This window comes from Melozone crissalis, unplaced genomic scaffold, assembly GCF_028551555.1.
Source record: "Melozone crissalis strain CALT ecotype California unplaced genomic scaffold, PUWL_Pcris_2 ptg000068l_1, whole genome shotgun sequence".
NCBI lineage: Eukaryota > Metazoa > Chordata > Aves > Passeriformes > Passerellidae > Melozone > Melozone crissalis.
Window position 1 is genome coordinate 21,434,687 of NW_026535846.1, and position 144,179 is coordinate 21,578,865.

At 41.1% G+C, this 144,179-nt stretch overlaps 3 long non-coding RNA genes across 3 annotated transcripts; all 3 read left to right on the forward strand.

The window, feature by feature from the left end:
- The first annotated feature begins 508 nt into the window (after window positions 1-508).
- Window positions 509-13,426, forward strand: LOC128945914 (uncharacterized). The gene is made up of 3 exons (XR_008483902.1): window positions 509-604; window positions 10,859-11,172; window positions 13,240-13,426. It is a non-coding gene; the product is annotated as an uncharacterized LOC128945914 (long non-coding RNA).
- A 3,412-nt stretch (window positions 13,427-16,838) lies between these two features.
- On the forward strand, window positions 16,839-65,045 carry LOC128945797 (uncharacterized). The gene is made up of 4 exons (XR_008483894.1): window positions 16,839-16,969; window positions 45,873-45,956; window positions 59,570-59,712; window positions 64,944-65,045. It is a non-coding gene; the product is annotated as an uncharacterized LOC128945797 (long non-coding RNA).
- A 22,725-nt stretch (window positions 65,046-87,770) lies between these two features.
- Window positions 87,771-93,661, forward strand: LOC128945840 (uncharacterized). The gene is made up of 3 exons (XR_008483896.1): window positions 87,771-87,895; window positions 91,260-91,432; window positions 92,903-93,661. It is a non-coding gene; the product is annotated as an uncharacterized LOC128945840 (long non-coding RNA).
- Window positions 93,662-144,179: the final 50,518 nt, after the last annotated feature.

Here is a 144,179-nt window from a genome sequence, read left to right on the forward strand (position 1 = left end):
CACTAAGTACACACCAATTAATTCCAGTTTCGGGACTGTAATGGCTCCTGTTCCTTGGTGATTTGTCACTTCAGTCCCTCGTGGACACAGCAGAATTTGGTGCTGCAACGTTCTGGAATTCCCTCCACACCTGTGCTAAGGGCACAGGCCCTGCTGATGAATGCCCCGTGCTGTGAGCGCTGATGTGCCATTAATCACATTAAGAAATAGGCCTAACAAGCCATAATTTAAAAGAAGGACTGTGTTCCCAGCTCTGCTTTCAGTCAGAGTGAAGCAGCCTGTGAGTATCTCTGCATTGAGGGTGCACTTTTGGGTGTGTTTTTGCCATGTCCTTTTCCAGGCATGCTCCCCATCCCAGGGAATGGCACAGAGCTGCCTCCATGCCCAGGAACCCCCTGAATATCAAACTAATATCTGCTCAATATTGCCCTAATCACAGCCAGAGCAAGGGCAAATTACTGACCCTAATCCTCATTAATTCTTTCTGTGACAGGATCAGGAGCTGCTTGGAGGACTCAGGAATCCCACCCAAAACTGGAGTTATTCCCCTCAACAGCCTCTCTGAAATTGCCATCAGCAGAAGCTGCATTGTTTGAAAAGGTAAGTGACTGCAAGCAAGAGATAGAATTAGCATCATCTGTTCTTTAAAACTACACCTGTCATTAAAGTTTTAAAGAAATGAGATCTTAGCTGAAATCTTTGTAATTTACTAACGCTCATTTCCATACAATTTTGTCAGAACAGCACAAACTCGGTGTTGACACAGCCTGAGCCTTCAAAGCTGGGCTCAGTTTGTGCAGCTCTCCTGTCTGTAAGAATGACACTGATTTTCTCAGATTTCACACAGATTTTCCATTTAACTCTCAGTATTTTATAGCCAGCTTTGGGCAGGTGAGGAACAATTCCCTCTGATGCTGAGCACAGATCCTGCCATGCCACAGGTGAACGCAAAGGGAACAAAACACACTTGGACATTGGTCTGTGGATGGTTGTGGGAGGGAATGGTTGTTCCTCTGACCTGGCTCACGTTAATCCCTGAGCACCCCAGGTCCTTTCCTCAGAGCTGGAATTGCACCCAGGACCTGCCAGACCTCACGCATCCCTCCTTGTTTATATCTGAATTTTAAAAAAAGCCAAGCATCTGCACCTGCTCCCCTTGAACGGCCTTCTAAGAACTATTCCAGAAAGTCAAACCCTAACTTTTTACAATCCCTCTTTGCAAGTAGGAGAAAAAAGACAGAAATATCACATTCCATGAGAGGAAAATGGGAACTAAAATTGCAAAGGTCACTTTTCACTTGTAGCTGCAAAGATCTGTTATCTCAGGTGTTGCAATGTCAAAATTCTTTTATTCACTGAGGTGCCACCTCTCCTTGGGCTTGTGAAAACTCAGCAAACAGTTACACACATTTAATGAGAAGCAAACAGGGTGTTTAAAACCCCGGACTCTGCAGGAGCCAGTGCAAGTAGAAGCATTAATTGGCTTAATATTCAGGTGCTCATTTCAGGGCACTGCAGCAGTAAAAAGTTTCTTGTCCATACACTCTTCAGGGAAACTGTGAAAGTCCAGAACAAGTCACAGATGTATAAGAATATTATTATGCTTTTTAAATAATATTTTAAAATATTATTTTAAATAATATTTTAAATAATTAAAAATAATTTAAAATAATATTTTTAAATTTAAAATAATAAAAATATTATTTCAAATAATATTTTTAAGCTTCTTAATTTTGTCTTAGCTGTCAGGTGAGGGGCTCTGCAGGTGAGAGCCCACCTGATCCTTTCCCACCACAGAACCGGGTTCAGATCTGATAAAATCCGAGTTTGGAAACGCTGGTTTATCTGTTTGTGTAGGGGTGCTATAAAAAGCACATCACCATGGCATCCCAGCTCTTTCCAATTAAAGAAAACCATTCCTACCATTTACTTAGCAGCTCTGACAATAGCCTGCAGCAGCAGTAAAACAACTTGACTGCCTGGCATTTTACAAGATAAATCCCTCACTACACTCTGTTTTTTCTTGCACTGTTGCTTGCAAAGACTTAAAAAGTTACTGCTCCTTCAGCGACTGGGACTGGTGCTGTTGCACTCATTTGGGCCACGGATCACTGGCTGCACTTTGTGCCTTCACATGCCACTTTGAGAAAAATCAATTTCAGTCTTGAGGAGCTCAGCCTGGTGTTGCAGAAGATCAGTGCACATCTCCAGGTGCTGCAGGGCATTGGCATCTTGATGTGGATTCAACAAAACATGACATAGGTATGCTGCAAAATTGCTTACTCTCATGCTAAGGGATCCTCTGAGGAAAATTACGCAGTAAATCAGAATGCTGGGAGGGCGTGCAAGGCACAGCAGCTGCAGTGAACACTTCTGTGTTTCTCACAACATAATTGATGTTGCTAACTGTAAGTGGCTCTGCTAATAAATGTGGTAGGTACAATAGGGAAATCAGATAATTTTTAATATTGAGATTAAAAATGGCATGTAACTGATGTTGAGGAAAGAAGCAGTTTGAGCCTAATAATGGTTGGAAGTATCTAAAAATCTTCTGTCCAGCATTAATTGTCACCTAAATCAGATATAATGTCAATACAGTTACTCTCTACCTTTGTTTAAATATTTTAAGTCTCTGCAGGGTTTTTATACATGTGCAAAGCTGGAGAAAAGGATCACTGACGTCCTTTGCCCTGCTGTATTTCCACACAGACACAAGAGTTAATTTCTGGATGTCTGTAATTTAGCAGGGGTGTAGCCCTGCCTGTCTCAAGGGCTCGGGCTGCATTTCCAGGGGATGTTAACTGTGCCTCCAGTGAGCACAGCAGAAATGCTGAGCCCAGATTAGGCATTCTGCTGAGCTCTCAGCAATGGTCCCTGCCAGATCATGTTTCTGATCGCTTTTGAAGGAGCAGCTCTGTCTCCAAAGAGGTTGTGCTAAATCAAGAATCATCTGTTTGTACGAACTGAACTTCCTGCAGGGTCAGGGGCTGCCTGTCCTGCTGCAGCTGGCAGGAGTCAGATGGGTTCTGGTGCAAGGATAAAGCAGAATATTCATTTCCCTGGGCACCCAGGCTCACCTGATGCGGATCTGTGCTCCTGATCTGCATCCCACCAGCTGGAAGCTGCTGCTGCTTCCCCTCCACAGCACCAGGAATGAAATCCCATCCGTAACCTGCTGGATTTCCTTACCTGGGCCCTCCTCAGCCAAATGAGCCAAACAGAGCAGGCCTAGGGGAATTTTGCTGATCAGGTGATGGGGCTGGGACAGGTTTGGGGTTGCTCAAAGGAGCAGCTCCACCAGGAGATTGTGGCAGCAGCACAGAATCACAAAATCACAGAACGACAAAATCAAAAAAATCACAAAATCACAAAATTACAGCATCACAAAATCACAGAATCAATAAATCACAGCATCACAGAATCACAGGATCACAGGATCAAAAAATCACAGAATCACAGAACCACAAAATCATAGCATCACAGAATCACAGCATCACAAAATCACAGAACAACAAAATCAAAAAATCACAGAATCACAAAATCAATAAATCACAGAATCACAAAATCACAGCATCTCAGAATCACAGAATGAACTAGGTTGGAAAAGACCTTTAAGATCACCTAGCCCAATCTATGACCTGGGATTATTGCACCAGCCTTGCTTTACCTGCAGAAGGAGGTGTGAAACAGTTTAATTGATAAACAGGGTGTGGATCCTGAATAAACAGAGGCTGGAGCTCTCCACTCCCAGTGGAAGCACCAAGCACTCAGCCAGCTGCAGGCTCAGGAGCAAAACCAAAAGAACAGCAAGGGAGGGTGAGCAGTCAGACTTCTCCCAGGGTTTATTCCTATTTTCTTCTTTTTTTCTGCACAGTTTTCCAGAAGATGCAGTTAAACAAGCAGGTGTGGTATTGAAATACACTCTGCATTCTTCCCACAACAAATACGGATTTGTGCAGAGACAGCCAAAACTTCCCCAGTCATGCCAGCTTTGTTTGTGCTCTGTTTGGAAGGAAAAGGCAGGTGAAATTCACTGCCAGATACCAGCTCTGTGCAAAAAACCGGATAAAGGAGCTGTAAAATAAGATTGAATTAAGAAATTCCAAATCTATGACTCAACTTGATCACAAACCAAGTGTTCACTGAAATCTGAAATTGAAAATGAATTTCACGTGAAATATGAAAACCAAACAAGGATGTTTCAAGTGCTTCCTTATGCAAATTCTGAGGTTTTTTCTTACAGTTTCCTTTAAAAAACAGGTGGTGATGGTGAGGAGGAGTTTGTGACAAATGATTCTGACATTTACACATTTTGCTGAATGCTAGTGGACATTTGTAATTTATTGTAATGATTTATGAGCAAAGAAGCCTAGCAGTGTTGAAGTGCTGATATCTTTTCTGCAATTCTGGCAAAGATTTTCTAAACAACAATATTCTCCTTTTGTAATTCAGGGTTTCTATAGCACATAGAACATTTACATTTGTTCCTACAGGGGAAATTTCACAATGACATCACCTGCATTTTATCTTCCTTTTTTGGGAATGCCTTTGAGCACAAATCAGTTTTTCCATTCCTGATTTTATGATACTCCAGTTTCAGATCATGTGTATCCCAGGTGACTGAACACCTAGTCATCCAAAATATTGGCAGGATATCCAATCTTGTTTAAGTTCCCTTCTAGTGGGAGCAAGGCTTCTGCAGGCATCAAATACACTCAATATAGTTCTTTTCAAGAAAATCTGAAGAAAGAATCACTTTATCTTGGAGGGGGTGCTGTTGTTCCACTTTTGTTAACAGGAGTGTTAACAACTATCAGGAGCCTGGTTGATAAATAAGAACATCGGAAAAATGAAAAGGAACTTTGGGCAATAAGTTACAGGCCACAATCGCTGGAGCATTTTGGTGCACAGATGCCTGTGGTGTTTCCTGGTGCAATTTGAGCTTTTGATTTCCATCTCATTTTGCTTAACAAAGAAATCTGCCCCACTTAAAAGACGAAATTCCCTCACTAGAAATGAACTGTTCAAAAGCTGAGTGGAACAATGCAAACATTTCCTGGAAATCCTCCTTGTGTTTCTGTGGGATTGACTGTCAAGCTCTGAAATGCATTTGGTGAAATTACGGCTGTGCAAACCCACTTGTGTGAGCCCTAGCATGTAATTCCAGACTGTTGTCATGCTGTTCAAGAATTGTTCTTCCTATACATTGGCTTTCCTGACCATATGCTTAAAAGTTTATTTTCAGGAGCAGAATCAGTTGATAGGGCTGAGTTATATTTATGTTATCTTCACTGGTGCACTTAAAGAAGGAAAAACTCAGTTTTGGAGGTTTTCCTAATTAGTCATCACCTTGAATGGAGTGGGCTCAAGGAAGAATGCCTCAGCCATGCTCTATTTTTCATTGCTTTCTGTTTGTTTCTTGTGTGGAGGGTAATGTTTAGAGCAGCATTACTGCTCATTACCCTGCTTAGGACACGACTGTTTGCACTAACTGCCAGAATCTTTTTTTGGAGAAAAATATACTTTTCCACTTAGTTTGCTGTTTCTAAATCCAACAAATATATCACATGCCATTTCCTCTTTTTGCAGTTTCTGCAATACCATACTTCATGCACAAAGCTAAAATTATCTGTGTGTTCAATTATAGGTGATTTCAAAATTAGCTCATTTGTGGAAAATATTTTGGAATGAGTGTCTAAAGCAACTCTACCCCTGTTCCTTCTCATACACAAGAGAAGCAAACCCACATTTTTTCTGTCTTCCTCTCCTTACTGCCTCACATGAAAAACAGATTTTTTTTTCTCTGTTTATTCCCTGTTTTGCTGGGTTTTAGGACAACTTTGAAGAAGATACTCTAGGCAGATAACACAGAAAGAACTGAAACTCATAAATTAATTAGATAATCTCCTTCCAGCCTCAGCTGGCTCCAATGAGGGCTCTTTAAAACCTCATCAGCTTGTTTGGACCTGTAGAGGCTGTTCAGGAGGATCTGGAGCTCCTCCTGTTCATGGCCAAGTGTGCATTCCACACTTGCAATGATTTCCTCTTGCTAAGTCTGGGATAAAGGCGTCTGAGCTCAGCTCAATGACATGCATTTTAAATATTGAGTGGAAAGATGGCTAGAAGGCCAAAAATGTGAGTTCAATTTGTTTAATTCTGGTTTAGCACCACTCATTGCCCCTGGTGGTTTTCCTGCTCTGTAAACAGCAAATGTATCAGGGACTGAATCAAACCCAAACCCTGCACCTCTACAAGGAGTACATTAACTTGTCAGAAACTCATTAAAATGATAATTTGTGAGTGTTTTAATGAAACTATTTTGACAGAGAGACAGGAGAAGCAGCAGAAGGATACAAGAAAACCGTGAGTTAATTACCTGACCTTAAAAGCCTCACCTAAAATATCAAAAGAAAAAAAACAGTGCTTATTTTTGCTTCAACACTTGTGACACTCCTCACAGATACATCTTCTTTACCTGTGGTGCTATAAAAGACCTTTTTGAGACATGAATGATTGGGAGAAAAACAATGCTCTTACATTAAACATCTTTATTAATATGGATACTCTGTGATTTAGCTGTGCCTGGCTTCAACCGTGATGTTTTGGAAGACAAAGTACAACCAGAATTTAGAATGAATGTGAGAAATAAGTATTTGTGGATGGATACTTCACTGAAAAGTCGAGTTTAATCCTTATTCAAATTGGATTTCCTTTGAGAAAGCTTAAGGCTATCAATCTATTATCAGACAACAAAACTGACTATTACTCATTCCAGTTGAGTTTGGTCGTTTTTTTATTAAATCTGAAAGAAGTGTGGTGAACTAATGTGTTTGTAAACCACAGCAGATTGAAAGTCATGTTTAATTTGGGAACAAAAGGGCTTTGGTGCAGTTTGAGTGTCCTGATCCTTTTTCCTTTCCTTTTGTCCCTTGCTGGTTTCTCCTGCTCTGTTGTTGTTGTGGTTTGTTCTTTACTCATCCTGGGCTTAGGGCAGGGCGAGGGATGTGCTGGTGTGGGATTCTCACCTGGCTGAGGTGTCTGTGCTCACAGCTGCTCCACAGAGACCCCCAATGTGACACAAAACTGTTTCCATGGCAGAACCTCTGAAACCTGGAGGGAAATCCTGGTGGCCATGGATGCCTGTGACCGCGTTCACAGGGGTTCTTGGATTGGGGAAGAGACGAGGGTCTGGCTCCATGTTTCAGAAGGCTGATTTATTATTTTGTGATATATATTACATTAAAACTATACTAAAAGAATAGAAGAAAAGGTTCTCATCAGAAGGCAGGCTAAGAACAGAAAAGGAAAGAATGATAACAAAGGTTTGTGGCTCGGCTCTCTGTCTGAGCCAGCTGACTGTGATTGGCCATTAATTAGAAATAACCCCATGAGACCAATCCCAGATGCACCTGTTGCATTCCACAGCAGCAGATAACCATTGTTTGCATTTTGTTCCTCAGGCCTCCCAGCATCTCGGGAGGAAAAATCCTAAGGAAAGGATTTTCCATGAAAAGATGTCTGTGACAGATGCCAGGTCTGCCTCCCTTTCACATCAACACTATTGCTTTCCTCCCCTCCTGCTCTTTAAAATAATATTGATTTGTTTGTTTTGCCAAAAGAATGCTTTTAGGGGACCAGCCAGGAGCAATGAAAGTCACAGATACTAATTAAGGCAGTCACACATTAATAGATTGCTTTTCTAGAGGTTTGAAATCACCATACGTTGTAAAGTCAAAATTAATCCTCTTTAAGTGACATGTAAACGAGGACAGGTTATTATTTGGAAAACAGGAGCAAAACCTGTAGCCTCTACCTCATGAAGTTGTTTTGGTCCAGAACCACAATAATCAGTGTTGCTTGGGGCTGGAACAGATGCCCAGGGTTGTGATTAAAGATATGTTTATGCATACGTTTGAAATAAAGCCCCAGAGACGAGGGCACAGCAGGATTCTGTATCCAGGCAGTTCTCCTGAGCAGGGAGGGGACAGCAATGACATTGCTTACCTCCTTCCCTTTTTCTGAGCAATACTTTAAGGAATAAAACTCGCACTAACAGCGGGAGTCCAGCTGAGAGGTTTTTCTCTGAATGTGCTGCTCAGTCACGGCACAAGCAGCACTTTAGGTGGATTCAGTTCCATTTTTCCCCCCTGATAGTTGTATCATTAGGATTTTGCTGGAATTTCAGATGTTAAGTATACAATAACACAAAATGATTAATGGCCCATCCTCGGCAACGTGTCACGTCAATAAAACTGGTCTTTAATAGCTCTGCTACAATTCCCAAGCTGAAAGAATTTCAAGAGTCACTTAAGACAAAACCTATTTTTCTTTATCAGAATTCCTTAGCAGTTCTGTGGCTGAGCACAGAGGACAGGAAGGGCTCAGGAACCACACAGAGGATTATTGCCCCTCTGCTCCCATTCTCTCACTCCTGTTCAGACAGGAGAACAACAGAAATATTGCTTGCAGTTCCTTTCCTGTATCTCCCACCATCCCAGTAACCAAATTGACCTGTGCTGCAGGAAAAGGGCTGGAAATATCACTGACTCTAATAGAACACAGGAGCTGCGTGCCCAAAAACATTAATTGGATACTCAAAAAAAGCATTTGTTTCTTTTTGTGGGACCAAAAAAATCCTTTATCAGACCTCATCCACTTCTCTTGGGGGAGTGTCTGGAAATCAGGCATGGATTGGTTGGAAGGTGAGGACAACTTCCAGTTTTTTTCATTGCCCCAATGTCCATTTCTTGTGCCCCAGGAAGGCAGATGCAGCTCCTGGGGTCAGGTAGGTCTGCTGAAAAGGGAATGGTTCATTAAAGGGAAAAACAAAACAAAAAGCTCTAGATGTCTGGAGATGCTGCTGCTGAAAAGCTCCAAAATTACAATACTCAAACTGATTGCATGAAATTTCCAGCTGTTAAAAGCTGAACTTGATTCCTCCTTTAATCACTCTGAACACATAATACATGTCTAAAATTAAAGGTCATCCACTCACCCAGGGCCCTACAAACGTGCTTTGACATTAAAAGGTTTACAATTAAAATCCACCAGGGCTGGGAGGCAGCAGCAGGGATGGGGCAGGGCTGCTCCTGGGGCCAGGGACCGTTTTTGTTTGGTGCTGGGGCTGAGAGAGAGGGTGGGCTCAGGCAGGGGGACCCTCCTTGTGATGGATTCACAGGGGTCTGAGGGTGAGGGAGGAGACGAGGAGCTGACTCCATGTTTCAGAAGGTTGATTTATTATTTTATGATATATATTACATTAAAAATATACTAAAAGAATAGAAGAAAAGGTTTCATCTCAGAAGGCTGGCTAAGAATAGAATAGGAAAGAATGATAACAAAAGCTTGTGGCTTGGACTCTCTCTGAGCCAGCTGGGCTGTGATTGGCCATTAATTAGAAACAACCCCATGAGACCAATCCCAGATGCACCTGTTGCATTCCACAGCAGCAGATAACCATTGTTTGCACTGAGGCCTCCCAGCTTCTCGGGAGGAAAAAATCCTAAAAAAGGATTTTCCATAGAATGTGTCAGTGACACTGGGGATCACCAGGACCAGGCACAGCCCCAGATGTGCTGGGGATCAGCAGGATGATGCTCAGGCACAGCCCCAGATGTGGCACAGCTGGGCTGCGGTCAGGCTGCAGCCAAACAAGCCAGTGCCAAGTGCAGAGCAGCAAGGGGGGCTCAGCCTGGCCCAGGGCACCCCCAGAGCTGCCCCTGAGCCCCGGCAGTGAGAGCTGCAGAGCTCTCAAGGCCACCCCACTCTGATGCATCAATGTTTTGGAGAAATCTGGCTGTTCCTCTGCTTTTAAAGAAAATTATTTCTTTACCAGCAGAGCAGAGAGTCTCTTTTCCTTTGCATTTCTGTCAAAAAACAATTGGTGTGTCAGGCTGCATTATGTCTCATGGTTTGGTGAAACACGAGCTGACGTACTGTAACCAAAAGGGATTTGAACATATCATGTCAGAAACTGGGAGCAGGAATACAGCCTCTTGCTCTCTTTGTCTTGGCAGGAGTTCTTGTTTTCAACTCTTGTTTTAATTCCTCTTGATTGCCAATTTAAAAAAAAAAAAAATCACTGCAGAGACAAGTGTCCAGTTCTGCTGCCTGTGCTCAGTGTGCCTTTAATCTTTCCTTCTGCTCCTTGAGAAAAAAACCATGAAAGCAGAAGAAAGTCTACCCAGGTCAGAGAATTTGCTTACAAAAATCACCTGTGAGACTTGACAACCTGAAGAAAGATTAATGAAAACAAAAAGAAATTTGGAAATTAAAGAAGCAAGAAAAAAACCCCAAGGAATCAATAGAAATCAGCGCATAAGAGAGCAGAGAAACCTGATGCCAGTCATCATCATTTTGGGGGATGATACGCGTCAAAGAGTGAAACCGAGAGATTGGCAGTAATATTTTTAAAGGAGAAATCCAGGGCAATTTCTGCTGCTGTCTCAGCGTGATGGGATTAGGAGGCAGCCCCAGGCATCACCTTGCCCTTGGGCAGTCTGGGTTTGTGTGCCCCTGACCTCTCCTGATATCCTACCCAATTTATAAACTCATTCATTCACTGAACTGGCTGCTTCACACTGGTGCTTTTCCAGACACTGAAGAGAAGGAAATATAATCCCATTAGTGTTTGTTCTTCTCACCACTTTGTTACTCACTCTCTTCTCTGCCACTGCTCTGTGCCTTCTTCTCTTTTCCTTGGCTCTGTTCTTCCCTTTCACATCCCCTCAGCTCATTGTCCTTTTCCTTTCAACCTTCCCCTTTCTTGCTCTTCAGTTGCCTTATGAACTCCATTCTTTTCCTGTAATATTTTACATTTTTTCTCACTAGAATATTCTTCTCTTGTTTTGCCCAGGAGTTGAATTTGCTGGAAAGGGCTCAGAAGGAGCTGCTGCCTCCCCAGTTCCCTTCTGCAGTGAGAGTTACCCGAGCTGAGGCTGCTTTGGCCTGCATTAATATTTACAGGCCTGGTTTATGGATCTGAAGATTGATTTAGCACGAGAGTAATGCAGGGGAGCAGATGAGCCATGGGAATGGTGAGCTCTGCTTTGCTGAGATTCATAAATCCAAAAGCCATGCTGAGGTGAAGAGCTTTCAGAGGAGCAGCACCTAATGCCTGAGAATCATTGGATGTCTGAAGTCTTAAACAAGTTGGAAACTCATCTTTCACAGGTAGCAAAAAATGATCTTTAATGGTTAAACACATTCTCCAAACTCTTACAGAATTACAGCCTTTCTCTTTAAAATGTATAGAGTCTAAGGAGTTCAAGGAACAGCAGTTTTCCCAGGCAGTCAGGTGATAAATGTGCTATTTGGTAACATCAGGTATGCATTTTCTTACAAAAGCACAGCATATTTAAGATACTCTTGGCACTCTCATCCTTTTCTTTTTCAGAAATTATGGGAGTTTTTTTGCCACTGAGTTTTTTGTCTTCTAGACACTAAACCCAATTATTTTTCAAGGTCAAACCATGCAGTACAGATTTAATTTCAGCATGGACACGTGAAATTGTAATCAACTCACAGTGATTATTAACTCCAACAGAATATTCCTGTCACAAGTGGAACACAGAACGACTTTTACCACCCCTTGCTGCAGAACTGCTGTGCCTTTAGCCCAGCTAGAAAGGAACATTCTGGAATAAAATGTGACATTCAGGGGTTGGTTAGTAATGGCAGCATTAGAGCTCTGAAGCAGAGGATTTAACCCATTTAACCTCATTTAACCCAGGATTTAACCCTTGCTGGCAGGGACAGGCTCAGTGTCTGCCACACAAACCTGGGCTTTGAGGGGACACTTTCCTCCCCTGGCAGTGGGAGGGAAGGCACCTGAGAAATGCACCTTGCAGCAGTCAAGGACTCTGCTTTCTCTTTGTGTTCTGTATTATTTCGTGCTAGAGAAAGCGAGCTGAACTCCAGGGTGAGCCTGGATGTGTATTTGTGTAGTCCACGCACAGATGCTGCCTTTTACCTGTAAATCCATTTTGCTTTCAGACAAGCAGAAGAAACCATTTTCCTTGAACCACTGAGCTCTTCAAACTCTACCAGTGAGACATGCCTAAACCAGTCAGATTATTTTGCTATTTCCTGCACACTGATGTATTGTGAGCACTTCTCCTCAGTTTAGGGCTAAAAGCTTGACTTGTATAACCAAGGCCCATTATGAAAAAAAAAAAAAAAAAAAAAAAAGTCAAAAGCAGCACACAGTGTGCAATTAAAGAGTAAAACTCAAAAGAGTTCTTTTTTCAAGAGGGTTTTTTCCTATCAGCCCATCATATCATGCAAAGTGATGTTTGTATAGCTGCTGTGAGTGTCTCGTGCGTGCTATACCCACACCACAAAAATGCACATTTGGGAAAACAAAGGTGGAAATGCACAGGAGAAGCCACTGCAGAGGAAAACCAAAATAGACCTGTGGGGACCTTCCCTGGATTGTGAATAAAGTGTGAAGCTGGGCACAGGGTGTGAGGAGAAGTGTGGTTACACGTGCCTTGGTTCTACTCAAACACTGAAAGGGATCCAGTGCTAATGGAGCCTTTTCCAGCACCATCCATTGTTCTCCTGGAGGAATGGGGTACCCAGTGGTACTTGTTCCTTGGCAGAAATGATGTATTTGGTGTTTCCATTTTGGCAAATCAGCCCGGAGTATCCCAGAGCCCTGCTCTTTGCTGAGCCCCACTGCAGCCCCTGGAACATCTCTGGTATTGAGAGCTGGCTAAGGAAATTAGAGTTCCACAGCTTGGCAAAAGTTTGGGGAAAAAACTCACCCAAAGCCCCTGTGAATGCTGTTTGACTTTGTACCTGTTCTACATTCATTACTCTGATGGGAAAGTTTGAAAATAGAGCAGGAGGTGTAAGTGTTGCATTGAACACAGTGGCTTTCAAAAGTGTCCTGAACATCACTGAAGGAGGATCTGATCATTCCATGTTTGGCTGTTTTTACTGCTGAAAAATCTCTGGTCTTTATCAATATTTGAAAAGTCAAACCATTCCCCCCCAAATGATTAATAGAATCCCCTAACATATAGGGGAAAAGGTTTAAATTTTATTTTTTTAAAAGTAATCTAAGAATAAATTGTTTTCATATAGATTTTTTTTTCTGAACCTATATTGAAGCATTTGAATTGTGCTCATGGAGCTACATTTATAAGAAAAAGTATTATCTTTTATTAGATCACATAGTATATCTTGAAAAAGAAGCATCTCAGGCTCACAGATGCTTTCTTGGCCCCTCTGCAGGGATATGGAAAATAATCTTGCTGGGAGGAAGAGAGCTCAAGGGAGAATATAGATGTCCTGTTAATCAGGACATAAAAAAGAAAGGAGAAGCTGTGATGTGACAGTGACTGGTGGGAGAAAATCTGGCAAACAGCAGAGAGAAGATTGGGAGATGTGACAATTTGGGAAATGTATGTATAATTTATAAATGCAGACTTATTTTATCAATTTCATGTAGCACTCCTGCTCAGTCTGTATTTAATGTGCCGCTGGCTGGCTGGGGCTGTGCCATAGATCACACAGGGAGCGGGCACAGCAGAGACCTGGGACAGATCGCAGCATGGAGTTTCTGCTCAGAGCAGCACCAGTGCTAACCAGGCTGGTTAAACCAAAGGGAACCGATGGGATCAGGCTTTCTTTAAATGGGAGCAGTGGGAGGGCAGAGGGGAGAGCAGCTCTGTGAGCTGGGGGGCTGCAGGCTTGGGGCAATGCTCCTCACTGGGGTCACCCAATGTGGAATTCTTCTTCACTCGGGGCCACCAAATGTGGTGCTGGTGTTCACAGGGGTCCCAGGATGAGGGGAGAGATGGGAGTCTTGACTCCATGTTTCAGAAGGCTGATTTATTATTTTGTAGTATATAGTATATCAAAAGAAAATGGTGTACTAAAACTATACTAAAAGAATAGAAGAAAGGATTTCATCAGAAGGCTTGAGAAGAACGGAATGGAATGGAATGAAATGGAATGGAATGGAATGGAATGATAATAGAATGATAATAAAATCTTGTGACTGACCAGAGAGTCCGAGCCAGCTGACTGTGATTGGCCATTAATTAGAAACAACCACATGAGACCAATCCCAGATGCACCTGTTGCATCTCACAGCAGCAGATAACCATTGTTTGCATTTTGTTCCTGAGGCCTCCCAGCTTCTCAGGAGAAAAAATCCCAACAAAAGAATTTTTCATAAAATGCGTCTATGACACAGGCTGACCAGCAGGGCACACAGGGCATTAACGCCACAGAGGAATTGTCCAAATCTCCAAGGTCTCACAGGGTCACAATGTCCCAAGACAAGGTTTGGATTCCCTGGATTTCTGTTTGCCGTTTATTCTGAGAGAAGTCTGGGTGCTTTCTCCATTAACATGGCCTTGGCAATAATATAAATTCACAGTCTGCACTCACTTTGTAAGTTCTGTAGGGTCTCACAAGATGAAACTGCAGCCTGCAGTGCTTGGTGTCTGGAGTGGGAGCTTATCTCATTCTCCTGGCTCCCGCTGTTCAGACTTTGGTTCTTTCTGCTCATTTTACTGATACAAAACGTTCAGGTTTGGCTTTCCATCAGTGAGTGTTTACCACAATCACCTTCCCTTCCTCCTCCCTGGCTATTATGGCTTTGAAGAACTCTAAACGAGGGCCGAGCACAAGTTTGTGTGTGTGTTCTCCTGCCCTGAACAGGGAGGATGTTTGAGAGCAGCTGGGGAGGAGGCAGGGGCTCCTCTCCACACCAGCACAGGTCAGCACACGGATGTTTGTTCTTCCTGCCTCCTTTAAAAGGTAAATACTGTTTAAATTGTGGGGATTTTTTCTTTCACAAGTCTTTAAGCGTTTAGGATCACCCAGGTCCTGCTCCTGTGCAAACCACAGAAGGTCTGACAGAAGAACAACGTGTTCGTTTTGACAGAAGTGTCAAATTTGTCTTAAATTTTTTTTTCATTTGCCATATAACGCCACTGAAGGAAGCACAGAGGAAGCACTTGAGAATTGCTTTTCAAAACCAAGTTCTTCTGGCAAATCAAGAGACTTTTTTCAAACAGTTATTTGCTATTTTTAGTTCCTGTTGTAATATCCACTTTTCTGGTTGCTTTTTTTTTTTCTTTTGTACCAGAAGGAAAAACAGTATCTTTAAGGAGAAAACTCGATTTCTGAGGCTGGTCTTGGTTCTTAGAGCTAATCTTACTCAGCTTCTACTACTTTTTGTTTGTTGTTTATAACAAGAAGTCTTCTCATGCAAAGCAAACATTTCTGAAAATGTGTAAATATTTCCTTTGGAAATGGAGGCTTTTAAGCCAATTTCAGTGAAATTATGCTCACACTGATGTATCAGAGCAGAAGCAGCACACTGCATGTCTTGCTTAGGCTGGGATATAAAACTGCACTTTGGGGCAGCCTTGCTAATTTAATTGTTTCATTTCTGTGCAGGCTCTCTTTAATTTTTTTCTTGAGTTTTTTTCAAATTATTCTGGAAGGCATCTTATCCCATTCTAATGAATGTTCAATTTGCATGTTTTGAAAAATAGCTTTTTAAAGATTTGGAATCTGAAAACTAAACAAGAGAAGTATCAGGAAAAATGCAGAAAGGGTCCCTTTAGCTGCAATTCCAGAACAGGAAAGAAGTTGTGGGATGTTCTTTACAGGTGCACAAGAACAAGGTAGGAGTGCAGTCCAAGGTCTCCTTACTCACATCTCATTTAGTTCTTATCAGTGTGATAATGAAGCACAGCTGCATTCTTTTAACATGGAACACTATAAACCAATATATATTCATGATTTACCTCTTTTCTGACAATGTAAATTTCTTTATTTTCTATATCTAGCTTTAATAAAAACAGATTATAAATTATAAATTTCTGTGTTTTCTGTACCTATATATAGTAAAAATAGATTAAAAATTATAAATTTTTATATTTTCTGTATCTGGCTATAATAGAAATAGGTAGATTATAAATTATAAATTTCTGTATTTTCGATATCTATATATAATAGAAAGAGGTAGTTTATAAATTATTAATTTCTGTATTTTCTATTTCTATATAATAAAACCAGGTAGATGATTATTATGGTGTCTTACCACTAGAGGTGTAAGTTTAGGAGAGAATTTAAGACAGACATCCAAATTAAAAGCAGATTCATGCTTTTGACTTAGAAGTCATGGTGGTGCCATGAGGAGCTGGAATTCCTGAGCCTGTGTGGAAGGGCTGTCTTCTCCTCCTCCTCCTCCTCCTCCTCCTCCTCCTCCTCTGCTAGGATTTGGCTTTGCCTTTCCATTCATCGTGGCCAAGATTTTCTGACCAAAGTTTCTTTTTCCTGACCAAGGTTTCTTTTTCCTGAGCAAACTGGAGCCCGGTTCTGCTGCAGCACTCAGCACCAGGTCAGCCCCAGACCCCGGGAGCAGCCCATGATGTGTGCTCAGAAACCACAACTCAGTCCTCAACGGATGCTTGACAGGTGCTGTAGGCAAATGTTGCTTTAGCTCCCAAAAATTGCATTTGAAGGAGTCTCTGGCCTCAGGGATGCTGAGCCTGTGCTTCTGCATATTTCAGTTCCGCGTGGAGCAGAGGCATTGCTCAGGACATTTTATGTCCTGTTCCATTAGAGATTTGTCCATTTCTATTAACTCATGGGGTTTGAGAAGTGGGAGAACGTCCTGTGAATTTCTTGGTGTAATATGTGAATCCTGGAATGAGCATGTAACACATTTTTTTTTTTTTTGTATGTCTGTCCTATCTGCTGACCTCCCTGTGTCTGAAAACCATCCCTACCAGTGCCTGTCTTGCAAATATTTCCTCTTCTAAGCAGAACATCTTCCTGCTCTTTCTGTTCTTAACGCAGCTGAGTCTCTGCTGGAGCTCTGAGCCAGTTCTGAGGCAGTGGTGTCCCCTTGGGTGAAGAAGCAGCATCATCCAGGAAACACCAACAGGGATCAAGAGTAGCTTGAACATCTCCCCAACCAGAGAAATCCCATCTAGAGGTAAAGGGAAGTTCCTAGCTGGCTCCTTTCCACAGTGACCACACACCCTGGTCTAGTGCTCAGCCAGCTGGAAACAAGAGGGTGCAGAAAGGTATTTTTTGACTTAGGTGCAACTTTCATTTTACATCTTGGGCTCTCCAGCAGTAAACACAAGTGAAAGTAAAATACCTGCAAAAAACCCCTAACATTCTCAAAAAACTGCAAACCCTGCTCAAAGAGGGCTGGACAGAGCCATTGCTCAGGATTGTGTCCATTCAGGTTTGAGCATCTCCCCAGAATCATTAAGGAGGTGTTAACGCGGCTGAGCAGCTGCTACAGCCAGAAAGCAATTACGGTTTCAGCAGGACATGGTTTGCTTAACAAGGCCTTCCCATTTTTCCTGATGACTGCTGGGACAGAGCAGGGATTTAGGAGGAGCAGAAGAAGCAGAATTGGACTCTTTAAATAATTACAAACTTCTTCATCCCGTGTAGTGCCTGCACAATGTGGAACCTGGTGATGGAGCAAGGTCTCAGAAGAGATTTAGGGAAATGTTGAGTCTGGTGATGAATAACCAGTGAAAAATCTTCCCCCAGATATCCCAGCTGGAATTCCAGCACGCGCTCACCCCAAGCTCTGCCACGTTTGGTGTGGAGGAGCAGATGTCCGATGCTGCTCCAAGAGCAGCACGAGGCGCAGCGCTTGCTGTTGGATTTGTAACTGTGTGGTTTCTGCTTGGGGAGCTGTGAGTACATCTCTTCTGTTATTAGAGATAACAAGTATCTATTAATATTGAACTTAAATGTCTTTGCATATTTAACAACTGTATTAGTTTAAATATGCAAACAATAGCAATTAACTTATTCTGGATTTACTTCGTCACTAAAATATTTGTACTCCAAACCTGGGATATTTTGCAGGTTCTGAGATTGACTTTGCAGACAGCTTGTCAGTGAGTGGGGGTTGCTTGTGTGGCCTGGTGAGATGTTTCTGACAATCTGTTGCCAGAATATCTGTCTATCAATAAGTTTATCAGCAGACTTCATTTATTAAAGAGAAAATTAGCAGCTAGCTTTGTTTTTCTTTTCTGCTTAAGGAGTGGAATGAATTACCGGTTGGATTGTTTTGCTGTTGTGTGTTTGTGGTGGTGGGTTTTTGGTTTTTTTCACCGCAGTATTTGCAGTTTGATTTGAATTACCCGAAGGAATAAATTCCATTTTCAGTGATAAGGATTTAAAGAGAGCACCAAGGTGTTACTACAGTCAGACAACATCCACATTAAGCATTCCCTGAAAGTAAAGATTTGCATGTTCCACGTTAATTATCCCACCTCTAATTGCACCCCCTTGCCATAATACCCTAATGAAAGTGCTATTTATATTAATAAAGCATCACACTCCTAGGGACAGCCCACCACACTGCTCCTCACTCTGCATACAAACCCTCTGAAATGAAAAAGGGAGGAAGAGCTCTACCCCAAGCAGAGAGCAGAGAGATGGCAAGCCCAGCCCATCCCCAATCACATCTGACTGCAGACCGAGGGCAGATCAATCCCCAGCCAGCCTCTCCTCCTCCCTCAGGGGAATTCATCCTCTTTATCCACTCAATTAGCATGGAAAATGAACATTCTGGTCTGAGAATATCAGAGATTGGTATTTAGCAATGCTCACATCAACGTGAACCCCTGTGCGTTTTCCATGACCATTGAGGAGGCAGCAGAATTCTGTTGTGAGAGTCCTGTGGCACCCCTGTTTGTCAGATTCTTGTCCTCTGCACCTTGCAGGAGGCTTTAAAAAGCCCAGACTATTGCACTTCAGAGGGAGAAATTTATTTTTTGCCTCTTCTCAGTGGGCTCACTGTGCTGGCTGACACTTCTCAGTAATATTTAATCTCGGTGTGGAGCTGATGCAGAGTGACTCCTCTGAAGCATCTTAGCCCTTCCCTTTAAAATAACTCTGTCACATATTCATAAACAAAAATAGAGGTCAGATAATGTTACTTGTCAGGTCTGACTATGCCCTGGCTTTTATTAGAAAGTGTACAGAGACCAATCTTCATAACAGAACAGCACTGCTGCATTTGAATTACAAGCTTTTTGTCCTTTTCTTATTTGAAAATCCTGCCTGCTTAATTTGGCAATAAATTAAGCACTGCTGTTAAAAGCAGATTTTCATTGGGACTGAAGGAGCAATGTCCCTGCTAAGGAGAAATGATTGCAGAGAGCAGGTCTGGGTCATTCATCCTCACCTCAGCTGAGCCCCAGGACTCTGGATTTGGATCCCAAGCAGATTTAGATTCTCTTCATGGCAAGATCAGCCTTGTTATTAAAACAATGCCATGTTATTATCCTATGAAAAGATGGCTGGATCTGCATATTTCCCTTTTCCCTGCTCCTTTCCCCCACTGGGCTGACATCTCTTACCCACCCTGCCCTCTCTCCTGTATAAAGTCTGTGGCCCATTAGGCTCAAAAGGGAAAAAAAGATATTTATATTAAATAGATATATTTACTTATATTAAATAGATATTTATACTTATATTAGATATTTATATTAAATAGATATATATTAAATAGATATTTATATTAAAGATATATATATTTATATTAAATAGATATATATACTTACATTAAATAGATATTCATATTAAATAGATATATAATCATCTATATCAAGCATTCTATATCAAGCAATTTTTAATACTTTTATTTACTTATATTTACTTATATTTATATTAAATAGATATTTATATTAAACAGATATATATATATACCCATCTATAAAATTTATTCTATATCAAGCAATTTTTAATGCTCAGAATTAATTTCTCAACAGGAAAGTAAAATTATCTAATAATATACTTTACTAAAGCTGTTCCATGGCAGTGAGCATGATTAAGAAAGAGCAGTTTTCATCCTGCAAATTATATTTTGAAATTAAATTTTAATAACACAGTAATGGTGTCACTCATGTTTCCTATATTTTTAATAAGTGAATTGATTACCTTTCACATCTTGTATAAAACTGGATTTCTTTCCTGTGACAAAACTGAAAGTAGTGCTTTTCCCAAATTATTAAATTATAGAAATTAAGCGGAAATTCCTAAGAGATTTTATTTTCACTCCACATTTAATCTTCCCATTTGTGTTTATAGAGGTTTTCTCTGGCTCTTGTTTCTAAAATGAACCTCCTGGTGAACATTAATTCCCACTGAACCCATATGAGCAGACATTTATTGACACTGTTAAAATAAACTCAGTCCCTCCAAAGAGAGCTTGGTTATACATTTGAATTTGTCTATTTATCTTTGTTTTCCGTCCAAGCCAGTAGCCATCCTGAAGAGCTCTCTTCTGCTGGCTGCAATGACTCGAGTGCAAGAGCTTGGCAATTATTTAATTAATTCTACTGAATATTAATGCCTGTGGTTGCCAAGATATTTATGAGCTGCTTCAGCTCACTCGCCCTGTGGAGCTCACTCCCCTTGGAAAGCCCTTCTCTCTCTAAGATCAGCACCTTCCCCTGAAAAATCCACATATTTGTGGTTTATTTTGCTTTTGCCACGTGGCATGAAGAGGAGTTTGTACTTTTCCCTGCCCACCTGCTTTTTAGAACAGAATTCCTACGGACTGGGGTGTTTTATGTGGAGCCTTTCACTGCATTCAGGAGAGCAAGAACAGCAAATTGAGGGTTGGGACACTGCTGGATTCCCCCAATTTCAGGATAATTCAGAGGAATTATGGACAACCACGACTTTCTGGAGCCTCCATCCATCCCAGCTGGGCTGTGAGGCACCTGAACAGGAATTCCCCCAGGCAGAGCTGATATTAAACTGTAAACTGATATTAAACTGATATTAAACTGAATTCTCTTTAGTTCCCACCTTTAGTGTCAGACAGGCTCCACTGAGGAGCTCTCACTTGTGCAGAATTAACTCCTACAAGCAGGGCCCTGTGTTGGCAGAATGTTAAAAAACCATCAGGATCTCATTCCCAGGGGCACAAACCTCACTGCCCTGCTGTCCCCTGACTTCCCCAGCATTAGTGTTTGCTTCCAAACAAAACCAAGACCTTCAATTACTTGTACAAGTGGGTAGGAACACTGTATAAAACTGTAATTCTGGACCTTTGTCCAGAAAAAAATCCATCCACGATCATGTAGGTGGAAGAAATTGCACCTTGTGGGTGAGCTGTGCACAAAGAGCAAATTCAAGAATAAAATGTTCTCTTAAACATGAAGTGTTTGCTGTACATTAATGCGACCATGGTGCAGTCCTGGTCTGCAAATACATCCCGCAAACACCACAGAGCTCCCCTGAAAACCAGAAAAACTCTGGGAAGGGTCTGAGACAGAGAATTTCTTTCCCATGGCACTCAAAAAAGCAGAAAGTGGAGCAGAAGAAATCTCAGCTGTTCAAAAAGTGGCTGCATATGGTTCCCAACAAATCTTGTAAGCTCAAATTTGGCTAATTCTAAAGAAAAGCTTCTAAACAAAGCCTGAGGGAAAATACTGGAAGAAAATTATTCAGTGGGAATGTGGGCAATTATTTGGGCATTATTTTGGCATTACAGAGCAGAGGTTAAACTTCTGCTGGCAGCAGGTTCCAGGAAGGTAAGGCCAGATCAGCTGTTTCATCTGCTAAATTCAATTAGCTGATTTTCCAAAGTGCAGACTGATGGAGGAGACCAGTGTAGACATTATATGATGTTTGGATCTGTAAGTTTCATAGCTGCCAGTAAATATTGCATTTTCTCAGCAGTTTAGTGTCTCAGAAATCTCCCAGTGGTGAATTCTTCTGGAAAGATAGTTTGGATTGTGAGGAACCTCAGAGCAGCAGCAGCTCTGGATCAGCCCCAGGGATGGGGTGGGATTTTTCCAGGCCCCCCACTCAGGCTGGTTTTATCCTGATTTTATCTTGCCTCCTGTGTTTGCAAACACAACTCAGTTTCTCTGACAGCTCACCCCTCGACCTTCTGCTGAGAGTGACATTCTAGCGCCAGCTCTGGTGACAGTTTGGGATGTGGATATTTATCCACTGCAGCTCTGGACCAAGCCCATCAATCCCCTGCATGCAGAGGATGAAATGAGGCACTGGGCAGCTCTGACTTTCAGCCCTTGCTGGCTGGGGTCAGCAGGGAGCCAGCGACCTTTCCATGGATGACACCGCGGCCTGTCACAGAGCTCTCATTTAAAATACTCCTCTCAAATAGATAAAGATACACCCTAATCACTAATCAAAGAGCAGCTTTAATGCCTCAAAAATGTGGAGCAAGCTGCAGGCATCAGAATAAATTACAACTGAATTTGAGCAGTCATTGAATAAAAGGTTCAGGGGCCACGCCAGGGAGAGCCCTGGGAGCGGGTGATCCATCATTAATTCAGCCTGGGAGGTCACTCCTGCAATGCTCCAAATGCCCATTAAACATTTACAGCTTTTTATTTTTACAGTTCTGTGCCACACTCAGGCTGGCTGGGCACATTTTACAGAGCTGATTTGTTCAGTTCTGCATGGCACAAGCTAAGGGTGTGATTAACACACAATCGTACACAAACATGCACCCCAGCACGGAGCTGTGGGTGTGCAGAGAGCACTGGGGTGATTTTTGTGTTTTCTCTCATTCCATTGCTTGCACTGCTCCTTCCCCTCCTGCTTTCACTGGGCCTTGCCAAGGGTAGACCCCGAGGCAAAATGCCTGCAGGTTTTCCTGCCTGTGCCTTTCCTTCCTGAACTCTGACATCCCAAATAATTCAGCAGGAACACCTCAGACCAGTTCCTTCCCTTTATCTTTCCTTATTCCCCTTCCTCTTCCTTGCAGCTTTATTGCCTTTATTAAGGATAAACATTAATAAAACACCATTTGAATTCTCCATTTAAAAAACCACACAAAAAGTTCCTTTTTTGGAACAAAGGCTTTGGGGGGATGACTGTGAAAGATATGGAAAGTAGTTTTTAATTTGTGGGGGGAGAGAATGTAAGGAAATGAAGATAGTGCAGAAGGTAATCTCAGCCCTGGAGAGTTGCAGCTGTATTAATCACCAAAGATTAGGAACAGGCCACAGCTGTGTCTAATAAGGATAGAGCTATAAAAGAGTGAGTTAGGGGGTGAGGAGAGGGTTGGAGTTTGCTGTGAGGAAGGAGTTGGTGCTGCAAGGAGCTGCTCGTGAAACCTCACTGAGAAGGTATGGGACTTTTGCAATAAGATGACAACATGAATTCACTGTTCATTTTGGTTTTGAGGTTGGCCCTGTGTGATTTTTGAGCAGATAAACGCAGCTGATGCTCAGCAGAGCTCCCCATAGTGCAGCACAGCACTTTGCACAATTCCATGTACCAGGGCTCACCTGCAGGGAGGTAAAGCCTTGGTGCTTGCTGGCATTCCAGGTAATCGGGGAAAGAAAACACCAGAGAGCCCAAAATTACCTCTTTTTGTCAGTGCTCGCCTTGCAAAGCTGAACCTTTCTCTTAAAACAGACAGTTTTCGGGAGTTTGTTGTGGCAAAGAGTTCTTGGAGACTTTCCTTCTCTAAAAATAGAAACTCTTATTTATAAGAATTAAACTGTCATGCATTAAAGAAAATTATTGCACCAAACTTAACTTTTTCTTGTAGATAAAAATAAAATGCTTTACAGTTACAGGTTCATACAGTGGATTTATTCATGCATATAAATCTTCCCAAGGATGTGTGCGTTTTCAGTACCCTTTTTATGCTTTAATTTGCCGCTTATTCCAGACTGCCTTTGTTAGAAAAACCCGTGTAATGTCTTAAAATCATCAATTTGTGGTATTCAAATAACAAAAAAAAAAAAAATAGAGGTTTGTGATGCATCTTTCCACCTGTTTTTACCTGCACAAAACTTGGGAGCAGTGAGAAAAATGTCACTTCACGTCTAGTGAGTGCACATCTGATGAGGGAATTGGCTGCACAGGCTCATAAAATGGCTTGGACTTAATAGAGCTGGATTGGCTCTCAGCTGCTTCCTGAAGGAAGAAAGTTTGGTGTGTGAGGCTGTTATCTGTGCAAGAATTTTTTCATTGAACAAGTAATTCACTGTAATTAAAATAAAAATGAAATGGCTTTCACTGTAATGTCCTCAGAGAGTTTGCCAAACTAATACCCTAACTACATAAAGGCAGAGGTAATTTTTCATCCATAAGGTTTTTATGGAAATACATCTATTATTTCCCAAAGCAGAAAATGATACATTTTATTTAAATTGCGTTTTCTAAGCAGGAAGATTTTTTTGTGATGGAATTTTTTACGCAGCACATAATTTATGGGCCCTGGGAACAGGTGATTAAAATGTTGCTCTCAGTTGAGGGGGAGCCTTTGACACAGCTGAAGTTCACCTGTGTTTACAATAAATTTTTGATAAATTTGTACAAATGATATAAATATAAAACAATATAAATATATAGTATTATAAATACATATAAATATGAGAATAAATAATATTTTAGAAAAATATATAAAACATTATGTATAGAAATAGATATTTATAATAAATATAAGTAATGATAGGAATAAATAATTATTAATGAAATAAATATAATATATATAGAAATAAATATAAATAATATGTAAAATTTATACAAATACAATTTATAGATTAATCTTCACATGGATCTTTCCCAGGACAAGAAAGCACAAAACTGTCTGGGCCTATTTGTGTTTGTCAGTCCATTCTGTGTTTACAGGGCAGTTTATTTTATGTTCTGCTTTAAAAAAAAATAAAAAATCAATATGGGCTGTTTTGAAAACAAGCAAACTGCAATTAAAGGCATTGATGGACAGTTCCATTAGCAGCCAATCTGGCCCATCTGTTCTGCCTGCTCCGAAGGGGTTAACAGCTTTTGGCTGGGGCTGCTCCTGGTACCCAGCAGTGCCAGGCTGGCACAGCCCTGCCCGTGTGAGCATTGCTGGGTTTCATTCCCTGGCACTGGGGACTCCATCAGCAATGGGGGTGTGCAGCTGATGGAGTTATTGAGATTTGGGGCTGTCTGGGGTGAGAACTGCTGGGTAAAATTAAAAATAAAAACAGGAAAAGTTTCAGCAAGTCACCAGAAAGCACTGAATAGCTTCAGAAAAAATTCTGCAGCTGGCTAATGAAGAATTCATTATCTTCTATGCAGAAGGGATTTTTAAAATGATTTTTAATTATTTTTTGTTAATCAATATTCAGTATATTGGCACAGAACGAGTGGCTCTGCTGTGTTTGTGGGGCCTGGCACAGGGAGCTGTGGGTGCCAGGGCTGCAGCTGTACCTGTGCCCAGGTGTGGGGCTCAGCCTGGCACACAGCTCCTCACTGGGTGATGCAGGACAAAGGGCTCTGTGAGTTATCCCCTGAGTTTGTGGCTTCATCTCTTTATCAGCAGCACAGATCTCATCACAGGGGAGAGAAAAGGACCATGGGAGAGGCAATAGTTTTGTCCTTTTATACATATATATATATAATTTTTTAATATATATATTTAATATATATGTATATGGTATACAGTTATTTCATGGTGTAGTTCTTAAATTGTAGTTTATTATAATTTTTAGTAGCTCAAATAGTACAAATAGTTCAATGGTATGAACTCTTCAGACTAAAATTAAGCTGTTTGGGTTGTTCCAAATATGACAGAGAAAAGTTCCTCCTTCCTGTGAGTACCTGGGTGGTGGCTCAGCCAAGAGGGAGAAGGCAAACTGTGCTAAAAGCAGGAAAACTGCAAATGCATTGAAGGGATAATTGAGGAGTCATCACCCCTGCTATTGATTTCCTCCCAGCAGGGAAAGCTTTGTAGCAGATGAGAGCCTGGCTCTCCATTCTCCCACCTTGAAGAGAAGTGGTTGTAGGGCAGCATTTGGTTATTGCTCTCAAAATCCTCCAGGGCTTTGTTTGGCTGGGTTTAACTGGGTACAGGCCCTCGAGGGCTTTGTTGGGCTGGGTTTAACTGGGTAAAAATCCCCGAGGACTTTGTTGGGCTGGGTTTAACTGGGTACAGATCCTCGAGGGCTTTGTTGGGCTGGGTTTAACTGGGTACAGATCCTCGAGGGCTTTGTTGGGCTGGGTTTAACTGGGTAAAAATCTTCAAAGGCTTTGTTGGGCTGGGTTTGACTGGGCACAGATCCTCGAGGGCTTTGTTGGGCTGGATTTGCTTGACTCCAACATGGGCAGATTCTCTGGGAGGGGGAGGTTGTTTGAGGAGCTGGACAGGTGGGCTGTGCTGCAGTGGCTCTGCTTTAACCAGCCTGGGAGGGCAGCTGAGATGTGCCAGGAATGTTCTGCAGGCTCCTGTAGGCCTCTCTGAGCTCTGCAGCAGAAGCAGGAACCTGCCACAGCTTTTGCACACCTGAGTTCATCCCTCTCCATCACTTCTGAGTTTGCTGCAGCTCAGGGATGTGAGAACTGCTCTGCCCTCTCTGAGAGCCAGCCCCTGCAAGGGAGCTCCTCACAGCGCAGAAAATCCAGATGTAAAACCACAGCATGAAGCACGAAGTCATTTAACAATGAATCATCAAAAATGTCTCTGATCAATTAAAAAAAAAAAAAAATCACTGAAGTATTTCTGAGAGGCTGAGTAACCTCCAGAGCAAGAAATAACACTTGTAGCTGTGAAAAGAACTAAGTGAACAGGGATTATAAATGAGAGAACTTTATTCATAATAATGTCATAGGAGGAACAAGTAGAGGAATATTACTCTATCAAATATCTTCTGTGTCTGGATCCCTATGAAAAAACATATAAGGAAGCAATTGAAAAATATTTACAATGAGAGAGAGGAACTGGAGGTTTTAGCACGGTGTCAAGCTTATGATGTAATTGGTGTTCAAAGTTGAAGGAATAATTCACATTTTATAAATTCTAAATAATATTTTAATTTTACATGAGTATATCTCAAAAAGAAAAAAAAAACCCTCAAGACTGAAATAATATCTGGGATTTTTATGTTTGTTTTTTTTTATGTAAGAACAGGAGACTTATAGGTGAGGCAACTTTATTTCAATTTTGGGAAAAACAGCCAATCAAACATACTCCTGCTTTTTCTTTCCACTTTTCCTACTCTGATCCCCAAGCAAATGTCTCAATGAAGTGCCCAGATGTACAACTCCAATCAGTGGAAGATAATTAAAACTTGGGGAAAGTTTTCCTGCACTTCTGCTTCCCCCTCCAACCCCATGGCCAGCCCCGTGTGCTGCTTGGCTTTAATTGCAAAAATCTCCATATTTTGCTCCTCATGCCTCAGGTTTGCTGCTCTGCAGCTCCTGTGATTTGTTTTGAAGTAAACTCTGCTATTGATACATTATTAAGAGGGAGTGGGGTTAGCACAGCCTTGGAGTGAGATTTTTCCAGGGGTTGTAATTTCTTACAGAATGCACGTTCTGTTTGATTCCACGCTCTCTGCACAGGAATATTTTGCAGGCTGAATTTCCAAGTACTCTGCAGTACCTGAGCTGACTTATGTGCCCATAATGAAAGTTCTGTTTGCATCAAGAGAGATATCCTGCTATCCCTGGTGTCATATTTTGCCCTCTCTTCTGGGGGGAAAAAGGGAAATTATGTTTTTCCAGTATTAAACATTTCCAGTTACAGCTTTGTCCCGAGCAGACACAGCCTGGCAGGATCCCACCCAAAGTTCCTTTGGTCAGCAGTGAGAAATCCCAGAGAGTCTGGGAAATATTTGAACTTGAAATGTGAGTTCAATGCCTGTGAGTGAAATTTGGAAGAGTTTTGCTGCTTCTTGTCACTTTAGCTTCAACCTTTGACAGCCTTGTTGTGTGGATTCCCAATTAGTGCCTTGGTCTCCTTCCCAAAGGACTTGCTGTGTTTTGTGTCTAGAACACATAAATTTTTATTTAATTAATGAAGGAAATGAGCAGAAGGTGTAAACCTCACTGTTTAGCTTGTAAATTGTATCACCAAGGTGTGGTGGGTTTGCTTTGCTTGCTTATTTAAAAAAAAAAAAACAAACCTAAGGTTGTGGTCTCTATCCAAGCCCTTCCATCCATTAAATTCTGAGGGAATTTCAGATCTGGATTTTGCATACTTTGAAAATCAAATTAGTCTTCGATTATTTAGGGACTTGTCTCCAATTCTCCTTCTGAATGCAAATTCCTAAAGATATTTCTTACCCAGAAGAGTGTCTTCCTCATAGATTAACATTACCAAAGTTACTTTAGAGTTTAATTACTGTTTTGTGTAGGATTTAAAATCAATAGTCTTGCAGGGGCTCCTGCTCTGAGAACTGAAATTTACAGTATCTGCATGTCAGGTGTACAGCAATATTTTATATTATCAAGTTATCCTCACCTTGCAATGGCACATGAATGCCTTTAGCACTGCAGCAGACCAGAAAAGCCAATCTAACACAGAAATATGTCCTGGCCTATGAAAGTCTTTACAACTCTGGTTTCATTATGTTCATCACAATTACAGCAAGCCAACCTCCCAGACTCCTTGCAGATGTCTTTAATTTATGAGCCTTGGGCCCATTTCTCATACGGAGTTTTTAAGGTTGTTTGATTTAACTTTCTAATTTTTTTTTGTTGTTAATAGATTGGTCATCCTCATATCTTAATAAAACAAAAATTGAATTATATGCACCGCTAAGCAAGCATGGCAGGACTTTTGCTAGCAGATGTAGAGTGTGAAAACCTGTGGGGAAATCCCATTCACTTTAGGTTCCACCTGAGAACGCTGCAGTGCACTGCAAATGGATTCAGCCTAAAAAACACAGGAGCAGGGGAACAATGGAAATCAATGATTTGAACCTAATTAAAAAGGCCTGATAAAAATTCTGGAGAGCCAGATGGCAAAGTCAATTTCTCAGTATAATATCTGTGCAGATAAAGAATATGATTAGCTGTTGACATTCTGCAAGGGTAGAATGATCTTATCAGCAGGATGTCAAAGTATTTCTTTAACAGTATTAGACTGTGCTTTTATAACTATTGTACACCTGACTTAATGGAAATCATTTTTCTTCCAGGAAGTATGAGACATAATGTTTTCCTCAGATGTCACAGTGCAAAACTCACAAGTTGGTTATCTTGATAAAAGCTTTAGACTCTGACTGCTGAAGGCAGACACCTACATGACTTGAACATTAAAGCTGGAATCCAACTCCAATTACAGGTGGTGCTGAACACTTTTTTATCTCTCTCTCCATTTGTGTTTATGGATTCCAGACAATTCTGTTGATTTAGAAGGAAATTTTGGACAAGGAAGTTTCCTGTACATGTGTTTAGTGAAGCAAATATTTCAGTGCCTTCAGCTGAGCTGTTTGGCTTTTGTGCAAAATGCTTAAAAAGACAAAATGAATAAATGATGTGCTGGTTCCATGGCTAAAACAATCATGCTGGAGAGATGATTTCTGGTGGCTTTCAGCTCCTCCTCCACTTCCTAGACTGGAAACACCAAAGTGTAGACTGAAAGGGAATGGTTTGGGAGTTACCTGGGAGGGAGAAGGGCCAAAATGAAATGTTTTTATAGGAAGAATCAAATCTAGGTCCTGGATGTGCCAGGCAAGAGTGGTCTGATCACACATCTAGTGAGTAAAACAGGATTTACAGTCATGCACCATTGTGTTCTCATTGCCTCCCTTTGAGGTGCTGGCTGTAATCATTTCTAACAAAGCTTCCCACATCCATTTACTGCTGTGTGCAGGGATCTGGGATGAATGTGGGTGCTGGCAGATGATGAGCCTTTAATTCTGGTTTACAAACCCCTCACCTGGCGTTACTGATGTCAGCTTTTGGGCAAGGATGACTTGGGAGCTTTGTTTGTCCCTGGGTTCCCCGGGCTGGCTCTGTGCTGGGTGCTCCTGTCCCTGCACAGGTTCTCCTGCAGCAGCTCCTGGCTGGCTTCTCCAGACAAGAGCTGGAAAACGAGGAAAAGAAGCATCATTTGCTAATTGGATCCATTTCTCTGTGAAGTGCTCTGGATTTCAGGGCTGGAGCTGTTCCAGCCTGGGTGCTGGACACTAGAGTGTGTCCAAGCTGCTTTAGGGACAGTTTTGTGGCCAGGCCACATCTCATTATTCCCCTTTGTGTCCCCTTTGTGCTTGGTGAGTGATCTTTTACTGAGCAGAGCAGGAGAGACACATCACACTGAACTTTTCTGGAGTGTTGCTGAATGTGTCTGCATTGGACTTCCTTATTTCTTTCACCCCTAAAGAGAAGCAATCTGCATTAACTTCTGGTATTTCATACGATGCTACTTTTTATTATGTGCATCAAACTTCTGTGTTCATAAATATTAGTGTTTCTAACACAGCCATTTATTCTTTTGAATTCAGACAATAGGAAACAGAAGTTACAGCTCTTCAAAAAAGCCTCAATAATTATGGACAGCCTGTGAGGCAAGCAGCTCAGGTATCAATTTTTGAACAGATGAATCTTCCTTAAAGTGCACTAATTAAAGTGGCTTTAAAAGTCTGGGCTGAGGATAAAGCAGATGACGCTGTAGACCAGTAAAACACAGCTCTGTCTGACAAGGCTTGTCTGGCACACAGTGCAGGGGGAGCAGCTCTGAGCAACTCAGCATGGAAATCTTCTTTCTTTATAGTTTTCAGATAAAATCAGAAGCAGAACTGCTGACTAGCAATTGGCAGACAACAATATTCAGATCCTGGCTTCAAAGCAACCTAAAATCCTCTGTTTCACTTGTATATTTTAATTTAAACACCTTTTAAACACCTCTGAGCCCTTTAATGCCCTGACTGTGTCTCCCCTGGGAGTTTGAACGGACTGGCTGCATACAGCACATGGCTCATGGCAGTTATTGACTCCTGCCCTTTATGGAGATATTAGACCTCATTATGCTCATGTCAGAATTTGTCTCTGTCCATGCTGAGCATTTAAAGAGGAGTAACACTTGTTATAAGTGATAATTGATGAGGTGACACAGATGAGGAGCCCCTCCAGAGGTGCAGTTTGGGATAATCAGGGTTCAGTAAGTGATCCCCAACTGCTGCTGGGCACGGGAGCTGTCACTGAGGAATTGTTGCACAGGTAAATGCAGTAAATGCAGTTTCCTGTCCCAGTGGAAACAGGAGCTCTATTGACAGCCCTTCCTCCATCCTTCAGACAATTTAGAGCCTGAAAATCCTCCCACTGTGGAAACAACAAGTGTAGCACAATTCACCTGCTGCCTGATGGCTTTCTTAACTAAGAGTGAAACAAATATGTTCTCTGGCAAAAACTGTACCTGTATTTCCCCCGTGATATAATTCATTGGTGATTAGATCCCATCTAATCTTCCTGGATTTTAAAAGCTCCATTTTTCCCTTCTAATCTGTGTTTTGTGCTGCTTAGATATCAAGATAATATTTGTAATGCAAATGACTGGTGCAGTTTGTATTTTTGGAGTTGAAATTGCAATAATCGTTTAGTCCTTGGAGTGAAAGTCATTTTGCAGCCTTTATTTCCTCACCCTTCTGTTCCCCAGCCACTTGGTGTGTGTGGCTGTTCTAGATCTGCGTTTCTTGATGCTGTAGTTAGTTCTGTTTTATTGTGCAGCACATCTGCAGCACTGCTGGGAGTGTTTCTGATGATCTCATTACTGGATCAAAGCTTCAGTCTCTTGGGTCACAACCCTGCTTAATGTTCTTGTGCAGACCCCTCCAGACTTCCACTAAAAACAGCGCTTTGTGCTCATAACAGCAATTGCTCAGGACATAAGCAGCCAGAAAAAAGAAAAAAAAAAAACAGTATAAAAAGTACTTTTGAGTTAAAAAAATGGGTTTGTCTTGCATTTAGGTGCCTCTTCTACTCTTGCCAATACAAATACCTACCTGTGTTTTCTTACCTTGCATAATCCTTCATTTGGAAACAAAAATGCAAAGGTGGGGGAGGGCATGAGAAGGAAGGGGTTTGCAGATCCTCTAGCAAAGAAGATTTTAATGCTTGAATAACTGCAATGTGAACTTATTGCCACATGTGATATTGCCTCTTGATTTATCACCTTGGAAACAGCCTGAAGTCTTTGTTTTGTGTAGTTGCTCTACTGTGATTTAAAAGGAGAGGATGAGTGAGACACAGATCTAATAAGATTTAACTCTTCCATGGCAAGAACATGTAATCAGGTACATATTAATTATATCTGTATAATTAATTATATATATTATCATATATAATATATATGGTGTTAATTATATTATATAATATATAATTGTTATTGGTGGTATAATAATATATAATAGCTATATATTATTGCTTTATTCTGGTCATAGTTTTTGAAATAGAAAACTCTCCCAGGTGAATTAACAGAGTCCCTGTCACTCTCTCAACTTCCATCCTTGTACCAGTAAATTTGTTCTCCTGTCCTTCCAGGAGCCTTTCAAACAGATGATAAAATAAGCATGTTAGGTTCAATGTGTTCATATTTCAGAAGTTTTGGATGAAGGAAAGCAGCCTGTGCTGCTTTGCTGAGAATATCTGTAAGTGGCACTCCTGAGGCTGCCCTGCTGTGGCACTGCTGGCTCAGAGCTGCAAGAGGGGACTCAGAATCAGTGATCAGCGACCTGTGCCAAGCTAAAGGCTGCATGCCTGTGTGCCTGAGTGATGGAGAAGGGCTGGTTATAACCCAAAATAACCCAAAATAAAAAAATAACCCGCTCCTGGGCAGGTGGATGGCCTGGGGATTCTGCCTGAGTGATGGAGTAGGAGCTCTGTTCCACCCTGAGTGACTCCCAGGAACAGGGGATCCCAGCACAGCCCTGGAATGCTCTCCTCTTTCCTCCTGACCATTTGCACAGGAGGAGGATTGATGTTTCTCGCTGTGGTCTCTCTGTGTTGCTTTTTTCATCTTTACTGATATGAATTAATATTTTTATCTATTAATATCTATTTAGTAATATTTATTTTGTAATTTTACTGCTATTAATTAATATTTATATTTATAATATAATATATATTATATATTTAATATAGTATATATTATATAACATTATGTAATATGTAAATATTATTATGTAATACATACTATATATTACATAATGTATATTATGTAATAAGTATACGTTATGTAATATATAATATATATTGCATAATATAGTATATGTTATATACTACATAATATATATCACATATATATTATATAGTATATATTATACTATACAGCATATATTATACATATATATAATATATTAAATATAATATTTATAACTTCTCACCAAATTTAGTTACAAGCAGTGGTACCAGCACTCCCCTGGAGCACAATCCTGCTGAATGCAGAACTGGAATTCCTCTGCCTTGCTCTGGGAGCCCAGCCCAGGCACTGCTTGGAAAGACTCTCATTTTGCAAAGCCCCACATTTAATATCATTTTGACCTTTTTAATATGCTGGGTTTAGAGTGTTCACCAGGCTGCAGTATTTCACCAAGAGAATGAGTGACCACAGTTTAGGATTTGGACTGGGGATTTAGGCAGGAGAGGACCAAAATAAATTTCCTTAATCTGTAGATGAGATAGTTTAAATAATCATGGTTTCCAGACTGTAATTTTCTGTTCTTCCTCAACAACTCTTGCTGCTACAGTTTCTTCCTGCAAATCAGAGTTTTTATTTAATCAATGGCATTGAAATTGTGCATGAAAGTTCTGTTCAGTTGCTTTTATACCTCTCTGTCATAGTCTGATTGGTAGGAGCTACTGACACCAGCATTGGGGTAAATTCTTCACATCAGTGACACAAATTTTCTTTTTTCTTAGGTTTTTAGACTGGGGGGAGTTTTGATTTCTCTCAGCTCACTGAGCATTATTTGATCTGTTTGTCAGATTTCTTTAAATTTGCATGCATTTGTCTTTGTATTTCTGCAATGCTGTATTGCAAGGTAAAGTGAATTGTAGATTAATATGCAAGTGGACAATGCAAAATAACTGGAGTATGCAAAACACAAGGAAAATTTTAAACAGCTCTTGGTGGTTGGAGGGGTCAGGAAAATATTTACCTGGGAATAAGTGCCTATCACTAATTATTTACAAATTACCCATGGCAATTGGTGCTGACTTTGCTCTCCCCTGTGGGAATTGAGGCTCAGCAGCTGCGGGGAGTCCCCAGGAGCGTTTGCTGCCTGACCCCTGGGTAATCAGGGAACAAATTGGGGGAGGTCCCAGGAAAGGGCAATCCTCACTTATATCAGAGGCTGAGGGGATTATCTCATCTCTCTCACTGCTGAATCAATCTCAGCCCCTTTCCAACCAACAAAATTCAATTAACTTCTATGAATTATTTAGCCACACTGAAGTCTTAGATAGTATTAATATTTGTGTTTCTGCCTGTTTTGTGCAAGGAATATAAAATATTTCTTCTTTCTCATCAATCAAGCTCCAATGTAAAATGTAATTTTCTATTTTGCTGTTTTAAGGAATATCTTCTTAATCTCGCTTGATGTTGACTAAAAATGTTACATGGCAGCTGTTACTTATGTTCGGATTATTAATTGCCTCAGGAGAATATCAGGAATTCTATGTAATTTAAATTATAGGTGTTTAATTTATTTTTTTTTTTACTCGATGGCAACTTTTTAAACAAAAACTTTTAGAACTTTAATGCTACCAGGCAAGCTGCAATCTGCTAGCACAAGCCAAGAAGGAAGGGCTTGAACAGTGTTGCTACAGTATTTATGGCTTTGACAAAAGAGTTTAGCTCTTGTCTGAGGAAGTGTGCTCCAGAGAAGCTAAGAATAAAACAGGATTGACTTGTAGACAGGAAAGACTTATTTTGTGTCTCAAAAAATGAAAGACTGTCAGTCCTTCACTCACTTCCTGCACTGTTCTTAGTATTATAGCAAAGATCTAGTCATCAAAACTGAGAAATTAGGAATGTGAAGGCTTGACAAGCCCATCACAACAATGAGAATGTCTCAGTGGAATAACAGCCAGGCTTGCAGGGGGGAGAGTGACAATTCTCAGTGCTTTGGAGCCACCTGTGTCCAATTTGTGCTCGAGGGGTAAAAAATCCTGAAACTCCTTCCCCAGCTGCTTATTCCAGCTCCTGGCTGGGAGCTGCAGCCTGCAGGAACTTTGGGTTGCTGATGCCTTTTGGGGCTACCAAAAAACAGAGGCCAGATGGAATTAAGAGATTAAAAATCCGTTCTAGTTATTGAAGGGCCTTCAGGTACATTTAGGGCAGACAAAGCCCCCCGGGGCCTACACCCAAAAATGGATTATGGGTCATGGGTTTGCACAGTTTAAGTTTGGGCATATTGAGGGTTAATTTTCCAATTGCAGCTTCAGCTAATGAAGTAATTTACCCCATGATAATGAAGGTAATTTACCCCAAGCTTGCTCATTTTTATTCCCATCTCAGGCCCTGAGGCAGTGAGGTGTCCTTGGTTCCCAGGCCTGGAGAGGAATTGTTGTGTTTGAGTGGGGAAGCAGCAGCTCACACTGTGCATGGAATTCAGAGTTACACACTAAAGAGCTGCAGGATCACAAATAAATTAAAGTTGTAAAAGCTCCAATCCTAAGGCATCACTGCTACCCCAGCACTGGCCCTCATTCCTGAGCTGCTGGTTTAAACTGGTGGGAGATGGATGAGTGCAAGCCCAGAGTCAGAGCAGGGAAAGTGTGAGCAGCATCTCCAGCCCTTCAATAATTTATCTCAGGCTTTTCTGGAGCATTCTGTGGCATCCCAGGCAGCCCTGTGCATGTAAATGAGTCACCCAGCAGCTGTGGGCTCTGCCTTCACTCCAGCTGGGACAATCCTGCATGACATCCCCTCTCCTTGAACTATCATATCCTTCCCCATCCATCAGGTATTTTATCAGTCCCCTATGTTTTCTCTTGAATTTCCTTAGGCTGATCTAATATTAAAACTTTATTCAGATTTTTTTGCTGCATCTTTTCCATTTACTTTAATTAAATGCCTGAGCCTTGTGGATCAAGATAACTTTTATTAAAGTTAATAAATGGATGGTCCTTTCAGATCTGCTTGTAGCTCCTTGCAGTTTGTCCTGTCTTCATCAAAGCCCAAGATTCCAGAGATAGAATGAGGCTATGAGAGAGATGGTAAACCTGAATACTGAGCAATTTATGACATGAATTTCAAATGCAAGCAGCTAATTTTTCCTTGAGGAAGCACAAGTGCAGCGTTCCCAATCAAGCTGCAGAGATGCCTTTGTGAAACACCTCAGTCAGTCACACATCAAACACGATCAGGTAAGATAAGAATTTACCTATAAAAGCACCAAGGTTTCCACTGAAATTTGGCATGTTGATTGTAGATGCTGAATAATTTACAAGTCTCAGCAGTGCTGCCAATGCCAGGAAGAAATGCTAATTCTGGTAGAGGAATGAGCTGTTCTGTAGCTTTGATTTTCCTCTGCTCTCACACCAAGCTCACCTTCCCAGAGAGGGGAGCTCAGAACTGATTTTTGTGAGTGTCAAAGCCATGTGTGATGGGATGGCAGCATTTATCACATTGATGGAGTGCTGCTGGAAATGGTTTGTGTGGCACAACCCCACAAGTTCAGCTCTAAATTCTGATGTAGAAGGATGCATCTGCTTTATCTTCTTCCCTTTCAATTATTTCTCTTGCATTATATAAGCAAGAGTTGGGGAGGAGAAATTGTTTGAAAATTCTTTTTTTTTTCATTTGCATGAGGATTTCTCACTGTTAGTGTCAGTAGAAATAACAGCATTGATGTAATATTTTAAAAATAGACCTGCACAGGAATTTTTTATTAATTGCTGTAGACTGTGGTCTTGTAGCTAAAGTAGAATAAAATCAGGTTTGTTCCCTTCCCTCAGCATCCTCCCAACACTTTACAATTCCTGTTCAGCAATATAAGTGTTATACTGCTGTAGTTTACATAGCACTGTTAATTCTCTGATTACTTAAGTAGCACTATTAATGCTCATTATTAGTATACAACTCAAGGTTTCTGCTGTTGCTTATAACAGTTCACCAATTTTTCTGGGATGTTCACAAACTGATATGTGTGAGTATATGTACACATATATTTATGTGTGAAGATTGATGGTTGGTTCTATTAATTTGCTGAGATTTTGTTTTTCTTTCTGCATACCTGTGGCCACTTATTGTTAAAAAAAAAGAAATTGCAGGCAACTAAGAAATGTAAGACTATACAGAAATCAGTGGCAACAGTAAGGGATAAACTAGAGAAAACAGCATTTCCACTGCTTATGGGAGTGTCCATTCAGAAATGTGGCTCAGGAGCACTAAGGAAAGCTTGCAATAAAATCCAGAGATTTTAAATTCAGGTTTCTTGTTAGCACCTTAAAAATCTGCCTGGACTTTGTGCCGCAGCCGAATTTCCTTATGCAAATGCTCACATATATGTTAAACTGCTCACATATATGTTAATATGTGCACCTGGCCTAGCCATGGGCTGTGTAATTACACTGACAAAACTGAGGAGAGCTTTAAAGTCAAGTATTTGCTTAATTTCAATAACTACTGAACAGATTTATACCTTCTCCAAGTGACAGGGTTTTTTCATTTTAATGGAGTTTTCCACTTGAATAAAGGGAGCTGGACCTCCTGTACACCCTGAAGAAACAGTGAATAAATGTCCCTGGAGTGAATAGAGGAGTTCTGTGATAAATATCAACACTTACAAATGTAAGTTTGCATCTAAATCAAATGAATTTGTGGCATTTTATATTTGTCAGGCCTCTATTGTGTGTGGCATCACAGTGCTGAGGACTGAGCAGGCTGCAGAGCCCTCTGCCATCCACTAATACCAGCAAAAGTCACATTTATCAGGCTATTTAGCTGTACTTGAGCCTAATGCCAGGCTGATTCAAGTTTTTAAATCCAGGGAGTGTGAAAATAATTTAAAATTAATTTCCAGATCTTTCAGGCAGAACCCAATATCACAGTGCAGGTCTCCACAACAGGAAAGAAAACTGTTTAAGTCCAGTTTAGGATCTAACAAATGACTTGTTTGTGGATAAAATATTTTCTGGTAACAGTGGTTAGCCAGACCAGGCTCCTGACTGAATAAATGTGACTGAGCCTAAGCTTTTAAGTTTGAAAATATTAAAGAAAAGGTTAGAAAACCTGATTAAGAAAGTTTTAAACCTGATTAAGAAAGTTTTAAGCCTGCTCCAGTAAAATAAGTCTATTTGAATAAAAAGTTTTAAAATGCTGTACAAATAGCAGAAGATAGGGCAAATTTTCACAAGATCCTATCTACAGGCTGATAAGGTTTATAAGATTGCCCTGCTGCAACAAATGACAGCCAACATTTCCAAGTTTCTAAGCAGCTTGCTGCAAAACAGCTAAAAGCAATTATATAATTTAGATGGGTATAAATGCTGTAAATTTGGGTAGCGTGGCACTGATCCAGACACAGAGCTCTGTTTCCAACTCAGCTAAACAGGTTACAAAATAAACATTTCCTTGAATTTCCTTGGAAGTGTTCCACTGTCCCCCCACCCCTCTGAACGGGGAATTTTCTGTGCCTGTGCTTAGGACATGAGCATTAATAGCAGTACTCTAAGAGTGGTGTCCTTTTCTGAGATAACAACGCTAGGAAAGCTAAAACCAAAAAGAGCCTCCTCTCAGGGAACAGGAGCAGAGTCTGCAGTACATTGTATTTTTTGTATTTTTGTGAATATTGTATTTTTGTATTTTTTGGGAATGTGTTTTTTAAGTTTAATTTTTTAGAGCAGAAGGTTTGGTCCTATTGAGGAGCTTTGAGCAGTCCACTGTTGTTTGCCAACAGTCAGAAAACCATTGCAGACTGTTCTCTAGGTCTGTTTTGTGTTTCACCAGGACCTCTGCAGTGAGATCAGTGCAAACCCTCCAAAATCACCACAGTAACCTGTGGAGGAGGAGGGGAATGATTCCCATTCAGGTCCTGTCTGCACACAGATGTAAGCATTAGAGAGGTGACTGAGAGGTAACTCTATTTACTGTAGCTTTGTTTTAATCCTCTGGGAATGCATTAGCATCCCTCTCAAATGCCAGTGTTCAAATCCTGCTGTAAGAATACAAACAAGAAAGGGAACAGAAATGATTTAGGAGCAGATATTTCCCCGGGTTATGCAAATGCAGCTAAGGAGACACTGCTTTGTTCTGGGTTTCCCTAATTCACTGCAGTAAAGATGTATTAGATGGGTTCCCCTATTGAAAAATCATTTATCAGGATGACAGGTGAATAATAAATGTAATTCACTAATATTGCACCATCTCCTCATTGGGGATTAAAGAGAACAGAAAGGAAGAAAACTCTTCTGGAGCTGTTTTAGGAAGGGCTTAGGTGAACTGCATCTCTTTGCCTCCTTGTAAATTCTGTTCCAATGAGACAGTGAGGATGGCTGTTGCTGTTAATAAAGGAAACAGTGGCCAACAATTCAGTTCCTAAATTGGCCCTGATAAGGTGGTCATGCTTGCCTGGGTTTCTGTGTTTGCTGTAAACCACCAGCAGTGGTGGCTGCTCAGGGATGTCCATGTCCTGAATGCTGGATAGAAAATCTATAAATAATGCTGGAAATGCTTTTCAACTGAAAAACACCATTTTCACTCATCCCTAACTGCTCTTTGAAAGTTTTACTTGTAAAGCTGAAATTCCTTATGCATAGTTAATTGTTTGTGGTGTATATTGCTCAGGCATATTTCATCTGCACCCAGGGGAAACAACCCAGGCAAATTGTGTTTCTGGTTGTTACTGACCAGCACTGAAAATTTGGTTTTCTCCAGGGCAATATGAGGGTAATTAATGCTTCATCCTGGAACTCCTAGAGGTTTGCTTTGTCTTGCTCCTTGTGCTGGTGTGCAATATTCACCTGCAGGTGTCAATGGTGTGGGAGCTGTGTTGGGATGTGCTCACCTGAAGTGAGAGATCTCATCCAGCATCCAGATCTTCATCCTGGGGCTTTATGAACCCATGAGCTTTAGGGCTTTATGAACCCATGAGCTGCAGGGCTTCCAGACCATCCCTGGCCCTGCTCTGAAACCCAAGCCCTGCCTTATTCACTGCCACAGCACAAAACAAGACTCCTGCGAGTTACAGATGGTCACAAATTGACAATGCGTTTGCTGAAGCATGAATTTCCAGCCCAGTGAAGCTCTGCTCCCCCAGTGCTCAGGAGGCTCTGGGATAACTCAAAGTGACGTGCAGGGGTGTGCAGGCAGGCCCAGGATGCACACAGCATATGTTGGATCTTGCTTTCGCATGGAGCTGAGGGGAATTGAGAGAGAAAACATCATGATCTTAGCAAAAGATCTCCCTGGAACAAGCAAACCCCCTCTCAGTGCCCATAGCTGGCTGCAGATGCCATTTGATCTCTGGTTCTTGGGAGGCACACCATAATTCCACAATTCTGGCCACACTGGAGGCTCTGCAGCTCTCCCACATCCACCTGTGGCCACTGGCTGAGACCAGGCCTTCCCTCCATGGCTGCAACTCCTGCAGTTCTGCTCTGAATAATGGAATTCTGGGCTTCTGATATGCAGCTTTAAATTACACAAGTGTGTGCTTACTCAATTTACAAATGTAAATTCACATTTCCATCGTGCATATGGAACTTGGAGGCTCTCAGTGGACTGGAAATGAGAACATATGGCTCCCAAAGCCAGAGCAGGTAAAGGAATGTTTGACTTCCCAGCATCAGAATAGCCTGCAAGTCCATTCATATAACCAACATATAAACCAGGATATCAGAAAAACCCCACTCATGTATTTATGTAAACACACAAACACACACCAGTGGTGCTACTTTAATATTAATGGGAACATATGTTTCACAGTTTTACATTCAGCTGTTTATTTTTGTTGTTCCTCTGGAACGTGCTTGGGCTCTGATGAAAATTTGGTGCTGAACCATCTGGTTTTAATTGCCTGCTTTGTTAATAGGTATCACTAGGTTGTTTTCCCAGGAGTTTTTTTCCTTTTACACATTCTTTGGCATCAGGGCTGAGGTATAAGGATTGAAAGGGAAAGAATCAGGTGCCTGAATGCAGCTGCAAATAGAATCCAAGGAATTAGGAAAAATTGCCTAGTTCTGTATCTTTATGATAACCTTATGATAATCTTATATGATTCTTTAGAGTGACTAACTAACTCAAAGGTCTTTTTTTCTAAAACTAAGAAGAAACATTTCAAATTCAAGTCTAACCTTCCATTGCCTCAAAACTATCTGGGCCAAAACCACTGAACAACTTCTAAAATTGTTCAGATAAGCAGCTTTTATTTTAGACACAGCATTATTAGAATTTCCCTGGGAGATCAGCAGCTCTCACCAAGATGTGAGACACCCAAGCCCAGCTCTCAGGGGGAATACAGAGTCACTGTCTACCAAAATCCTTTTCCAAATCCCCTCTCTGAACCAGCTGCAGAGTGGATTTTTAGATGTATATTCCACTACCCAGTTAAAGAAGTTGTGAGTTATTTCAAGTGGATTTTTCTGAGTTTTTTATATCTGGAGCCAGCAATTACATTTGTATAAAATACGTTTAAATAATCTCCAAGCAGAGAAGGGAATAAGTCACTGAGTTGGTAACTCACCTGGGAAAATGGGGCAGGGAGCTATCAGTCTCTTCTGCAGCCCTAAAGATCCCTGCAGGTGGAATAACTCTGTGTAGGACACCAAGAACAGCATAAATCAATAGCCCACCTAGGGCAGCCTGTGCAGGAATGTGAATGTGAGTGAAGGTGAGCTCAGGTCAGGGCAGGCAGAGCCTGCTCCCCTCACTCCTGCACGATCCCCTGTGGGCTGAGGGGACAGCAAACTCTGCCACCAACAGCACTTTGATCAACCTTTGATAACAAACTGGGATTTCTTTTCAAACAGGCGCTCCAAAGCTGCTCTTTCATTTAGGTTCTGATGGAAAGTTTGAATTGATTTAATTTCTTTTCATTTGAAATCCTCCTTTGACAGGATTTTTTTTTTCCTTATTTGACTTTATCTGAACATTTGTTGCCCCTCCGGTTTATCTGTGAAACAGGAGCATAAAATCAGTTTACCCTTTGGAAAGAATGGCCTCAAGCTCACCTATTTTTAGATAGCAAGTGAAGGCTGAAAATTTGGATGGGGATTGTCCTGATTACCAAAGACTCTATGTTCTTTGTGTCTGGTGGGTTTAATAAGAAAAATTTTAGGGAGGAAGAATGGAGTCTGTTCCTTCTGTTCAGCAATGCTGTGGTGGTGAAGCCAGTAGAACTCCCTGCTTATTTTTCATTTCTAATCACCCTTTAGAATAGAGGAAAGAAGAGAAAACCAAAAAAAAAAAATCATGGGAGTTTTCTGATTCCTAATTCCTTCTCAATTGTTTCCTAACAATAAACAAGTGGCAATAACAAGGTACCCCTTGTGCTGGAACAAGCTTGGCATCGTTTTAGCCCTGCACAGTCAAGGAGAAGGGAAGGCTCCAGTCTCCCTGGAATTGCCAGGCCTTTGGATCATCTGGCAGGATGTGCAGCAGGAGAAGCACAGCTGGGTCTCTCTCTCTCAGGAGAATCCAGTGGAATACCCTGGTGTCAGACTCAGCTGGCTGAAAAAAGCTGCGTGCCCAGAGTTGGCTCCCAGTTGCCTGAAAAATGCCTCTTTTCATCTGTCTTGCACTAACTGGAATTAGTTCAGCGTTTTGGATTGATTAATAAGTGTTTTAATAATATTCAGGGCAAACATCAGTCCCAAAGAAACGCAGAGATGTCAGGAAAATTGCCATTGGAAATATCAGACTGTTGGAGACCAAAAAAAGCTAAATATTTTCTAAAGAACACCATGAAAAACTACAGTAATTGACATAAATTCTATTTTATTATTGGTACAACAAATATTTTAAGCTTTGATTGAAATTATAAAGAAAATATGGACTAAAAATTAACATTTGCATTTCAAATTTAAAATAAGAAGGGAAAAACTTGGCCTGTCTGATTGCTAGATGGCTTCTGTGGGCCCTGGTCTTGCAAATATGTGCACAAGTTTTTAACTTTTCCTTGGTGACTGGTACTGCTGAGAGCTAAGAGAAAGTCTAATTCAAAAAATCAGAGAAAAACTCATGGTGGACTTAATTTATTAATGGCTTAATTTATTTTTGCTAATTGGTTTAACTTGATCTACTGTTTTGACCGGTAGATGTGCAGTTTTCATGGGTGGTGAGAATTACATCTAACAAAGGTGGTTGGAATTGTTGGGGTGTTAATCCAGTCAGTTCAGTGATGTGGAGATGGCACTGGCCATACTTCTCAATGGAATAACGTACATTGCATACTTGGCTGGCTGTAAAGCCTCCAGGCCCCAAACTGTCACTCTTGTGATGTCTTCATCTGCCTTTCAATAATTCATAAATATTCAGTGTCTATGGATAGGCTTGGAGAATACTGTCTTATTCAGTTACCAAACCTAATTAATGCATCCAAAACCTGTAACTCTTTACATTTTAACCTGGTTATTCTGCCAAAAATTGGTTTGACTGGGTTGGTTGGTTAGTTGGTTGAATGGTTCGTTGGCTGGCTGGTTAGCTGGTTGATTCTTTGGTTAGTTGGTTGGTTGGTTCCTTGGTTGGTTAGTTGGTTGAATGGTTCCTTGGTTAGTTGGTTAATTCTTTGGTTAGTTGGTTGAATGGTGCCGTGGGTGCTTAGTTTGTTGATTGGCTGGATGGTTGGTTGCTTGCTTGCTTGCTTAGTTGGTTGCTTGCTTAGTTGGTTCAAGTGGTTCCTTGGTTGGTTGAATGGTTCCTTGGTTGGTTGAAATGGTTCCTTGGTTGGTTGGTTGATTTTGGCGTTTTTGGCACCCGCGTGTATTTCTGCAACCACCCCTCACAGTTTAGTCCACAGATGAATATCCCAAAAGTGTCGACAGCCTTAAATCTATCAGATTCCATCAGGTTTAGTGAGCAGCAGCTGGGTGGAGGACAGCGATGCTGTTTTCCCTGCAGGTGACAGAAATCTGTGGTTTCAAGCAGAGGTCTCCACAGGACAGGGCTGCTGAGAGCTGCCAGAGCCCTGCACTGTGCAGGAAGGGTTAATTTAGAGCCCACCTGAGATCAAACACTCCCAGCAGCCACAAGCCTGGCTCCCCATGGGCCCCAGCATGTAGAACAGCCTGTCACTTAGCTCTGTTTGGCTTCCCTCGTGCAATTTCCATCTCCAGCAATCAAAGCGTGCGTTAGAGTCATTATCAGTTCTGTTGCTTTCCTTGTACCTGACTTTCAAATCGTCAGAACAACGTCTTTTGTTCTATAATAAATTAATTGTCTTTGAATCTTCTATCATTGGCAGATGGATCTCTTTGTTTAAATATAAATATGAAGATGCTGATTTATTTGGATTCCCGAGCACTGATTGTATGATAATTGCATCTTCTTGTGAATAATTTAATTATTTTCATATTATGTTAATCTCATTTCCCTTAAAGCCTGCCTGAAAATCAGACTGACTTATTTACATGTATAGGTGAATACTAATCCAGAAGGATCTATTTTTAGACTGCAAAAGCTGTTTTCAAAGTGGTCCTTTCATGATTTGTGGTGCTGGTAAAAGCACTGCAAATGCAGCTGCAGGAAGTAGCATTTTCCCAAAACAACAGCTCATGCTGGTTTTGCTGCTGTAATTCTATCCTGCTGGTATTTTATAAATAAATAAATAAAACACAGGAAAGGACTAAAAATGCAGATCAGGCTCAGATTATACTGCATATTGTGTAAAATATGTTCTTGGAGTTTCTGCTTATCTAAGAGGGTTTTTAATAATCAATAGCCTTTGCTGGTGCTATCAATTTGTAGCATCCAAGTTATGGAATGTGTTGCAGGGATCCTCCATCAATTTCACAGGCAGAATCCTGTAATGGAATAAAAAAAGGAAGCACAATTCATGCTTGGAGCTGAAATTTTATTATTATCTCAATTGAAATCTTAACTCTCTAAAAATATCATTAATTGTGTGATGGTGATTGTGCAAATTGTACACAGTTAAAATAATCCAGTACCTCCAGGACCCCTCTAGGTCCTGATGTCAACAGCTTCACCTGTGGCATGAGCACAGGGTACAGAAAATCAGTAGTCTCCTATTGACAATTAGGATATTGATGCTTTCTTCTTTGGTATGGTCAATTCTGCATTGGTTCATTTTCCATATATTAAAATGCTCTAAAACTTGATATTCCTTGCTGTGGAATTCCACTTTACATCCAAAGTTGCTACACAAGATTTGGGTTACATGCATTGAACTCTTGCTGTTTCCCTCTCTCTTATTCCTAAAACTGGCTGTAAGGCTACTCTGACAAAATTTAATCCAGAATTTAAAACCTCCATGTTTTTCAATTTTAATCCGGAAAAAGATATGTGAGTACAAACTCCTTTAGTATCAGTTATGCAATATTGATATGTTTTGACCAGAAAAATGAAAGACCTTTCTCCAGCTGGAATATCAGCACACAAGGATATTTTATATTGCTGAATACCAGCAGTGCTGATCATGACTGCTACTTCATGCTCTTCTTCCTCAGGAAAAAAATTTATGAGAAGAGGAAATACGTTGATGATTAATGCTTATGCTTGGTCCTGTGAAGTGAAATCCATAGCATTTAACATAATTTTGAGGTCAGAATTTCTTCTATAGAAAGAAATCTATAATAGAAGATTCATAGAATAGAAAGCTAGAATAGAAGATTTATAGGATAGAAATCTATTATAGAATATTATGGATTTCTATTTTATAGGAGTCCATATTAGACTTCTTCTATTATAGATTTCTAGTCTATAAATGGAATTAATTAATTAATAGAATAGAAATCTATAATAGAAGAAGTCCAAAACAGACTCCTATAGGAGTCTGCCTGGTGGGAAGTGTGTTCCAAGCCCAGAGTGTCTGGAGCAGTAAAACATTTGAAAGGAGAAGGACGTGTGTTGGCATGGCAACACTGCTTAACTCATATTTGCCAAGGCCACTGTAATTACTTAGCTGAAGCCGCAGGTCACAGGAAGAATGTTATCAGAACTAAAATTGTTCCATCTTGTCCTCAACTTCCAGGCCAGAGGTTTCTAGATAAATCAAGAAGTGCCGTTTGACTGGAGGAACTCGCTCTCTCTTGCCTTGGCCTCGGCAAAATCTCATGTAAGTGCCCTTCTGATCTTGTGTGTTCTCCATGCAAATTGCAGATTGTTTTGGTGAAAGTGTCTTCTCTTGTTTACAGGATGATATGTCTGGGTATGAAAAGTGGATTGTTTACTTGTTTGAGGTGTCACTTTTGAGTGTGTTTCAGAAATTGCTACTCAATACGTGAGACCAACCCCCATATGACAGCGGGTATTAGAATATAAATCAGTATATCAAAATCAAAAAACGTTCAGGAGGGTTCAGTACAGAGCACTGTGCTTTCCTGTGCATTTATACAGAAAGGTGGAAATCTGTTCATTTGTGGGTTGAAAGGATTTGGTGTAAAACTGAAAAGTGAGAAGAGCTGGATTGCTACAAAACTTGCGCTCAGTTGTGGTTAAACTCATCTGAAAACCAAGAGCTGTGGTCTGCCCTCGTCACTATTACAGCTAAAAATTGTTCTTGTCAGCACAGGGGTTTGATTTTTTTGATCAAAGTTGAAATTACCTGATACCATTAAAGGCAGTTCATTGAAGATAAAGGTTGAGGATTTGCTCTCACAGTTGTCATGTCTTTCAGTAGGAGAATTCAGGAGTTGTTAATATTTCTGCCTCTCCAAATCCATTTAACTTGCTTACAAATCTTCATAGATTAAACAGCGGAAATTAATTAAAATTCTAGTTAAAATAATTCAAATTCTAGTTGATGTTTAAACTTAATTTTTTTTTCTTTGATTTCCTGAAGTTGCGCACACTGTGTTGTAGAATTTCCCATGTAGAATTTGACATGTGGGCTATAACACCCACTGTTCCTGATAAATGGCTTGTAAAAGAAAAGCATTATGGATTTTAATGGTATTTAAGCTTTATTTCTATTTTCTTCTTGGATTTATAATGTGCTTCTTCTATTGATCCATACCATTAATGCCAAGATATGCTACATTTATTTTCTGAGATTGATCGAGCTGAGTGTGGTTTGTTGGCGTTAACTGGGATGGGCACAAGGAGAGGAATCTTTGAGCAGAAGGAGCAGATCTTTTCAATGAAAAGTTCCTAGGGAATATTTCTCTCACAGTATAGATTTTAGATACTAGTTTGAGTTACCAATAAAGATAGAGCCCAGAGGGAAAATTTTGCTTTGCTTCCCACAGATAGATTCTCAGCTGGTAGAAATAGGCTCCACTCCTTCCATTTCAATGGGCTTACACCACTTCACAGTGTCAATATGGGGAAAAAATATCACTTCCATCAGCCTTCCAGATAAATAACCCAGTAATTAATCTGAGTAGCATTCTCAAAATAAAAATGTGGAAATGTTCTTGTTGGAGCAGAAAAACAGAATAGCAAGGTTGTCTGAGTTCACACCTTGCTGAGGCTACTAATTGAAATTGAAAAATCAAAACAATTTACAAGAAAGCAGAAGCAATTAGCAAAAGAATATAACAACGGTGAAGTTTATCACTTGGAAATTATCTTATTTGTTCCTCAGAAATCTTTATGGATGAAATTTCCTTGGAGGTGTTTCTTTTGTAATTGACTCATAGAGTTATCTATTAGTGTCTATCTATTAGTGTTTGGTGCTAATATTTCATTTTACTTTCAATTTACTTAAAATGAAGTGCCAGGGGTTCTGTGACAGGGCTGGGGTCAAAATCAGAGCAGCCCTTGGGCAGTTCCTGAGGGAAATGGGGAGAAAGGAAACCACTGCAGTGTGCTTGAATAAATGAAATGTTATCTTCAGCCATCAGCTCATCACCCATCCTGTTCATTGTGCTGCTGCTGATTGCCTGGAGATTCAGGGTCAATTCCTGGAAAAATCTGGGCTTTGGGCCTTGTTTGTTTTCTCTGTTGTTCCTAAAATGTTTTGCTGTTTTCAGTATTTATGGCTTGCTGTCTGTCTGACTGTCATCATTATCAAGACTTGTGGCTTATTGCTATTGATATAAAAGACTTTATTTTCACATGGGGATAATTTAAACTAGGAGAGGTTTGGAAAAGGCTGGATGAATGTTCCATAATGAAAGACTGCAGTTATCCCATCACAGTATGGGTGTCTCAGCACAGAGGGTCTGGTTGACCTTTGGGCTATTTCCATGGATTGTTTCCTGCTAGGAGTGCCTTTTAATGAGAGATCTAATCACTAATAACTTACTGGAACTCTCCTGTTTTGCTCTTCTTGAGGCTGCAAATCTTATTTCAGAAGTCCAAGGTGTAACTTCCATTTTACATTTTAATATTAAAAAAATTACTCCCACTATAAATATTTAGCATTTAAAGTTTCATTGACTGAAGAGGACTCAAAGCATTTGGCAATCCCTTCTTGCTCAGTTGTGATGCTGCCAATTAATAGAATTAAGTCTCCCTGACCCAGGACTTCCACTGAGTTGTACCCAGTTGGTAGCTGAGATTCCCAACACAGGAGGATGAGAACGCAGGGTTTAGGCTGCACCTTGGGGTTTCAGAGGTCCAAGTCTTGGTAGCAAAGAATTAAACATGGAGTTCATAGGGTGCAGAGCTTAAATTCCACTGCTGCTGTTTTATTTTTTGTTTTGGACTAAATGTATCTTCTATTTTCTCTGTGTCGGTGAGAGGGAGAGAGTGGCCTCTCCTGGGAGATTGGATGTAAAGGTTTGGACCTTTTTCAGTAAGGCAGAGCTCAAAATTAGGCCTGTGAGTGTTTAAAACTGTCTCTAACCCCCAGGACTGCACTGCTTGTGCCAGCATTTCCCTGGATCTGTGTCCTGCTGGCTCATCTGTCCAAAGCTCCTCTCTGGCACAATTGTGCATTTCCACCTCAAGCCCATCTGAGGTTCCATCTCATGGGGCTGGTCCAGCTGTGGGTGCAGCCAGTGCTGGGGGTTTTTAATTCTGTTCTGAGGGATTTTTGTGCCCTCTAAAGGGCTTTGCACATCTCAGCCCTGCCCAGGACTGCAATTCCCATGCACTTCACCAAAAGTTGGTGATGCAGCAGTGAATAATTACAGTGTTTGTGCCCTTTATCTGCCATTTGGTTGTCCTGTGCCTTCATTGTCAAAAAAATTTGATCTTTACCAACTCGGCATTAAATAGCACAATGTGTTTGGCATCAGGATAATTCTGCCACTGTAAATTTATTATCTACATTGTGATGAACTCAGCTGAACTTTATTCACCATCCTGATTGTGGTCTTTTAAAAGAAACCACTTCAAGCTGCAATAGGTACAAAGGAGAGCTATTAATATGATTAGAAAATAACTGAGTGTGCAATTTTCTTCTAAGAAATTTTCTTGTTCCCGTCCCAGTTCCCTGCACATACCAGAGAAGCTTCAAGTGTTTTAAATGTGTATTTCCTTTCTGCCATGTAGATGAAATTACTGTAACAGATTTGCATTTTTTTTTTCTCCTACAATGCCTTTTATACCTGCTTTTACTTATCTTAGAGCAGCCCTGGTAAACAACAGAGCAGTGTGGGATAGGAGTGACATCTCCTACAATAACTGCACTCCCACACGAGTCATTTCAGGGGGTGCGAAACTTGTTCCCCTTATTACTTCATCTAAATCAATGCTGTAATCTGTTTGGTTTGAGGGATGAAGGGCATAATCCTGCTTATTGTACTGTGTGGGCAATTTATCCAGTGATTTAATAAATATCACACAAAATCAAATTTAATGCAAAGATAGAATTCAAACTTGACATGGTTATTGAATATAAACCCCCATGTCAAGGGGAATGAGATTCCCCTGGCGGAGACAGAGCCAGGAGCCAGCTCTGTGGGCAGTGAGAGTTGGGAGTTTGGATTTCAGTGAGAGACAAAGGCATTTGTCAGCTCTTAAGGTGGCCTGCCCTTTGGAAGAATCTGGAGAATATTTGGATAGGTCTCTTTGTGGAGAAAATAGACAAGGTGTAGTCAGATCTTTTGGGGCAAAGTAAATGGATTGCACCTCTTTCCTGCTTAGCTGTCCACATTTCATGTCCCTTACTCTATCATTACGATTTAATTTGAATTTTCCTTAATTTGTCCTCAAAATAAATTTATTTTTCTTTGTTTTTATTTCTACCTGAAAAGCCTTTGTAATTTTTTTTTTTTTTTGCATAAATTTGTAAATTAACATTTACTAACCAAAAAAATCCCCAAGGACGTTTTGCTTCCTTGGCTGAGCAGGATCAGATGGGCCAAGGGAAGGGAGCAATGAGGGCTGTGCCCAGCTGAAGTGACAAATGCAAATCCTTCTGTTCCCTTGGATTAAAAAGGGCTCCCCTGAAGGGTAACTGAGCAGTGGCTGCATTACAGTGTCAGGTGCAAAACCTTTAATGGAGAGAAATTGCCTCAACTAATCCATTTGTCAGTAGGGAGGGGAAGTGGAAAACTATATATAACTTAGAAGCTGAAAGGTTTTGCCCTTCTCCAAAAGAATAAAATAATATAGCACTGAATAATGGGTTTGATTCCAGTTTTAAATTAGAAATCCAATTTGTTCTTATGAGCTCCCTACTCCATTTCTTACTACTCTCTCAATTCTGCTGGGTGACATTGGGAGATAAAGCAGAATTTACAAGATTGAAATAGGTAAATTTTTCTTAAAGGGAGACTGAGACATGTCCAGAATGATGTATTGTAAATTGTATTGCATTTATTAATAAATGCCAAGTATCCCCAGATAAGATAATTAAGTTTTATGCTTAGAGATGTGTTAAATGTAGATGCCAAATCAATTCTTTTCATAATTAGTGTTACCTGCTGTAGGAGCTGAAAAATGGGGATTTTGAACCCATCTGAATGCAGTATTGTGTTATGGCCACATGAACACATGCGGAGGAACCAGAAACTGGCAGGGGGGGAAAGTGCTGTTAGAATAAGTGATTTATATCATTTGGAAGCACTCTCGGAAAATGGTCTCCTATAGAAATGCTATTTAATAATTTATCTCTGTTTAAGTTGGGATTTGTCTGCTGCGTTGCATGCTCATCATGCCCCAGGCTGGGAGGGATGAGATGACTCAGGGAACAATTTGAGGTTATGAAAAACTCTGCCAAATGGCACTTCCACAGCTTAACTTTAATGGAGCAGAGATCTTCTCAATAGTGAGATAAGTCAAATTTATTACCTGCTCCTGAAATGATTTCTTTAAAGGAAAACAGCACAGAAAGAGTCCAGGTTCCACCTTTCCATTCTGAGAATCCCATTTGCACTCAGAGAACTGAAAACTTGGGTGGTGGCTGGAAAGCCAAGTGCAAACATTAGAGACTGGCAGCAAAACATGTTTGGTGCAGGAACATTTGTGTTTCTGTTTCATTTATTGCTTCTATGAAAATTGAAGTGTTTATAGGGAATATCCCAGGGGAATTGAATTTTTTAATTTTTCAGTTATCAGTACTCTCTTGCTCACAGGACTTCAGAGTCCTTCATTACCTGCTGTCCATAAATCACATTCTTGCATTTGGTAACACAAATTAATGGATTCCTTCCTCTCCTCTGCCTCATACAACCTTCACACTCTTCTCATTGACCAAAATTCCCACTTGGAAAAACCACCATTTCAAATTATGAATCCTGTGGGGTACAATTGAGTCTACACTATTTCTTGCCAAAGACTTCACCATTGTGGCTGTAGTGTTGTATATTATTGTGTAGAGGACACTGCTACAGGGACAGCAGTGAAAACATGGGGACAATGACAGGACCACAGTGGGGTCCCTGTGAGCATTTTCTAGGTCTCCAGCCTTCAGTTCTTGAGGCATTTCCTGAGCAAGAGATGAGCTTTGGTAAATTGCTGGGTTAAAAAATGTTATATGTTATAAAATATAAATGTCATAAAATATAAAAATGTGTTATAAAAATTGTTCTGAAACAGATAATTATTTCTGGGTGAAAAAAATATGTTAAAATTTAAATATTTACTTCCCTGCATGGACACTCTTTTGATATCAATGCACAGGAATTGTCACTGAAGGATTTTGACCAGCATTCAATGGCAGAGCCCACATTTCATCTTCCAGAGGACACAGTCTGTACATGAAATCGCAGAATGTTATAGTTAACAGGATATTAGTTTAAGGACAGAGGTGAATAGAGGGGCTGTGATGAGAACCTCTCACTCTAAATAAAGAATGTCTTTATTTAAATTGTGTTTTGTTGAATAGCACAGTCTGTACTCCAGTGCCTGGAAGGGAAGGATGCCATGCCCAGGGCTAACAGTGACAGTGTGTAGATAAGAGGGAATTCCTGGCTGATTCAGGATGTGTCAGCAAGGCCAGGGACAGACAAGTGCAGATGTGCCTGGAAAGGAATAACTCAGGGCCCCAGCAAAAGGCTATTGACTTTCTTTCTCTTGATGCAAGGACACCTACACTGAATCTTCCTCATCTCCTCCAAAGTGAGAAGTAAGCAAACCCTTGCAGCACTCAGGAGCTGCTCGAGGTGATGGATTCACCTTTCAGCCAGCGTGGGAGTGAAGGGTTTGTGCAGAGAACAGCCCTGGCTGTGCCCTGAGCACTGAGGCTGAGCCCCACTGCCCTTCCAGGGCACCACAGGTCCTGCCAGCCTGGTGTGTGAAAACATCCTGAAACCAGGGAGCACAGCAGACAGTCCCCTCTCACCCCCAGTGCTACGGATGATCGCTGAGAACAGAATTCCAAACCCTCCCTCCCTCTGAATTCCGTTCCCCTCCTTTCCAAGGGTTCCCAATGTGGGATTGCCCCTTTTTCCCAAGGCTGAATTACCTTTTTTTCCAAGGCGGAATTGCCCCTTTTTCCAAGATGGGATTACCCTTTTTCCAAGGCGGAATTGTCCTTTTTTCCAAGGCTGAATTACCCCCTTTTCCAAGACGGGATTACCCCCTTTTTCCAAGACAGAATTGGATGAAGTCCCCCATGCCCACTCGGGATGCTGCCCCCTGTGTCACCTTCCCCTCCAGAGACATTTGGCACTCTCCAGAAGGATTTGCATTCATGGAATCCCAGAATTCCAGAATGTTTTGGGCTGGAAGGGGCCTCAAACCTCCCCCAGTTCCAGTGTCTCCTGGTGAGTTTCACTGTTTGGAAAATTCCCCATCGGTGCCTTTGCTCCTGCGGATGAATTGTCCTCCTCACCCACCTCCATCACACCGGGTGAATTCTCCTCCCAACGTCCCCAACACACATCCTTGCTAATATCTGCTGTGCTCAGATGTGTCCCTCATGTAAATTATCAGCCTTTAAGTGCTGGCAACGTTAGCATATTGTTGCTGTAGGCTAAGTGTAATGCTTTTAATCTTGATGGTAATTTCCTGGTTAAATATTTTAAATAAATACATTTAAATAAATAACTTTGTACAAGGAATATTAATCATATCACTTTAGTGGTATATTTGGATGTTTGGTTATTTCTGACTTTCTAGATTTAGCTTTTATATTTGGAGTCTAATTTGGCAAAGAAGATTGTGCCTTGTTAGCAATCATGTCTCTTGATCAGCACGTTGGGTTTCTGTTGGTATCAGTGCACAGAGTGAAAAATGAGGGAGGGTTTGGAATTCTGTTCTCAATAATCATCTATAGCACTGGGGGATGAGAGGGGACTTTCTGCTCTGCTCCCTGGATTCAGGGTGTTTTAACACACAAAACTGGGGCAGAAAGGCAGGTTTTATGCCAGTGCCTTTCACCTGTTAAAGGTGAACAGTTAATTGTGGCTGAGATGTTATTTATGTCCTTGTGAACTGCAATTGTAGCATAAATGCTTTTATTATATCCAGGACATTCCTGAAACAAAGGGATTTCATCTCAATTTATGCCAGTGTTCACAGAAACGTGTTTTGATGATTCTTGGCACCCTTTCATTGATTTCAGTGCAGGGCAAAGAAAAAACAGGTTTTCAGCAAAGAGCCAGCTTGAGTGGATGATTGTTTTCTCACAGACAATGACAATAATCATTTTAAAGTTTAAATAGTCAGGAGACAAGCAAGGGATGGAATCTGAGTTTAATTGTATTTTTGGCCCGGGCATGGAGGATTTCATGAAGGATGGAGTGAGGGAATTTCATTTTACCTTGTGCTGTTGGTGCTGGTGCAGATCTGCTGTGATTGCTTCTCCTCTTCCCTCCATGAGCTCCTCACAGTTTTAAGGCTGACCTGCAAAATGTGAAGTTTTTCCTGCTTGGAGAGGTCTCCTATGCAGAAATACTTTCTTTAAACTCATTTTAGACTTCTAAGGAAAAAATACTAAAATCCTCAGAATTTCCATGGGGAATTTTTGGACATTTGCTCCTTTGTGCCCCACCTTTGGGAGCCCTGGCTCTGTCTGAGTCCCAGCACAGCCCCAGGGCCATATGGAGCACGATAAAATCTGGGTTTGTTTTTGTTTCCAAAACATTTGTGCTGTTTTTCCTCGTTTTAGTGCTCTCCTCATGAAACCTGGTGGAGCCAAGGTTGCTACAAATGAGTTAAACTCGGACACCATGGAGATAATTTCTTTTTATAGAACAACTCAATAGTTTAAGCTTTATTTTTTCACATAGCAAAATGCTAAATTTCCCTGAATGTCACCAAAACAACAAAAAAAACTCCCTCCTACTGGAGGAATTGAACAAATCCATTGCATATTTTCATGGATTCCATAGCATTTTGCTATTTCCTCTGGCTTAATTTTATGTCTTTTTCATCTTTCTGTCCTATTTCTCTGGCTTCTCTTTTTGCCCTGTCTCTGCAATAATGCAATTTGAATTTCTAGCGCCATTCCAATGAATGTTTCAGAAAAACCCTACACTTTGTAAGGTCATGACGGAAAGTCCTTTAAAAGTTAATTTTAGAAAACCAATTTGTTCCAATCAGTTCTGTATAGATGACAATTTCCTTGGCTCTGTGCATGCTTCGCAAATATTCATATACAATTATCAGCACTTACAGTTTTCAAATAATATTTGTCCTCTTTTCCATTTGTTCCTGGTGCGTGGAAAGCCTGAATTTTCCTTTTTGGGGGGAAGTTTTTATTTGTGACCAATTCCACAAGGCAGCTGAAAGCTCCCACGTGCCAGAAGAGCAGAATAAAACACCTAGAGAAGGGTGGAGCTGTTTTAATTCCACAGCAGCACCCTGGGTATTATTTATCTCATTATTGGATTTTTTTTTGGCATTTCAAAGGGTCTGTGCCTTGCTCTCAGCAATTCTATCCTGGCTGGCACCTGCTCTGCCAGAGCTGAGAGAGAAACTGCTGCTGGATATGGAATAGGGAATTGCTGTGGAAAGAGAATTGTTATTAAATAGGGACTTGTTATTAAACAGAATTGTTATTAAATAGGGAATTGTTATTAAACATGATTTTTATTAAATAGGAATTGTTGTGAAACAGATGATTGTTATTAAATAGGTAATTGTTAGGAAAAAATAATTGTTATTAAATAAGGAATTATTATGAAACATAATTGTTATTAAATAGGCAATTGTCACGAAACAGATAATTGTAATGAAATCCATAATAGCAGAGATGCAGGCTTGTGCTGTGTTTGACAGGGTTCTGGGCACTCAGCATTAATTAGCTGCTGTCATTAGGCTGCTGCCTCTTGCCACAGCGTGACAGCAGAAATGCAGCAGCTCAGGATATGGTGACATCACAAATACAGCATTATTCAGTTTTAAAAATGGGTTTTGGTAAAGCACATTTAAACCCACCCAAAGCATATCTGCAGGAGTGATTTAAAGTCTGTATGAGTCTTCTTCCATTAATTTTTCATGAGACAGGCAAAGTGGATAAATTATCTTGAAATTGGGATTTAGTTGTCTAAGTAACTTGTTACTTACTCAAACTTTTAATTAACTAAACTGTTCTCTTTATAATTCATATTGAGCAATTTCCTGCAGCAGTATTTCACAGGTGAAAATCCATGGGTTGCTGATTTACTGAATGAGAAATAAAATATGAAGGGAATGACTTGGAAAAAGATTTTAATTTATCATTTTTTCATTTCACTGGAGGATGGCCTTATTTTTTGTCTGTGTAATTCCAATTTTTCCAAAAAGCATTATTTTATAAAAAATGGACATATATACTATCACTTTCTTAAGCTGTAAAGTTATTTAAAGGAATTTCAGGATATTTCTCATGGAACAAAAACCTATTCAAGCACCAGTTTTAAGGGATTTATTAAGAGGCAAAAAAGAAATATTTTAGTGAAAATAATGCTAATATTAAAAAACAAAACCAAAAGGAAACCCTTAAAAGAGCAAAAGTTTGAAGAAGTTTTGTAATTTTCCAGAAAGAAATGCTGGTTCTTTGAAGGGGAATATCAAAGCATCTCTCCTTGTGATAACCTCTATTTCCCTCTTATTTGTTTCATCATTAGAGATTTTCTAATGCATTTCTACTGCTTTACATTGCATTCTGAACATGGTTTATACATCCAGAAGAACCTGAACATTTTCTCTGAAGTGGCTTTTGAGATCCACCTGAATTTCCCTCGTTCTTGTGACAATCTCAAAAGAAATGAACAGGGAAATTTCCCTCATATTGTTATAAATTTTACATCCATTTTGTTTCATAGTGTGTTATTAAAAATGGTCAGCCTTATATCACTCCACTAAGAGAGAATTATTCATTTTTGCCACCCAATTTTCCCAATTTAACCCTTCCTCAGCTCCCTTCAGGTGGAGCTGCTTGGATTCTTCGGGGTTTCCTTTTGAAAGGTCTGACATTTCTCTCTGTAATTTAGTTTAGCCTGCCTCCAGTTCCTTATCACTTTGTAAATGTCAGATTTGCAAAATGCACACAGAGCTTTATAGAAATGTGAACAGTTTAAGTTTTGTCATCTCATAATTCTGACACTCTTACACACTTCACTCTTTGGGTTTTCCTCCTGTCTGAATTTCAACCTGGAGTTCCCATTTCTCCTTGCATTCTTCTGTTTGCTGACTCTGAATTTAATATATTGGCATTTTCCCAGATATCTCTCATTGTCACATTTAACACAAAGCCAGAGAATTTGGGTGGGAAGGAATCTCCAGAGGTCTCAGGAGCAGCCTAAACTGCAGAATCCACAAAGAGAAACACAAAATCTTTGTTTCTTGTGGAAATGAGGATTTTTAACAACAGGGTGATTTCAATTAATCACGTTAATCTCATAATAGTGCTACCTGGAGACTTCAAATTAGGGATTAATTGAAATAATTTTTGATATATTACTTAATTTAGAGTTGGAAAATCAGGCAAATTGGGCGTTATTATGATAAAGAAATAGTAAATAAGACATTGTTCTGTGTCAATTAAAAGGCTATGTAACATTCTTAGCTGCTAATAATGAACCATAATGCAAATGGAGTAGACTTTTAAAAATTATTCTCCAAATTCCCTCTATACCAACCGATGAACAGATAATGGCAACATCAAATATATTTTCCTTATATTTTTCTTAATGCATTTACTACTGTAATGTCTGAACATTTACACATTTAAACATAATAAATAGCTTTAGTTTCATAGAAAGATGGAGCTTCCACTTCAAGGTGGCATTTTTTTAAGCAAATAAATGTAATAGATTTTTGTGCTTGCTTTCTTATCTAAGTGCCTCTTTATCTATTAAATACTTGACGTGCCATTTGCTGCTAAGTTATTGATAATTGTATAGACGTTTTTATAATGACGCAGAACAAAACACGGTTGTGCAGAGTCTGCAAGGGGCTGCTGCAACATAAAACATATAATGAGCTAATGGATTCAAATTAATCACTGAATTAGTGAGGGGAAAATAAAGAGACTGGCAAGAAGATGCCATAAAACCGTGTTCATTTCAGTGCTGGAAAGGCTGGGGAGGAAGCAGCATCAATCCTCAGGTGTTCCTATCAAATCCTTTGTGCTTGTTTCTTTTTGGGGACTTTTTTGTTTCTGCAGGAGTTTTGTGTCATTATAGGAAATAACACAACACACACACACTGCTGTTTTCAAGGTAAAAAAGGGAAGTTTAATTTCTGACTCTTGCATTTATAGATTTCCAAAAGTGACAGTGCCACCTCTCCAATGGACAAACCAACAGTCCATCAAATTTCTCCTCCTCCATAAAAGACTGCAAAACAGTTAGTTATTTACAGAAAGTGTGTGAGAAAATTTGTTATAATAATGTAAACATCAGATAGTTTAGAAAATCTTAAAAAATCGGGGCAGCACTTTTGCTCTGGCCCCACTCTGTGTTCAGAGAGAACAAATTTCAGACAGCACAGATTTTAAGCAACAAAGTCAGCCCTGTTTCAAAAAGGGAAAAGATGTAAAGGTGTAAATAGATATAAAGATGTAAATACATGTAAAGGTGTAAAGGGAATAGATGTAGAGGGAATAGGTGTGGGGTGTGCAGTTTTTCTTTCACAATTAGCTGAATAAGCACTCTAAATATATTTATTTAGCTTTAGACTTCAAAGTACATTGGTTTATTCTGAAATGCCAGTAGATGGAGAGTTACTTTGGATATATCAGGAGAGTGGGTTGAACTGAAAAGCTGAGTCAAAGCTGATGCTCTGTGACATGTAGGACACAAGATGGATTTTGATGCTGTGCCCCACCAGCAGACACATTTTATTCCTGTTGTTACCCAACTCTGTCTTTCAATAATTATGACTAGGGAGGCAGAAAAATTTTGATTTTCCTATTGCTTTCTGAGCTTTCAAATTGTTTTTGCCTCGGGCATTTTTTTTCCCCTTAGTTTCTGGTTAATATATTGTGCTGACAAAACTCCAAAGAATAAAGTGAGTTGGGGATAAAGGAATTAAAGCTGCCCCACCTGTCTGGGGTTTTCCCAGTGATTCCTGATGTCCTGATTTCCATCAGCACATCCAGAGCAGCTTCAGGACTGAAATCCTGAAATCCCAAATCCAAACTCCAGCACCTTTCACTGGAGCTGCAAGGAAAGAGCTACAGCTTGATTAAACCTCTTTAGGATTGTATTTCAAGTCTACAGCTCTGAAAGTTGAGTAATAATATAATGAGTAATTAAACATGTGAATTAAAAGGTGAACCTCACACCGTGGGCTGAATCTGTTCAGGTTTTGCAGATTGTTTGAAAGGGAAAGGTCATTTATTAGGAAGCTCTTTTTTTCTTCTGTTAAGTTTCAAAAATCGAATACCAACCTAAGAAAAGGATAATTTTATAGCTCACTTTGGAATGAAAACTAGCATTTCCAATTGTATGTGAAATGGTTTCAGGAGTGAGTGCAATCACACTCAGTCATCTCCACAGTCGTTCTCTACAGGTTGGAGTGTCTAGAAAAACGTTGATGTTGATAAAGGGAAATAAATGCCATGTCCTACAATTCAATATTTCATCCAGATAAGATACAATAATGGGAACAATATGGGATGAAAATTGCATCTTCATTATGAAAATCTTGAAGGTACCAAAAAGAAGAGAGCAATTTAAAAATATTATATACTCTGGATTGCTGCAGTGTGTTTGATTCTGCAGTGGCACAGTTTAAGGGTTTGAAAGTTTGATGTTGTTCCTTAAAATTGATTGTTTTGGGATATTTTCCCCTCTTTTCTCCCCTCCAATACCTGTATGGGATTTTTTTGCAGGAAGGACAACCCAAGGTGCTGTTTGCAGGTCCTGCTTGGTTGGGGCGACCTGCACAGGGTGTTTTTGTAAGGACATTACAGTAAATCCCCTCACATGGCTCTGTTAACCTTCACCTTGTCCTTTTCAGGGGTGAATTCCTTCAGTGGCACATGGGAGAGCTCTGGGCATAAACTGGGAATAACAATGGAGTGATGGGATCTTTCCTCTGCCAACAGAAACTCCATCAAAAGTCTCCTTGTGACAATTCCTAGTGTTTGATGCGCTTCACTGGTAAGTGAGACCTCTGAAATTCTCTCCTCATATTCACATCCATGTTTATTACAAATTCCAGAGGGACACAAGGCATAAGAGGCTCTAATTTTCACCTTTGTATTTATATGAATGGGGGATACTTTTCAATGCCAAATTTTGCTGAGAACAAATCCAGCAACGAGGGCTTTCTGTGTCTGAAAAGAATCCCTGTAACTTGAAAATGCTCAGTCTGTTACAAAAGACATAGAAAAGTTCCATATGAACAAATTCCAGATTTAGGAAGCGTTGTGACAGCTGAAGTCCAAGGGAATACGGTGACTTTTTATTTTGCTTGAGTTTTTGTTGTGGTTTAGCCCCACCTGGCAACAGCCTTGCAGGATCCTCTTTGCTGGGACTTTGGGAAGATTTGCTTTGCACATCAGCGATTCTGTGTGAGGGGATTGCACTCTGTGACCAAACTGCTCACATTCCCTGAGTGATCCAGGTAAATCGTTATATTCTCTGCTGAAATTGTAGCTTGGAATTCAGTTAACAACCCTTTATTCAGGACTCCCTCTGCCAAATGCACAGAGTCAATTTGGCACCGAGGACAGCAAACGTTGTGATGGGCATCATGGAAATTTGGCTCCACAGCACAGAGGTTCCTGCAGCTCAGCTCCACAGCTCAGGCCAGGAAAGAATTCAAAATCTGCTCCTGGTTGGGTGAGATCATCTGAAATTCCCCCTCAGTTTGATGCCCAAGCCAGGAGAGCACAGTCCTCCATCAGCTTATCAAATAGGAATTAAATTAATCTTTAATAAGTTCTGATGGTGGTGATGGCTCAGAACATCTGGCAGTTAATTGGATCTATGACTTCTGTGTATTTTTAAATAACTTCTAATGTGATTTCCTATACAACATCTGGATTTGGAGTGCACTTTCAGGAGTGTGTGCTGGATCTCATACATAAAACATCCACGATGGGTATCAGTGAGCATAGGAAATTAAAACTCTGATAACTTCTTTTATGTTGGTTTAAGCTTCCACTTTTTATTGATGGGACAGTTTGTTTTTTAATAATTTTAAGTTAGCATCAGATTTCTACATGATCAATCACTTGTGAAAATGAAGGGCAGACTGCTGTGTGGTATTCTTGGAAAACTCAATTCTCAAGCTTTGCTTTTTCATACAATCTCTTCTATTTCAAGATTACCACACCTCAACAGAAGTATAAGACTTTTGCTCTCTGCAGACACTTTTCTAATATTTTTCTATAGCTCTAAATTTAGTCAGTAAAGTAAATAAGTCATAATTTTAAAATTATGGTGGTGGTGATAAGTAAAAAATCATCCAGCACCATTTTAGCCCCATCACAACCTAGTGATTCCTATACCAATTCTTTCATCTCTGTCAGTACTTGTGTTGTTGTTACTGAATAAATTATTATTGATGCAATTAAACCCAAACTTCATCCATCCTTACAAAAATACAGCTCCTTTCCTTTTTGGCCCTTGCTGGCCCCTCGTGTGTGGTGCAGGTTCAGATTTCAGGGACAGCTGTAAAGGGAAAATCCTTCTCCAACCTAGGGAATGGATGATGAATTCCTTTTGTTAGAAACAAAACAATTCATCAAATGGCCCAGCTGTTCCCTGGGTGTTAATAATGATCCCTTTTATTTGGGTGCTGTTTGGTATTTATAGATAATTAACTCCCTTCTACACCAATCTGCCTTTAGAGAACAGAGAAAACTGATACAGATTGAATTAGAAGCTGTTAAATACATAGAAAAAAAGTCAGTTAATTTACTCTAGAACAGTTATTAGCAAAGCTCTGGGAGACATTTTCAGGTATATTTTTGTTACTGTGTCTTTATTTTTTTAAATTTTGCTTAAAGTGCTGAGTATAAAAACTTTCACAAGTTACAGAAACTCCCAAAATATCATTTGCTTCTTATTAACTTTGAAGAAATGGAGTATTTTTGAGGTCAGATTGAGAAACTGTTCCACTATTAACGCTGAAGTGTTGATGTACTGACCATGTTTTGTAGCACTTGCATTAGAAATTTCTGCTGAAGGAAATCCATTGCTGTTTTTCCCCTTCCATTCCTTTGAAGGGAGTAGTTTTTGCTGAAGAAAAGGAGAATTTGGGCATTGTCACCTAAATGTAGTGAAATGAGGAATTCTGGTTTAGGAAACAGCCTTCCACAGGAGATGGAAATAATTTAGAAAAGATTTGGTGAATGTTTGTTCACAGAGCACAGGTCCCAGCTGAACTCCATGGTAATATTCTACACGTGCCTTCCCTCCACAGGTTTTGGAATTTAGGTTTTACAATTTTAGAATCTCAGTTACTGCTTATTTTGGAGGACTCTACCAATTAAAGGAAATTACCTGAATTTCTAAGGTTTTCTAATAGGAAACAAACCCAGATAATTTGGATTCTTGAGCAGTTCCAAACCACGTTGTTATTATTGTTGCTTTTCCTTCCAGTAACATTTTTGAACCAATATCAATTATTTCAGTTTGATCTCCCACTTTTTCCAGAAACTGCAATTTGGTGGGGACTAATATAAAATATTTCTTTATTTCATATAATCCATTTTAAACTGATGGATTTTCTGCTTCTTTTTATTCTTAGTTCTTGCTTGCTGCACATCCTCAGCAGAGGCACTTTAGGGTAAATGTTCTACAAAGATTGCTACATTTATACAGCCTTGTGAAATGATGTCTTACAGTTTTCCCATTTGTAAAATATGTGATAAAACTGCTCATATAAGTATTTTGGAACCTCATTGTTCGAAAGCATTTGTTAATCTTTAGAGGAGCCTTTCTTCCCATCACAGATAACAGATGTAAGGGACAGGAGGCCTTGGTGCTGATCTGGTTTATCTGCAGTGAGCCTCCTTCAAAAACCATTTTTGAGGAGCACATATGCGATTGCTTCTGTTGTGATATCCCTGGGCAGAGGAGGTGGGCGTGGGAAACCAAAGCAGGAGGGAGAAATCTGGGAATCTGCTGCTGGGAGATGAGATTGCTGCCCTGCTGGGACAGCCCTGCTGCTCTGGAGGTTTTACCTGGCACAGATGGGGCTGGCACCTGAATCTGGCTGCTCTGCCCTTGGGTGGAATGGGAAATGTCACAGACATCTTTTTATGAAAAATCCTTTTCTTGGGATTTTTTCTTCCTGAGAATCTGAGAGGCCTCAGGAACAAAATGCAAACAATGGTTATCTGCTGCTGTGAGATGCAACAGGCGCATCTGTGATTGGTCTGATGGGGTTGTTTCTAATTAATGGCCAATCACAGTCAGCTGGCTCGGACTCTCTGTCCGAGCCACAAACCTTTGTTATCATTCATTCCTTTCTATTCTTAGCCTGCCTTCTGATGAAACCTTTTCTTCTATTCTTTTAGTATAGTTTTAATATAATATATGTCATAAAATAACAAATCAAGCCTTGTGAAACATGGAGTCAGGTCCTCATCTCTTCCCTCAACATAAGACCCCTGTGAGCACGGTCACAGGGAAAATGTGTCTTGTATTCAGGAAAAATTAAATTTCAGGGAATCCTGAAATAGTTTGGGTTGGGAGGGACCTTAAAGCCTCAAAAATAGTTTTTGAAGGAGGCTCACTGCAGATAAACCAGATCAGCACCAAGGCCTCCTGTCCCTTACATCTGTTATCTGTGATGGGAAGAAAGGCTCCTCTAAAGATTAACAAATGCTTTCGAACAATGAGGTTCCAAAATATTTATATGAGCAGTTTTATCACATATTTTACAAATGGGAAAACTGTAAGACATCATTTCACAAGGCTGTATAAATGTAGCAATCTTTGTAGAACATTTACCCTAAAGTGCCTCTGCTGAGGATGTGCAGCAAGCAAGAACCAAGAATAAAAAGAAGCAGCAGGAAATCCATCAGTCCAAAATAACCACATCAGTGCCAACCCTGCCATGGCAAGGGTGACTTTCCACTGTCCCGGGTGCTCCAAGCCCTGTCCAACCTGGCCTGGGACAGTTCCAGGGATCCAGGGGCAGCCACAGCAAATCTGGGATAATTTCCACCTCTCTGTCCTGCCCTCGTTCAGTGAGGCAGCACCAACAAGAAAATGAGTCCCTGTCCCCCCTGCATGCACCAAAACGTTTTTAACCCAAGCACAATCCCTCTAGCTCTGCTCAGCAGCAAGAAAATATTCAAATGTTATTCCAATATTCAAATGGCAGGTTGTTTGTTTGTGTATTATTTAATTCTCACTGACTTTAAGGCAAGATAATGTTTCTATCTCTGAAGTTTAATAGCACAAGTGGGTGTTAATTCTGATAGAGTTCAAGAGCAATAAAATGTTGCTAGAATTCCACTGAATAGCAACCTGCTGTAAATTTTAGTCATGCAGTGCTAGTATCAAACAGAATGAGCAGCCAGGCTGCAGATGAGAGATTGAAACCACTTTGAACACATCTCAATTGGCAATCATTAAAGAGGCATTTCTACTGATTTTGCATCTGGTATTCAGACAGAATTCCTAGTTCTGAAAATGTGGAAAATAAGTGGCTTTTATAAGGTAGGTAGTCTATTGGATTTGATTGTAACTTCAGTTGAAAACCCCTATCAAGAATATAAGCATGAAGAAAAATGGATTATCTCTATAATTCTCTCTGAAAACACAACTCAATGTGAATTTGTAAACATTGAGCTACCTACAAGTCAAGGGAAAACGTTCTGCAGATTTCAAATACCTCATTACTTTTATTTCAGGGCTGATATTTTGTTTTATTGGGCTTCAAGGTTTCTACTCTCTGACCAAAGTATCAACCCAGGGAACCACTGGGAATGTCATCCTGGCTTAGAGAATGCCATATTTTAGCTGGAATTGTCCCTTTCAGTGAGTGCTCCAGCCCCGCTTGTGTGACTCAAGTGAGTATCACAGCGGAAGGGAATTGAGGTTACACTCAAACCCTTGGCTGGAAGCAGCCTTGAGGTGGAAGCAGGAGGGGGAGCTTCCTTCCCATTCAGTCACTTGGAAGTGTGGAGAATCATGGATAAAATGAATGCAGGGAAACAAATACCAAGGAGTGCTTTTCTTTTCATCCTCTTCTAGCCCATGCCTGAGTGGGTTTATGTCACTGTGAGTCAGTCACTAGAGGTGTGCTGTCTAAAAGAGAATTAGTGTTTTATCTTGATTTTTTTTCTACGTATAATACAACCTTTTCCAGAGCTTCCTGATCACTGTTATTTGTTCCTCATCTCTTTTAATCCACGAACTGTCCCAAGGCTGTTTGTGCTCCTGGTCATCAGTCTGGAGCTGCTGCCTCTCCTGTGCTCTGGTGTTGTGAGGGTCTCCAGGATGAGGTGAGAGGTGAGAATCTGACTCCAAGTTCTTAGAAGACTGATTATTATATTATATTATATTATATTATATTATATTATATTATATTATATCATATTATATTATATTATATTATATTATATTATATTATATTATATCATATTATATTATATCATATCATATCATATCATTCTGAATAGAATATTGTATATATTATATACTATATAAAATAGTATATTAATTATATTGTATTTATTATATTAATTATATTACATTTTATTATATTTATTATATTTTATTTATTATATCTATTATATTCTATTCATTATATTCTAAAACTATCCTAAAGAAAGAGCGAGGAGACACCAGAAGGCTAGACAAGAATGATCACAAAAACTCGTGACTGACCAGAGAGTCCAACACAGCTGGACTGGGATTGGCCATTCATTAAAAACAATTCACATGGAACCAATTAAAGATGCACCCGTTTGTAAGCAACCCCCAGGCCACATTCCAGGCAATCAGATAATTATTGTTTACATTTCTTTTCTGAGGCTTCTCAGGAGGAAAATCCTGGCGAAGGGATTGTTCAGAAAACATCCTGGTGCCTCTCCTGAGCCGTGGAGCAGCAGCAGCTGAACCCTCCCTGAGTGTGGAGCTGCAAACCAAAGCAGAGCAGATGCCACTCAGCAGGAGAAAACCAAATCGTTTGTACACGTGGAACGGGATGGGAGTGCAGGAAAAAGGAGAGAGGGGAACGAGGCAGATGGAGCTTGAGGAATTAAAAAGGGATGGGCTGTAGATGTGAGGGAGCAGAATAAATCAGGAGTGATGTATAAACTCACAAAAGGACCAGCTTTTGTGATTTCTGCTCCTCACAGTATTAATTGCTGCTCTTTGCTTTGCTGCTCTTCACAAGGAAGCAGAAGTCAGAAGGAATCACTACATTGCAACTCAGCTGGGAGACAAAAAGTAATTCTTAAGCAGCTTATTCATTATATTTAATAAATCTCCAAATAGTATTTACTAGAGATTGTTTATGGTCCCGTGTTCTTATATAATTTGTAAAAAAAAAAAACCCAAAGTGTCTTAAAATCGCTGCTTCCAAAGCAGTTCTGAGGCAGCTCCTTCTGGGGGAGATGTTTAGAGAGCAGGTTGCTCACACGTGCTGTGTGAGCCCTTCCTTTGTGAATTAATTGGGTTGATAGAGAAACATCAAAACAGATTAAGAAAACCTGCCACGGTTTTCCCTTCCAGACTCTGGGACCCTTGTTTGGTACAAGTTCTGCGTAGGTTTAAGATATGTCTGTGCATTTCAGCATATCCATATTTTTAAGGCTTTGCATCAGATGGAGAAAAAGCAGGCAGTGACAAGATTTGCAGGGTGTAGAGTGTACGTAATCTGACATTTTCAGGACACGGATTTTAACTAATTTACACCATCAAGCCACACTACTTAAATCTGTGACAGCAAACCATCTTCAAATTTTATATGGGAATGTCTTCACTCTACAGATCTGAGATCCATCCCTTTGGTTCTGCAGAAGTTAATCTTCTTTTCCCCTCCCAGGTTTGACTGAGGATCACTGCTGAACTTTGTGTTAATTCCACCTTTGCTCTTCCTCATGTCCAGGAGCTCACCTGGGCCTCTCAGGGCTCCTCCTTTTCACAGAGAGTTCACAGATTATCCCTGCATGGATTAAACTGGCTTTTGGTCAGCAGCAGATTAGTTGGTGAGTTGGAATAAGAATTTCTGTGGGCAACAATTTGCACGTATTTCAATGTATATATCTGAAATACTAAAAAACCAGCAGGTTTTCACAAAGGTGTGAAATGTCAATAATTATTTAAAGTTTCTGAAACATGCCATTATGTATTTTATAATTAAAAACCAAACTCCTTTACTGATACATCTGTTTCCTGCAAGTTAAATTTCACCCCTCCCAAGGATGCTATTTGGATTTTTTCCTTAATGTGAAATTCCCTTCCAGCTTCAGAATCTGTTTTGTTTATACCCCTGTTGTTTTATGGGTGAATATTTAAATTGCTGTGCTGACTAAGCAGGGTCAATATCTGACTTTGCTGCTGAGGTGAAATGTTCCTTATTTACAGCTCCTGGATGACAATTGTCCTGTGGATGCAGCAGCCACTGCCACAATTCCTCTGTGCAATTCCTGCCTCTGTCCTGGGCTGACTCTGAGCTTAACAGTGCCAGGAGCTTTACTTAAATTTGGTTTGTGTGGAAACCTCTGAATAGCAATCCACCATTCCTTCTGCTTATTTATTTCATTGTTTATTTATTTCTGTTTATTTAATTCATTGCGGAATTATTGAATTTCATTTCACTTAATGTAGGCAGTTTGCTTTATCTGGGTTTGTGTGGAAAACTCTGAATCAGCCATCCACCACTCCTTCTGTTTATTTATTTCATTGTTTATTTATTTCTGTTTATTTATTTCATTGTGAAATTATTTAATTTCATTTCATTTCACCTAATGTAGGCAGTTTGTAACTTGTATGGACTGGAGGAAAGGTGCTGTCAGACCCTGCCTGGGTCAGCTGCAATAACACCAGGCAGGGTTTTGTTCCTCACAAGCTCCATGCTGAAATGACAGGCTTTCCCTGTGATGTGCTACAGAAGAATGAGCTGCACTTTAGGGCATTCATTAGAAAAGATTCCTCCTATGCTTTCATAATATTATCTAATGTTATGATTAAAATATTTATGCTTGTCAGAGAAATTAAAGTTATAACTATATTTCATTTTATCTCAGAATAAACACTTGAGCTGAAACGTTGAGGAAGGCAGGCACACAAACTACCCCGAGCTGCCCAACCCTGAAAAATCCCCAAATGCTCCTCTGGCTCAGCTTTCCTGGAATTAGTTACCCCTGGAATTCCCTTCCTTAGCAGGGCTGCAGGAGGCTGAGGGATGGATAGGGGGATGTGATTGAAGTGCTTGGGTTTTTCCGGAGCCACCCAGACCAAAACAGCCCCATGAAACCCCACCAGGTCCTGCTGGCTGGAGGAATTTTGAAGGAATTTGATTCTGCATTGGTTTTAATTGTGGGATTTGTTTTTCTTGTCTTCTGCACAGGCAGGAAGGGTGAGTTCAGCTCACACCTTCACTGCATGGCTCAGAAGGTCACAAGACCCACAGTTACAAAGCCTTTTGAGGAGTTATTGGCCAATGACACACTGATCTGAGACCTTGGAAAAGGCTCCCAAACTTAGGAGCTAGAAGAGAGAATGTGGACTTTATAGTTTAAAATAGATACACATAAACTAAGTAAAGGAAATTTTAGAGTTTTAGAGTTTAAGATATAGAAGAAAAATAGTTACAAAGATAACAAGACGTTTAGGGTGCAGCGCTGTAGGTTTGTGGGCCATAACACGATTGGCTAAAAAGCTTACACTATAACATGGGTCCATAAGACAAAATATGGAAGGATTGGGTCAAAACCATAAATATCCAAATCACATTCCAGAGCAGCAAAACATGGAGAAGCTGAGGCTTCTCACCTTCCCAGGAGAAGGAATCCTGGCCAAGGGATTTTTCAGAAAATATCAGGGGACACCCATTGTCTCCTGTTGGAGCCATCCCCGCATCATGAATTGTTTCTGCTCTCCCTGCTCAGGGCTGGTGGCAGCACAGCAAGAATGGGAGAGCAGAGGAGACTATTTGCAGTGCAAACACATTCTGGGTAATTAAGCTGGAATTGTTTACTGCTGCTGTTGTTCTGAGGGAGAATACGAATGAAACAAACGCGAGGTGATCGCGGTTGTCGAGCAGCACCCGGCACTGCTTAAATTCCAGACAAAAATTGTGTGTGATCACCAAAGGTAATTGTAACTTTGGATTAAATATGCCCAGGAAGAAAAAAAAAAAAAAAAGAAAAAACAAAAGTAATATATAATTAAAGGTGGCAAAGGCATGCACTTTAAAGTTATTACCCAGCAAAATGAATGTTTCCAGTAGAGCCTGGTCTGGGCTCCCTTGTGTGAGTGGATTCTTCCCCATGCATTGCACACATGCCTGCAATTTTTAACTCAGAACCTGGGCTTTGTCTTGGACACCAAGATAATGCAATTCACCCAATGAGCAGAGGTTCAATATTTCATTTAATTCTTACTGTTAATTGCTGTTTGTCTGCCTGGCTCGCTGGGTCCCCCAGGGCTCTGGTGTGGGGAAGGAGCTGTTGATCACTGCATTGTCTGTGAGAGGCTCTCCCCAGCACAATGCAGGGGTGTCTCTCAAACATTCATTTGATTTATACCCTCTCATCCTGCTCCATGCACATGGAGGGCTACTGTTTCCATTCCACAGATAAGAAAGTGAAAACCAAAGGCACTGAGGACAAAAGCTTTTGCTAATTTCAGAAAACTTGGATTTTTTTTGTGTTCAAATCAATGCTCTGAAATTCCAGAACGGAAAAAAGTCCAGGTATTGAGGGGAAAACCCATCACTACTACTGATTTCCTATAAGGAAAGTTGCTTTAAAAATTCCCCAAAAATCCAACAATTTCTAAACTTATAGAATCATAAATTTTGGGCTAACTTTTCCTTCAGCTTTGCCTCCACAAGGAGCCAGGAGGAACTTGCCTGGTTTCAGGCTGTGTGGCAATAACACAAATACAGGTTCTGTTCCAATGATGCCTCTGTTCTCTGCAGCCACAGCTCCACCAGCCCTGCATCACAAGTGAGAAAAGCAGATTTGCTCCTTTCAAGGCTGCACAACCTGGATGTCGCTTTAAACACCAGGCCCAGCCATAATTTCTCTGTTTCATTTGTTTTTCCTGGTTAGACTCTCTCAGTCCGTACCGAGAACAAACACCTTCAGGGTCTTTGTTCAGAGCAGTGTGAAGGAACTCTGCTTGCATATTTATTCCTCCAGCAAATTAGCTCAAAAACCAAGAGAATTGTTGCTGAGACGTTGCCACAATTATACGCAAGGTCTGCTAGACAGCAAAGCTGAGAAATCACCACAATGCCTGGGTCTTGTCCTTTTTGTGAATCCGACCCTGTCACCTGTTGGGAGCCCAAAAGACCCTTGTGGCTCTACAGAATCTTTTCTGAGTCTGCAGCCTGAACTTTCGGAATGTTTGTTAGAGGGAAAACAACTCTTTGCTCACGTTTTTTCCCTCTAAATGCTTTCCCAAATCTCAGTTTTATAAATTTTGTATGTATTAATAACTTGCTCTTTGTCAACACGCTTAGAAATGAATCCTTGACAAACAAATTTCTTAGGCATGACAGTGCAGCTCTTAATTAAAAATATAATTCAGGCAGCAAGGAGCCAGAGACAGCCAGTGGAACAATTTTTCATTGAAGAATGAGAGAAAAATAATACAGGCAGTGATATAATTTGAGCTTTTCTAAGTCTTTTCTGCTACACAGTTTGATTGTTAATTTTAGATGAATAGAGAATTAAATGCTTTTAAGGATGTGAAAAGCCTGCAATCTCTTTCTTCTTTGTCCACCTTTGTTGAAGTTATTAATTATATATTATCTTTTTTAAATGTAACATTTCCTCCTAATTAAACCCTTCCAAAGGTAAGGAGGTATTCTTGTTTTTAGAGATCATAACAATTGATACGGGGATTGGGCTAAAAGGGGTTTTGTAAAACATCAGATTGTCTTCAGACCAGAGGGGAGCCTGTTCTGCTTTACATATGAAGGAAAAAAACCTAAATTTACAAATCAGAGATCAAAATTTCACCATTATATGAATATAGAGGGGGAAATGGGACAAGCAGGCCCATCTCCCAGGCATTCCTTTTGCTGGGATTTGCCCAGCTATGTGTTTTGGAATAATTCCAGCATTTATATTAAAAAAAAAAAGAAAACAAACAAAAAACCAAAAATTGTTGAATTCACCATGGAGGTGGCTCAGATCAATGGACTTTGATTTGGAATTTTTTTTCAGGTTTTATAGCATTTATTAATGCAGCTGTTTGATAGGTGATTTGGGATTGTTATTCAGGATCTATCTAATTTATTAATGCAGCTGTTTGATAGGTGATTTGGGATTGTTATTCAGGATCTATCTAATTTATTAATGCAGCTGTTTGATAGGTGATTTGGGATTGCTATTCAGGATCTATATCATTTATTAATGCAATTGTTTGATAGGTGATTTGGGATTGTTATTCAGGATCTATAGCATTTATTAATGCAGCTGTTTGATAGGTGATTTGGAATTGTTATTCAGGATCTATATCATTTATTAATGCAGCTGTTTGATAGGTGATTTGGAATTGCTATTCAGGATCTATAGCATTTATTAATGCAATTGTTTGATAGGTGATTTGGGATTGTTATTCAGGATCTATAGCATTTATTAATGCAGTTTTTGGATAGGTGATGGCTTCTGGAGAGGGGATAATTCAGTCATTGCCCAGGATGTGACTGCTCAGCCAAACGAGCAAAACTGAGCCTGAAAATTGGGTAAATAGTGCTGGAGAGCAATAATTGCAGAATCCTTTTGTCATATTTGCTCAGATCTCAGATAATCCTGAGAGCAACACTGCACTTACACAACTAAGAGAGAAGTCAGGTTTTCCTTAAAACACTCCATTAAATCCCTTCTTTTGTCATTGTCCTGTGTTTAGTCCATGGCTTGGGAGGAAATGCCTTGCCTGTTTGCACAAATGGAAATTATTATCAGTGCATGTGCAAAATTGCTCAACTGATTTGAAATAACAGGATCTGCGCAAGCCAAGTGAGCAGTTGATGTTCCAGTGATCATTATTTTCTACCCAGCCTACTGTGAATGCAAGTCTTCATTGGTGACATATATATCTATAGGAATGCAGAGAAATAGAGAGTAAATATATTTTTTTTCTTTTTATTTCCTAATTTCTCTGGAAATTGGGGTCAAGAGCCCTTTGTGATGGTTGTAATGGAGGCTTAATATGTGGCTTCCTTTGATAGAAATGTGCTTATTCCCCTATATTTTCTTTCTAAACTGAAATGAAAAAAATCTCAAACAACAACAGCAAACCAAACCAAACACACCAAAAAAGAGCCCCAAAACCAAACCAAACAAACAAAAAAACCTCCAACACCAAACCAAGCAAACAACAACAAAAAGTCAAAATACAATAAGAAAACCAAACCAAACTCTCAAACAAACAAAAAAACCCCCACATCTGCATTTGATAAAAGGCAAAAAAAATCTTGCTCCTGCACAGTCAATCTTTAAATTCATTAAAAAACCCCTCGTGCTAATTCAAGTTACACCACATGAAAATGAACAGAAATAACTCATCTGGTAACAAAGATCTCTTCCTGGCTTGCTCACATTCACTGCCTTTTGGGGACAGAATTGCAGAATTCTTCCCTCTGCATTTTTTATTGTCACAGATGTCATAGAAGCCTTTTATACCAATGGACTGTAACATTTCATATAATTTCATTATATCAATGCTTTGCTGAATGAACCCAGACTCCTGGAGGTTCTGTGGTAGAAAGGGACTGATTTTTACTTGATGCTCTCAGCAGTTCTGTTGGCATGTTGTCCATTGCTTAAGGGTTTGTTTTTTCTTCTTTTTTTTTTCCTTTCCCCCCCTCTTTTTCCTGCTGTTTTTACCTTTGATTTAACTGGGAGAAGTTCCTGGTTCAACCAGATCTTCTCCATGGAACTCTGACATCCACTGGACGTGCCAAGAGCTCTTCCCACCAATCCTCCCAGCAATAAATGCAAATATTTCCCACTCTCCTGGTTTAATAAACCAGACTTTTGGCTTGGATGATTTGGCAGAAGCCTCCCCAGTCCCGTGAGTTTTTTTTTTTTACTTGGAACTAAAAAAAAAAAAGGGGTTTTCACTGCAGGCTCTGTTGGGGCAGTGCCTTGGGAGGATGAAAGCTTTGTCTCCTCTAACCCCAAAAATGCCCTCACCTGCCATCACTGCTGCTTGGCATTGTGGAAATTTAGAAAACTTTATTCCCAGAAGGACCAGAAAAAAGGTTTTTTGCTAATATGGCTTTTCCCATCTTTCTCTCTGCATCCTCTTTTTCTATTTTTCCCAAGTCCTTTCTCTTTTTTAGTAATTTCAGCAGGTCAAGCTGAGGTTTGCTGGTCTCAGACTTTGATCAATACATTTCCCTACCAAAAATAAGTTGGTTTTTCTTCTGCTTTCAAATCAATACCCTAAAGTCTGAAAAATAGTTAAGCAAGCTCAAACCCATGGCATTTAAAGAATGCTACCACAACAGCCTTGTGTTCATGTTTACAGATAAAACTGCTGCTTACCTTGACTTGGAGTTCAGGGGCCTTTATTTCAAATATAATTCTTTCAATAAGTTTACACAACATTTACAAAAATTAAAATGCTCCTGCTTTGTGGGTTTGGGGTTTTTTTTTTTTTTTTTTTTTTTTGTTTATTGGGGGTTTTTTTTTAGTTTTGGCTTTGGTTTTTTGGGGTTTTGCTTGTTTGTTTTGGGTTTTTGGGTTTTTGTTGTTATTGTTGTTGGGAGTTTTGTTTTTGGTTTTGTTTTGGTTTGTTTTTTGGGGTTGCTTTTTTGGTTTTTTTGGGTTTTTTTGGTTTTTTTTGTTGGTTTGTTTGTTTGTTTTTTTAATCTTTATATAAGCTATTTTTTTTCCCACTTTTAGCTTTTTTTTCCAAGTGCAGAAAACACTTTCAAAGCCACCCCAGGGAAAGCTCTAAGCCAGAGGACATACAGCATTTTCACTTTTTCGTGCTTCAGGCTAAGATAGTTTGACTGATCCATCATCTGAGCAGTAGGCAAAGCATGAATCATGCATGAAATGTCAGCTGAAATGTTAGTGCACCTTCATGTCATTAATTGCATTTTTTTAATCTTCCATCTGTATCACCCACAGAAATTCCCCAGCATAAGCACAGCTGCAAGGGTAAAACTCGAGAGGGTTTGGTTTGGTTGTGGTTGCTTTTGTTTTGTTGGTTCCTTTCTCTTTTGGAGGGGAATGTTTGTGGATTTTTGTTTGTTTGGGTTTCTCAGGGTCCAAAAGTTGAAGAGAGACTTGCAAGGGGTTTTTATGAGTGCTGTGCAAGGATTGCTCAAAATCTCTTCTTCTAGACTGAAAATCTAGGTAAGATCCTGGAGTACAAAGGAATTCCAGTGGAATTCCACCAGCCAGCAGAATTTGGCCATTATTTTTAATTAGGGAATGCAATGTATCTTCCCTCGGAACTATTTGAATTCCTGTAAATGGATCTCAAAAGGTACTCCAGTCCTGATTAAAATAAATGTAGTATTTGATCTTCCTCCTTTGTGTGTGAGATGACAGAAAAATCCGGTAAGAAACTGAAGTTATATTCAGAATTTTGTGTGATATTCACAGTTTGTGAATATTCACAATTTGCTGTGGAATTCAGAATTTTCTCAGAGGATGTGGAGCCCAGTTTGCTTTGGCTGCATGGCAGAATTTTGGTATTTTACAAACATAACAGACTTCCATTGCTTTGAACATTTCCTGCTGCATGTTGGGAACTAAACAAATTAAATTATCTCCCCGCTGGGAATAATGCAGATTTTTGTCAGGAAAATCACCTGAATTCCCATATTTCTCTGATATGATGTCACTGGATGGACTCTTCCTTTTTCCCTGTGACCTAATGTCTGCCACTTTCAGCTGTGGAGCTAAAATGTTCTCAGTATTTTCTTTTGCAGTTATATTTGTCCTCTTTCTTGCCTATTGCTTTTATTAATATTAAATGCAACATAAATTCACTGCTGCTTCAGAATGCCTGAAATTGAATTTACTGTTCCAATATTAATACAATTATGAACTTCCTTCTGGAAACTCTCCACCCTAAATCCAAGTCACTGTTGCATATTCTGCTGGCCATGATGCCCCCCTGTTCATTTGCTATTAATACAGAAGTTTTTATGCTTTTTCTTTACCTAGGTACTTTCCAGATAAATGTAACCTTTTTCCCTAATGAAATTCTCAGAGTGAAGAATTTATTATTATTTTTATTCTTGCCACTAGCCTTGGGAAAGCAGAGACTTTGTGTGTGAGGGAACTCTTTCATTTTTCACCGCATGAGCACATTCCCTGACCTGCCCTCTGCTGAACTATGTTAATTTTCCTTATCAGCCTGCCATAGAAAGATAAACTGAGGTGTTTATCAAAATAAAATTTTGTGAAGGTTACATTTTCACATCCTCAGCTCCTTGACTTCATCCCTTCATACAAAATGAAGCAATCTCCGAGTGCACAGGTTAAAGCAGAAAAGTGGCCCTTTCCCACTGCCGGAGGTTTTCAGAATAAATGAGAATTATTCCTGCTCTTTGCATCCCTCTGGATCTCTGGAATGCTGTCATTCCCCCGTTCCATCTTGCTCTTTGTATAAATGTCTCATTTTAATTGAAGCCATAAATACAGAATTTGCCTTTTCCGATTTTGTGGCTGTTTCAAAAATACTAATTTTATTGAACCTCAGGCCTTTAGTTACCTAGATTTTTTTTTTCACTCCAATTCATTTCCTTGATAAGAATTAAAATATTTTCTTTTTCTATAGATGATAAATTTTCTTATTAAAAAAAGACTAAGAGGCTGAATTCCTTCTTAAACCTTAAGGTACTCTATCAATCAAACATATTAAAACTAATTAAAACAAGCTTGAGGGGAAAAAGAAAATAAGAATCAAACCTATGATTTTTGGAAATTTAGCCTCCTATTTTGAATTATATCAGAGAATGAATAAATATAGTGACTTCCCAGGGACTTTGATAAAAATGCAGCTCAATACTTTAAAAGGTATTCCAGCCTATGGTTCAGATAAGCAAAAAGCAAAGGAGATTGGAATTGCAAACAAATTATTTTTTCACTCTCAGGAATTGAACAGTTTATCAATTCCCCTTAAACAGAACTGAAATCACATTTGCAATCTGATTTTTACTTTTTAACTGCTATCTAAGAGCATTTGCCATAATTATGTTGGAAAAGCATTATGATGAGTCCAAATGCAGAATTTTTCCAGAAAAATATTTCAATTTATGATTTTAAGAGGGAAAAATAAATTCTGTGCTTTCATTTGCTGTTTTTCTCCCTAAATCATATTTATAAAGGTTAAGGGAGTATATTGTCTTTTCTTTAATTATCAAATGATTAATTTGTCCAAGTAGTCTGCAATATTTCCAGCCCAAAGTAACAAACTCACAGATTGTGGAGCAGCCAAGGCAGTTGCAGATGCAATTTTTTTTTTCCAGAGTAGCTCTCAGCCATTTAAAAACTCGATAGTTGAGCTGAACTTCTATTGTAATTCCATCACAGTTATTTAGCTAAAAGAAGCAATTCCAGAATTTTCAGACAGGCCCATGATAGCAATGCATAATCCTTAAAATTGTCACACTGATATTACTTTAGACCTTTTTATGGCAAGATTAAAAGGGCTTTAATACCTTTCTCTCACAAAGTGGTGTGGAAATACTGCCTTCTCTGCTTCCTGAAATAGCTGCTCAGGCTCGCAATCATTTAAAAATATGATCTGGGGAGTTTTCAGGGCACAAAAGTTAAAAGATAAATTGTGCTGCTCCTCCAAATGTTAGGATATGCATGCTAATCTGACATTTCTGAGCGAGGGACGGAATAAAAACCTCCTGCAGTAGGAGAGAGGCTGCTGGACAACGGGCGCTCATTAAGAAAACACCAGAATGTGATTAACAACCAGAGATACCTGCAAAATCTTTAGAATTCAAATTTTGTTTGAGAATCAGGAGAAATACTTGAGGATCCATTCATGTTCATGTGTAATGATCCTCACATAGAAAGCCACAGCAGTGCACACCTTCCAAATAATTCCATTATTGTCATTATTTTTAATTTCCTCTGTTTATTCTTCTGAACAATAGCAGAGTGATCACTGGATATTGAAGGAAAGGAAGGAATGATAGGATTTTTTGCTTCTGCTTCTTGAGTTGTGTCAGGACAGCCAGGACAGTGTTTAGCTCTTGATGGAAATGTTAGTAATAGCAACTGAAGTTGGTATCTTATATTTCAATATTGCAAAACAGAACTGATCAATGTTTTATTTTCACGTCAGGACCCATTCTTCACCTCCGGGATTTTGAGAAAATCCTCCAGTCCCTGCGGGGATGTGGATTTGTTTGTGTTTGAACAGGTGCAAAGTCCAGGTGGGTTTCAGTGCAGAATGTGAAACTCTCATCAGGTGCAAGAGAACGCTGAGCACTCCACAAGCAGAGAAGATGACACACAGATGTGAAGTGCACAGAGATTCCAGCCCACAGAACATTGTGGACTTTGGGTTTCTTCACGAAAGGATTGTGGGCTTTGGGTTTCTTCACAGGCGTGGCAATCAGGGATGTTGTAGAACTTTTGTTAGATGGTAGCTTAAGTGAAATATGAGGTGTGGTCCAATGTGTGTCTGACAGAGGGCTGACAAAGTTATCAATGCAATTAGTGCTCATAAAAAAACCCAAAATGCCAAACCTGTGTAAGGAGAGGGAGCCCTGCAGAGCCCCAGGAGCTCAGGTGAGATGGAGAAGCACCTGAGACCGCTGGCCCCGGGTCCTGCTGGCCCTGGGTCCTGCTGGCCCTGGTCTCTGCTCCTGGTTCTCCCCAGCTCTCTGCCAGCTCTGGGTCCTTCCTGAAATCAATTTATCCTCCTTGGGCACTCCAGAGTGAGGGATGGAACCCTGCAGCCCTGAGGCTGCCCGGAATCCCTGCATGGGCTGTCAAGGACTCGTTTGACCCGTGAGCTGTTTCAATGCCAGTCTAAATGATATCCTCAAAGTGTGATTTCAGAAAGGTTTTTCCTCGTTCTTTTTTCCCCCCATTTCTTTAACATTTTTTCAGCCTGCTGATGGAATTGCAGGCTGGGGATGCAGCCCTCACACGCAGCAGAAGCAGGGACCCTTCCTGGGCAGGCATCAAGAGCTCTGGGCGGCTTTCTGCGGAGTCTCACCCCATTCACTCCCAGCTGAAAACTCAGCTGGATGCTGAAGTTTAACCTGATTCCCAGCCGCCAAATCAACGTCTGAATGCAAGCCTGACTTGAACAGACAGAAGATAATTGCGTTTAATAAGCACGTGTGAAATGAGATGTTGGAGGCTCTGTGGTGAGAACACAAACAAACCCTTGAGAGAACAATGGCCGAATCGAGCAATAACTGCACCCTCCCATCTGCAGCTCTCCCACTCATCTCCTTTGGAAGAAAGGTAAGCCCAAAATTAACCCGAGCTTTTTAAAAAGCTTGCATCAGTCTGATTAATCTTCGCTCTCTCTGGTTTTTAACCATGACAAGAAAACGCATCAGCTCTGCTTTCAGAAAACACTGTCAATGAAATTTCCAATGTTGTTGCTCTTGTTTACCAAAGAACTTTTTCCTTTTTGCATTTTAGCTATTTAATAGCTTAAAATACTTCCCCAGTGAAGCATACACAGATTAATATTTCATTACAAGAACTTTATTACGTCACGTTTTATATTTTTAAAAAAATCCCAAAACAAAGGATGCTGATTTTCTCTCATTCTGTAAAAACAGAAACAAGAGGAATTAGGGCTCTCTAACCTACCTGAGAACAAAGGTCTGCTTAGCTTCGAGGCCAGTAGCAAGTGTGAGGATAAATATATTTATTGGTAATGGAGTGATGCTCCACCATCGTCCAACCAAAGGAAGGGCTCTGTTTCACTGTATTGTAGATTTTATTTTTTTTTACTTGTTCCTCAAATCTGTGCTAGAACTCCCCTTATATTAACATTCCTGAGTCTGGAAGCAACAAGTTTCATTGCTAAAGTTTTGTGTTTTATTGAGGGCTGGGTGCCAAATGAAGAATTATCAATTTTTGTCACTCCCTGTTCATGGAGCCCGTGCCACTCATGGCTTACAGGCTTTGATAAAAACCTGCTGGATTTTGTGCCCACCAGAAATTAAAACTTCTCAGGTTTATCTGTAAGGAAATAACTCCACATGTTTTTACTTTTCTGTGCTGCTGTTGCTTGTTCTGTTTCACCATTTTATTTTTCCTATATGAATAGCCTGTAATGCACAAAGGATTGAAAGGCACAGAATGGATTTCTGTCCTCAAACAAGGATGTTTTCGATTTTGTTCTCTCTCCATTTTCTAAAAATTCAATTGCTTTCTGTTTGCCTTTGAGCTGATGTTTTTGTAGAATTGTCTATCATAATTCCAGCAACATATTTCTGTGCAGCTTGGTCAGAGCCCAGCATTGTAAATGCAAATTAAGATTTTTTTCCCCCTCATTGTGCATTGTTTTTATGTCTATCAACATCACATTTTAGCTGACATTTTATTGCCACTTTCTCAAACTTGCAATAAAATCTCATTTTATTAACATCATTAGATGAGAAACAGAAAACTTGGTAACTCAGTAAAGTTTTATTTCTATTTATTTCTGCATATAGGACCCAGTACAAACCTCTTCCATGGTAAAAGTTAACCTGGACCCCCAAACAACTTCATTTAGAAACCTTTAGCAAGGTTTTCAAAGCCCTTTTATTAATCACAAGATCTTCTCTTCTTCTCTGATCATCTGATCTGGACTTGCTTCATTTCTTGTCTCCTTCTCTCAGCCAAATCTGCTTATTTGACACCAGTTCTATGGCAGTAAGTTTGCAAAAATACTCGAGTGGCAATGTGCTAATCCTGAATGTGTAAATGCAGTGCAGGATATAGCACCAAATAATTCAGGAACTGCTCCCTGCCAAGTGCACCACTGCAAAAAACCTAAAAAAACCCCAAATAACCTGAAAAAAATAAATAAAAATCTAATATAAGTAGCTTTGTTTGCTTAGGAAGAGTATGTTTTGCAAACAAGAGCAGTCCAAAGATAATTGTAGAAAAATAAGAATAACAATATTTAGGTTAACATTTACCATAAAAGAACAGGAGCAGATCACCATTGAAAAGCCTTGGAAAATACCTCCTGAAAATGTGCTGTCGTGGTTTTGTACAGAAAGTTTTGTAGAATATTCTTTATTCCTGAGCCAAGTGGAAGAATTACCGAGAAAGATTTCTCTAAGAGTTTGTGTGCCTTTCCATATGCCACAGTTTAACAGACACTAGCAGGTCTGTTTGTATCATCATTTTTTTGTCTTTAAAAAAAGAAAAAAAAAATTGCTCTTTGCTAGTTTTCATATGTTCCCTAAAGATTTTCATCTTGCAAATAAAAGAGCTTAATTATTTCCGTAATGGAAGGATTAGTGTTCCCATGAGCAGATTCTTTCTGTTTAAAAGTCATTGTAGGTGTAATAAAATTCAAGCAGTTCATGACCAATGCAGCTGCTTCACAAATTACTGGATTTCAAAAAATAAGGGAATAATTTAAAAAAAAAAAAAAAACCACCCAACCAAACAACAAGAGAAAAGAGATTTTTAAAAGAGAGGATTAAAAATAAAACTAAACAAGCCTAGTGCCATCAGGTCAAACTAGTGGAGAAAAGTGTAATACAATAGCTGCCACCTAAATAAGCTTTAATGTTCCTGTGGATTTTCACAGGAGGGTTTGGGGATGGTGCATAAGAGCTGCCAGGAGAGTTCCCATGTGCTGAATGCCTTTATATTGCATTATATTTATATACATTTTATATTTATTACATATTGACCCCTGGATTTGGGATTCTGTGCAACCACTGAGTGCAGCCAGCTCAGGCTTCACCCTCTGCATGGACCAGGGCAGGGCTCAGCTCATGTGTTGGGACCCTCCATTACAGCCCATAGAAAAAAATTACCAACCTTGTGCGAGGATTTACAAGCCATAAGGGTTCGAGTAGGATGATAGTGAATTTGTCACAGCGTGAAAAAGCAGAATTTTGGGGTTTTTAGAATGGGGGTTCAAGAGGCAAGATGGAGGAATCTGGGCATGTCCTGTCCTTCTTCTTTTCCTTCATCTTCTGCTGTGATGGTGACACTTTTGGATTGGTTTAGAGTAGAGACAGACTGTCTAACGTAGGTGATAGGTATTGGAAAATTATTCTAAATAAAGTACACACAGTTCTTAGTATAAAAAGCCAACACCACCCCAAGGGCAGGGACTGTGCCACAACCCAACCTGCTGGACAGATCTCAGCAGGTCAGAAAAAGAATGGAATAAATGAGAGAAAATAAACAACCTTGAGAAGCAGAACTGATGAATCTCAACTTCTTCTTTGGTCGCAGGGCTGGAAAAAAAGAGACTTTTAATACTCGGGGGTCATCTAAACCACAGAAACCTGAGATTCATTCCAATGAATGTGGCACCAAAGCAGAGCAGCAGCTCTGGCTGTCCCCAGAGCTTTGTTTGTGCTGGTTCTAAAGGAGAAGCCTGCTGGATCCAAGGAGATTCCCAGATCCAAGAAGATTCCCAGAGCTGCCTTGAGCAGCAGAGCTGGGGGCACAGGTGAGCTTGGTTCCCATCCATCCATCCATCCATCCATCCATCCATCCATCCATCCATCCATCCATCCATCCCTGGCTCTCTCTGCTGCACCTGCAGGCTGAGGGCACAGAGCACTTGGTGTGGGACTGCAGAGCTTCCCTCTCCTTCCCTTTATTGTTTCACAGTCCCTCTCTGCTGATGCAGAGGTCTCTTTATGGCTGGGAGACTCTCACAGCTCTAAACTGCTCCTGTGTTTTCTGGGGACTTCACAAGTTCCCAGAGCAATTTAAACTCGGCGTGGTAAAGGAGGCCCTAAAAGTTCCCTTCCTTTTTCTTACCTTTTAGGAAGTGGCATCAAACTGTCCTTTCAAAATGAGTCTGCATTTATGATTCAGCGCTGTGCAGCAGCCCCAGGGCCAGCCCAGATAAGCTGCTATAAATCATTCAAAGCAGGGAGATAATAACACTCCTATTTAAGATCTAGGTTTATATTATGTATGTTTATAAAACAGAAATAAGTGTCTCTTACTGAGTACCAACATCCCAGCCTATTCTGGGAAGTCTTTTCTGTGACTTATGTAGTCTTCGATCAGTTTTTACCAGTGTTCAGTGAACAACTTCATGCTTACTTATCTGAGGTTTTTTTAAAGTATTTATAATTAAACTAAATCTAGTATGTTGTACCAATAGACTAGTGTCCTGCCATTGTGGAAACACTACTTTAAAATGTTGAATATTATCTTATGAAACTATAAAGAGGTGGTTTATGTTATAACTGGTCCAATCTAACAGATACAAAAAGATGCAGTCGTGCCATCAGTTCCGCCTGTCCCTCTCTTTCCTCTATTACATTGTATTTAGCACTCATGCAAAATATGAAATAGAAACAACTGGAAACTGATGTTACAACTCCCCCCAAACACTGGTTTTCCATGGGCTGAGTGAGCTGAACTGGTTTAATCTCTCCCACTGAATGTGATGCACTGCAGGCGCCAGGGGAACAGGGAAATCGTGTCTGCCCATGGAAGTTTCCAGTTACCTGAGTTTGTGTACACTGGGCAATCATGCTCCGAGTCCCTGGCTGCCAGCAGGCTCTGATCCCCACTCAGTGTGTGTTTTGGACTACTCTCTTTAAGAGGTGGAGTGCAATTAGAGCATCTCAGCTGGGTCTCTGCGCGGCCACGTTCCACCTCTCCAGAAACCCCGGTAGTGCTCTGAGCCTTTGTGAAGTATTAGTGCTGGCATTAGGAGCAATCCCTGATTTATTATTGTGTGTCACTTTAATTAACATGCTGTTTCACTCCCCCTTCCAGGCTGTTAATGAAGATGTTAAATAAACAGGACCAAACGGTGATCCCTGCAGAGCTGCACCAGACACCTCCCACCCGCTTGATGCATTGCCATTTTTCATTACCCTTTATTTGCACTCAGCCAGCCATTTTTAAATCCAAGTGACAGTCCTCCATGTCCAAGCCAATTTGAATTAATTTTGCGAGCAGAGATTTTGTAAGACACTACATCAAGTGTTTTACTCAGACCAGATATATTACACATGCTTTCATCCACTAATTTTCTAAAGCTATCAGAAAAAGCAATCAAGCTTTGAAGATTACTAGCACCCAGCCAGCTTTTTGCTGGTTTATTCACTTACAAAACCAATCTTGGCATTATTAAAGATTTGCCACTCCTTCAGCTGATGAGTGATTTAAAACAATGCATCTTTCTAATCCATTACCTTCCCAAAATAACACAGAGCCCTGATTATTCCTCCTAAGTGCTATTTTAGGGCTGTGTGGTGTGTGAGTTTAAATTGTGATTGGCAGACAGATATTTTCCTTGAAAAGGATCCGTGCTTTCAGCAGCTTAGCTTATGTTTATTTTACATGCTTCCAGCTGTTAGCTTGTATCAGCAGTTATTCCTTATTCCCAGTGTGGAAGCAAGCAGGTCCTGTGGCACCTCTTTAATTATATCAGGGAAGGAACATCAGACTGGCAGCACAGGTAAAAAATACAGTCTGGCAGGATTAGTCCTCACAAAACCAGATTTATTTCTTACATGCCAGTCAAAATAAACTTTCTCTCCTTATTTAATATATCCCTTCCCTCTATGTTTTATTGCCTGCTCATGCTATAAATTGTTATACTTAAGACTTCTAGTCAGAATTTGGTTGGTTTTTTTTTCCCCTCTTTTGGCTTGTTCATTCCTTATTCTTCTGTCTGCCTAAAGCTGGAACCATTTATTCACCACCTGTTCCCTTCCTGTGGTTGTGAAGGGCTGTGTTTGTTTTCCAGATGTGGTTTGGGGCACAGAGAAATGTGGTGCCTGCAAGTTTCTGCAGACTCTTCACTAAAAATGGGAAGGTTTCAGGTATTTTTCCCTCCTACTAAACTCTGGTTTTTTTACAGCTGCCCCCACTGAAACACTTTTTTATTCTTGCCAGTGTCATTCAAATACAGTTCTTGGTTATTCCCTTACCTGGGGCTCAGCTCTGCCTCTGCTTTGTCAATGGTGTTTTTACTGAAATGAGTCCAAAAAGTTTCCTGCTACATTTCTCTAAATTTTTCATGCTGTTAAGTCAGCTTGTTCAGGGTAAAAATTTTGAAACTGGAATGTCACCCTCACAAAAATGCTGAGTGTTTTGCTGACTTGTGTGAGTTTAGGGGATCTTACAATGGATGTTGAATTGTTTATTGAATGTGGTTTTTCTTTATTTCTTCACTCAATTTTATTTATCAAAATTAATGGTCTCTTGATCTAAGTCTTTCAGCTCCTAGTGGAGTGACTACGTCAGAATACCCAGTGCTGAACTCCTTTGCATGTGTGCATGAAGGCAGAAAGCACATTGATTTTCCTCCCAAGGATAAGGGGAACAAAGGTCAGAGCTCCTCACTGTCGAATTTATGCAAGATTAATGCAGAGAATACAGCAGAGTTCACTTAATGAGGGTGAAACATGCAGATGAGTGAAGAAGTATCAGTTTCAGTTTTGATTGCCCAGCTGAAAGAATATAAAATAATACAATAACGTAAAATATCTTTAAAAAGAATTCCTGATTTAGAGGTAAGCAGTAGTGTGCAATCCTGTTTGGAGCTGGAAACGGGGAGCTCAGGCCTCATTTTCCTCTGCTCAGCCTTTGGAATATCCCGCATTTTCTGCTTCCACACTTGTGGAAAGCTGGGCGCCGTTCTATCATTGGTGAGGCTGCACTGGTGGGACGATGCTGTCTCACAGAAATATTCCTGTGCTAACGCTCTCGTGGCTGCTGGAGGAAATCCAGAGGTTTGTGTTAATCAGCGTCTGCAGTCCTTAAAAACAAAGAAATTGCTGATGAGCTCAGAATGATAAGAAATGTCTGGTGTCTGCAGCAAAGTGCCTGGAGTGAAGAGTCTTCTCTCCATGGATTGACCTTCTGGAGCTGCAATTGTGCATTTGCACTCACGCCCAGCAGCGCTGTGCAGCTCAAGACTGTGTTGTCAGCTGCCTTTAAGACTCCCTTTTAGTCTCTCTTTGCTTTGCAGAGCGTTTCCTTAGCACAGTGACAGGGACACAGAGCAGACAAGGCAAAGCACAGAGAGAAAAAAGAACTTTGGTGTTACTGCAGCAGGAAAAAGCCGGTCTGTGTGGAGCACTCCCATTTGTATAGTCTGTTGTTGAGAATGAAGCTCTGCTCTTTGGGAGGGATTTATTGTCCCTAAACGGACAGGTATGGATTTACTGTGGGTTTGAGAGGCTAAAATGAGTTTTGCTGCTGTGCATTCACAGGTCTGGCTCTGTGTCTCCTCTTGCTTGGTGACCTGCCCCAAATCCAGGTCCTGTTCTGTCACCTCCTTCTGAGCCTCTCACATTATTATTGATGGGCAACAAGCACACGAAAGTTCAGCCATAATTTCTCTCCTTAAAACTGGAATGGAGGCTTTGGAAGGAGCTTCATTTTCAGCAATGTGCTGCATCTTGCACTCGAAGCAGAAATAAAAACGCCCATTTCACTCTGTAACTGATTTAATCTCCAAATTTGGCACACTGACTCCTGAGAGGTTAACTGAATTTTCAGCTCACCAAACAAAAGTCCTTAAAGTGTTTACTGGAGTTTTGCTCGGATTTCCTCATGTTTCATGGATTTTCTGAACTAGTTCAGCCCGATGTCAAGATTTAAACATCTGAGAGACAGAAAACTCCTGAACATGCAGCAGGAGCTCTGCATTCATCAGGATCTGGTGAGTCTCACAGACCGTTCACAGACACCCGCTGAATGTTGGTTTTGGAAGTTTCTAGACAATATTTTGTTGGGAAAAAAAAACCAATCCACTCTGGAAAAAAATGATGAACTCTGCCTCCCTTTTTAAATGCAAACATCACAGCTATTCTTCTGTGCTCTCTCCTCATCTACAGTCAGTGCAAACCAGGGGGTCAAGGTAGGGCCTTGTGTGCTGACTCTGAAGTAAAGGAAATAAAGTTCCATTGGTACCAGGTTCATGTTCTCCCCCCAAAGCTCTGCCAGGTGCTCCCGAGTCCTTTGTCTGAATTCTTGGAGTTACACTGTTAGACTGGGAGGAAAAAATGTTATTCACAGCTTTATTAAACATCTGTAATGCCTATTACTTAATTAAAACCCAGCCTGATAGAAGCCCAGATTGCATCTGCCTGATAAGAGGTATTCCACTGTTCTCTTATCATGGAAACTGTTGTGTTTGACTGAGTTTTCCCCTCTATTTCAGAAATCAAATGTTGAATTAATGAGCTTCTTCCTCCCCTCTGATTTCCAAAAGCAAAGAAAAGAACAATATTCATGTTGGCAAGAAATTCCTACAGTACTAAAATCTATTTCTGCTGTGCTGGCTTTTCTGTATTTTTCGTGCTTCTCTTTTGTTTCTAACAGAACTGGTTGCTTCCCCAAAATCTTATGAGAACTTTCAGACTGCAATCAATTTCCAGTGCCTTTATGAAAGCAAAGCTCTGTCATTATGTTCCCAGAGGGATGCACCAGTAAACCTGAATCTGGGGAATAAAATTGGAGGATTACTGTTTCTTGTCATGTATTTCAGTTTTATGGTGTTGAGTACACTGGAATGGCTTCGTGGGGACAAAAAACAACAGCAGGGAAGGGAAGTAGCTATTAATGTCCTATCAGAGCTTGATAGGGCTTGATAGAATTTAAAAAACCCCAAAGTTGTGATATCTTCAGCAATTGTAATTTCAATTACTTGCTAGCTAAAGGCAACTTTCACTGCTTCAAGTTAGGAAATCATGTGAATAGACTAATTAATATAATTTGCCTTGTGCTCCACTAAGAGAACAAAACCAAATATTTCATTTTCTAAGAGGAAAAAAGAAGTAAACTAAATATTATAAATATGCAGTCCATCTGTAAAGCAAACATTGCATTTTTCCTGTCATCCCCAGCATTTCTGAGGAATTCAGCAGGATTCCCTGGGATGGTGGTGCCTTGCTTTGGCTCTCCAGCTGCTCCCAGAGGATGGAAATGCTCCTCTGTGAGGATGAGAGGCAACACTGAGGAACAACGGGGGGCTGCGCACAGAAAGGAGGTTTCATCATCTTCTATCTGCAGCCCTTTAATATCAAGAGACTTCCACAAAACTTGAAATGAGTCTTTGAAATGTTCCGTGCTGTGGAGGTAGGAAGGTACAATAAGTAATATTTCTCCTTTTTCTCGTGTGGAATGGAGAGATAAAGCTATTTATAAAGCTGTGAAGACTTACAAATCATTCTAACAGGTTGTCATATGTTAATGTCAGCGAGAATTTAATCACCCAAAGTAAAAAATCTATATTTTTTTTTTCTCCAACCCTATCTTATTTTCATAAGTCTCTCTATTGACAGATTCTCTTGTGATGATAGATTAAAGGAATGCCCAAGACCACAAAAATGTAAAATCAGAAAAAATGCAGGGACTGACCCAGTGGGTTGTTTTTAAACTGCAGTTTTATTTTTTTGTTCTTGCAGCGTTTACAGGATCTAATGAGGAGTCATTGTGCTCAGCACTGTGCACCTGCTGAACAAGGGAATACAGAGCTAATAAATGGATGGACTGTGGAGATCCAGATTTATGCAACAAGCAGCAAAGCTATCTGTGCAAACTCTTTGTGGAGTTGTTGGTTCAGGAATAAACAACCTTGCTTAGGAGCAGAACAGTTTTACTCATCAATTTATTAATAAAGATTTTTATGACAGCTGCTTGCCCAAAAAGCTGTTCAGTGACGGGTTTAATTTGCCATCTGGGACTGGAGTGCCCTGAATTCTTTGGCTTTTAGCCACTCTCACTCCTGTTAAAAGGAGACACATCCTTGGGCTTTCCAGGTGATCCCGTGGTGAGCTTGACTTTATCCTCTGAACCAAAGAGGAGTTTTATTTTAGAGAAAAATAAAGACATGCATGAGGTTAGATCTGTGATATTATAATTTTGCATCTAGCTCTCAGTAAATCCACTGCTGGTGAGGTTCTTGTCCAGAGGAGGTTTGGACATCCAGAATTCCTTGGTGGCATTTATCCTTTACCCTGAGCTCTAATTGAAGCGGGGAAGGCTCAGGCCAAGCTTGCTGTGCTGTTATGGTGAGTATTAGAAAAAATTAACCTTAAAAACCCCCCTGTTCTCTCCTTCCAAATAATGTGATGCTGCTGATGGAACTGATGGTTTGGCTCTTTCCTTCACTGCATACGAGCAGTTCACAGAGCTGAAATGTGCAATTTGACCCCCTGCATTTCCCTTGGGGTCCGTGAGAGGGTGCAGAACCCTGTCCTGGTGATGGAACACAGGTGAGGCGTCCCAGGTGATGGAACACAGGTGAGGTGTCCCAGGTGGTGGAACCCCAGGTGAGGTGTCCCGGGTGATGGAACACAGGTGAGGTGTCCCAGGTGGTAGAACACAGGTGAGGTGTCTCGGGTGATGGAACCACAGGTGAGGCGTCCCAGGTGGTGGAACACAGGTGAGGTGTCCCAGGTGGTGGAACACAGGTGAGGTGTCCCAGGTAATGGAACACAGGTGAGGTGTCCCAGGTGGTGGAACCACAGGTGAGGTGTCCCAGGTAATGGAACACAGGTGAGGTGTCCCACGTGGTGGAACCACAGATGAGGTGTCCCAGGTGGTGGAACCACAGGTGAGGTGTCCCAGGTGGTGGAACACAGGTGAGGCGTCCCAGGTGGTAGAACACAGGTGAGGTGTCCCAGGTGGTGGAACCACAGGTGAGGCGTCCCAGGTGGTGGAACACAGGTGAGGTGTCCCAGGTGATGGAACACAGGTGAGGCGTCCCAGGTGGGAGCAGGGGCTGCAAAGTGTCCTTCCCATTCCAGAGGTGCCAGCTGCAGCTGGAAATGGAGAGAACAAAAGTTCAAACACATAAACAGCACCGTGGGGCTGAGCCCTGCTGTTTGTGCTGGGGACATCCATCTCTCCCTGGGATTTTGGGACATGGTTCTCATTTCCCTCTCCCTGCGTTTCACAATGCAGGGTTTATTTCCAAGCCCTTCTAAATGAGGGGTTCTGCCTATTAGAAACACAGATTTATATTGCTGGGCTCCCTGATGAAGGGCTGGCTGGCTGATGGTGTGGGGTTGGGGCTGTGGTACAGAGCAGGCTGTAATAGGAAATCAAATAGTTCATTTCACAGCCATCAAGTGCATGCTGAGCTGCCTGACTGCTTTATGCTGCTTTATCTTTGAGGACATAAAACCTATTCTTACTTTATGAAAACACACTTTGTGTTGGATAATCATTTCATTTACATATAAAGGTTACACTTAATAAAAATATATGAACCAAAATTGCAACAAAGATACAACATCATAAACCACCTTTTTTAAAGTCTGCTGCTTTTCCCCCTTGAAAGGCTTCATTGCCTTTAAGACAGGAGATATTGCTTCAGAACTAAAGATTTAAAGCTTTTTTCTTCTGCCTGTAGTAAAAGTAATAAAGCTTTTTATTGTACAAAGACTGTAAATATATTTAGCAATAATTTCAACAGCTGGAAGTGTCTAGATGTCTGTAGTGGAAATACAAGGATCATATTTACCTAGACTTGGCCTTGAAATTTCTATAACCCTTTTCTTTCCACCTAAGCAGCACCGAACAGTTATTGGCTGTTATCTTGTAAACACTGCAAGACAATCTCGTGGAGAAAATGACACTGTGCAGCCCGAGATCAGATCCTGCTGGAGCAGCAGTGCTGGGAGTATTTTCTGTTCTCGTTGTTTGTGACAAGTGTTTCCTGCTGAGAGGAACCAGCCCTGCGGTCTGGAGCCTGGCACCCACCCCCAGGGCTCCAGGAGCTGTTCAGGGATGCTCTTTAGGGAATCCATGGCAAAAATAATGATAGAAAATGTGAGAATAATGGTTTTTATCATTGCTTGTGTTATCCTTAATGCAGGAGGTGTTGGGGTTTGGTGCAGTGGCAGATTTAGGGCGTAAAGCTCATTGCCTTTGGAATTACAGAAAGTTGAGAAGGTCTGGAGCCTGGCACCCACTCCAAGAGCAGAGTCAAGGATCTTCTTTAGGGAATCCATGGCAAAAATAATGATAGAGAACACGAGAATAATGGTTTTTGTCATTGCTGGTGTTATCCTGAATGCAGGAGGAGTTGGGGTTTGGTGCAGTGGCAGATTTAGGGGGTAAAGCTCATTGCCTTTGGAATTACAGAAATTTGAGAAGGTCTGGAGCCTGGCACCCACCCCCAGAGCCCCAAGAGCTCTTCAGAGATGTTCTTTAGGGAATCCATGGCATAAATAATAATAGAGAACATGACGATAATGGTTTTTGTCATTGCTTGTGTTGTCCTGAATGCAGGAGGTGTTGGGGTTTGGTGGAGTGGCAGGTGAAGCTCATTGCCTTTGGAATTACAGAAATTTGAGAAGGTCTGAAGCCTGGCACCCACCCCCAGAGCTCCAAGAGCAGAGTCAGGGATCTTCTTTAGGGAATCCATGGCAAAAATAATGATAGAGAACATGAGAATAATGGTATTTATCATTGCTTGTGTTGTCCTGAATGCAGGAGGTGTTGGGATTTGGTGCAGTGGCAGATTTAGGGGCAGGTAAAGCTCATCGCCTTTGGAATTACAGAAAGTTGAGAAGCAAACTTCAGTTTTCATTGCTGCCAACATCTCGTTGCCTTCCTCAGTAAATACCTCAGCCCTGCCAGTGTTTCATCCCTAAATCAGGATTAATGCATTTCCATTCCTCCAGGTTCCTATTGTGCTCCTGTTGACCCAGGAATACAAACACACTTTCAGCTCCTGAACCTTATTATCCTCTGAGGAACGTGTGCAGGGAGACAAAGGCGCTCTGTAAGCAGTGAGCAGCCTCTTCCAGCTCCATTTATAAAATAAAATAATTATAATTGTTCTAACTCTGTGTAGAGGGAAGTACAACCAATTATTGCTCAGCTATAATCACGAAATAGAAACAATGCAGACACAGACACTCAGTCCTTGTGGGGGGAACAGTGATCAGTAAGTTTGATGAGTGTGGTTAGAATAATTGTTGAAATTTCCTTGTCAGATGTATCTGAAGGGTAAATGCTTGCAGAGTTTCCAGGAAAAGAAGGAAAAATATTCCAAAATATTAGCTATCTCCACAGAAATTGTTCTTTTGGGGTTTTTCAGAGGTGCACTCAGGTCTTTCAGCCATTCAGGTTTTTCTGGACATGGTCTCCTACCCTGGCATGTCGAATGTGGATGTGACCTGCTGTAAAATGTTAATTTATTCTCCTATTGAATGGTTCTGGTGACCTTTTTGGTAGAGGTTTCTCTTCTTCTCAGCTGCCCTCTGCTCTGCCTTTTGCACTCTGAAATTGAGGAGACCACACTGAACCAGGGAAACTTTGATTAACAGAACAAACATTTCACTCAGGAAATTTTAAATTTTGACTTGTAATGCTTCACACTTCAAAACAGCATGAAAAAATCATATCTTTATGTCTCAAAAGGTTTTGAGAAAATACTGAAACATCCAGTTTTTGACAGCATCTTGCCAGCTACTTGAATTTGAAACATGAGAAAAGTCTCTGGAGCGTACAGGAAGAGTGATGATAGTCAGAAGGAAATGGATTGTGTATTGTTAAAAAACAAGACCTATCCAAACATGCAAGAGAAATGGAAGGTATCAAATCAAGACAAATGTTATTGTGCTGATAATAAGTTGGTTAAGATAGTAAAGTTTTCTAATAAGGCTGGAGGAGGAGACTTCTTTCTGATGGATGGGAGGACCACCAAAATGAAGAAAAAAATCTGTAAAATAATGCATCTCTCACTTTCTAACAACAGCTGTTTTGAAAATTGTTATTGAAACAGATTTGAGCAACTTTCAAGCATCATATCTTGGTATTAGTGCTAAATTTTGCTGCAATAGGCAGCAAACCCTGCACACCATTAATTTCTAAGTTGAAATGTTTAATGGTGCATTTCAGTGGAAGGTAGAAGAGCATTTTTAAAAGCAGACATCAGTAGTGATTGGAAATGTCAATTAACATGGTGTAAACAAGCATGAGCTTGTGTATTTCTGTGAAATGGAATCAAACTGCCTCAGCAGTGGGCAAAGTTCCTTTCTGTGCCACTGAAAGGGAACAGTGCCATGGCTACAGACCTGCAGGTGATCGATTACACAGGCTATCAGATATAGATTATTGCATTATCAAATCAAATATTAAATCTGGGATAGGATTTACTGAATTTGATTGTAGGAAACATACACTTGACAAGAGCGTTTTTCTGGCATCCTTTGGGGATGGCAGCTGAATTTTGGGTTTGCAAAACACAAATCACATGTTCAGCTGATAGAAATTGACAGTGATATTAATAAAATTCCACCTGGTTTATCAAGATGTTATGCTCTGGGTCTAAAATGTATCAATAAGCCTAATGTCCACCTGGCTTGTCTTAAAATAATAGTAATATTAATAATATTTGTAGTAGTAATAATAGTAGTAGTAGTAGTAATAATAATAATAATAATAATAATAATAGCTCGTGTATTAATATTGTTATAATAATATATTATTATTAATAATGTTGTATAATAGTATTATACAATAACAGATTTAGGTCTCCATTTTGGGTAATAAGATGTGTAAAGATACTATCCCCTACAAAAATAGGCCTCTATTGATGAACTATTGATGAAATATAAAGTATCTGCACAGATAGAAGATTTGTTTTCTAAGCAGAGACAGGAGGTTATCCCAGTACAGAAGCCACAAGGGTTTGGGTTCCACCTCTTGCAGGGAATAAAAGTGTGACACTGCTAAAAGTGTGACCTGACCAACCACAGCCCCCTCACAGGACCAGTGGACTGGGAAGGGAATGAATTTAAATATAAATTTTAAATAAAATTACAAAAATGTGCTGCAATCCCCTGTGGAGGAGTTCAGTGTGATGGGGCTTTATTTATAAGTGTGGCTACTTGGATGCAGACTGTTGAAACTCCATAACTTTGTACTTCCTTCAATGCTTTTAATTATTCCTTCATAAAACCACATTCCAATTACAAAGTGTAGCATTGAGGAGAAACTGACACTGAATAATGGTGATTTTGATTCTGAAATGACCTAAATCTCCCTGTTTCCACCTCCAGGATGACATGGATGAACATTCCTGCCTGTGTTTCCTGCAGACCTTGCTCTCCCCTGCACCTTTGTGGCACAGACAAATATTCCAGTTCACAGAATGGGGACAATTAGAATGGAAGAAGTTTTTATGGTTTGACTTGGAGACTCTCATTGTGGTTTATTGGATAGTTAGAAGCATCAGCATCTCAGAAGTTAATGACCTGCCTGAAATAATGGGGATTTTAGAAGATGGAATGTTACTAAATTAATAAATATAATAAATATTAACTATTTCACTGCAAGTATATGGTCTATCTGAAAATAAAGCTGAGAACAATGCTGGGTTTTCACTTCAGAAGTGATGGTTTCATATACAACTACAACATTTTTTATTTATGATGTTGATATTCAGAACAGAGCTGTGGATTATATTCATCATGCCCATCTGGGCTGTGCTTGCATGTTAATTAAAACACAATTCCCCTTAATGTGGAGATGCTCTCTGTCTTCAGGCTTGGGCTCCTTCAGCAGGTTCAGGACAGCCTGGTAAGTGTGGGGAAATGTTTCAATGTTTGCTCTTATGTTTATGGTGAAGCAGGGAAAGTTTTCCAGCTCCCCAGGTAATGAGCTTCCAATACAGGAAATATTTAGGGATGATATAGGATCTACTGAGCAAAATGGAAAGTATGATGAGAGATGGAATGAATTATAGACAAGTGAAGGAAATGGGGAAAGTTTTAGGAGAAATTGTTTTATATAGAATAGTTATTATAACACTTAGTCATTAAAACAGCAGTAATAAAATTATATTTATAGCTGAATAAGGAGTCTCGGTGTGATTAAGATATGGAAGCAGCTAATTGGACTGCTGAAATATTAGGATATTGAAGTGATGAAAAGTATACAAATGAAAATAAAAGTGCATAAAAATTAATGAGGAGACCGAAATAGGAAATGGAATGAAGGAAAATAACAAATGAAGCAATGTGGAATGAATAAACACCCAGCTGGTAGACAAGGAGATATTGAGGACATTGCAGAAGTGAGTGGATATCCATTGCCCCAGAGGTGCTGCTGGTGCTGCAGCTGTGCCCAGGGGCAGGGCTTGGGGGTTCTGGGGGTGCAAAGGATGATTTCTGCACCCCAGGATCTCGCAGGTGCAGGGTGGGCTGTTCCTCACCCTGTGTGTGTCTGGGGGTGCAAAGGATGATTTCTGCAGGATGTCCCAGGTGCAGGGTGGGCTCTTCCTCACTCTGTGTGTGTGTCAGGTTTCTGTGGGTGCACAAGCATGAGTTCTGCACACCAGAATTTCCCTGGTGCAGGGTGGGCTGTTCCTCACTGTGTATGTCAGGTTTTTGAGGGTGCAAAGGATGATTTCTGCAGGTTCTCCCTGGTACAGGATGGGCTGTTCCTCACCCTGTGTGTGTCTGGGGGTGCACAAAGACTATTTCTGCAGGATATTCCTGGTGCAGGGTGATCCTCACCCTGTGTGTGCCTCAGGTTTCTGTGGGTGCACAAGCATGATTTCTGCAGGATCTCCCAGGTGCAGGGTGGGCTGTTGTCACCCTGTGTGTGTGTATGTGTGTGTCAGGTTTCTGAATGTGCAGAAGGATGATTTCTGCTCCCCAGGATCTCCCAGGTGCAGGTTGGGCTGTTCTCACCCTGTGTGTGCCACGTTTCTGAGGGTGCACAAAGACTATTTCTGCAGGATCTCCCTGGTGCAGGGTGGGCTGTTGTCACCCTGTGTGTGTCAGGTTTCTGAGGGTGCAGAAGGATGATTTCTGCTCCCCAGGATCTCCCTGGTGCAGGTTGGGCTGTTCTCACCCCATGTCCCCTGCTGGGGAGCCAGGCTGGATGGCTCTGAGGAGAATCAGCCTCTGCTTCTCTGGGGCAGGAGGAAGGCCAGAGGGGTTTGTTGGGACACCTTTGAGCTGGGTTTGTTCCCTGGTGCAGGACTGGGCAGGAGGGGGAATGTCCCATCAATTCTTGTGCTGTAGGAGAAAGGGACAGGGGCAGGGCAGGGACAGGCAGCTCACTCTGGACAAGGTGGGATTGTTCCTGTCACAGGCACCATGGAGCAGGTTTAGGAGCTGGCCTCAGTGTCCTTTCCAAGCTCCCTTCCATCTCCTCTCTGAGGTTACCCAGTGCCTCCATCTCAGACATCCCAGCTCCTCTCACAGGGCCCCCAGTGCCTCCCACAACCCCACAGCGAAGGTTTTCCTCCCAAATCCTGTCCAACCCTGCCCCTTGCCAGTCTGAAGCCATTCCCTGTGCGCTGCCACCCCTGCCCTGTCCCCAGTCCCTCCCCAGCTCTCCTTTGGGCCCTTGAATGGGCTCTGAGCTCTCCCTGGGGTTTTCTCTTCCCCAGCAGCACAACCTCCCCTCTCAGCCTCTCCTCACGCCAGGGATGCTCCAGCCCCCTGAGCATCTCTTTTCTCTCTGTCAGGTAAGAAAAACTATTCTCAAGCAGCTCTCTCTCTATTTAAAGCTTTATTAGTCAGATTATTCTAAGTTCTTCGACTTGTATTTCAATCCTTTCAAGATTCTTATAATAATTTTTAATGTATTTTCCAGGCTTGGAAGATTTGGAAAAAATGCTAACAATTTGGGAAAACATATAAAACATTTATGATGAAAACTATGAGATTTGCTGCACACTTCTCTCTGCAGCTTTGCGGTGATAAATTCAATAGAATTGTTACTGCAATTATATATCAGGACACACAAAGTTTATGCTTGCACATAAATATGAGATGAACTGTCCTGCCAAGCACTTTAAATAGCAGCTGATGTTTCATTATGTCCCTGATTTACACCAACAAGGTAAGATATTTACAGTTAACTAACTCTGTAAATAATTTTGTCCTCTGAGATACCTCGATGTGAAATATGGTCAGGAATGAACAACGAAACAAAGGGTTTGGATTCAACATATCTTTTATTAGGAGCAAACAGCTTTACCTGTATTTATCCATGTGAACTGAATTCTGTTTTACACAGAATTATCTGATTCTCCTCACTATATGTACCTAGAAAGGTTGAACCCCCAAGCTCCATTCTTACTGCATGTTCTGTTAAACAGACATGGTTTCAGCAATCTCCTTTCCTTGCAGGAAAAGGTGAAATTTTGATTTACATCTGGGTCTTCAGTTTTAGATGATTTTTTCCCCCTGAGAAGTGTAGTTTTATCATGACAGTGTGATGCTGTCCAGAAGGAAAAGGTATCCTACCTGTGGAAAGCCAGGCTCTCACACTCAAATTGGGAATTCAGACAGTACAGAAGGGGTAGTTGTGTGTTAAAGCAGAGGGAACAGTTCCAAAATTGATAACAAATAAATAAAGCCCACCATGGATTCTGGCACCCCCCTGGCTGTGCTCTGCTGTATTTCAGGTACCCCAGTGCTGGGCGTGTGTGAAAATAGAGAATTCACTGGTGAATAAACAACGTCAGCAGCTGAGCTCAGTGAGATGAGCAGTGAGCTCTGGGCCAGGTGGGTGTGCAGTTCCCTTCCCTGGGTGTGCAGAACTGCCCTGGAGGGACACAGGAGCTCACTGAGGGTGTACAGCCTCCTGTAGAACTGGCTGAACGCACCTGTGTGGCTGTAGAACCAGCTGAACATGGCTGTAGAACCAGCTGAACACACCTGTGTGGCTGTAGAACCGGCTGGACACACCTGTGTGGCTGTAGAACAAGTTGAACACACCTGTGTGGCTGTAGAACCAGCTGAACATGGCTGTAGAACCAGCTGAACACACCTGTGTGGCTGTAGAACCAGCTGAACACACCTGTGTGGCTGTAGAACCGGCTGAACACACCTGTGTGGCTGTAGAACAAGTTGAACACACCTGTGTGGCTGTAGAACCGGCTGAACACACCTGTGTGGTGCCACAAAGGCTCTCCTCCAGTTTGCTACCAGAGCAGTCCTTTGGATTAGCCCTGCTATTATTAGGATGATGTTTTCTCCTCTAATATCCAGCTTTGAGCTTCCTTATGCCATTTAAACCTATTGCTTATTCGCTGTGGCCACGAGGAACAGATAATTCCATTCCTCTTTGCAGCAGCCTTTTATTTTCCTGATGACTGCTATAATGTTGTCTCATTTTTCTGTCTTTAGGCAAACTACTGCAATTCAATTATTCTTTTGGCACAGGTGGTATTGATTATTCCTAAGTATTCTTGTCCCTAGCACTTTTGCCATTTAAACTATCCTCTGTTTTAAGAGCTAATCTCTACCTCAATAAATCTGTCATCTGGAAGCTTAAGAAAACACAAGTATTTTTTTTCATACAATGTGTAAATAAATGATGGAAGACTTTACACTGGGCATTGCAGAAGCCAAATTATAAATGTGTTCCAAAAGGATTATACCGAGCCCTTATGGAAGAATGGTCCAGAGGGAGCAGCTGAAAATAAATTTCTAAATGCAACCCCTAGCACAGGAGTTCTGAAATTATGGATTGTACCTGGGAGGGATGAACAAGGAGAGGGCTGTTCTTTACTTGCCCTGTTTCTCACATCCTTTCTCTAAGCATCTGTTACAGGATGTTGCAGTTATGACCTTCTTTTGTGGGATTGCTTCATCCTTAATGAGCTTAGGATACCCCGGTTTGCATATGCATTTTGTAAATTTGTTGGCTTATTATTTCTGATAAAACTCATAAAAGGATTATGGGCCTCTTATCTGCTACCAGATTAATTGTGAGCTAAGACAGCAAAGGTTAAGAGGCTTGCCATTTCCTTTCTTCTCCTCCTGCAGATGGCTGCCTGAGTCTCTCTAAAAACATTTATCCTTCATCTTGTTCATTAGTTGTTGACCTATACCTTGTAATACAATCCTCACTCCTTTTTAAGATAAAGGGAAAAAATTATGTAATTATGGAGATAGTCTCATTCTTTGAAACATCTAATTATTTTTTTGAACTGTCCTTATTTCTTGGTTTAAGTTTTAAGACAGGGAATTCCAATTCTGAATTATTCAAGAAAAGAAAAAAATCATAGTGCCCATTTTTAAGTAGCATCACTTCGGTTTTACTTACTTCCCTCCTCTCTTTCCCTTATTTGTATTATTAAGAAAAGTGTTTGAGATTGGTCTTTGGAGGAGAGGAAATTGATTCTGTACAACCTGGATATTATTGGTGGGTGGGGGAAGAGCCAATTAATTGAATGCCAGGGCTGATATCAATCCCTTTTCCAGCTTCTATTTTCTGACTCATTTTGTAATTTCTTGGTAATGTTTATCTCCACCTGCCATTCAATGCTGTGGCATGATCACCAGACATTATTTTTATTTTATCTGCTCTGGCAAGGATTGTGTATGTTGGTCTCTAACCCTGTCCTCCCAGGGTGGGTTTTGCTGCAGCCCCTTCTTTCCTGGTGGGCTGCAGGCAGAACCAAGTGCAAACATCAGCAGTTCTGTGCCAGCTGTGTGCTGGTGGGGCACAGGGGCTGCTCAGGGGCTGTGTGTGAGCTGTGGGGCACTCTGGGATGGAATGGGGAATAAAGGATCCCTCTGAGGGTTTGACAGAACTGGCAGGTGCTGATAACCCTGACCTGTCCCAGGTGGGGCATTGGCATCCCTGCCCCACCCAGCCCAGCCCAATCCAATCCAACCCAACCAAATCCAGCCCAATCCAATCCAATCCAATCCAGCCCAATCCATTCCAATTCAGCACAACCCAATCCAATCCAATCCAATCCAATCCAATCCAATCCAGCCCAATCCATTCCAATTCAGCACAGCCCAATCCAATCCAATCCAGCCCAACCCAGCCCAGCCCAACCCAGCCCGATCCAATCCAATCCAATCCAATCCAATCCAATCCAATCCAATCCCATCCCATCCCAGCCCAATCCATTCCAATTCAGCACAGCCCAATCCAATCCAAGCCAACCAAATCCAACCCACCCCAATCCAGCCTAATCCAGCCCAGCCCAGCCACTCTGGGCTCAGGGTTTAATCCCATTCCCAGCTCCTGCCTCATCCCCTGGCTCTGCCCAAGCCCCTGGGCTCCTGCTGGAGCTGGGCACCCCTGGCTGCAGAGCAGGTAAGGAATCTGGGGAGCCCAGCCTTGGGGCTGGGATTAGAGCTGCTGCCTCCTGAGGTTCCTGGGTGGGTTTTGGGGGGTTTGCAGGTGCTCTGTTCTGCAGTTGGTTTGGTCCTTTGGCTGTTGGGAGCTGCTGCAATGTTTGTGTCCTTATTGAAATCTTCTCTGAAGAATGTTTTGAAAGTAAATGGATTTGGGGCACAGTTCACGGCCGTTAATGCCAGCCTGTGCCAGCTTCGGTTCGTGGGGATGTGTTGGGTTAACTGAGTGCTCCACTTGGCATTGTTTGCTGTCCCTGGCGGATAAGCCTGGAGAGAGGCACCGTGGGCAGCTGAGGGTGAAAGTGTTGGAGCTGTTTTCCATTAATCCACTTACAAGTGTGAGTTAACTTCTTGAGTCACAGGCAGTAAATATTTCTCACTGGCCTTCACTTTGCTTTATGTGGCTCACCTGCTGTGACTTCAGAAAGGGAATATAAATGTTACTCTGGCACTGCAGAGTGGGGAGATGGCTGTGGAATTCTACTTGTTAATAAAAGCTGAAAATCTTCTGTGCAAGTTCATAGAAGTGACTGAAGAGCACAAAGCTAAAATCCTGCAATTTGTAATTATTCTGTTGGTACACCAGATTTTATCTGCTTGCAGGAGCCTCAGGCTTCACTGAGGTTTCATCCAGCCATTAATGACCATGTTAAAAATGAGTTTATGACAAATATCTGACTTTATTTTTGTTTTGGGGTGTGTTGAAATTATGGACTTTTGAAAGCAAAACCAAAATCCCTGTGAATGAGACCAAAATGGAGTAGAAAGATTGACTTCTTTGAATGGATGTTGTCCTCCTTTATTTTTATTTTTAATTGATTGTTCTTGTTTTCCCCTGGAGCTGCAAGGGTCTGTTTGTTCCTTCATAATATAACTCTGTCACATAAATGTAGCAAAGCAAAATGATAACTGATGTGTTTTATCTGATTCCTCATGGAGAAATTCTGCACAGTAAATTCTGCACAGTATACATGATGCACAAAAATAACACAACACTAATTGAGAGATATATATCTTAATTTAGATGAGTTCTTTTCTTAATTCTTAACAATTACTAAGTGTTTTTATGAGCCAGATACCATTCCGTGCTTTCCACAGAAAGTTTTGTAATTAACAATGGATACAAGTGGCTTCAGGCAAGATCTTTGTGGGTGTATATATATATATATATATATATATATATGAGAGATGCTTTCTCACGTTCTGCAAATAAATTTATCAGAATTGCATATTTTTGCTTTGGCAGGACCTTTATTGCCTTCTCTAAAGTTTTTAATATTTTGAGCACAGCAGTAACTTTTTTTCAATTGTTTGTGAGCTCATCTCATTTACACTTTACTTGTTAGCTGAAAGTAGCATTGCTGGAGAAAATAAAATGGCATTTGGGGATGGGAATGCCTATGAAGCTGTATCATCTGGCTTTTTGAAGATAATAAAAATGAAAATAACTAAATGCAAAAGAACAAAATTAATGATAGCTGATCTTATGTAGTGGAGTGTTCCTCTCCTAAAAACTTTCAATGGAGACAACAGTTACAAATTGTTTTGGAAAGCAAAGTCAGACTTTAAAGTGTACAAGAGGCAGCTCCATGGTCATTATACTCACTGAACAAGCATGCAGGCAAACATCACAAAACTCAACATTTCAAAACATTTCCAAAGATGCAAGAATGCATTTGAAAGGCGCCCAGTTCTATCAAATAGCTCAGACTCCAGCTGAGAGCAAATTAGGAATCAGCCTGGGATGTGGCTGCTGGTTTTGGTTCAGTCTGGTGCCGAGCATTTAATATCAATAGATTTGCTTCATCAGAAAAGTGGGGTTGGGATATTCCTGTGGATTCCATCACAGAATAACGCTTTGGGTGCTGTTACTGTGTTTGATGGAGCAAATGTGGCTCATTCTGACAAAGCCAAGCTGAACTAATCTTTCACTGCAATTTCTAGTAATTTTATTTTTTTTTCAATGTGTGGAACTTTCAGAACTGTTCAAACTCAATCAAAATTAAAATGCCAAACAGGCCATGATTCTCCATTATTTTTATCACCAGTGGATTTCAATCAGTTCCAGTTTGGTACAAGGCATTCTGCAGGTGAAGGTTCCTGTTAATAATCCTTGCCCATGAAAATGCTCAATCTGTTAGCTGACAGTAAGAGAACACACTCATGGATGGGTCTGGTAAATACACTTGGTTTCTATAGTTCTGAAATGCAGAAATGTTTGCAAAGCAGTGGTGTTCAGTGCTCGAGACTGGCTTCAGCAAGTCCCTATTTACACTGTTTTTTCCCCTGAACTGCTGGTGTGCAGCAGCCCCACACTGTGGACTGCTCCCATGCTCAGTGTGGGATATTTTGGTGTGAAAAAACCTCCTTTGGTTGGCTTTGTACCCAAATGAAAGGCATCATCGGTGCCTTGGTGCTGCCGTGCATGGAGCTGTGCACTAATGAAGGGATGATACTGAAGATGTTTTTTTATCCCCACTGCTGTTTTATCAACTAAAACTCTAGTGCTGTATGTTTGAGTAATGAATAGAACACAATAAATGCTGCCACATTTCTGTTTTGCTGCCAGAAGATGCATCTCGTGGGAAAGGTTAAATCTAACAATATGATCACTTGGTGGCTTCGGCACTCCACTCAATCAAGGCCTTCTTTGCTCTAATTAGAGCTGCAGAATTGTCCCTGTGCAAGGGTGCAGCAGAAACCTGCAGCATTTCAAATGGGCAACCACAGCAGTTCCTGCCAGGTGTTCAGGAAATGTCTCCTGGCTGCTTTAAGAGATGAGGGGAATCTTTGTGTTCAAGAACTGCTATTTCCCTGAAATTAGGGACATATTTAAAATGAAATGCCTCTCAAAAATCCCCAAACTTTTCCTATCTATCTTCTGTCTTTTTCATAACCCAAACATCCTTTTTTGTTTCTTTTTTTTTACTTGCCTATACAAAAATCTGGGTGGTTTTTGTTGGTTGCTGATTTTTTCAGGTTTTTTAAAATATTCTGTTTAAATTGCCAAAATAACAAACATAGCTGATTATCAAAATTAATAAACTTTATATCCTTTGATCTTCAAAAAGACCTCTTCAAGATTGAGAGAAAAAAAGTATTTGTTATTATTTTAGCATTAAATATTTTCAAAAATACAATTGTACAAATGCTGACCCATGCATCTCTAATGGGCGTGCCTCACTGTAAGAGAACTTTAGTTTATCTTTTAGGTGTAAAACTAACACTAGAACTTTGGTTTATCTTTTATTTTAGGTGTAGTTAGTATATAGTCCTTGAAACCAGGATTGGTCTTTTCCTGTCCGTAAGCTTTCATCCTGTTGGGAGTGAGGTTTGTTCCATGTTATTTTATTTTCTTTCCTTTCTGCCCTGCTCTGACTGAGGAGGTGCTGGCAATGTGTGGCACATGCAGTGATCTCAATGCACAGCTGTTTGCAAGACACTTTTTCAGTCTCCTACTACTGTTTGTGAAATAAGGGATGAAAGACCTTTAGAAGAAGCTCAGAACACTGAAAAATCAGTGTTCAAATCACTTCCCAGAGCCTTTGGGACACGCTTAGGGCAGATGGCAATTTGCCACCAAAGCACTCAAACTTTCTGAGTTACTTTAACACTGTGGAGCAAGTCACAGACAAAATTCTATTTGATTTCTGGTTATTCTTCTATTATATTAAATGGGCCAAGCTTAAGTGAGGTTTACCCTGGAGAACAGCAGGAATAATGACGCCTTGCTGGAAATACGGAAATAAAGAATCTGTTGGCTTTTAAAACTTTTTAGTGAGAATCTCCTGGCACACTCCTGGTAGTAGTTCAGAGAAAAGAGCCACATCCCATTTTCTGGGTGTTAAATCTGCAGTCCTTTTTTCCTCTTGAGGAAAACATTCATGAAATTGTTGAGGACACTGGAACTTCCTCGTGTTCATTACAGAAGAAGCCATTAGGGACTAATTGAGGATATCTGGTACCCACCTTGGTACTTCAATTCCTGATGAACCTGGGTCCCAGAACTGGTTTTTACTGTTCCATTCAAACTGATGTGCCTGGTTTGGGAAAGAATCTTACAATCACTTACATCCTGTGGTTTCTAGTGGGATGTTTGGATCCCAGAAAGAAGCAGATGCAAATGAAGCTTTTAATAACTTTATTTGTGCCTACTTTTTGATGGTGGGTCCTGGACAATGTCGAGCAGTAGGAGGTTATCCTGAGCAGACCTTCTATTTCCACCAGCACTCCTTCCCGAAGTTCTAGTGAGCATATGTGTTAGGTATTTTTAAGTTTTGAGCAGTAATTTGGGAAATTATAATCTTACAGACTTTCTCACCACCATACAGGAGTTTTGATCAATATCTAGTTGCTCAAACTTCTTAGGGGCTTTAGTCTTTTTTTGCTTGAACAAAGAAGACCCAAATGCACAAAAAAGTCTCCTTAGTGTTCTGTTTAATTCCATAATATCTAGTTCAGGTTCTATAACAAGGGTGAGTTTTCTGGCTTTAAAGTTTGTTCCCCCTAAAATGGACCTTTTTAACATAAATGTCTTGAGTATCTTTTTGCACTGTCCTTGGTTTTAGCACTGAATGACAAATATGCCTGATTGCTGTAGTGCCATTGGGTAGTCCCAGAAGAATGTCTAGGTTTGAATTAAGAAACAGTATTTCTATAAAATATCTAGTAAATATTGAGTTCCACATGTGTAATTTGCAAAAACCAATATAATCTGAGTGGGAGCTACCTGAAATAGACACTCTGCAGTGCCAAGGGGAGCTCAAGGGGTCAGCTGGGCCAGCTCTTACTGATGGCTATGGGCAATTGCGCAGAACAAAACAGTTTGAGAAAGTCTCTTCAGGAAAAACTTGAAAATCCAGTCAATTTATTCCAGGAGAATGACCTAAGTGTGAAAGAACTGAATCAAAACACGTCCTTAAATGAGTCTGATAGAAGGAGTGAAAATAGATCCCCTCTTTGCTGAGTGTCTTCAAGGGGCTGTGGAACAGACAGAGACACGTGCTGGCCAAAGAGCTCCCAAATGTTTCCTTCCTCTTGCGCTGATTGTCTATATAAAACTCCATTGCTCCAGCCAAAATTTCATTTTCGGAGAATATTTGACAAAATGGGCCTTGCAAGGGAGGAAGAGTTGTCTTGTGCCTGGGAGCACAGCAGAACTTAGACCAGATGAGAGTGTGGGACTTCTCAAGTGACAGAGAATTCTGTTCTGCTCATGGTTCCATGACCCTGCTGGTGAGAGGTTCCAGTGCCCAGAGTGGTTTGGGGTTAAAATTGTGGAATTTGTGCAGGAGCTGGTGGGATGTTCCAGTGCCCAGAGTGGTTTGGGGTTAAAATTGTGGATTTTGTGCAGGAGCTGGTGGGATGTTCCACTGTCCAGAGTGGTTTGGAGTTAAAATTGTGGAATTTGTGCAGGAGCTGGTGAGAGGTTCCAGTGTCCAGAGTGATTTGGGGTTAAAATTGTGGAATTTGTGCAGGAGCTGGTGAGAAGTTCCAGTGTCCAGAGTGATTTGGGGTTAAAATTGTGGAATTTGTGCAGGAGCTGGTGAGAGGTTCCAGTGTCCAGAGTGATTTGGGGTTAAAATTGTGGAATTTGTGCAGGAGCTGGTGAGAGGTTCCAGTGTCCAGAGTGATTTGGGGTTAAAATTGTGGATTTTGTGCAGGAGCTGGTGAGAGGTTCCAGTGTCCAGAGTGATTTGGGGTTAAAATTGTGGAATTTGTGCAGGAGCTGGTGAGAGGTTCCAGTGTCCAGAGTGATTTGGGGTTAAAATTGTGGAATTTGTGCAGGAGCTGGTGAGAGGTTCCAGTGCCCAGAGTGGTTTGGGGTTAAAATTGTGGATTTTGTGCAGGGGCTGTGCTGGGAGGGACACTGGGAATGTGGTGAAATAGCAGTGGAGGTGTGCAGGAGCTGTGTGGCCGCCTGGGCATCTCTGCCATGAGCTGGGGTCACTTGGGGAGGCCCAAGGGGTTTGGGGTGAAGGCTGCAGAGACTTCCCTTGGCATTTCTGCTGAGGATTTGCACTTGGCACCGGGTCAGCTCAAAGGGAAGAGATGGATGTGCTCAGCAGACCTCCTCCCTCGCTGGGGCAGGGGGACACGTGCTCTTTTCAGCTTTGGGTGATTTTTGTTGTGGCTGGCGTTTGTTCCTGCCTTTGAGGCTGGATTAGCTGGACATCTGCTGCTGGAGATTTTCTCCTCCTCGTTAGAGAGACGCGAGCTGCTGCCATGCCAGTTCTTCTGATGTCTGTCCAGAAGATTCTGCAGGCACTGAGACCTGCTGAGTTGTGAGTTTAATTATCCTGGCAGGTTGTTAGAGACAAAACAAAAAGATGGGAATTGCCACTCTGATATCAGGGGCCTGTACAGAAAATTCCCAAAAGAATACATAAAAATGTAAACTGCTTAGTAATATGGCAGTTTTTCTGCTCAGGAGCTGCCTAAATGAGTTCTGCATGTTTCTGGAAATTCCAGAGTTGTGATTGTGTTTACTTTTAATGCTTAATAGACACTAAAAATGACTTTTTATGGGGTGAAAGTAAAATAAAACATTTGCATTTGTTGACATTTCCTCTGTCTGAAAAGCACGAGATTGTTAACTGATGCCAATCAAATTTGGCATTGGATTCTATTGAGTTTGATACAGTTATTGGCTAGAATATGGCCAGAACATCTATTTTATATGTTAAATATTACTGTACATTTCAATAACCCAGCATATAAAATACAGTTCATTTTATTGCCTATCATTAACCCTGCAGAGCCACCTTGCCAAGGTTCAAGCAAGTTCTGGAGGACTCCAAGACTGTCCAAAACTGCAAATGATTGAATTTAGAAGACATTATTTGATTCATTTTTTTTTCAAGATTAGGTAACTTGCCATGCGTTCAGAATGTCTGTTTTTTATGGGATGGGGATGTCCATTAGAGGACAGCTTGATCCCACAAAGGAGAGGCTGCAGGGCAGCCCCTGCTCGCAGCACCCTCTGATTTTGCCTCTCACTTCTTGTGCAGTTCAGCCCTGGCTGTGCTGCCTGGGGAACCATTCTCACACAGATGTGAAACCAGGAGCAAAGAAAAGCTGCTGTTGTTGGTTAGTCCTGTGCTTCATTCAGAGCAGAGCTACTCTTCCAGGAAGACAAAGTATGGTGAATTTATTTACTGGGAAATGCTGGCAAATGCACTGGCAGAGCACATTTGAAGTCAGATAGATAATGATGTGAAAAGTGTGTGGCTGAGTGAAATGTTTCCCCCACCTTCATTCCAGGTATCCTGGACAGCCCTGGATTTAAAAATAAAACCACAGCTTCTTGATATTTCTCATGTTTTATGGAAATATTGGGTGACAGTGGTTAAAATCCAGACAGACAGAATGTTAGGAAATTGGTAGAGAGTGGAAAATAAAGGCTATTATTGTCTCCTTCATATTGTCTGTGGGTTTGATCTTTGTCTCGGGGTGCAATAAAACTGCAGAAGATCCAGGAAAGAATGCTCCACAATTATCAGCAGAATGGAACTGTTGTTTTTACCTAACTCGTGCTAGGAGCTTTGAGGCTGAGAAAAGAAAGCAGAGGAGGAAATATGAATTAGCTGGAGAAAGAGAACAGGAGGGAGTTGTCTCTTCCATATGAGAATTAAGAGCCATCAAGCTCAGCAAGTGGTTGGCTCAGTGTGATTAAAGCAAACAGTTCCTCACACAGCATGGAGTTAAGCTGTGGAAGTTGTTGATCCAATGCATTGTGTGTAGATAATAAAATCTGTGTGGGTTCAAAAGCAATTGGACAAGTAGGCAACAAATTCAAATCATTAAGGCTTTCTGTATTAAAAAAAAAAATATTACTTCTCTTCAAGAGGTTCTTGACCCCTGAATGTTTGGATTGCAGAACGTTCCCACAGAACGCTGTGAACACTCTGTCCTGGTACTTGTTGTGTTCTCAAAGCCTCCTCAGACATCTGCTGGAGTATTGAACTGGAGGCATCTTTGGTTTGACCTTGTTTCCTGTTCTTACAAGTTGGAGTACTTGTGTGTATCTGGGTTAAAAAAAAAAAAAAGGAATAATAAACTTTTAAAAATGTGAAAGGGAAAAGGGCTTGCATCCACTTCCAAGTACAAATATAAATTAGTAACTAGAATCACAATACATCGTATGATTCCTTGTCTCAGAGTTCTTGGGCTGCCACATCAGACTCACTGGCAGCACTGGCCTCACTTAAATTGTTTTGTTTTTTTCTGACAGGACCTGAGAACTCTGTGATCAATTCCAACCCAGACAAACCAACAAATCAGGGAACACAGCTGATGTAACACGTGTAACGTGTGCTTTATTGGCACATACGGAATTGTGCTGTATCGTGGGCAAGCAGTACCAAGGTCTCTGAATAGGAACATGATCTGTTCACTCAGACTTATAAATATGTGTGTCTTACAAGTCTGTCCTTTTGATTAACAAAGATGCTGAGCTCTTGTATAAAAGCAGAGTTTTTAGAGTTGTCAGACCTGTGAAAGAGATGATTTTTCTCCATGGAGCAGTTCTGAATATAGCAATGTCTGCAGCGCTGTTTAGCATTTAATTGTGTATTCAGCACTTTCTTGGGAAGAGAAAGATCTCCCGCTATCTGCAGAGGTATTCAAAAGGCTTTCTCTCCCCATTCTTCAAAAGACCTTCAGACTGTTGTATTTGCCTTGCTGTGCAGGAGCAGCAAAACAATCTCTGGAAGCTGGTGCAGCAGTTTGGGGGCAGGGGATGAATTTCAGGGTGAGTTTTGTCGATGCCCCCCTGACAGACAGCATTGACGTTCAGGGTGTGGGAGCCCAGGGGTGAGGAGCAGCTCCTGCGCTGGCTCTGCCCGTGCTGAGGCCAGGAGAGGCTCAGGGGAAAAGGTGCCACGAGCCAGAGCCTTCCCTGCCACCTGCGTGGGGTCACCTGCCCAGGTGTGACAGGAGCGGGGTCCCTGAGCTCAGCTCCCAGCTCTGCCTCCGCGTATCTGTTATTACTTAAAATGTTTATGGAAAAAAGGGCCTTGCAGCTGAGGGAATTGTTTCTGGGGATTTGTACTTTCCATTGCATTGATTTGCGGTCACCCCTGTGGCTGGAGAGAACAAAAACCCCCGAACCCCAAAGCAAACCCTCCCCTTGCCCACCCCAAAGCAGCCCCTCAGAGCAGGAGGAGGCTTTTGCTACAAAATCCCATCCTTTGGCAGCTTTTCCAATCTGTGTGATTGCCATTGGCTTTTTCCTTCCTTTTATGCCAAACCTTTATACAGTAATCTTTTTCTTAATCTATTTTGTTAATACAGTTCTACCACCATTGGCTCCTAACAGGTTGCTACATAATTTATTCTATTCTACATTACAGTGAAATGTGCAGAGCCAAAAGCTGTGGGAGTTTAGTGCAACCCCTAATGGAACATAGATCCAATTTGGAAATCAGAGAATTTTTTATCTGAAACTCCTGGGAACTGATTTTTTGGATCAGCTACTTAGGAAATTTTTAGATAATTGTTAATTCATATTTCTTGGAGTTGGAGCTGTTGATCACGTTGCTTCACTGCTCTGTACTTTAATTCACAGAAATATTTTACTTTTTCCTTTTTTACAGAAAATAATAATTAGTATAATACATAACAAATTCATTATTTCTGCTCTCAAAGTCAGTGATAAATGGCCATTGTCAAATGAGATAATGTTTTGTGTACTTTTTCTAACCAGCTAAAAAAAGAATTTAAAAAATCATAGCTCCATTGTTAGTGCTGTACCTTTGAAAGGTATTGAACACATATTCTGAATGGTATTTTAAATTTCTGTAATGTAACTCAGTGATAAAAGAAATACACAACTTTACAACAAAGTCGTTGCTAGGGATTGGCAGCATTTGCAAATTACCAGAACAAGTCAAGACCTCTGGAATAAGAACCCAATAAAAAAAAAGTTTCAGGCACATTAGGAGAATGTGAGCAGAATTCTCATGATAGAGAAGTTTTTAATAAAAGGAGAACCAAGAAGTTTAATGCCCTTAAGTTATTATAACTATTTTCTTTTAACAAGTAGACCAAAGCTGTACAGCAACGACAAAAATACAGGAAAAAAGTATCTAGGTCTCCTATAGTGTAGAAAAAAAATGATTAATGTATTCTGAATGGAAATTACCACTCACTTGGGTTTTTTCCCCCAAATTCTTTTCTGTTAGAGCCAAACACAGCAGCAATGAGGAGGCTCAGCTGTCAGTGAGTGTTTGCAGCTCTCTAAGTGGACTCAAACTATTTTGCTTTCCAGTTTAACTCTTCATTTTCATCTTTAGTAAATTGTGGTTTTCTGCAGATTTGTGGCTTTTCTGCGGGGCTCTGCAAGAGTGATTTCATTATTACAGAGTATGAAGCAGCTTGGTTTAGGAATATTTTTCTATCCTAAATTAAATATCAAAGCAATAACCTGCTTTGCAGTAATTTGTCTTTATGACCAGATCACACTGAATTGCTGACATATTTTTGAGTGAGAAGACTGAGTTCTCCTTTTGGTCAGATAAGGAGCATTCAAGGCTTTTATTGTACCTGGTAACTGGGGATTAACCCTTCTTTAACCAGATTTTAAATCCTGAATACCCATTTCACAATGAGAGGTGAGTGCTTCTTTAGGGATTCACTATTTCCTCTGTTCTGGGTGCTGTGGGGAGGTTTTGGCTGTCACTGTATGATAGTTTGTGATTAAACAAATGAAGCAAGTGGATTTTTTTTTTTTTTGCGGCACACAATCCATACACAGAGAAAGAAATACAATAATAGCCTGTAAAGACCTTTCTGGACGTGCAAACTGACAAATCTGAGTGCTTCTTCCCCGGAATATGTTATTGAATGGCTATTACTTGAACTGAATCAGTTAGAAAATTGTTATAATAGTTTTGCAGTGAAAATTGCCAGCTGAAGGCTAATTTGTAAAAAGGATTGGAGTCGATTGAATTACTTTTCTGGCGGAGTAGGTGGAAACCATTCTGGCTCTTCCCAAGCTGTGAGGCGGAGCTGTAAATGTGAGGTGGAGCTGTAAATGTGATAGCTGCATGTGAATTAATGGCTGGTTTGGCCCTGCTAATCCCAGCCTGTGTGTGTGGGGGTCCCAGCTGTGGGCGTCTCTGGGTCTGGATTGAAGGCACTGAGACAGTAGTTCATGTTCACACTCAGGTGTTTATTATTTCTGATCAGTAAAACAGTCTCACTACTGGGAGTTCTGCAGCTTTTCATCAGAAGGCACAAAATGGCCAACAATCTCTGGCTACAAGGTCTTTTAAGACTAAACTACTATCCAGTTAAGAACTGACACCTGGATTGTTTTCCCTTTTAACCCAATAACTGATCCCACAGAGCTGCAATGGGGACTTTCCTGCCCAATTACAAAATGCCACCCAAACCCATGGAGAAGGAGGAAGAAGCAGCATGAAGGAGAAACCCAGGACAACACCCTGTGCCCTCCACCTTGCTCCCATCCACAACACACTAAAAACCCCGAACCCTCAATTTCTCACCCGGTGATACACCCACACTGCTCTCCATAATCTATTTCACACTTTTGTGGGTTCTGGTCTATTCTGGAGTTTAGGAAACTTTCTCCATGGATGAGGGTCAGAGTCAGGGCACCCAGAGCAGACAGGGAAATATTCCTGGGTTTCCATATGGGTGTAAGCAGCCTGGCAATGGAGGGGACAGGGACAGCAGCCCCAGCACAGAGGGACCCCATGGCAGCAGCAGCAGGAGCCTGGACACCCAACCCTGCCTTGGAGATGCTCAGTGATAATTTGGCCAAGGGCTTCACATTTGGGGCTTTTTTGTGCTGCTGTAGCCGGGGCAGGAATTTGTGACTTGGGCTTCTGCAGTCTCTGGGAACTGGAATGTGGGGAAGTTGCTTTCTGCTCGTTCTGTTCCTCTGCAGCCCCTGAAAATAGACTTTTTCCTGTCTCATTTCTGTCAGCACGAGCGTGTGGAAGGTGAAGTTCTCTTACATGAGAGGCTGATCCCAGACAGGAGTGGAAGGAATCACAGTGAGGATCTGTTTTCAAGGTGAACCTTTCCCTTGCAGATTCTCATCTGCTGCTTCAGTCCCTGCTGTTTGTTTTGGCTTCGTGCACAGCCCCTTGGAAAGGCGTCTGTCAGACGGAGCAATGAGGGCTCCAGCAGCAGCTCCTGCTCTCTCCAATCAGCCGAAGTACCAGTGAGTAATCAGGGGTGGAGGGGAGATTTACAGCAGGGCTGGGTTCACGCTCAGCGTGCTGAGCAACATTCTGCTGCTGTTGGGTCCCAGCCTGACACCTGGTGATGCATCTGAGATGTTTGAGACAAGCTGAGAGCAGAGGGATGGGCGCCTGGGGTGCAGTTTGCTGGTTTGGAAGCCTGGGGTGAGGAACCCTCAACACCTGGAAGGGAACATTTCCATTGTCTGAAAAGTACAGTGTGAGCCCTGTGAAACACTCCTGGAGTTTTACTGGGATGGCAGCTGACACCAGCTCTGTTTCCTGCTGTAAATTCAGGTTTTGAGAGCTGCTGTGTAACTGAGAATGTGGCTGCAGGGGTAGAAGGAATAAAAAGAGCATTCCTGTAAATGTTTAGACCTAATTTAATCTTCTAGTGTAAACAATGAACCTGTTCCCTCAGTGCAGCATTTCAGTAAATATTCTTGCAGACTGCAGTCATCCAAAATAGTTTTGGTACTGATACAGCCAGCAGACCACGAACTCCAAAGCTTGGAAAAAGTGCAGTAAACATTTCAGCATCCAAGAATGTGGATTTTAACAGAAAATGAATAGCTCAAAAGTGTGTGCTTTGGCTTTGATGTAGCTAAATATGTTGAACCACAGAGACTTGAAAGAATTTGATAAATACTCCAAAAGAAAATCAACTTCCTCTCACCAGCCCAATAAATAATTTTCCCCACTCTCTCATAAGTTGTTTTGCAGAGGAGTGGAATAGAAAGGCTGATATAAAACATTAAATCTCAAAACCTGAGCCAAAACCAGCCACGTGAGCATGAATCCTTCCCAGAGAGAGATGGAAGATTCCAGGCATAATCCCATCCCTTGGTGATCCACACGCTCAATCTCCTCCTGCTGCCCTGGCAGAGCTGCAGTGCGAGAGCTCCCAGTGCCAGGAGTGGCTGCACAGCCCTGCAGGAGGGACCAGCCCTGGGATTCCCTCATGGATCGTGGCACAGAATGGTGAAACTGTGGTGAAGGCAGAAACTGTGTGTAAGCGTCAGAGAATACTGGGTTCTAACAGAGTGGGGAGTTCTTGCTTGCTGCTAAAATGCTGGAAATAGAAAAGAGTTTGGTTTAATCTCTGGTGCTGTCTACCATTGCCCATCACTGCTCCTCCCTGCATCAGCTCCTCATCCTGCTCCTGCTGCAGCATTGGTGGTTCAGGGGGAATTCATCCCCCTGCTTCATCTCCTGCTTCTGCATTGGTGTTTCACAGGGAATTCATCCCCTCTGCTTCATCCCCTGCTCCTGCTGCAGCATTGGTGTTTCACAGGGAATTCATCCCCTCTGCTTCATCCCCTGCTGGTGTTGCAGCATTGGTGGTTCAGGGGAAATTGAGGCTGCAGAAGGGTGTGGGGGCCATGTCAAGGCAGCAGGAGGAGATGCTGTGGGTGGTGGAATGCCCTTGATGGATCTGTCCTGCCCTAACAACTGTGTGAGCTGTTGGAGCAAGCAAAGCCCTGCTCTGGGTGTTCCATGCCTCAGTGGGATGGGTCCCACTCTCTCTGTCACTGAAAGCAATTCTGTTGAGAGCTTGCCCAGAGGCCCCAGCATTGAGTCCCTGTGAGTGTCAGCACAGAAACATTTCTGTATTCACACACTGGGACCTGGCTTTCAAACTAATACTGCACAGGAGAGGGTTTGGCATCCCAGGGATGGTGGCACTCACAGTGTGACACCCACCCTGTGCGCACCCCGCAGGTTTCCCCTGGTGGGTTCAGTGTCCATCAGTGATTTGAGAGCCCTGAGTATCATCTTGGGCTTGATCTTGGGATTAGGCATGGCTGAGAGGAGCTCGGCTTGGGCACTCGGATCACTCTGCAGCGCCAACCAGCACATGAAATAAGGATACAAATGTGAGACTTTTTTTTCCCTGAATTCCTAGAATGCTGAAACAGATGCACTTTTTTCAATCCATGTGTCAGACAGAGTAAAAGAATGAGACTAATGCTGAGTTGGAAATTGATTTTGTGGTGCCTGATATCCTTCTGCTCAGGGTGCTGCAGAACTGTTCAAGAGGAATATTTGGATTACATTAGAGACAGGAGAAAATTTCCAGTAATTCTGTGATTACCTCTATATGGTGCATGGTTTTCTTGTGTTCAGTTACTCCTTTTAACTTGGAGATTGTTCATGGTAAACTTGTTGCTTGAGACATCAAGGCAAGGGGAAAACTTCTGAATAAGTGTTGAAACAGAAACTCAAAGTGACAAACACCTGCAGGGTGAATGTTTTCAGGCAGCAGAGTATCACAGACAGGTAACACACAGGCTGGAAAATGAATTTATTAGCAAATACTGAGCTAAAAGTTCCTGTAGCATTGCCAGCTTTGAGATCTGTCTGTTAGTGGTTGCAGGCAGCACATTTGGAGGGTCCAGCAGACCCTGAGGTGTTGCTGTAGTGAGTAAAAGTGGAAATAAATTCAACAATGAGCGTTGTCTAGGTAGGGAGGTGTGTAACGCCTCCATTGGATCTGATCAGTGATCTTCATGCTAATAACTTTTAAATATTCTGGTACAAGTGGCTTCCATTCCAAGAATTCCTGCATTTTACAGATGGATTTGGATGCTGGAACAACCCAGAAGTTTCTAAATGCAAAGGTCTTGCCACCTGTCCAGAGCAAACTGTAAATACATAACACTCTTAGCTCAGTAGCCACAGCTGCTCCTCAGGCTCAGAGTTAATGTTTGCATTAACAATTCTGATTGTCATGTGAAAAGGGTTCCTTGGGCATGGGGTAATTACTGGTGATGGATGCCAATGGCTCTAGGGTTCAGTGCATGCAACTTAGCTCTGCTTATAGGATTTTGCTAACACCTCTCACTGGAGATTAACCTGATCTCCTAGCACAGGAAATTAAAAATCCTTTGACAGTCATCTTCAGATTATGAGAGGGAAGGCAAGATGAAGTGTCTCTTAGCCCCTTAGCATGCACCTTTCTCTTCTGTTTCCTGGAGAGAGGTAGAAAAGTTGCAGGGATTTAAAGAAAAAATCCAGTGGTAGTGACAAGCAACACATCTTTCCTCTGGGTTATGGTGCTTTTCGCTTCTCTGTATGTTATTCAAGTAGCTGAAAGTGCTTTAATGTTTAAAATTCAGCTTTCAAAGCTTGTACCTGAGAATGGGGTAAGTTATTGTAATTTTTCAAGTGTTTTAATCCTTGGTTAGTGCCCATAAATATTTAACAGTGGCTACTACAGCACAGTTTTAGCCTGATGGATAGACATGGGCATTGCTGGTAATAAACCTGAAACTGGGGGAGTAAAAGAACCTTAAGAACTTTCTTCCTAATTTGCTCTGCTGCAGAACTTGTGGGTTTGTGATGCTAAACCCCATCACAACAAAACTGTTGAGGTGGTTTTCTTCCTGTCCTGCTTCTCTGCCTTACCCCAGCAGGACGTGCTGTCAGGGGCCACTGAAATGTCCTGGAGTTTTCTGGGTGTGATGCCTTTCTGCTGCTTTCATCAAGAGCCACTTTGCCTCTGTAACTTTCAAGAATTAAAATGAAGTTGGTTTTGCGGGTTTTTTTAATAATTGCAGAAGGAAAGGCTCTTCCTTCCATTTTGTTTGTTTGTAATTCCTGGGAAATAATTTTGCCAGGAGCTGGCTTTGTTGCCCTGGTGACATTGAATATAGGTAAGGTTGATGTTAATTGAATATAGGCAAGGATTAAGCTCACTGTGGGCTTTGTACCCCCTCCTCAGGGCCAGTCTCATTTTGTGGCAATTCAGTATTTATATTTAGTGGCTGCATCAGCTTGTTATGAGTGGAACATCAAGCTTTGAATTTCACTTATATGAAAGCTGCATACAAGTGTTATCTTAGACTTTCCTTTCCTTGGAGAAGTCGCAGCTTTTCCAAACACGAGGAGCCCCAGGAAAAGGCTCCTTTCCCCAAATCCCAGAGGGGCTCAGGGTGGAAAGGAGCCCTGGAGGTGCCCTGGACCAAGGTCCCTGCTCCATCTGCAGGAGCTGCTGCCCTTTGGGGAGAGCAGGGAGTCGGCTCTGCTCCCATTGCTGAGCTCTGCAAGAGGGCTGGGAAACCCTCAGGGTAAAGTGTCACAGGCATCTTTTCATGAAAATCCTTTTCTTGGGATTTTTCTCCTCCTGAGAAGCTGGGAGGCCTCAGGAACAAAATGCAAACAATGGTTATCTGCTGTGGAATGCAACAGGTGCATCTGTGATTGGTCTCATGTGGTTGTTTCTAATTAATGGCCAATCACAGTCAGCTGACTCTCTCTCTGTCCCAGCCACAAACCTTTGTTATCGTTCTTTCTTTTCCTATTCTTAGCCAGCCTTCTCATGAAACCTTTTCTTCTATTCTTGCAGTATAGTTTTAATGTAATATATATCATAAAATAATTAATCAAGCGTTCTGAAATATGGAGTCAACATCGTCATCTCTTCCCTCATCTGAAAACCCCTGAGAACAGCATCACAGTAAAGGGTGAAGCATGAGAGAGAGGAAAAGCAAACAGGAGTGGGTCAGGACTCAGTGCCTTCTCTCAAGGCTGAATGCTGCGTGTTAATGGCCACTGACTTTGTGGTTTAACACCCCTGGTGTTTCCTAGCTCCTCACTTCTATCCAGCTCATAAAAATAAAACATTTCTGTGGTGGATTTACTTGGAAAGAAGCTAATGTGGTGGATGGAGTGTGGTGTAAATTTCTAATGGGAGGTACTCAGGGTTTCGAGTGTAAGAATGAAGAGGGCTGCTGTCATTAGTGCTTTTGGGTACCAATAAAGAGCTGCTGCTCCTGTAGATGTGACTGCCTGGATCCCTGTGGACAAAGCTGGCCAGAAATGGCACTGGAACACCTGGCTGGGTGAATTTAGGAGAAGTGAGCAGGTCCTGAGCTGGGCACTGGCAGAGTTCATGTTCAGGCACCTGTTCTAAAGCCATGTACCTGCTTCTTTCATCCAGCTTAGATCCAAATAATTTCCTTGGTAGGGAAATCAAAACCCAAAAGGCAAACTGTCCCCCCCCCCTTGCTGCCATGGGCACTTAGAGCTAAACTCCCTTTGATATCCTAATTTTTAAAGCTACTTGGTGCTAGGCTGATTCATTTCCATAATCCTCTGACCGTAATATGTGTATTTTAGTCATAGCCTGTGTCACTGAATCACGAGTTTGGATCTGGATTCTGGGTAATTTAAGAAACTCAAAAGGTGCTTTGGGCTGGTTATGTTTTCATCCCTCTTGTTTGCCTCTAGTTTTGCTGTTGGAATTGCACTCCAGATGGGAACTGGAAGTATTTACATCCTCCTGAGAAGTCATGGGAATTGGGTGGTCACGGGCACTTAGAGACACCTGAGTGTCCTCTGTGCCTCACTGTGCAGGCAGAGAATCACCCTTACAGTGATTATTTGTCCAGGCTCGTGATGGGAGTTGCTGTAATTCACCACAACCTGGTTTATGTTGTCTTCATTCAGCATGTCAGACAAACCAACCAACCCAAACCACAGCAGAAAGCTGCCTGAAATCAGCAACATCCCAAAAGATGCCATTGCCTCCTTCCTGAATTCTGCAGCTCCTTCCCCTGCCCATGAGGTGCAGTTAAATGGAACCATGTGCAATTAAATGGAAGGAAGCAGGGTGAGCATTGCTTCAGCAGCTCAGGAATGCCAAATCCCACTCCAGTCAGCTGCTGTGAAATCACAAAAGGTGCAGGAGAGATAACAGGTGCTGGTTTAAAATAAATACAGAAAAAATTTATTAACTTGAAAGAATTTTGTTTAAACATCACCTGGCAGCCTGTGCATCAGATGAGATGAAAATACAGAGTAGAACAAATGGAGGAAAATAAAGGTCTGTGTTCTGGTAGTTCTCTGCTTTGATGTGCAGTGTGTGCTTATGAGATAGTTAATAACTGTTAAACAAGAAGGAACAGAAAAAAATGGAGCTCAAAAGGAAATTAATTTTGAAGGCCACGTTCTTGAATGTCAGAAATCAGATAGATAAGGAGAAAATTCTAGTGTCAACTGTTAGGGTTTTTGTACATGATCTAACTTCAGATTTCCCTGAGTTAATATAGAACTCCTTTATTTGTCATCCAGTGCTATTTCAAATGGTCTGCTTCTTTATTTCATACCACGGAAAAAGTATGAAAGGAGGAAAAAATAATTCTGATGAAGGAGACAGGAGCAGTTTAACCTTTCCTTTGACATTTCTATAAGAAATTCCCTCATGTTTATTTTATCCAAAAAGTTGTAGAGGAGGAAATTGAAGCTTTGGAAGAGAATGAAGGGAGGGGAACATTTTTCAATAATGAAAATTCATCAAAATCTTCTCTTAAACGAGCAGTGTTTGTTGTCTTTAATCGTTAAGTTACGAATAGCTCAGGACAAGTGGGACAAGAGCCCTGAAAGGTCTGGAGAAGGAAATGAGAGCGGAGTTTGCCAGGGCTGACACTGTGGACGGAATCCAGCTCACGATGGAATCTTGGATGGAATCTCCTCCTCCCCACACCCAGAGCCTTCTGCACAGGGCTGGAGTTCCATCCCTGCCCTTTGGGGACTCTGGGCCATTTAATTCCTTTCCTAAGCAGAGGTGGGCTTGGGCAAACCCCTCCTTTTTGAGGAACTTGGAAGAGCAAACGTTTGAAATCTGGCTCGTGGTTCATCATGCAGGCAAGGAGCTGGCAGTGACAGAAAGCAGCATTTCTGGCTGACCCAAAGTGTTATTAAATGGGAAATCTGGGTGACTACTGCCAAGGTGTGTGAAAATCAGATTGAGACACTTCCACTGGGGCCTGACTTTCTGCTTTTGAACAGATTGGAGCTGTAGTGACATCACAGATGGAAGCTGAAAATACATTCATTCTCCTGAGATATTCTTATCTAGAATGCTGAGAGGCCTGCTTTCTACCCAGAGTGTCATATAAATATATGACTAAGTGGAAAAATGCCTTTAACTACTGAATGGGATCCTTCTTGTTTGACTCTGAAAGTTCAGAGAGGAGCTGGCTGTGCTCTCAGTCCCTCTGGTGCTCTGGGTGCTCCTCAGTGAGAGAAGTCAGATCTATTTTGCATTGTCTCTGTGGATTCACCACCAAAGGTAGCTTTTGGTTTGACCAGATGTGTTTAAGAATTTTTTCATTAGTTATAGATTTCCTTAGGCAGCAGCATGTTTCTTGAATGAACTTTCTGCACAAAGAACAAATCAACTTTCTGCAAGTGACACCAGAAGGAATGAGCTCCAAAATCAGCTTTTGCTCCAGTCTTTATGAGATGCCTCATGTGCAGGGCACTCAGTGATTTGTTTGAAGAATCAATAAACTCAATTATGTGATTTTGCAAGCACAAACGCATTTTGGTGTCAAAACCATGGAAAACTGTATCCTAACCCAAAAACCGAGATGAGGATCAGACACCCCTGCTCTGAAGCAACCCTCGGGCTGGGAATCTCTGTCTCAGGCTCCTCTCTGCTCTTCATGCTCAGGAGGGCAATCTTTGCTCATCCGTGTCCTGGCAGGACCTTTCAGCTCAGCAGGACTGAGAAGTTATTTCCCCTTTTTTGCTTTTTGACTTTCATACAAGAGGGAATGTCAGAAAGAGGGAAGAGATTGGCATTATGCAGGGTCCAAGCTAGAAGGTAAAGCAACCATTTCCATGGAGAATTAGGTTGCCAAAAAAAGGTATAAACAACCTCGTCCAGTTTTATTCAGGGATTTTACAAGAGAATTATGTGGGAAACTTTAGGAAAAAAAATGCATCAACCTTAGCATGATTCTGGCATTTCTGTAGAATTCAGCAGAGTGATTATTTCAGTGGGATTCAAGCTGCACTGTATTAACACAATTTCAATTCCAGATTAGCTGAAATGTGTCTCTGTGAAGCTGTGTCAGACCATATAACACTCCAGGCAAATGGTTTCATTTCCTTTATCCCGTTTTTCAGTCCCTGTTTCATGTCCTTTGTAGCAGTCTCAAAGCAAATGATACAGGTTGAATTTTTCTACTGTGTCTACAGATGATGAGGTTTTTGGGCACCTATTAAGTCCTATAAATAGGGCAGTTTGGGGCAGGGGAAGACTTTGTTTCTATTGCCTCTACCCAGCCTGTTCAGCAGCTGTTTAATAAGACATTTGTGGTTAAATCAATACTGTTAATGAGCATTTGTGATGATTATTAAAAAAAAAAACCCATCAAAGAATCATTTAGGGGAGAAAAGCGCCACAACCAAATGAAGACAATTCCACTCTTGTCCAAGTAGTGTCTCATTTCATGCACATTTCAAGGCTCCAGAGAATCTTACAATTCTTTTATTAAGTAAAAAGAAAACCGGTAAAAGGGAGCTCAGTTGGTGCACGCAGAGTTGGCGCCTCTGCTAATTGAAAGAGGAGATAAAATAAATGTGTGAAGAAATTATTTCTAGCAGTTTTCATCTCTGGGATTAGTGACAGCAGGTTATGAGGGCCCTGTCTAAAGTTCAGCAGTAGGTCACCTCTGAGCACCTGTCTGGAACTTGGGCAGCCACATCCTTAATTGCGTGAAGAAAAGGGAGAAAAAAATTATATATACACATGTGAGTGACCCAAAGAAATTTGGAACTCTTCCCAAGGTGATTTTTTTTCATATGCAGCTGAATTTCCATCTCCTGCCATCCTTTGATAGCGAATGAACAGAACAGGCTCAGTGCTTGGGTTTTAGCCCTCGTTTTCCATCCCACCTCCTCCTGGGCTCTTGCAGTGTCCGTGTTTGTGTCATTAATTCCAGTTTGGCAGTGTTGATTTACAGTGCCAGAGAGCTTGGCCTGGATTTTGAAGAGGCTGGCTAACTGGAAGGAAATATCAGCACATATTCAAAGGCTCTTTCATAGCCACCATGGAGCAATTGTGAGCATTTTGGTAGTTTCAAAAGAATAGCAACTCACAGAGGGAATTAAATTAAGCTAATGAAAGAAAGTCTTTTACTTAGAACCAATAAAACGTATTAGACTTTGCAATAATCTGTCTGAAGTGGTTCTGAAGCCCTCTGCCTTGATTTTATTTGAAGTGGAATTGGACAGCGCATTTAACACACTGTGGGAAACGATCTTGAGCTGGTGTGGGGAAATCTCAAATTGGATGTTGGAGCTCTCAGTTCCTGCAACCACAGGGAATTGATGGAAGGATCGCCCTGAGTGAGCAGGCTCTGCCTGGCTCAGAGACATTGACTTTGTACAGGAGGGAAACTGAAACAGAACAGCTTCTGCTGATTTCCCAGTTTGTAGATGGGATATTCTGGGCAATTTCCCAGTTTGTATATGGGATATTCTGGGTGATTTCCCAGTTTGGAGATAGGAAATTCTGTGTGATTTCCCAGTTTGTAGATGGGAAATTCTGGGTGATTTCCCAGTTTGAGACAGGAAGTCCTGGGTGATTTCCCAGTTTGGAGATGGAAATTCTGGGTGATTTCCCAGTTTGAGACAGGGAAATTCTAGGCGATTTCCCAGTTTGAGGTGGGAAATTTGGGGTGATTTCCCAGTTTGGAGATGGGATATTCTGGGTGATTTCCCAGTTTGGGGCGGGGAATTCTGGGCGATTTCCCAGTTTGGGGCGGGGAATTCTGACTGATTTCCCAGTTTGTAGATGGGAAATTCTGGGTGATTTCCCAGTTTGAGACGGGGAAATTTGGGGTGATTTCCCAGTTTGGAGATGGGATATTCTGGGTGATTTCCCAGTTTGAGATGGGAAATTCGGGGTGATTTCCCAGTTTGAGATGGGAAATTCTGGGTCATTTCCCAGTTTGGAGATGGGAAATTCGGGGTGATTTCCCATCTTGGTGCTGGTGAGACCCTCTGTGTGTGCTCTGCCCTGCCCAGCTGTGTCCTGGCCACTGTCGGTGACACCTGGAGCTCAATGGTCACTGGCCTCACCTTCTGCATGGGAACTCCTGTGATCCGTGTGTTTTCTTTCCCTTTGTCTTCCCTTTTAAAGATTTTCATGCAAAACAACATTGAAATTGTCCTGTTCAGGTACCAATGAATATTTCATGGAGGACTGTGATGCTGCTTGACCTCAGATTTCCTTTCTCATTCCCCTGCATCTTTGTGTAAAATAACCTGGCAATCAAAATAAGAACCAAATAATATAAAAAGAAGGTTCCTTAGAACATCACATTGTTAGGATCACCACTCATTTCAAAAATGAATGCAAAAGTTTTTACAACTTTATGGGCCCTTTTAAAAAGCATTTAGTTACTTCTTGGATTTAAGCTGCCATTTTGTGTCATCATAACATATTGACCGAAAACTCCTGTAAGAAAATGACATCCATTATTAAAAATTTCCCCAGGAAATTTCCAGCAGACAAAAAAATTTGCTAGCTGTAGCTGTTCCTCCTTTGTTCTTTTTAGCTGTGCTTATCACAAGACCAAAATTTCATTCCTCGTAATTGGAATAACCAGAACTTCTCTCCAGTAGTTCCTGTAAAACACTCTCTCAGTGCACTTATTTCATTACCTGTTAAGGTGTTTTGCTGCCTCCAGGCTTTTTCTGTCACGTCTTTTCTATGAGCAGAAGGCAGGAGATTGGGTTCTGCATTGTCAGAATGTTTATTTCTCATTTAATGTGTCACACAGCATTTTCTCGTGGTCACAACAGGCTCCAAAGACAGTTTGCCTGTAAATTCTGTGTTTTTTGCAGTGCTGTACAGAGCTTGCCACCAAATCCAAGGAGCTCATAACCTCCCTGCCTTCTTCAGGGAAATGCTAATCCACCCAATTCTCCTTGGCATTGTTTGATGCTTCAACTTGTATTTGCAGATTTCTGTTGAAACAAATTAGGAACAGAAAGTTTCCTGGTAACCACCACCTCCTTCAAGTTTTATCTAGCAGATAAAGTAAGAGATGTTTGTTCTAGTGTGCCTGTGGCTTATCAATGCTGTTGTCAGAAAGCAGGCACATTATCAAGCAGACTACAGGTGGTGTTGACATTTATGGATCCCATTTTCTCTAAATAGGCTGCTTTAGAATCAAAATCGTATTCAAAAGCTGCCTTTCAAAACAGTGTTATTTCTCTTTGAAGAGAGAATTTTGTGAATTCAGACAATTAGCATTTTTAACAGCTTGCACTTTAAAAGAAGGTAAGAAAGTCAGCACCCACAGCTCTTCCATGAGGGATTAAGGAACTTTTAAAACTGGAGGCATCCTCAGCTCTCAGTAATTAGCTCTCCAGTGAAACTTTGCTCCAAAACTGCTTTAAAACAGAATTAACTTCCCCTGGTTCTTGTGCAAAACCCAACCCTCCTGCAATGCTCCACTGCTCTGACTTTGGAAGGAATATCATTAAATATGAAACATGACATTGCTTCTGAAAAATATTTTTAGTGAGAGTGATCACATGCCAAAACAGACAGAGCTTTTCTTCCTCATTCTGGAGGCCTCATTTTCCTGCCAGTCATCCCTGCACAGCTGTGCCTTGGAATGCTGAGGTTTCACTGAGCACTGAGAGCTCCTCAGCCCTGGGCTCTGCACTGCCCTCAGCCCATGCCATGCAGCTGGTGGGATTGTGAACAACGCCGGTCACTCGGTTTTGAAATTTTAAAAATTTAATAGTAATAAAGTGGTTATAAAAATAGTGATATAATTAGAGTAATAATAATTTGGACAATTTGGATTAGGACAATACAAAACAGAAACAAAGAGTTATGGACAGTCCGGGTACCTTTTTCTGGGCAATATAAGCCCAAAAAGGACCCAGGTTAACAGAGGATTAACCCTTAAAAGCAACAGCCTGTTGCATATTCATACAGCTCATCCATGATGCATAAATTCCATTCAAACACAGGATTCTGGCTGGGCAATGTCAGCTTCTTCCTCCAAATCCTAACAGCATCTTCAGGGCTGAGCAAGTCGGGAAGAAGTTTGTTTGTTCTGATAAGGGAGCAATAAATTTTCTTTCTCTGAAAGATTCAAGTGTCCTGTGGCTGCTATCTTGGTGCAAGCCCTTCTTTTAAAAATAGTATCCTACATAGCATCGTTTCTATTTTAACATTTTGCTATAACCTAAAACTATATTTAACACACTACTTAAGAAAATTAACACAGCATAACTTTCTAACACAACACATATAATATTCATTTTAATATTTGTGAAAAACCAATCATAAAATATGCATTTTTCACAGGATGATGGTGCATTTTAAAAAGGAAGGAATCTTTAAAATGGAGATGTTTAACTTCTTTTACCTGGGTGTTTTCTGCAGATGTGTTGGGTGAGTGACAGAAAGGCGGGAGCAGGGTTAGGAGCACAGGAGCGATGTCAGGGCTGCATGAACACTGTCCTGAACGTTTCAGGAATGTTTACCTGCTCCCCAGGTGTGCCTGGCTGGGGTTCAGGTGTGACTCTGGGCACACACAGCACCTTCATGGCCAGGGCTCAGTGAATCAGCGTTGCCTGGGCTCTGGAAATGCAGTGTACAGTGCGGTGTGCCCCTGGGCTTTCTGCTCAAGGACTGCTGAGATTATTTCATTGCAATCAAGGCAGATTTTTTACAAGAATAATAAGAGACAGTGACTGCTACTTCCCTTTATTTTGCACCTCTTGGGAAAATGGACTTTCTGCAGTGATTACAAAGGATCAGGGTTGCTGTGAGGACCAGGGCACCTCAAACCATCTCAATATCCTTGTCCATGGGAGTGATTCAGTACAAAATACTGCACTGGCCTTACATTTTATTTCCAATTCATTACATCTCTGTTTAAAGAGATTTTTTTTTTTTTTTCACTCAGCCAGGAGTATGTTGCTATTTCCAACTTCGTTTTAAGGCATATTAATTTGGAAAACACATCTGAGGCACAAATCTAATAACTGAAACGTTTTATTTACTCATGTTTCTAATACCTAGGTAACTCCACGAATTGTGTGGGCTTTTTCCACCCCATTTGAAAAGAAATTACATCTGGGTCAGGCTAAAAGCTGAAGAGATTTTAGCCCAGCTGGTGTATTGTGGTTCTTGTTTGTTTTCCCTCTGCAAAGTAATAAGTGAGGAATCATCTGGAGAATTGCTGAAACCGTTTTCTATATGATGCCATGAATTTAAAAAAAAAAAAGTGAAACTGTGTCTTGCTTGGTTATAAACCCTAACATGAATAAAAGAGGAGCAAAACTCATCTACAATGTTATCACATGCCTCAAGCAGCAGGAGAGTGATTTTCCCCTTAATAAAGAAATTGCTTGTTTACAAATAATAAAGACAGAAGACACTTCACATTATAATGGGAATGGTTGCTAAACTGATATTCTTTAAATATGAAAATCGACTTTTAAGAGCAGGAATTGAGAACCTCCAGAATTCTCTCTGGATGATCAAAGACTTATTTAAATTCCAGTTGTTTGAAATGCATTGCAGTTTGTAAACCTGCAATGTGAATTTGCACTTCTATTAAAAAATATCAAAGTCACCTCCCAAGGCTCTGCAGGTGATAATATATTTCTTTCAGATGGGCAAACTAAGGCATACAATAATTAATTAGTTGTTCCAGGTCAGTTAGCTCAGGCCAAAACTATAACAAAGATCCCAAATCTCCAATATACAGCAGAAATCAGTAAACAAACAGCTCCTTACATTCTCTGCTTTGAAACCATGTATAAACTTCTTGAGATCTTGGTGAAGAAAGAAGTAATTCTGCACTTCCATAATGTGTGACAGACTCAAATGTTGAAATTTTGAACAGGTGCTTTATTGTTTTTCCCCTTTTCTTTCTCTTTCTTTCCTTGGCCAAGAGCAGAAGCAGGGTAAGGATGGGTTTAGCCAGAGAGGCCATTTGAGCAGTAATTAACCAATTAATTGCCCTGTGCTGCAGCTGCCATCCTCCTCTGTGAGGGACAGTATCTGGCTTCCTCTGCAGTGCATTATTGTGGTTTATTCTGCACAGAATCATTGTTTATTGCTGCCATCAAACAGGCACAGAAATAGATTTATAATAATAGATTTAACACCACAGTTATACAAATGTTTAAACGAGTTAGGCAGTGGTGTTCAGTTGTTGTTGCTTAGCAGTCAAAAATAGGGACTTTTTTTTTTTTAAACAGTCCAACACAGGTGAGACAAACCCCAAAATCTCTGTTAACCTCACATGGACTCCTCTTGCAGGAGCAGCCAATGTGTGTTCAGTGGGCTCCACACTTCTGGCTATGCTCTGACTGGGAAAACTTTCATTTAATTTAAGTCACTGGTTCATTTTCATCAGGGCGGCACTCAGCAGCAAATAAGCAGACATTGAACAAGGAAAAAATAAGCCATACATTTATATGTATATATATTTTTAACCATATATATTATTATTTTTTAGTGGTACATATTGCCTTTTTTTTAATGTATTCCCTTCAGCCTTGGGCCACCTTTACTGAACTGCTTCAGCTCTGGCCACTCCTTTATATGGAATTATATGGAATTATTCCTCCTCTGGCAGGTCAGTGCTGCTCCATCCTCTCCAGTGTTTGTGCCCTCCTAGGATGGCAGGGATGGATGGAGGGGTCTGTTCTTGCTCCCTGCACTCCCTCTCTGGGGAAGGGAAAAGGTTTTCCCTCATTTTCAAGTCCTTCCTTCCATGTGGAAAATGCATTTCCACAGTTGGTGCTCTGTTGAATTTCTGTGGTGCTGCCTGAAGGCCGAGCAGCACAGCCTGCTCCAGAATTGCTGGGAATTCTCACTAAAAAAGGGTGATTTTTTTTTATACTGTTTTATACAAACAAGCCAGATAAATATGGGCAGAGGGGAAAAAGCAAACTAGATCAGAAATCTTGTTACTTCTAATTCTTCCCCCAAAATCTGTAGCCTGGTACAGATCCAGCCCATGTGAAAAGTTCATGCACTGCCTAGAGAAATAGACATAATTGTTTCATTAATTTCAAGATTATAATTAAGTCTTCTTCAGTGTTTTCAATCCTTTTCTCACAATGTCTCTATGAATAAAACATCTCCCAATGGTATATTGTCTATTTTTTAAACATCCTTCTGGATTCCTCTCGAAACTCATTCTAAATAAAGATACCATCTTGAACAGTACAGTAGGTCAATTTGCTTTTTACAAATTAGGATTTCTGCTATTAATTGGACAGTTTCTAAAGTATGGCGAATCAAGGATTCATAATTGTGTCTTAAAAGACTTGTACAAATACATGAATGAATTTTTCATGCCTTCTTGATTTGTTAAAATGTGTTCGCTCCTCAGCGGAGAGAGAATAATGGGAAAGATACTAAAAAGGGCCTTAATTTGTGGGCAGAGGAGTGAGGAAAGGCTTAAAAGGCATTAATGAAACTGAAGGGGAATGTTCAGGTGAGAGGGAGAAAGCTCCCTCTGCGACAGAAGCTTACATCTGTACATTATTAACAAATCACCAATATACGACAAATCAAACAAGCACAGTTTTAAGTATCTTGTTAACCCGACAGAGGAGCGTCCATTAAGATTAAAACCTGTAAAAGGATCTAGGCAAACCCACCAAAAACACAGCCTTCAGCAAAATCCTGGGTGGATTTTGTGGGGCTGGAGAGGGGAGAGCTCCTCAGGAATGAGAAATGTGAGAGCTGGAAAGGGAAGCACAGAGAGCCATGGCTGGGGCAGGTGAGGATGAGGAGAGAGAAAGGGGGCAGAGGAAGCAAAGAGCATTCAATGAAATGAATAACTCCATTGGAAAGAGCCACGTTTGGTGCTGACCAAGCCCGAATTCAGCAGAGGAGCAGCCCCAGGATGGAGAGCCCTTGGCAGGGGCTGGGTCACAGCTGGACAGGGCTGGGTGTCCATGGTGGGAGCTCACCTGGGCGGGCTGGGCTGGCACCTGGGGCAGCAGGGAACTCCTGCCAGAACAGAAATTCCCATTGGAAAAATGGAAAATCTGCTGAGAAGCACAGCCTGGTGTTCTGCAGCTTTGGGAGGCTGTGGAAACAATGCCTTGCTCTCTGCACACGTGTGTAACATGTGTTGTTCATGTGTGTAACTCTTTCTCCTTGGCTACCTGCAGGTGACCCCCACCCATTTATCACCAGGGGCTAAAGCGCTTGCTGCCCACCCATTTCTGGCAGTTGGTTTTATGTTTATGTTGTTCAGTTTTCTTTTTTTTTTTTAATTTTGTTTTTAAACTATGCAAATATAATTCTAATAAGGATCTTGCTTTCCCGTTCTAGAACGCTGGATTTTTATGTTTGTATTTACAATTGCCTGAAAAAGCTTCAGATTCACAGTAACTGTGTGGACAATCTCAACACTTATTTTTAATTCAAAAGAAGACAACTGATCAATAATACATGTTTTCTCTGTTTGTTATTGGAAGGTTGAAAAAACCAGAAGTCTGCTTGTGCATATAAAGTACAGCATCATCATTAAATAAAGAACAGTTTATTCCTTTGGCTTTCTCCTTTATAATGCACATCAGTACCAAAAACAGGGGGAAGATTTTTGTTTTCTTTTAGATAAAATACTTTTGCTTTATTATTAATGGTGATTCAGATTTAAGCTATGGGATCTTTCACACACTTTGAATCAAGATGCTGTTGAAAGTGTCACTTTCTGTTGTACTGATTTTTGTTTCATTTCTGTTTTGTAAGGCCACTAGCTGCAAACAAACAAACAAAAAAAAAGCAAATAACTTTGTTTTCTTGGTTTTAATAACAAATGCCTTAGGAGCTCTGGAACAGTGGATATAGATATCTTAAAGAAGAAATCATGCAGGGTGGGTAGCCTGTGTGTGTTTTTAAAACCCAGAGTGTGTTTTTATTGTTGCAATGGACTTGGGACTGACTTCTTTACCCAGCAGCCAGAGCTCACAGAGCCTGCTGGAATTAAATAATCTCTGAAAACTTTGTCAAAATTAATTTACTGATTCCAAAATTGTACTGGGACATGAAGTACTGGCAGGCAGGCAGATGGAGAATGTCATTGCTTAATTGGCATTTCCTCTGGAAACAAACTTAAAATAACATAAGTCTGTGTGTATTTATTGGATCAGAGCAAACCTGTGTCTGGTGCAGCGTGCTGTGGGTGGCAAAGAGGAATGCAAGGGTGAAATGGACTGCAGCAACATTTCTCCGTCATATTTTTTTAAATTCCAGAAACTTTAGGCTTCAGGATCTCCTCAGTTAAAGGTTTTGCATTTGTATTTGAGAGCCCTCAATGGAGAACACACAGAAGGAAAGAGGAGCTGAGCCCATGCTAAGCTTTTTAGCAGCTACGCAATTGTGTGTTGAAGTATTTAATGCAATAGTTTATTTAAAGGTGTGTGAAGAATCAGACAGTTCAGTTATTTTGAACAAGACTGCCTGTCTGTTTTGAACTTTGTTTGAGGCTCTTACTGCTCTGACAAGTAAGAAGAGGAAAAAATTCCTCTTAAGGACCAGATTTTAGATGGAAGTTGCAAATGTTGGGAGATTTCTAATAAAAGGAGATTTTGTGGAGCATTCTTATTGTAGATGGTACTTAATGATAAAAAAACCCTGTGATGCTGGGGGTTCATTTTCTCTTTATTTCCAGTTTATGCTGTAACTTGGGTGCTTTACCCACATTTCCCTGTGGGAGATGTTTGAACCTGGCTGTGAATGGGGTGCAGGTGCTGCAGAGGGAGGAGTTTTCCCCTCTGGGTAAATGTGCTCAATTCTGCATTCTGCACAGGTCCAGAGAGAGAGGGCACTTTTCACTGATGTGGGACAAAGCCAAATTAAATATATGCTGCTCAAAGCCCTACTCTGAGGTACTTGGGTGTCGCAGACATTTTTTCATAGAAATCCTTTCTTTGGGACTTGTTCATCTTCTGGGAAGCCGAGGCCCCAGAAAGAGAATGTAAACAATGATTATCAGCTGCTGTGGAATGCAATAGGGTGCACCTGTGATTGGTTCATGTTCCGTGTGTACAATTAAGGGCCAATCACAGGGCAAGCTCTCTGGAACACAGGGACAGAGAACTCTCTTGTTTTGGGATTCTTTTCTTTTCTATTCTTAGCTTAGCAGCCTCTGCAACTTCTCTTCTTATTCTTTTTAGTATAGTTATAATGTATTATATATTATATATCAATAAATCCAGCCTTCTGATCATCAAACAAGATTCTCATCCTTCTCTCACCCCAGCGACCTCATCAGGTCGCTGTAATGCTTGGGTTTGTGTCTGTATGAGCATTAAAGGGAAACAGCAAGCCAGAAATCACCTGCTTGTGTTTGCTAAAAGGAATTTAAATCCACATCTGAAATGTGACAATGGTCAACGTGGGGAAAAAAATATTTCCAGCCATTTGATTTTTACTGAGCGTCCCTCAGGGAAGGAAAGAGGCAGGGAAATGAACATCCCAACCTTCTGAATTCTCACAGGGCCAAATCCCCTCCTTGGGACTGTGGTCATTTGTTCCATGAAAATGCTGGGAACAGCACACCCCATGCAGGCCGGTTCCTTTTCACCTTTTTTTGATATTTGAGGAATCCGGGAGTGACTGTGACCCTTCAGAAAGTGCTTTTACATGGGGTGGGCTTGGGGTGTAATGGAGCAATGCTCTGCTGAAATCTCTCCTGTCCTGGTCAGTGGAATTCTGAAAGTTTTGATTCCCATCTACCTCCATTGCTACCAGGAGGACTCTATTCATAAGTTATTTATTAATGTAAAAAAAAAAAAAAAAAAAAAAAAAGAAAGAAAAGAAAAAATCTGGTGCTTGCAATTTTTAGAAATAGTCTTTTTCATTTTCATTACAAGTTTCATTTAGGAGACAAGAACTGTGAAGGCTTCAGATTTTAATTAAATCATGTCCATTTTCACCAATTTGTCTTAAGTACAAGGGAAATATGAACTGAGATTAGTGTTGCATGAAGAGAGAAATCCATCTCGAGTTGCTGAGCTTTCTAGGAGTTAAATTTTTCCTCACATAAATCTGGCTATTCTTGCTAAAGCTAATTATTCACTTGTCCACGGTGCTCAGATGCTATGAAATGGACATGATAGACTGCAGTTACTTAATGTGGATGGGGACAGCCAAAAAATGTACATTTAAGAATTCTCAGGACACTTATAATTTATTGTAATACTTGCCAGAGCATGAGAGATGCTTTCAAAGTTCCAGAAAAAGGGCAGCTCAGTACTCCAAGGAGTGCACAGCAAGTTAACCATGTGAAGGGCAGAGATGTTTAATTGGAAATGTTCCAGGCTCTCTGGAAGTGGGAGAACCAAGGTCTCCCCACAGCTAGATTTTCCCATAGACAGAAATAAAAACATTTTTCCCTAAGAAAAACTTTTCTTTTGATGAAGAAAGACTTTTTTTTTTTTTTTATGATATGCTGATGATGACTTTAAAAAAAAAAAAGTCAAGGTTCATGTGTAAGCACTGTTAAATGTCCCTGATAAAATTGATGTTCTTTATATTAGTCAGAGATTGAAGTCAGCCTTGCAAAAAGGGGCAGACAGGTTATGGCAAAGACTTTTCCTGGATGATGCAGTAAAAGTGACTCCTGGAAATGCTGATGCGAGCCTGGGAACCAGTGGATGTGCTGCTCTTCAGCTCAGATTTTTCTGCTGAAGATTGCAGCCTTTAATTGCTGCTGTTCAGAGCAGCAGATTTTGCAGCAAGCAGTGCTGGAAATGGCACATCATAACAGACAAGCTTTCATTATCAGAAATCTCTTCAAGGTAAATGCTGCAATATTAGTCTCAATATTGCCATACTTTACCAAATGACTGCATTAATCTGATTTCCTGACTGGTGCTGTGATAGAGAACTATAAAAGGGAGATCTATCCAAGTGAGATGGATGCTGAACAACTCCAGCCTGAACTTTTCCAGAGGCATTTATGGCAGCTGGGATATTTGCTCTGAGCCCAGTGGCAAACCAGACCCGAGTGATGGAGTGGTGCAAACACCAGGGCAGGACAGGGATTGTTTGCAGTAACATGAACTGTAAATCCTGAAGGCACCAAGGAGGAGAAAAATTGGAAAAAAAAAAAAAAAAAAAAAAAAAAAAAAAAAAAAAAAAAAAGAGAGATGACTTAATGTTGTATTTTAGGATCAAAAATATCTTAAGAGTGAATTTCAGCAAATAATGAAACGGATTCCAAAAGGGAAATGATGAAAGCCTCAGCTCATTACAGCTGAGCTAAACAGGCCAATGCGCTCTAGTAAGAATTCCTGCATCCTCTCCTGACAGACAGGTTCCTGACATGATAGCTCTTTGATGTTTTCCATTTTTCTGATTCCAGAAATACATTCATAAAGTGAAATCTGTTTCCATTAGAAACAGTCAGTGTGGTGGGGGGCATGCTGGTGTAACATCAGGTGGTGGGAGAGGAGAATATCCAAGAGGACAAACTGAAATCTGTGGGTTTGTGCATGCTGTACATGCTTTGGTGAGCTCAGTAAATTATTACAGCATTTCAGAATTTTTTCAGAATTTCTGAGTGTTGGTTTTTTTAATGTGTTAACTCCTTACTTTTCTTTGCCCTGCTGCAATCCCAGGGGGTTTTATTGCAGGGAGAGACCTGCTGTCATGAGAACAACCTGGCAGGCAATTTTAAGATGCTAAACACCTCCAGGACCTTTAAAAAGGAATGCTGCACACAAATTTCCTTTTATGCAATAATTAGGAGCTATAAGGTGGAGATCTGTGCAGTTTCTTTATGCTCCTGTTGACTTCCTGGCCATGGACATTCCCAGGGCTGGAGCCTTCAGCTGGTGGAGATCCTTTAGAGAAGTTTCTGGAGAAGTTTGAGCTGAACGTGGCTCTGGAACCACTGCCTTGGAGATGCTGGAGTTCTTTGCAGAATTTTAGGAATTCTGCAGAGCATTCCTGGAGGAATATTGGTGTATTTCTTGGTGTATTCTTCACCTCAGCAGGTGTGGATCTGGGGTGGGACTGAAGAGAGGAGGTTCCACCTGTCCAGCTGGGCCCTGGGGATGGCTTAGGAGTTTCTTGTCCATCCCAGTGGCTGTTTCAGTCAGGCTGGATATCGCAGACATCTTTCATGGAAAATCCTTTCCTTAGGGTTTTTCCTCCTGAGAAGCTGGGAGGCCTCAGGAACAAAATGCAAACAATGGTTATCTGCTGCTGTGGAATGCAACAGGTGCATCTGGGATTGGCCTCATGTGGTTGTTTCTAATTAATGGCCAATCACAGCCAGCTGGCTCGGACTCTTTGTTATCATTCCTTCTTTTTCTATTCTTGGCCAGCCTTCTGATGAAACCTTTTCTTCTATTCTTTTAGTATAGTTTGTGGCACCAGGGGACAGCAAGGCTGGGCTGGTGGCACCACCAGGGACAGGTGTGGCCACCCTGAGGCTGTTCCTGAGCCAAGGAGGAGCTGCCATCACACCTGGGTGAGACTGACAGCAGGTTACACAGCCTGAGGTATCTTAAAGCTCAATTATATTCCTTATTATCTCTGTAGTAATTTTCTTTTTCCTTAAGAAGACTGGAATTGTGTTTTTCAGGGCTTAAAAACATGGCTCAACTACAAAGGTGTGGGGTTTTCTTCCTCTTGCCATGCTGAGGTAACCCTGGTACAATATTGCTGTTTTTCTATGAACATTATTTGAATTTGAAGCTCCCTGCTCTTATTTGACCTTGCATTAACAAAGAAGAACTTTGTAAAAGCAAAGAAACACAAATAACTTTTGTGTTCCCAAACAGACTAAAGGACCAAAGTCATGGTAAGGTTGCTAAAGGTCTCAGCACGTGGGTGTATTTAAATCAACATTTCCACATTGCAAGGCTTTTTCATTCCTTTCCAGCCTGGATTTGTTGCAAAAGGCAAATTCTGTGCATAAATTACAATCAAAAGCTGATATGTGAAATACAGATTCTGTTTGTGCTGGGTGCACCAAGTGTTGAATCCTTCTTAATGAAAAAAATTTATCAGTGTCTCTGGGATATGAGACAGATCATCTTGAATTTTGGTGGTAACTCTTTTCCTTATGGGAGTTTCACCTGCACAAGAGAAACAAAGAAATCGTTGAGGCTTTGGGGAAGAGTAATTTTAATTGCCAAAAATACCAGTAAAAAAAGGCATCATAGTGTTTCTTGCTTTAGAGTAGATGAAGAATATTTTAAATTATTAATACAAAATATTTTTGTTTGTGTTTTACAAAGAAATAGTATCAGGATTTGCATCTTTGTTCTTTCCTTTTCAGCATGCTCAAAGTCAAATGAAATTTGAAGACAGGATCAAATTAAGCCTTGATTTTTGTTTTATTCTTTTCTCCAGCTTTGTTGTTTAAAAAAAATTTAGGTTATAAAATCAGTTCACCTGAAAATCAAATTTACAAAATACTATTTTTTTCATTTAGAACTGTATAATTTCTAAGGAACTTCAATTCTGTAACTTTTCCTTACGTGCTAGCATATATGGGTTTTTTTCCATACATTCAGTGGTTGAGAGCTGCTTTAGTGATTATATTGCTATTAGCAACAGACTTTTTTTAAATAGTGCAAAATCAAATATTTAAGCTGTTGTCAATCTGTAAAGGGAGGATTTTAAGCAAGGATCCCTTTGAAATGCAAGCTTGTAACCTCCCAGTGCTTTGTGCATCAGGAGGCTCTGGCAAGACTTAAATCCTCTAAAATAAACGGAGGTGGCCACTCATAATTCCCAATAATCTTATTGCAGCAGCCAGTCTGTGCCCAGGGCTGTGAGCTGCAGCTCTGGGTGTGAATGAAGCAGGGCAGTGCCCATGGAGTGCCAGGGAACAGCTCAGTCCAGAAAGGTTCTGTGCCCCACATCATCTCCTCCTGTGCCATTTGTTTGTGTGCTCCACATCATCTCCTCTTGTGCCGTTTGTGTGCTCCACCACAGCTCTACTTGTGTTGTTTATTTGTGTGCTCCAAAATAGCTCTTATCCTATTTGTGTGCTTCACCTCAGCTTCTCCTGTCCTGTTTCTGTGCTCCACATCATCTTCTCTTGTGCTAATTATTTGTGTGCTCCACACCATCTCCTCCTGTCCTATCTGTGTGCTCCACATCGTCTCCTCCTGTGTTATTTGTGTGTCCCACATCATCTCCTCCTGTTCTGTTTGTGTGCTCCATATCATCTCTTCTTGTGCCATTTGTGTGCTACACCACAGCTCTTCTTGCTTTATTTATTTGTGTGCCCCACAATAGCTCACCTATATTATTTGTGTGCTCCACTCCAGCTCCTCCTGTCCTGTTTGTGTGCTCCACACCAGCTCCTCTTGTGTTATTTATTTGTGTGCTCCTCAATAGCTCTCTTATCCTGTTTGCATGATCCACACCAGCCTCTCCTGTCATGTTTGTGAGCTCCACACCAACTCCTCCTGTGCCATTTTTTTGTGTGCTCCACACCAACTCCTCCTGTCCTGTCTGCTCCACATCATCTCCTCTCGTGTTATTTGTATGCTCCAGAGCAGCTCCTCTTGTGCCATTTATTTGTGTGCTCCAGACCAGCTTCTCTTGTCCTGTTTGTTTGTTTGCTCCACACCAGGTAGTCCTGTGCTATTTATTTGTGTGCTCCACACTAACTCCTCCTGTCATGTCTGCTCCACACCAGTTCCCCTTGTGCCATTTGTGTGCTCCACAACAGCTCTTTTTGTGCCATTTGTGTGCTCCACACCAATTTCTCCTGTCCTGTTTCTGTGCTCCACACCATCTCCTCCTGTGCCATTTATTTGTGAGCTCCACACCATCTCCTCCTGTGTTTCCAGCTGCACAAGGTGAGGGGCAGAAATTCAGTGTGGCTCTCAGGTGAGCTCTCACTGAATGCTTTTTACACAATGGCTCTGTTGGATTTGGGAGCAGATCTCTCACTTTTTGTGAGTATGGTGCTCGGTCCCTCAGCCCCAGTTTTAACTCAAAACTCTTAATTTCAGTTATTCCTTGTGTGCTGTTTGCCAAGCTAACCCACTGAAGAGGGGTAAAGGAGGGAAGTTCAGAGCAAATAGAACCCATGAATCTAAGTGATGCTCATTCCTGGCACTGGGGAGCAGGACAGGTTGGACAGCAGAATTCTCTACCTTGGGGGCTTGAGTGCCAGCCAGGAAAACAGAGGGAGAGTCAGGGAACAATATCACCCATTTCCAGCTGCTGTCCTGGTTGGGGTTTTGGGAGGTTTTTTTGGGTTTCGTTTTGGTGATTTTTTTGTTTTTGTTTTTTGTTTGTTTGGGGTTTTTTGTTTGGTTGGTTTTTGATTGGTTGGTTTTGGGGGTTTTGTTTGTGTTTGATTTGGTTTTGTTTTGTTTTTTGGGTTTTGCTTTATTTTTTTTTTTTTAATTCTTGTTTGGGAGGGATAAACAGAGAGCTCACCACTGTAGGACTGGCAGGAGTGTTACAGACATCTGCAAAAAGCATTTGTATTTCCTCCCCCTGCACTGAGTGCAGAGAGCTGCCCTGGGCTCCCACAGGGGCTGTGCAATCTATTATAAATTGCTTGACTAAAAGAAGGGTACTCTGCTCATGTTCTGCTGCTGCCTGAGGCTGCTCTATTAAAACATCATGTGCACTGGATCACATTCCATTCCTTAATTTTTATTAATAAATAAGCATGGCTGTGCTGTTATTTGCATACTTCTGGGCAGGCTCTTCTCCCTTTAGTTTTAGAGAGACGGAGGGGCGAATGGAAATGTGCGTATTGTGTGAAGAGTGAAGAAAGGCAGCAATTCAGAGATGCTAAATATTCATAATAAATTATGTAGGAAACTAAATTTAAGGCATCTCCAATTTCAGTGCCTGAAATTGCATCTTGGGTTGGAAAGGACCTTAAAGATCATCTTGTGACAGACCCAGTGCCATGGCAGGGACACTTCCACTGTCCCAGGTGCTCCAAACCCAGTGTCCAGCCTGGCCTTGGGCACTGCCAGGGATGCAGGGGCAGCCCCAGCTGCTGTGCCAGGGCCTGCCACCCTCACAGGGAACAATTCCCAATATCCCATCCATGCCTGCCCTCTGGCACTGGGAGCCATCCCCTGCGTGCTGCCCCTGCCTGTTCCTGCAAACCCCTCTGTAAAAAGCCTTTGTGCAGACACAGACCATGGGCAGCAGTTCTCTCCCAGGTCAGAATTTGTCCCCAGTTTCTCTGCTCTGACCCTTGCCTGCTCTCCATGCTCTCTCCTGTGCCCAGTTCAGTTGGGTTTCCTGTGGAGGAAGATGTTTCTGAGGTGTTCAAAGGCAGTAAAGTAAAACACTGCTTTTCTTTATCAGCAGGAGTGGATGGGTTTGTGTTCCTGTCATGTGCGGGTTTTAAGCCTTTTTTTGTAATTGTGCAGTGGCCAGGTCTCTTGCTGAATTACATTTCCATCACTGATGACCTCCTCGTTCTCCACAGTGATGTTTGGTCCAACCTACACAAGATTTCTGTTTAATTTGTGAGATCTCTAACCACAGCCTGTGCGGAGAGTACACTGTCAGAGCAGCATGTGATAAACTAGCTGATAATGAAAGAACCTTGGATCTAAATAAAACAACAAACCTGCTGGAGCTCTCAGAAGGAACAGGTTAATGGGTTCCAAGGCAGAAATGGACTGCAGAGTGTCATTCACTTGTACCCACGTTGGATTTCTTTGATCAGGCTGAGTAATGACTGGAGGCACTTGCCCTGTCCCTATCATTACAATATGCAACAGAGTGAAATGCTGACGACTCTCTGCATTAGCTGGAGAATTATAATTGACCATTTGCTTGCAGATTCATGGCCTGGTGCTTATTTCAGAGAAGTAAATAAATAGGAAAGTTGGTTTTATTTTAAGAGTTCAGGTGTACATAAAATGAAGTGTCAGCTTGCACAAAACTCCTTCAGCTTCATCTGAAACTCTGAAGGACTGCTGTCAGCTGTTTGGAGCTATGGAAAAGGAGGGAGCATCCTGAAAAAATTTCAAATATAATTTAAACATATTCTAAAAAAAAAAAAAAAAAAAAAAAGCTGACTTGAGTAGTGGGCTGTTTTTCAAGGAAACAGAACACTCCATAACTCTCCTTGAGAATTGTGAGAATTTATTTAAGATGAGGAATTAGGTGCTGAGCTTTTAATACCTAATTTTCATAAACATGTCACTGAACATGTCCATAAAAAAAACCCCAAGCAACTGTTACCCACTTCATCTTATACTAGGGGAAAAAAAATCCTGTCACTCTGTCTCACAAGATACAGTTATTTATTTGGAAATTTGTTTCTAATTTGGTTGGCAAAACAGTTTGGAAAGGCATGCACTGGTATTTCACTGACACCAATGTAGTTCAGAAATCCCTGAAAAGGGGAGATTAGGGATAAATGAGAGAAAATCCTGAATGTCTCAAGCCAACTTAAAGCTGTTGTCTGTATGTTAGTGGTGGAGAGCCTTCCTTTAGGTCTGCTGTTACTCAGAACATGGAGTAAATGCATTCAAAGTTAATTACTCATATGAAAGCAGAATCTTCAGCAAATACCATAAGAAATGCATATTTACTATTTGCAGAATAACACTTCTTCCTTGGTTTTATTTAAAATCTCCACATCACTAATTTAAAAAGAGAAAGTAACTCCACTTCATCGAGTGTAGGATGCAGGTTTGTTACTGGGACAGGAATCAGACTGCTGCCCACATTCCCATTAAATGTTGGTGTAATGATACCCCAATGCTGCACAGTGCTGTACATTCTATCTCTGTCAGGACAGCAGCAATAAATAACACATGTATTAAGTTTACTGACGATTCCCTTCTTGCATTCTGAAGGAAGAAGTGGCTGCCTTTGCAGAAAAACTGTCCCTGTACATTTTCCAGCTGAAGTCAGATTGTGTCTGTCCTGGCAGAGGCATCTACAAGAATGGAAACCATTAAATGCCTTTTTTGTGCACAGTGAATCCTCCTTTAGGGTCAGTCTGATGGCAGGGTGTGTGTGCTCCAGCACAGGGCAGGGATGGAGCAGGGGCTGGAAGGGAAATGCACACAGAGATCGTGGCATGAGCCTTGGCAGGGAACAGCAGGGATGATGGGGACATGTTTGAGATGATGGGGAAATCTTTGTTCCTCTTCATTCAGGAAACTTGAAGCCGTTTTATCCTCAAGTTTTCTTTAAGTTTTCTGTAAGTTTTCTTCATAATTGTCTGGGATTCTTTGGTCCATGACTGATTTCCCCTGTGAACCAAGAGGAGGCTGCAGCACAGATCATGTTAAGGAAACTCACTGTGCTAAAGAACCTTCCCTGAATTTCTTCAAATAGATTAAAGCCCATCCTCCCCCTGTATTAAGGTCAGTTTATATTAAGCTGATTTGGGCAGTTCTTCAGCTGGAGATATCTTGCTTGTAAACTTCAGAGAGTGCCAAAAATAATATTTCTAAGCATTATAACCTGCATCACACAGGAATTATACCCACTTTATAGAAAAGTTAAGCATCTCCTAAGATAGTTCTGGTGGTGTCAGCAGGAAGCTCCTGCAGCAAGATTTGGAGTCCCCAAGCAAGATTAGGATTCAAACTCCACTTTGGGTGTGGAGCTCTCACCCTGGCAGCTGAGCAGGACTCTGTTTCCCTCCCTGATTGAGCAGCAATTACAGGAGCTGCAGTCTGGACCACACCAGCATTTAAATCCTGATTTTCTTCAGAGGACTGAGGTACTTCTGGGGAACGGTGGCAAAACCTTCATTTCATAACCCAAGTACAACTTGAGCCACATAAATCCTGCTTGAGAAGGAATGGAGGGAGCTTTGTCAAACTGAATTTTGGTGTTTTGAAGGTATTAGATCCTGTCACAGTTGTGGGAAATTGTAATAAATAGTAATATTAGAATACATGTGGTCTCTATTTAAATCATAAATCAAACTGCAGTTTTTTCCTTTATTGTGTCTCTGTTTAAGCCAAATATTTTAGCCTCTGTTATGAATCTAAATGGGAGAAATAAGCAGCCTGCTTTCAGGCTTCCAATATTAATATAGATTGTCTCCCAATTTATTTATCCTGCCGTTGTGCCTACTGAAAATGTGGTTTTTTGAATTGCATATTGCATTCTGTCATTCTGGGAGCGGAGCTGGATTTGTCATGTGGTGAGTCTGGGTTTTGAGCAGCGAGTCCTGCCCCATGTCAGGCATGGGGAGCTGACAGCTCGGGCCCTACCTGCATTAATCATGGGCAGCTCAGCTTGGCTCTGCTCTGCTGACAGCTCTGAGCAGCTCTGCCTTTCAGCCCAGAGCGTGGACAGCCAGGCTCAAAGCCAAGGCATGCAGAAATACACATAAAATGGGTTTGCTGCCTTTTATGATGGGTTAGAGAGGTGCAAAGGCAGTTTTGGAATTGGGGGAATACACAGAGTGTGCTGTAGGAGACAGACAATGTTAGAAATGTATTGAGGGAGGAGCATTCTAATGTGATGGGGTATAAGAATGGGGGAAAATATGGTTCAATTTGGAAAAAAATGTTAGAAGAGCTGGCTGAACAAAGAAAATACTGAAGTAGGAGCCCAGGTGATGTGCAGAGGGTCCAAGGCACTGACAGGTGACGCTAGCAGTTTATTTACTGACACAAATGGGACAGGGCCACTGACTTTTATAGATTCCCACAATAGGCACTGTCCCAGGCTGAGTGCAGATGGACAGGACCTTTTTAATACTTTAACTTGAATAAAACCAGGAAAGTTCCTTTCACTGAGCACCTTTGCCCAGAGAGGGAGGAGCAAACCTTACAGATTGGATGTTTGGGAGGCTTGGAGGTCTCATTTGAAAGTCTGGATCTGTGCAGAATTTCTGTGAATGTCTTTTCTGTGCAGGGCTTCATTTCTCACAGCTCAAAGGGGATGATAACAATACCTGGATAACAAAGATCCTGGGACAGCAGAGTTTTTGCTGTGCAGAGGAGCTCTGGGCTGCTTTCAAGGAAAAAGAAATAACCACTGTCAGATGTGCAGTGTCATTGTATTGCTCCTCTTGAAAGAGCTGCCCACTGCCTGTTCCACCAAAAGCCAGGTCAGCACCTGAGACCTGATCAGTGTCCTGCTGCTAGGGGTGAATGCAGTCAGAGTTCGTGCTGGCATCATCTCCACCAGCACCTCAAAAGCTGTACACAGAGCAAAAGTGATGCTTTGCACAGAGCAAAAGTGATGCTTTGCACAGAGCAAAAGTGATGCTTTGCATAGAGCAAAAGTGATGCTTTGCATAGAGCAAAAGTGATGCTTTGCACAGTGCAAAAATGATGCTTTGCACAGAGCAAAAGTGATGCCTTGCACAGAACAAAAGTGATGCTTTGCACAGAGCAAAAGTGATGCTTTGCACAGTGCAAAAGTGATGCTTTGCACAGAGCAAAAGTGATGCTTTGCACAGAGCAAAAGTGATGCTTTGCATAGAGCAAAAATGCTGCAGCACCTCAAAAGCTGTGCTCAGAGCAAAAGGGATGCTTTGCATAGAGCAAAAGTGATGCTTTGCACAGAGCAAAAGTGATGCTTTGCATAGAGCAAAAATGATGCTTTGCACAGAGCAAAAGTGATGCTTTGCACAGTGCAAAAGTGATGCTTTGCACAGAGCAAAAGGGATGCTTTGCACAGAGCAAAAGTGATGCTTTGCACAGAGCAAAAGTGATGCTTTGCATAGAGCCAAAGTGATGCTTTGCACAGAGCAAAAATGCTGCAGCTGCTCGTGCCAGTTGCAGAAAGATTTTCTCAAGAAGAAGCTCGGGGATGGGGAGAGGGTGGAGAAAGGGGGAGCACTGAGGGAAATGACCCAGCCCAAACAAATGGGAGGAGGAAAAGGCCACAGGAGTCAGATCTCGTTGTCATTACTGGTAAAAGCAGTGGGAGGTTTTCAGTGTTTGTGTGGTTTGGGTTGGTTTTTTTAAATCTTTCTGAGTAAATTGTCATTTAGGGTGCTGGCATCCGCATCCTTGTTCTTTGGTAGTGTTTTGGTGTTCTCATTTCAGCAAGTAGAAGCTGAAAGGCAATTCTGTGCAACTTGGAGGAGTTCTGATGTTAGTTCTACCCTGGTTAAATACAGAGAATTTTCTGTGCACAGCATGAGTTAGTCAGGGTTTAACTGAGTACAGAATTCTGGTCATTTGCCTTGTCACTGGAATTGAGATTTCTTGGCTTTGCTCCTGGCCTCCTTCAGTTTCCTCACCTCATTTTGCTTGATAACCTGCCTTACCAAAAATCTGTAAACGTCTTCACAGAAAGTTCTTGTGTTTTGAGGCGTTTAGGTGAAAGTTATTGGATGCTGCACTTCGCAGTTGAGCCCCTTCAGCAGAAACACTTCATGAATCACAGTTACCATCTCTGTCCTTATTTTCCTACTCACAAACTTTTTTCTTTCTTTTTTCCTATTTCTTTTTTTTTTTCTTTTTCCTTCTTCCACAGTTGAAGCATGTCTGTTCTCAGTGCAGCCACTCACAATAAACAGCAGGTGTTGTGGGTGTTTCCAGGCACATTCAGCAATGCTCATAATCCACTGCTGGACTGCAGGGAGAGCTATTTTTGCCATTAGCAGAGTGTGGAGCCTTGGCTCACACACTGAATTCTGGCAAACTTTGCTCTGTTAAGTGCAAGTGGGATTTTATTCGTTGTGCAGCCTCCAAATAAATATATGTGCCTGTCCAAATGTATTGTTAAATTCTTCAGAGGGAAAGAGCTTAGGCTGGGAGACTTGCCATTTTTCTCTAATTAGGAAACAAACAGAACAAACCAGGACCTGTATAATTAAAACCTGTATTTATCCAAAAGACATTTTAAAAAATAAGCTGTGATTAATGCCCGTGTCCTTTGGAGTTCAGTGTAGGTGTGAAGCATTTCTTCCCTCCCCTCTAAAACAAGGAGGTGTCAGTGCAAGGTGATTAAATCTAATCTGCTACCAATAGCATTGCTGCCAGGATTTCACCTTCCAGCTGAGAAAAGCCTCAGCCTCTGGCAAATTGGAAGAATTTCGGTGCTTGGGGTTTCTTGTGGTGTAAGTTATGGGGGAGCAGTTTGTGGTTTCAGTATTTTGTGTTGTGGCAGTCGGTAGCTCAGGGCACTGGGTACGGGCTGGTTAAACACCTCACAGAAATTGGATTTTCCTGCCTCTTTCCCTGCAAACCACTGAGCAAATTACCATATTTTGTCCATTATAATTGTCAGAAATTAAGGTTTCCACTGGGATGGAGTGTAGGGATTTGCTCTGAGCTGACTGAAGTTTAAAATAGCCCAAAAATACAGATGTGACTGCACCCACGTGCAGGGATAGCTTCTCCTTCCACTGTGCTTTGTGTTTTATTCACTCCCTACACCAAAGTACAAATAAATGCCCACTTTCTAATTCATGTGTACATCACACGTTTCACAAGGCCTGTATTTATTAGTGTTGCTGAGGTTTTACATTGCTTAGCTGTGTACTGCTCTGTATATGTTGGAGTTTGATGTTTCTCTTGTTTTCCCCCTTTTTCCCCCCAGTTTCCCAGTGTGTGCCAGAAGTTCCTTAATGTGTTGATTCAAACTGGTTATATTTTCAAATGTGACTTTTTCTGCCTTTGTTTTCTTCATGAATAAAAGAAATTCTCATTACATTCTTCTCGTGGTGAGTGCGTGTGTGTCTCTATCAAAAATAGTCTTTGAAATGTGAGAGGAGCAATTTCTTCATAACTGATTTAACTTGTAAATTTATGGAGGACTCATCAGCAATTCCAAGGATGTTCCTTGGGCCTGGCATCTCACAAGTGATCTGTTGAGATGGCAGTGTGAAGTATTTGAGGGGTTGTGGCACTCTCACTGCTCAGGAAGAATTAGTGCAAGAGGAAGTCAAGAGCACATCCTTGGGAGAAATTCCTGTTCCCATTGAGAAGATTCTGTAAGTGCCAGAGGGTCAGAAAAGCAGATGGTGCCTTTTTGAACTGGCATCTTTTGAGTGTAGATAGCACCCACACACAGGGAAAGGAAAGGAAAGGAAAGGAAAGGAAAGGAAAGGAAAGGAAAGGAAAGGAAAGGGGAAAGGAAAGGAAAGGAAAGGGGAAAGGAAAGGGGAAAGGAAAGGGGAAAGGAAAGGGGAAAGGAAAGGAAATAGGAAAAGGAAAGGAAATAGGAAAAGGAAAGGCTCAGTGTGACTCAGAGCCTTGAGCTGCATTTGCAGCTGCTCCAGGTCACCAACTCTGTTTTCTTTTCTCTGGGCATGTCATATTTTTAAAGATTACCTTGAGGTTTAGTTCAGCAACAGGGCAAGCCTGACTTAGCAGAGTTTTAATGAAATCATTGTTTAACAAAAAATAAAAAAGATGTGGCTGGTGTTGTGTTCAATTTGAGTAACTCTGCCCATGGTGGGGTGCTCATGGTTTGCTCTCTGTGCCTGTACCCACAGATAATGAGTGCTTAGAACACTGCTCATTCTCCTAAGGCTTGATCCAAGGCTAATTGAGGTCAGTGTACAATCTCCTGTTACCTTGATTGAGGCTTGGATCAATTTTTAGTGCTGCCAAATTTATGAAGCACTGCATGAATTTTGAACACTTTCTCAATGCTAAGTTAAAGCAGATGAGGGTGGTGGATGTATCTTTTGAAAAACATATGCAAATGTTATATATAGCCATGGACTTGTTCTGAAAGCACGAAAGCACACAGAAATATGTGTGTTCTCTTGTTACCTTTGGATGTTTACTTCTTCTAGAGCTGATTCTACATATTTCAGAGGTTTTGGTGGATTGTGCCTTAGTATTTAGTGTATAATCTATACCATATTTAGGTTTCATATCAGTTTACTCAGTTTCCTACTCATCAGCAGGTAACTTATCCTGGAACTTTTTAATAGGCTTTTGACAGAGCTGTCTGTCACACAGAAACTTTGCTGCTACTGCTAATAAAAGCCCACAACTCCTCATTCTTTGGCACACAATCCTCTTTGGGTCAATTCCACTTTATTTTGTACCCTGGCATCTCAGATATTTCCTGAGCCTTCGAGACCCTTCACTGGAGTCCCAGGGGACAAAACTGGGGAGTGAAATGATAATTTTCTTATTGTCTTGTGTGTGAAATACCCCTGCAGACCTTATCCACATTGTGTAAAACCTTGATCACAGCATGGCTGTGGTGCCCAAACACACAGAGATGCAGAAATGGTTCTGGATTTACCAAATGCTTTGCTCTGTGTTGGCCACTGCTTTTTCCTCTGCTGCTCTCC